This window comes from Dermacentor albipictus, chromosome 1 (genome assembly GCF_038994185.2).
Source record: "Dermacentor albipictus isolate Rhodes 1998 colony chromosome 1, USDA_Dalb.pri_finalv2, whole genome shotgun sequence".
Lineage (NCBI taxonomy): Eukaryota > Metazoa > Arthropoda > Arachnida > Ixodida > Ixodidae > Dermacentor > Dermacentor albipictus.
The window spans coordinates 435629035-435752177 of NC_091821.1; the positions used below are offsets into that span (position 1 = coordinate 435629035).

Sequence of the window (123143 nt, forward strand, 5' to 3'; positions counted from 1 at the left end):
ACAAACTGGTGGAGGTGCTGGGTAATCTAATCTATGCACCAAACCCCTCCGGGCAGCAGGAGCTCCAGCCCCGTACCGGTGGTTACGCCTGTACACCGCGCCAGCAGAAGGATCCGTGGACAAGCCCCTGAGTTTGGACTCCTCCCAGAGAAAATGGCAGCTCCGACCACCCCAACCGGTATGGAAGGCACAACGCCGATTCATTGTATGCTACTCAATCCGCGAACGCCGAATCCCTTCCACGGCGCCATACATGAGGACGTTGAAGATTGGCTGTTGCACTATGAACGTGTTGCCGCGTTTAACAAGTGGGATGACGCAGACAAGCTGAAAAATGTCTATTTCAGCCTTAACGATGGCGCACGTGTATGGTACGAGAACCGTGCAGATGCCTTAAGCTCATGGGCAGAATTCAAAAGGCGGATTCTTGAGACATATGCGAGCCCTGATCGCCGAGAGCGAGCTGAGCGTGATCTCCAGTCCCGTATCCAAATGCCGAACGAGAGTGTCGCAATGTACGTCGAGGACATGACGCGTCTCTTTCGACGAGCCGACCCCAGCATGTCGGAAGAAAAGAAGGTGCGGTACCTGATGCGCGGAGTGAAAGAGCAGCTGTTCGGCGGCCTCGTGCGCAGTCCTCCCAAGACTGTGTCGGAGTTTCTTTCCGAGGCCATCACCATGGAGCAGACTCTTCGCCAGCGGACACCATCATACGACCGTCAAGTGAACATTGCCTCACCTACGGACTTCTTCGGAGCTCTCGGGGGTCACGTCGATTTCTTTCGAGAGCTCATTCGTTCCGTGATCCGTGAAGAACTCCAGAAACTGTCGCTACCTTCACAGCCGACGCTGAGCTCCTTGTCCAGCGTTCTCCGTGACGAAGTTCAGCATGCGCTTAAAGAACCAGCCTTCAATACAGAAGCTCGACCGCTAAGACATGACAGCCCACATATGTCATATTCGCAAGCTTTGAGGCAACCTGCCCCACCTCCCTCCCCGCTTCGCGCCGCGCGCCCGGCCATGCTCGAGCCCGTCCAAGCTGCCTCGTATTATCAGGACCACCGACAGGCCCCGAGGAAATCAGACGTGTGGCGGGCACCTGATCGCCGTCCCCTTTGCTTTCACTGTGGCGAAGCTGGGCATCTCTACCGACAGTGCTCCTATCGAGAGCTCGGACTTCGCGGATTCTCAGCGAACTCGCCGCGACCTAGGTTCGGCCAGCGTCCTCCTGAAATCGAAGAATACGTTGCCCAGCAGCGCGGATCTCCATCAGCTCGACACCAGTCACGCTCCCCTTCGCCGCGGCGGTTTTCTCCGACTCGCCGTACGTATGCAAGCGTGGTGCAGGGTCGGTCGCCCAGCCCACGACGGGAAAACTAACCACAGCGACCTTTGGGGGCGAGGCCGCTCAGTCTGGACGTGCTCAAGGACCCCCACTGACGTGTACGCGGACCGACGATACATCGACGACGACAGTACCTGCTGATTACAGAAAAAGAATTTCCTTGGACATTCCTGTACTGCTTGACGGTCGTGAATTGAGTGCTTTAGTGGACACTGGAGCGGATTATTCTATAATCAGCGAAAAACTGGCCACCCTTCTGAAGAAAGTGACCACGCCTTGGAATAAAACGCCAGTTCGTACAGCTGGCGGGCACATCGTCACACCACTCGGCATGTGCACGGCACGAATACAGATTCGCGGCTCTACGTTTGTTGCCAGTTTGGGCGTTCTCCCTCAGTGTTCTCGAGACCTAATCATCGGCATGGACTTTCTCAGGGAGCACGGCGCTATAATCAACATTCGACAACGCCTTGTCACTTTCTCGACGAAAAGCGCCACAGCGACGACCAACACCATCCACCCTCGAGCATCTCTTCGTGTTATCGATGACGCTGTCATGTTACCACCGCGTGCAAGTGTCGTAGTTCAAGTGGCATGTGACAAGCTCATACACGGTGAAGCAGTCGTAGAAAGCAATCGGTCTCTCCTGCTTTCTCATGGTGTTTGCGTAGCAAGAAGCCTTGTCGATCTCCACGATGGCCACTGTGAGGTTCTTGTCACCAACTTCAGCTACGAACACCGGCACCTTTTCCCCGGTACTGTCATCGCCTACGCCGACCCGATCGCCGATGTCACTGAGTGTTTTGTTTCCGAGGCAATCGGCACTGCTGACGCACCTCTACGCAACGTCGACATTAGTCCAACGCTTCCTGAAGAGAACAGACAACCCCTGCGCGAGCTGTTGCTTGAGTTCCACTCTTGCTTTGCACGGTCGTCGAAGGTACGTCAAACATCGATTACGAAACACCGTATCATCACCTATGACGACGTGCCCCCCATACGGCAACAGCCTTATCGTGTTTCCCCGACGGAACGACATGCTATTCAAACGCAGGTGAAGGAAATGCTTCAAGACGGCGTAATCCAGCCTTCATGCAGTCCCTGGTCATCGCCAGTCGTTCTTGTTAAAAAGAAAGATGGCACGCTTCGATTTTGTGTAGACTACCGGAAGCTAAACAACGTCACAAAGAAAGACGTGTACCCGTTGCCTCGTGTCGACGATTCTCTGGACAGGCTGAGGCACGCGAAGTATTTCTCCTCTATCGATCTGAAAAGCGGCTACTGGCAAATTGAAGTCGATGAGCGTGACCGCGAGAAAACTGCTTTCGTAACTCCGGACGGCCTTTACGAATTTAGAGTACTCCCTTTCGGGCTCTGTTCCGCTCCAGCCACATTTCAGCGAATGATGGATACCGTTCTCGCTGACCTCAAATGGAAAAGCTGCCTCGTCTATCTCGATGATGTCGTTGTCTTTTCGGAAACTTTTGACGAGCACCTTCGACGCCTTCGGAATGTACTCGAAGCCATTCGATCGGCTGACCTTACACTCAAGCCAGAGAAATGCCATTTCGGCTACGAGGAACTGAAGTTCCTTGGTCACGTCGTAAGCGCGGCGGGTGTTCGGCCTGATCCTGAGAAGACTGCTGCCGTAGCAGCGTTTCCCGCTCCAACCGATAAGAAAAGTGTGAGACGATTTTTGGGCTTGTGTGCATATTATCGCCGCTTCATTGAAAATTTTTCGAAGATTGCCGATCCGCTATTTCGCCTTACGCGTGACGACACGCCATTCCTCTGGACTGATGCACAACAGACCGCCTTTGCGGAGCTACAACGTCGCTTGTCTTCTCCTCCCGTGCTCGGTCATTTTGATGAGGATGCCGACACAGAAGTACGCACTGACGCCAGCAATATCGGTCTCGGAGCTATCCTGGTGCAACGACAAGACGGCACTGAACGAGTCATAGCCTACGCGAGCCGCACTCTGTCACGCGCAGAGTCCAATTATTCCACCACAGAGAAGGAGTGCCTCGCGGTTATTTGGGCTACCACAAAGTTTAGGCCGTATCTCTACGGGCGGCCATTTAAAGTTGTGACCGACCATCACGCTTTGTGCTGGTTGACCAACCTCCGAGACCCTTCTGGACGATTGGCACGTTGGAGTCTGCGACTCCAGGAATTCAACATCACCATCGTGTACAAGTCAGGCAGGCAACATGAAGATGCTGACACGTTATCACGGGCACCTATTAAATCTCCGAATCCTGACGAGGAAGACGACAGCGCCTTTCTGGGAGCCCTCAGCGGGCCGGATCTGCTCGCTAAACAGCGATCGGACGCTGAGTTAAGACCCGTCATCGATCACTTAGAAGGCGGCATCGCGTCCATTCCTCGCCCACTTTCGCGACGGTTGTCATCATTTTGCCTACGAGGGGGCATATTATACAAAAGAAACACAGGTGCCGGCGACAAACCACATCTGCTAGTAGTACCTCAAGCCCTTCGCGACGACATCCTATTAGCCTGCCACGACGAGCCGACGTCTGGCCACTTGGGCTACTCAAGGACTCTGGACAGGGTACGGCAACTGTACTACTGGCCTAGACTGACTGCTTGCGTCAAACGCTACGTGAAAGGATGCCGTGAATGCCAGCGCCGCAAGTCACCACCCTGCAAGCCTGCAGGCCTTCTACAACCCATCGACCCTCCGCGTACGCCGTTTGAACAAGTTGGAATGGACCTTCTTGGACCATTTCCCTTGTCTTCCTCCGGCAATAAGTGGATCATTGTCGCAACTGACTACTTGACCCGTTATGCTGAGACGAAGGCACTACCACGCGGGACAGCATCGGAAGTTGCCCAGTTTTTTATGCATCACATTGTGCTTCGGCACGGCGCACCGTCATTCATCATCACTGACCGAGGGACGGCATTTACGGCGAAGCTTCTGGATGACATCTTCAAGCTGAGCTACACGAGTCATCGAAAGGCCACTGCATACCACCCTCAGACTAATGGCTTGACAGAAAGACTCAACAAAACACTGGCCGACATGCTCGCTATGTACGTGGATGTGCAGCACAAGACGTGGGACGAAATCCTACCGTACGTAACGTTTGCGTACAACACTGCCACGCAGGAAACTACACGCTTCCCGCCATTCCGCCTCGTTTATGGTCGAGATGTCCAAACTATGCTAGACGCCATGATGCCATATGAAGATACCGACCAGCTCGACCAGTTAGCTCCTGACGTCGAGGAGTACATTCAGCGCGCCGAGGAAGCGCGTCAACTGGCCCGCGTGCACATAAGACAGCAGCAGTGTACCGATGCAATAAGGTACAATCTCCACCATAGACAAGTGACCTATGAGCCTGGTGACCAAGTTTGGGTTTGGACACCCATTAGACGGCGAGGCCTCAGCGAGAAACTCCTCAGCAAGTACTTCGGACCATACACAGTACTAAGGCGTGTCAGCGCCGTGAACTATGAAGTGATCCCAGATGGAGACCTGCCAACGTCCAAGCGCTGTTTACCACGCGCAGAGACTGTACATGTGGTCCGCCTCAAGCCGTATTTTACACGGTGAAGTGTACTAGTGAAAGAACCTTTTTTTTTTTCGCTGTCGTTGCGACTTCCTCCAACAAACTGTGAAGCGTTTTTTTTTTTTGTTCCCAACCGCAGAAGACACTTTTCCGTGTGCATTTCCGTATGTGTGCTAGCGCGTTCCCCCCCCCCCCCCCCCCGCGTTTTTTTTGTCTTACCTAATTTGTGTAGTTTCCATGTACGTTTTGTGTTTGAGCATCGAGTCGATGCTCCGTTGGGAGGGGGAATAATGCCACCTGGTGTTTTGAGCCAGCGGCGCGTGCCCAGCAAAAACGGTGATTGAAGACGACGAAGTCAAGGATCTTGCGCCGGCTGGTGAACCGTCCTCCTTGTGTCTGACATTTTCGTGTCTGGCTGCTGATCCTGCTGCTTATTCTTGCCTTAGCGCGTGACAATATTGAGGGCCTCATTTTAGAGACGTATGTGACATAATCAAGTGGCTCTAGAGTTGGGGTTTCTGCAAATCAGGAAAGGCTGCCCTGCTGCTCAATTTCGCGATTTCAACGAGTAACGCAAATTGAATAACTGAAAAGGGTGTTGGCAAACATTTTTAATTGGCAACCTATATATTGACATTTCTTAAGGAAGTAATGTCAGCGTAATAATACACCTTAAGAGGCTAAATTGGGCTTTCAGAGACAATTTCAAAAATGTTTTCTATATCTAAAAAAGTTACGCGAAACATGGTATATTTCAAAAGCGATTGAATGAAATTTCGCTGACACAACTTCTTACCGGAAAATAAGCGGCAAAATAACGAGCTGACAGGACACAGCGCAGTACGGTCCGCTTGTGTCCCGTATTCTGCTCAGCTAGTTGTTTTTTTCCTTCATGGTCGTGCAGTATTATACGCGTGCACACCGTGATGTGATTTAGGTGATAGTATACGAGCATTCGACAGGACATAAGCGATTATCTTTTAGCGGATGCTTCCGGGGCCTATTCAAAAATACTTTCGTTATGCTGGCATATGAACGTCGTCATGCACGGGGATACGCGATCGCCCTTTGCCACCACTCACTATATTTCTGCGAGTCCTTCGTTGTCTCATTATTTATCATAGCCGCGCTGCGAACCTTAGCGTGGCTACGCCTCACACTACTTGGTTGAAAACCTTCATTCTCAGTTCCGCTTCTCCACTCCCGAAGCCGCCGATGCTGCCATCGCGGCAGCTGTGTCCTCGTGATCCCTCATACATCATGCTGACGGCAGCGCCAGCCGTTCCAGTGGTGGAGCTCGCCCCCAATAATTTTTCCGCACCCTCTACATTTTATTAACGCTTAGTATTTCCGGAATAACCAAGTATACACTTAATTCTCGTGCGCTATGCGCATTCTTTAGCAGAGCACGTGATTTACTAAGTTTTGGCGGTGCAACCACCAAGCGTCGATGAAGGCAAGAGGCCCGCCCTCGTGACGTACTTGTGCACAAGGCCCGTACTGCGCTTAAATTCAGGCCGTAAACTGATGAGTCCACCACCTCGCCTTCCGTGTTCAGAAAAATACACGCAGGAATTTGGTGTTTCTCTGCTGTTCACCGGTAGCACTCTTGCTCACCTTTTATGTAATGCTTAAAGGAGCGCACGTGTTCACCTTTGTGGAGCGGTTATGTCCATACTGCGTCAGGAACAGCTGCGGCCTCTCTCGCGTAAGGCCTTGATGTTATGCAGTTGCACAGAGAAAGGTTCCGATGGTCATGTTGAAATCAGTTATTCAAAGCCAGGATTAAGAAAGCACCCTATTTATTGTCTAGATATATAGCGTAGGGCTTTGTGCGCCATGGCTATGTGCGTCCTTCCTTACGGCGCCCGTGTGATGATCCGGCCAAAGTACTCAAGCGTGCGCCTAAAAACTTTCTTTTGCTCATAAACGGCCGGGAAAATAAGGTCTCCGTCGACCGTCTGAACCCGGCCTACTCTGACACTTTTGCCACTTCTGCTGTCACATTCACCACCACCGCCATTCGTCCAGCTCGCGGTTTCTTCGCTGGAAGGGGGGCCCTGTAGCGCACTACCGCGTGCCACAATGGTCCGGTCACAAAAGACGACGATGACAGGCCCAACACGCTGATGGCGCGCGAGCAGTGGAATCGACGGAATCAGGCTTCCGACTGATTGAGCGGGCTGGGCTAAAATATAATTTGCGGCCACCAGGCACCAGCGTCTGTCTGGTTTTTCTGCACCCACAGGACCTTTTGTTGTCGTTGCCATTTCCCAAGTGGGTACCGTCGCAACCACTTCAGAGTGACCTAGCGGTGGCGCAACGACTACGGACCTGCTCGTACACGGATAGCACAAATGTCTGCAGTTAGGAGTCGACGGCCGGCGGGCCAGCAATTGCGTCGACGGGAACGACCTCGAGTACTGTTTTCTATCCGGGTAGCAGCATTACCAGTTCAGAGTCGACGATTCGTCGACCTAGACGCAGCTACTGGGTCGACGGATTAAACTGTAAATCTCCAGTACACCTTTATATCGTGGTAGGATTATTAAAGCGAAGCTTTCTTTACCTCTTCCTTCGACTTTGGCGCTACTGCTGCCGAAGTTGTTGTCTTGCACGCATCGTTGGAGGGCAGGAGCGTGTCAGAGAGGAAAGTCGACGCGAAAAACTCGTTTGGACCATTCCATCGCGCGGTACGTGCACACAGCTCTCTGGAGCTCCCTGGATGTCACATTAGCCTCTTGACAGCTGCAATTATCCGTGACCTCCCTCAAAAGCATTGCAGGGACTGCTCGCTTACCTTTCTACTAACGTGCTGGTCCAGAGGGAACGTAAAGAGGAATGGCTAGAGGAGGCAGATAATGGGTAGAACCGAAGCACTCGCGAAACGAGTGCTTCGATTCTTACTCTTGCAGTTCCTGTAAAGGAGAGAGCGGGAGAGGGCAAAGATGACGTGAGAAGGCAGGGAAACAGCGGTTGCGGGAAAACTGAAGGTACAGTACGTTACACTCTTGCTACTGATGAAAAATAAACACTATACAAATTTCTGAAGCGCACAATTGACGCAGGGTGCGCAGAGGAAAGCTGCATAAAGACACCGTAGAGTCTAGGTGACACTACGGTAGCGGTCGCACGTCAAATCAATGGTTGTGTGCCTACCGCGATAGCTTGACGGCTATGGCATTGCTCGAGGTCGCTGGTTCAATCCTGACCGTGGCAGCCGCATTTCGTCGGGGACAAAATAAAAAAAATTATATTCCACTTAGATTTTGGTGCAAATATAAGAACACCAGGGTACCGAAATTAATCCGGAGTCCGCCACTATGGCGTGCCTCATAATTCAATGGTAATTTTGGCAAGTACAGGCCCATAATTCATATAAAGCTGAATACTTCTGCCACGATGCAATGCGCTTTGTGAGGCAATGCTAATCCTAAACCCTCTTAGATATTATGAACAATGGCGCACAAAAACGCCTCAAGCAAACTCGTTTCCCTTTGTGTTCTGTGTACTATGCATATAAAAAGCAGCGGTACACGCAAGGTCACGTTTAACATCTACTCACCACTCTCGTATTGGACGAAACGCTAAAAAATTACACATTCACCGTCAAAATCACTGCTAATTCTTCTCACTCAAACAGCACAGCAAGCTTCGCTTTCATCTATTCCCACAGTGCGTGGAATCCGCATATTCTACCGGCTCAGATTCAACGAGTTCCCAGCGACCAGGTTGACAGTTAGGGTTTTTGTCCTCAGTACCTGTTCCTATCCACGAAGTAGCACTGCCTGTGAAGCAGACAGCGATAGCGCAGAATACACATTTGATGAAGACATTTACTGTAGAATATTCTAGGAGAAACATTGCCACCATTAGCGAGCTGGTGGCCTTGATAGGCACCTCGTCCGCCATGCAATGTACGGACCAAAGCAGCGTCGGAGGTGAAGCGGCCGAATGTGGTAGCTCCTAAACCGGAGCAGCACCCTAATGCACGCCAACGGTTGTGTTAGTTGCGGCCAGACGCGCAAATGGAAGAAGGCTTGCGAAGTTGACGTCGGATGCCAGTGGTAACTTCAGCGCTTTTGGAACTGGAGCTGCGTCGATGACTGCGCAGGAATCTGAGGCTCAGTTCAGCTTGTCCACAGAAAGAAAGCAGAGCTGGTTGGTTGAAAATGCTGGGAAAAAATAACGGCACAGCCCATCTCCGATATAAACAAGATGATAGAGGCTCATTGCAAGGTGCTATGCAAGCAGCAATGGGACGAGCTGTGCGACTCGGTGGAGGGCCAGCTCAAGAACGGTAAGAGCTGGGGTCTCCTTAAGCGCCTACTGCACGATGGCAACACCAAGTCCAACCAGAAGAGAGCTTTGGCGAAAGCTGTCCATTTGGCCACCGACTCGACTCCAGATGAGGCAGTCACGGAGCACCTCATAGACAAGTACCTGGCGGCCACGGACGATCCGGTGCCCCCCCCCCCCCCAGTTTCCCGAGTACGAAGGGCGTGACGTACCATCTATGGACGAGGATTTCACCGTAGCTGAGGTCAAGCGAGTTCTCGCATCCCTCAACGGCACATCTGCCCCTGGGCCCGACGGGATCACCAACCAGATGCTCAAGCATCTCGATGACGCCTCAATCGAGTTTCTTACACGCAAGATGAATGATATCTGGTGCAGCGGCCTCATTCCCAAGAGCTGGAAAGCAGCCTACACAGTACTCATACCGAAGCCAGGTAAGGCGCCGAGCATCGACAATCTAAGGCCCATCTCCCTGACGTCGTGTGTTGGAAAGACGGCCGAGCACGCCATGCTTAACCGCCTCACTGACCATCTCGAGTCTAACGAATGCTATACACACAACATGATTGGCTTTCGGTCGGGGCTTTCGACTCAGGACGCCATGAGACTAATCAAGCACCAGATCATTGACTCTACCTCCGCCGACACTAAGGCAATTCTCGGCTTGGATCTGGAAAAGGCTTTTGACAACATATCGCACGCCTTTATTCTCAAGAGCCTGACAGAGTTTAACGTCGGCAAACGGGCGTACAATTTCGTGCGATCCTTCCTTACCTCAAGGTGCACTAGACTCAAGATTGACGAGTTTTTGACCCACGAAATCCAGCTGGGGCCAAAGGGAACACCTCAGGGGGCGGTGATATCCCCGACGCTGTTCAACATCTCCCTGATAAACCTGTCGAGGGCCTTGAACAAAATCCCCAACATTAACCACACGATCTACGCGGATGACATCACCATCTGGTGCTCCAGTGGATGTGAAGGGCAGGTCGAGGGTGCTTTGCAAGAGGCTATCAATGTGACGGAGCGGTATCTTGTCCCCACCGGGCTAAGGTGCTCGCCCGCTAAATCCGAGCTCTTGCTCTACAAGAAGAGGCCCAGAGGCGGTTCATACCGGTCCTGGAAGCCAGCAACAGAGAGCCACATTACATTATTCACCGGCAAGGGCTCCCCAGTACCGCGGGTAGACACTATCAGGGTCCTAGGGATGTTTATCGAGTCGAACGGGGCCAATGGAGCCGCCCTCAAATGCATTTGTTCCAAGACCGAAAGCGCCCTCGGCCTGATCCGAAGAATCGCCAACAGGTACCGCGGAATCAAGGAAGACAATCTGATCCGGATTATCCACGCCTTCGTGCTATGCCACCTCGCTTATTCAGGGGCTATGCACAACTGGCTCGTATCGGAGCGCAACAAGATCAATGCCCTAATCAGAAGAGTCTTCAAGCTTGCCCTCGGCCTTCCCATCCGAACGCACACAAAAGACCTCCTCAATCTGGGAATTCACAACACGTTCGAAGAAATCGTTGAAGCCCAAGAATTTTCCCAGTTTGTCAGACTCTCCGGTACCCCAGCGGGCCGAGCCATAGTTGGCAAGCTGGGACGTAACCCCATGGTCGTCAGTCTCGACGCTGTGAAGCTGCCCAGCGACGTCAGGTCCAAGATTTACATACACCGGATGCCACGAAATATGCATCCCACCTACAACGAAGGACGAAGACGAGCCAGGGGTAAAGCTCTGCTCGCCAGTGCCCGCTTGAACAAGGGCCGAACATGCTTCGTAGACGCTGCTTCGTACGTTCAAGAAGAGGCCTTCTCCTCAGTGGTCATCGACTGTGATTCTAAAATCCTTAGCTCCGCTACCGTCCGCACTTATAATTCCAGCGTTGCAGAGCAAGTTGCTATTGCTCTTGCATTGACGGACAGTGTACATGACACGATTTATTCGGATTCCAAGGCCGCTGTCAGGGCCTTTCAGATGGGAATGGTGGCTCCCCAGGCCCTACGTATCATCCGAAGTGCCAAAGACATGAAACATCACTCTTTGTCCTGGTTCCCTGCGCACCTTGGAACCATTGAGGGTGCCTCGATCAATCCCAACGAGGAGGCGCACTCGGCTGCACGAGGTTTGACTGACCGTGCGCCGGGCAACGCGTCCTCTCCTGGGCGACCCGAGCCTCTCTGCTCGTACAACGAAATCTGCAAATACAATTATCTGTCAAGAAGACTCCTACCTTCGCCGCACTCCTCGCTGTGCAGGGCTCAGGCAGTCACTCTCAGACTTCTGCAAACAAGCACTTACCCGAGCCCCGCTGCACACAATGTACCCCGAACGGTTCCCAAACCCGGACTGCCCTCTGTGTGGTTATTATGCGGACTTCGAACATGTCCTGTGGGGCTGCGCCTCTGCCGGTCCCCCTTTCACTCACGAGGAAATGATGAAGCTGATTAGGGCCCAGGATCCGACCTCTCAAATCCTGGCAGTCCAGAGGGCTCGCGACAGGGCTGTCAGGTTCCACCTGATGGTCCCCGAGTGGGCCTAGCCAGGTGGCGTGGAGTTTACTTACGTCTATAGTGGACAAAATAAACTTGTTTCACTCACTTACTCACAGCCCATCTCACGATGACTGTCCACGGCAATGCGATTAGCATTCAAGCAATGTAGTGACTCGTCATAATGCTGAAGTCACGTTTACTAAATATCTTTAATAAAAATTCGGATTGCTTCCGCCATATGCTTTATGTACTGTTTCCGGTATCAGTGTACATTGCTGTGACACGAACAGGGAACCACGTGGGAAGCATAATAACGACAGAATGACGACAATGGGTTGACATTTCTCAGTTGATGAGGATGGTCCACCGACACGGAAACAACGATGGCATGACGACAACGGTATGGCGAACACTGTGGGACGACGGCGGAGTGACGATGACGGTATGACTGGAGTCTAACGGCAATTTAGAATAAGGGCGATTTTTCGACCCCGATGGCGTTAAGACGATCGTATGAAAACGAATACGTGACGACGACTGTATGACGACGTCAAGTTGACAAAGATGGCGCAATGATGACGATGGAGCAACCGCAACCGCATAATGATGACGTTATGACAACGAAAATATGACGACTGCATTACAATGACTTGACAATGATGGCATGACGACAGTCGGATGACAAAGCTGGAATTACGACGATGCAATTACTATGACGGTACCGCGACAATGAGCACATACCTGTAGCCCGAGCTATTAGAGAACACGGGGCACTGTGTCAGCGTAGAAGGCGTGACGACGACAGCATGATCATAGTCAGGCGACGAAGCTGGAATGACGACGATGGCATGACCGTTATGTCATCCCGACCACGAGCGTGAAGCCTGTGGTATGACGACGGCGGTGGCTGCTGCCAAGCAGCGCGCGCCCGCCCGGGTCGCGCTATATTGAAAGCAATCGGCGACGGGGACAGAGTCCCTCATGCGCTGTGTTTTCGCGGCTTAGTTAGCATTGACGCGTGTTGCAGCACGAATGTCAATTCGCTCGCTGCTGCTGCCACGCTTCCTCACTCCAGCGTTTTGAGAGCAAGTTTCCGTGGTCATCGAGTGAGATGTGTTCGTGTTTGCTTGCGCGCATGGCACCATGCTTGTTAATTTATTTAGTAAGCGAATGTTTATAAGTTTATATGGTTGGCAAAACTACTATCCTTACTTCGCATAGTTCTCTAATAGTTTACTATCGCAATGGATGTTTCACCTTTCGGGCGAAACTGCAGCATTATTCAAAGTCGCTTAGATAAACATAGTTTGTTGATGTATACAAAAAATCTAATTGTTGTCAATTTTGTTTTTCTACGGAATGTGCAGCCTATCGCATGTGGAGTTCTTGTGCAACCGCATCACCATCCTGGGGGACGGCAAGCTGCAGTGCCTGGGGTCGCTGGCACATTTGAAGGACAAGTTTGGGAAGGGCTACACCATCACGGTAAAGACGTACCCAGACCGCCAGCAGGACTTCTCCTACCACCAAGACGTCGCTAATGCCGTGCGTGCAAACTTCCCCGAGGCGGAGCTCGTGTACAGCTACGAGGTGAGGCTTTACTTTATGAAAACTCTGAAAGCATCGCTTTGGGAGTGCGTAAATCAAATACCACGCTCCAAAACAAAAGAAGAAGCCTTAAGAGAAAGCTTTAGTTCGGGCCCAACTCTGACGCGGCCCATTCGAATACATGTAAAACACAAAAGCGCTTTCATGAGCTAACCCCTGGACCGATTTTGTCGGAATTTGTTGCATTTGAGGGAGAAAGGTAAATTATAGTGGCTGTTGCAAGCGGAATTTCAATTTCGGGCCTGAATTGTATTACAAGAATTTTCAAAAATACGAAAGATCGAAAAAATATAGAAGCACTATGTGTACAAATTCAGAAATCTGCATCAGGAACAGATGTCGCGGTTCTGTAAACGGAATCCTTTAGATCTCTCAAAGAGGACAAATTTGATATGTCAAGTTATATCTCACGTGAATTTCTTACGTTCTGTAAAAGGGTTCTGCAAAAGCTGTATTTCCGCATTGCTGAGTTTTTGCAGATTTTAGGGCAACACATTAATCTTGTCCGCTTTAGATGTACTATGAGATGCAGTTCACAGAATTGCGCTATGGCTTTTCTTGCTGAGTTACAGAGTTGTAAACTTGATAGTTTCGTTCTCTGAAAAATTTTGATTTTGCCAACTTTTAATAAAACATTGCCGACCGAAATCGATAACTCGATCTTACGTTTTTCTTTTAAATGCGGCAAGCCTCGTCAAATTTGGTGCTGTGGTTGCCGAGAAAAGCAAATTTTCATTTTACATGTATTTATATAGGAGCATTGGAGCTAAAGCTTCCTCGTACATAGACCCTCCCGACTCGTGCGCGATAGACGTGACGAGGCGTTCGTTGCAGGTTAATGACAATGAAATGTGAATTCCATTTCATCTGGGCATTTCTTTTAAAACTCAGAAAAGCCGTGTTGTTGCTAGCTGACCTCGATGAAATCTGGTGTAGAGGTGAATTCGAAAGAAAGCTTTTACATTTAATTTAAAAGGGTGATGGTTTGGGCTAGTTGGTTTTCCATGAGACTGTGTGGTGCAGCGCTAACCTGGACAGGGGACACAGAAAGGAAAGAGGAACAACACTCAGTGCCAACTGAAATTTTAGTGAGTGATACAAGGTGCTATATAGAAGAAACAGAGGGATAACGACATTAAACACACACACACACACACACACACACACACACACACACACACACACACACACACACACACACACACACACACACACACACACACACACATATATATATATATATATATATGTATGTGTATATATGTATATATATATATATATATATATATATATATATATATATATATATATATATATATATATATATTGTAGGACGCCAACAAAGAACGGCACCATGGACAATACAGGGAAAATTGCTTGTATTTAATACCTGAAATAAAGAAATGATAACTCAATGGTATATTGAAAGTGGATGACAAAATTTGGCGCAGGTGGGGACCAATGCCACGTCTGATAAGAATAATAAAAATCAGGCTCTTCGGTTAACCCCTTTCTGGCTCGTTCATTACATAACGAGGGTCTCGAATCCGGCAACATTGATGCCTTCTAGTAGCGCATGCGGGTTTATTGACCAGTTGCCTTCATACCCAAAAGATCACGTACTCGTGGCTCCGGCGGCAGAAAGGATGTTCCACATCCACCACCAAGGTTTGTGAGTGGTGGCGCTGGCTAAGAGTGCCAGTACTAGTTCTAGTAGTAATACATATACCCCAGAAGTGGATGGGAAGATGGCACCGCGGTAGCTCAATTGATAGAGCATCGCACGCGTAATGCGAAGACGTGGGATCATTACCCACCTGCGGCAAGTTTCTTTCATCCACTTTTAATTTCTTTAATTTATAATTAATTTATCATTTTCCTTATGTCAATTATTAGGTACGGGTAATTTCCCTTGTATTGCTGCATATGATAGGATTAATAAAAATTGGGCCTCTCTGAACTCCTTTCTCGTTCATTGTATGTATATATATATATATATATATATATATATATATATATATATATATATATATATATATATATATATATATATATATATATACAAAACAAAGGGGCCATCACTGCTGACTGGGCACGTTGCAATTGCCCAAGAATGCCAACTCCCTTCGTGATAAGGCGCCAGAGATGGCTTACGTATGCACGGGCATAAGTAAGCCATCCAAGCTTCACGTGCCATCTAGCCGACTCAGTGATTATGCGCGTTCGATCGTGCCTGTGTGTGAAGATTACCATCGTGTGCAGGTAGTTGTGCATCGAAACCCCTTGAAATGTGGCGCATGCAACGTGGGTTAGACAGGAACCTATCTGAACGATTGTCTCCGTGAACATGCAAATAATGTTAAGAACGGAAAATCAGGCTTGTTAGCCCTGCATTGCAGCGCATGCGGATTTACCCCTCTGTTTGGAAAAACAAAAGCAATCGTCACACAGGGGCGATCGAATAGATAACACTGAGATAACCAGATGATGCAAGGTTTCTATACAGGGTCCTGAATATTTGGCTGCGCGTGTTCAAAAAAAGATTTTGCACTCACCGCGGCACTGTTCTTGCTCGAATTTCGCAGACCTATCGCATTGTGTTGTCGACTTTGTTTAGTATAAGCCTTGGCACGATTAGTCGCCTGTTTTTTAAGGCAAATATGAGAAACTGTTTTCGCCTATGGGAAAAATGACATCTGAAAAGCCGGCCCTGGCACAGACTTGTGTTCGCAGACGAAACGGCACTTTGAAATTGGCCGCTTACGTGGCAGCACTTCCCCAACGAACTGGTCCATGACATCAAGGATTTTGACAGCGTCTGCTCCGGCCTAGTTAAACATTTATCGCTGAACACGGACTCTAGTGTATCTTAAATGTGCCAAAAACAGATCTTAGCAAGTTTCGAGAATTTTCGCTTCGACGAAAACGGCTCAATTCAGATAACACATTTACAACCGCGATGTAGCACAGATGTACCGGCCCTGGGTTACTGGCGCAAAATTAACGAAACTAAACTTATTCCAGTGTAATTTATCTATATTAACTTATTTACTGTTTCTCTATAGTGCTTCCCTTAATTAAGCTGCACTGCTCTGCTAGTTGATGATTCATGACTTCGCTATTTAGCAGCGCACTTAAAAAAATCGTGGACCAAAAAAAATAAAAATACGGCATGCAGCAAGTGCCAAATTTCTTCAGTGCTTCCTGTGTGTGTGTGTGTGTGTGTGTGTGTGTGTGTGTGTGTGTGTGTGTGTGTGTGTGTGTGTGTGTGTGTGTGTGTGTGTGTGTGTGTGTGTGTGTGTGTGCGTGTGCGTGTGTGTGTGTGTGTGCGTGTGCGTGTGTGTGTGTGTGTGTGTGTGTGTGTGTGTGTGTGTGTGTGTGTGTGTGTGTGTGTGTGTGTGTGTGTGTGTGTGTGTGTGTGTGTGTGTGTGTGTGTGTGTGTGTGTGTGTGTGTGTGTGTGTGTGTGTGTGTGTGTGTGTGTGTGTGTGTGTGTGTGTGTGTGTGTGTGTGTGTGTGTGTGTGTGTGTGTGTGTGTGTGTGTGTGTGTGTGTGTGTGTGTGTGTGTGTGTGTGTGTGTGTGTGTGTGTGTGTGTGTGTGTGTGTGTGTGTGTGTGTGTGTGTGTGTGTGTGTGTGTGTGTGTGTGTGTGTGTGTGTGTGTGTGTGTGTGTGTGTGTGTGTGTGTGTGTGTGTGTGCGTGCGTGTGTGTGTGTGTGTGTGTGTGTGTGTGTGTGTGTGTGTGTGTGTGTGTGTGTGTGTGTGTGTGTGTGTGTGTGTGTGCGCGCGCGTGTCCGTGTTTTGTTCAAGTGCGCTGCATTTAACTAAGCTATATTTCGAGGGAATACGAGAAATGTTAGCAGCAATGCATAGAAAGATCTTAAAGCTTGCTGCATAATTAAGTTATGAATAACACCTAGTAAAGTCTCGTGTTATGCCTGCGGAGACGCGTTATTAAAACTCTCACAATGTTTTCGCGCTGTCTCGAAAAAACGACAAGTGGTGTGAATTCTATATTCGGAGAAAATTGGCAGATAATTGTGGGGTGTATACCGGAAGCTTCAGAAGCACATTTTATGAAGCTCGCTGGAAGTTTGCCCAGTGTCCTGAAGGAGCTCAACGTTCCACAAGTTGACATTCTGAGCGAATAAGAGGCATAGTATGCCTGATTCGTGGTCGGTGTCATGAGAGCGTCAGTTTATTATATGGGATTCACGAAAAACGACTCGAAAAAGGTGTTCGAAAGCGTTATATGGCCGTTACCAGATATATGTTTCCCCGTGTCCCGGACAACTCTGCGTCACTTATATAACTCTGCGTCACAGTTTATAGCTGATGAAAACATGAGGGCATATAAAATTTAATGTGTGGTGAAACGTTAGCGTTTCTTCTGTAACTAATAACATTAGGAAATAAATACTGAACCCTCAATTTCTCCATATCTTCACGTGTTATACGAGGTTCGTAGTCGGTTTCTCCGGTGTTTTTCGGGGAATTAAATGAAGCATAACATGTGTAAACGTCGTCAAAGTAAGGGGAATGCTTCGCGCAATGTGTAGGCGAAGTACAGAGTATATGTGTTAATTACAGTCTTTGCAATAACTTACGCATCCAAGTGGTCCGGAACGCTACAGGGATGTTTAACGAATAGAGCAGAATTTAGCCCACTGTACCGGGGGAATTGCAACTGCCACCACGAACGAATTTGTGAAAGGAGCGGTGGTGGTGGTGGCGAGGGGGTGGACGGTTTGGCCACTCAACGTCCGAAGGTAAATGCCTGCTGTTAAATTCTAGCCATTGTAAAAAATTGCTTCAGTGGGAGCTTGAAAGCGGGAGTAAGCAGTTATTCGCTGTTTCCCACGGTCTTAGGATAATTGTACATGCCATCAAATTTCTATACAATGGAAATGGGGGCCCATATTAGACGTTGAGTATAATATTTTTTAAAAAACATTTCTGGCCTAATTACAATCATTGGAAATAAATTCTCAATACTCGATCGTTTCCCGCCTATTTTCATGCGTTCCGCGAGGGACGATATGCACCTTGGTGACCTCGGTGAACCAAACTGCGGACTTGTTAATAAGGGGGGAAGGGAATGTGGAATGTGTCCGCAAAGTTCAGAGTAGGTGGGTCGATTGCGACCTTTCGAGTAATTTACGTGTGCAAGTACTCCGGAACTTGATAAGTGTGTTTTGCGAAGAGCGCAACATTTAGTTTAGTCCACCTTCCAATAGCTGACATCGAGACGAAATTTGTTATACAGGAGGAAGACGAGGGTACATCATAGCAAATGTGCATGCATAGTTAAATGTGTCTTCATCAATTACAGCCTTTACGATTACAGCCGTTGTGAGTTATCCAGTGCTCGAACCGTTATGCGGCTGTCTCTGGTATGTTTCCCAATGTCCCGACAACACTTCCACACGCAGTGTTCACACTTGGCGAAAAATTGGGGGCGTGTCATGTGCCATGTGTAGCAAAACGTTAACGTTCCTGGAATAATTAGGAGCTTTAGAAATAATCACTGAGCCGTCGTTTTCTCCCTGTTATCATGCGTTATGTGAGACGCCTGTGGTGTGTTCGATAAACTAAGCGAGATGGTGCGCAAACTAGCAACTCAGATTAGAGCTGTTAGCTCGAGAATCACCATGTCTCATCACCATCTTCGAATCGGTGAACGTACCTTTAGCATTCTGCAAATGATTATGGTGTATTTTGCTCTACTTATGCATCATGTTTGTGAAATAGTGATAGCTGGGTAGGTGTGTTAGGCTACAAAAACCGCGGCCCAGTTCTCGACGCGATGGCTTGCTCAGGACGGCCACGTAATTTCTCCGTCTACAGTGACAAAATAGGTTTAAGTGACAGTGTCTGCTTGGTTGTGTGGCAAGGTCCCAGCCCACTTTATTACCAATAGAGAGGTCACATTGGGAACAACGCCCAGTCGTGAGATTTCCAGCCCTTAGATAAGCGCACTTTGCCACAGTAACACCAGAAGCGCAATTACTTTTGAAATGTGAGGCGCCGTCCAAAGCAGATTCATATATAGGATGAAAACTTTGTGTAGAGCGTCTTTTTTTTTTTGCTTTGCGATATTATTTATATCTACACTCCAAGGGAATTTTCGCCGTAGGCGTCGCCGTCGCCGCCTACATGATATTCCGTATGAAGTCCAAGTGCGATAACGGCAGCGTGCCGTATGCTGTGTTTACAAGTGAAAGCATGCGATGGTAAACGGAAAAGCACGGCGGCTCGATGTCGCGCGCGCGAGGGAGGAAGGCGCAGAGGAAGCGTGCCGTCCTCCATCGCGCGCAAGGCAGCAGGGAAGCGTTCCGGCGGCGGCTGCTTAAGGCACGGCTGGGTGTGGTCGCGTGGCCTCGAATTTAAAGTGGTCTGCGGTAGGTACAGAGTCTAGGCGCGTCGAGGGCTGATGGTATCGTGTAGCTTGTGTTCTCGCCGCTTAGTTGTTGAAGCGAGATGCAGCGCGAAGGGCAATTCGCTCGCTGTTGCTGCCGCTCTTCCTCACGCCAACGTTTTCAGAGCGAGCGTTTGACGTCATTGAATGAGATGTGCTCATGTCTGCAACGTGCGCGCATAACACCATGCTTATTACAGCAAAACGAATGTTGACAACTTTAGACGGCCAATAAACACATTATAATTACTTAGTATAGCTGTTTAATAATTTTCGACTACAATCGATGCTTCACCTGTTGGCGTAAACTGAGACATTTTATTTTAATGGGCTACTTGGCTTTTCGAGTGAGGACGCTCTGTCAAATGTTGAGTGCCTGATGAACGCCTGAACCGTTGTGCACGTTAGAGCCGTATTTAAAGCCAAATAAACTACAATGAAACAGACTCAAAAGCTCGTAAACATAATCGTCTGATGCCCAAATTGAAAAAAAATGAGTCGTTCCACTTTGTGAAGGTGGATAACCAGCGAAGCTCTTTAGCACACGGCACAGACATGACAGAATTTTGAACAACGGTACGAACATATTCATTGTCCGGGTCGGTGGTGATCATGATGATAGGTATTCACACACATTCTCGTATCACCTCTCTTATTAAATGCGTCCGTCACATAAGACAATGAATGGCTCACACCCCCTTAAAGGATGGATGGATGGATGGATGGATGGATGGATGGATGGATGGATGGATGGATGGATGGATGGATGGATGGATGGATGGATGGATGGATGGATGGATGGATGGATGGATGGATACAACTTTCTTGTACGTCCGGCAAGGTTTAACGCGACCCGGGCTCAGGTCTCCCATGGAGGAACGTCAAGGCCCTGCCTCAACGCCGCCTCACGGGCTTGCTGGAATGCCCACGTCTGGATGCCGAGGTCTGAGCTGCGCAGAGCGGCGGCCCACCTCGACGACAGGGTCTCCGGAGTAACTGCCATCCCTCCTATAACTACATTGCACTCCCACAGCATGTGTTTGAGTGTTGCTGGTTCTTTCTGGCACAATTTGCACGTGTCGTCCTGATGCTTATCTGGGAAGATGCGTTTGAGACGGAATGAATTAGGGAACGTGTTTGTCTGGAGTCGTCGCCAGGCGACGGCCTGCCTCCTGTTCAATTTGGGACTCGGCGGGGGGTATATCCTTCTGGCATTCAAATATGCACTGGTGATGTCGTTGTATCTTGTGAGCCTTTCCCGTTCTGCTCGAGAAGCTTTCGCTATCGTGCGAGAGGCGTTGCCCTGTTCGGCGCGGCGGGTCTTGTCTCGCGCCGCCCGGTTCGCCGTCTCGTTAAGGTTCGCGAGCGTTCGCCTTCCGTGGTGACGTGCGCCGGGAACCATATGATCCTCGAGCTCGCGGTTTTGGATCTGCCCGCTTTGGCCAGAATGGACATGGCTTCCTTGGAAATTCTACCTGTGGCATAATTCTTTACTGCCGTTTGCGAAGTACGACTTCGCATTCCTGTTCTGTGAGGGCCAGCGCAATCGCGACTTCCTCCGCTATTTCTGAGTGTTTGGTGTATACACTGCATGTGGTTCTGATTTTCGATTCTGCGTCTATGACTACGGCGGCGTATGTTTGGCCATTCGCATATTCGGCTGCGTCGGCAGAGCGCGCGTTTCTGTCCCTGCCGAATGAACGGAGCAGAGCCTCGGCTCTTGCCTTTCGTCTACTTCGGTTGTAATCGGAGTTCACGTTTCTTGGGATGGTTGCCACCGTAATGGTCTCTCTGATTTTGTTGGGGATTTGCATTTTCTGGCCGTGCTGGTTGTGGTACGTTATGCCGAGCGTGTTCATAATGTGTCTTCCTGTCGTGGTGGTCGACAGGCGTTCGAGCTGCGAGATGCGTTGTGCTTCGGCTATTTCTTCTATGGTGTTGTATATGCCCAGCTGAGTCAGGAGCTCGGTGCTCGTCGATTCCGGTAGGCCCAGGGCTATCTTGTACGTTTTCCTTATGAGCGTGTTAATCTTGTTCTTTTCCGCGACGTACCAGTTGTGGTAGGCGGCTACATAGGCGATGTGGCTGACAACGAATGAGTGGATCAGTCGAATGACGTTGTCTTCCTTCATGCCCGCGTGTCTATTGGTGATTCTCTTTATGAGTCTCGTGGCGCTGATGACTGCCTTCGATCTTCCTCACGGTTTCACCGTTAGCTCCGTTGGCCTCAATGATCATTCCGAGGATTTTGATCTTGTTTACTTTGGGGATTGCGTTTCCGTCTTGGGTGTACAGGCCGATTTCCTCGTACTCCCGGGGTCCTGTGTAGCTCTTTGGTGGCATGCCTCTGCGCGTGGACCGGTAAAGGAGTAGTTCGGATTTGCTCGGGGAGCATTTGAGGGCCGTTCCTTGGAGGTACTCTTCCACTTTGTTAATGGCCGTTTGTAGTGCGTGTTCAATTTGCCCATCACTGCCGCGGTCTGCCCATATCGTTATATCGTCTGCGTATATAGCGTGGTGGATTCCTTAGATTTCGCATAGTTTGCTGGGGAGACCTAGCATGACTAAGTTGAAAAGGAGTGGAGATATAACTGAGCCCTGGGGGGTACCTGCACTTCCCAGGGCTCGTTCTTCGGACTCGAGGTCGCCAACCGTGAGGGTGGCTTTGCGATCGTTCAGAAAGTCCCTGACGTAGTTGCAGGACCTTTCCCCCAGGTTCAGATTAGACACTTGTTTAAGGATCGACTCGTGAGCGACGTTGTCGAATGCCTTCTCCAGGTCTAGTTCTAGTATGGCTCTGGTGTTTCTTGCCTTGTCGTCAAGGATGTAGTTCTTTAGTTGTAACATGACGTCCTGCGTGGACAGGCGGGATCGGAAGCCTATCATGGTGTGGGGGTAGGCTTCCGCCTCTTCTAGATGGCTGTTGATACGGTTCAGGAAGGCGTGTTCCAAGACCTTACCCACGCACGACGTGAGAGAGATTGGGCGTAGGTTCTCCAAACTCAACGGCTTTCCGTGCTTGGGTATCAGGATAGCCTTGGACCTCTTCCACTGCTCCGGGATGCGGCCTTCTCTCCAGCACTTGTTCATATAGCCCGTGAGTTTGGTAACAGATTTGTCGTCCAGGTTTTTGAGCGTTTTGTTGTTAACCCTGTCCGGTCCTGGGGCACAAAGAAAAAGGGGCGGTGAGCGAGAAGCAAATCGTCATGAAACTCTGCGACAAATACCTCCCGCAACGACCGACGGTCGAGCACGGCCGGTACACTGGCAGTCCTAGTCCCAAGTTAGATGAAGACTTCAGTGAGGCGGAAATCAGAACGGCACTCCAAGGACTCAACAGCAAGTCAGCCCCTTAAAGGGACCCTGAAACGATTTTGAACATTTTGTACAAACGTAACGAGTGCTTAGAGTAGGTCCTGATAATTATTTGGTCCATCTAAGTGCTCCGTGTAAAACAAGTAATTTATTATGAGGTTTTAAAAATCTACATCACTGCCGATCGCAGCACATCATCGCTCGGCTGAATTTTAACCCGTCCCTACCCATTTGACGTCATTTCCCCAATGACCTGAGTAGGGCGAGATATCCGATTGGCTGGGAGGGCGCGTCATCAATAATCTTTCCATCCTTATGGTGAACAAATGTTGTTCGTAATAGTTGGAATATTAGTTATTATTAGTATATTAGAATATTAGTTATTATTATTAGAATATTAGTATAAAAAGAAAGTAACAGAAAGAGAATGCACCACAATAATTTCTCACTACAGTTAAGTACTTCCGGCACACAGCAAGCATCATCTGCTTGTGTTACAACGTGCTCCATTTTGACGAGAGCTCCGCAATCAGAGTCAGGCTCAGCCTTTTCGCGAGCACTATGATTCGACTTTGTTGCGTTGTGGACTACATACGTAGCGACTGGCAATAAGTAAAGCTGTGAGATCATGTCCCTCTGCAAGGCAGCAAACGAGTGGAGTGGCTGCTGCGCATCGGACTGTCACTATCCGATTGACCTCCGGATTTGCGCGTTTTGCGCCCCCCCCCCCCTGGTCATTTTACATTGGAACATTACTACCACAACAGTGTTTCGCGAGCCCAGCATTGGGGTAAACGCAAGCGCAAGGGGACAGGGCCTGGCCGTTTGATCCTGCAGCTTCACGGGATGAGCAGAAGCGGAAACATGAAAGGTCTGCATGGTGCAGCCACCTGGTGGCAGAGAGCTCAACCAAACACCGTAGCAGTAACGAAGTGTATTCTTTGCTGCTGGTGTAACTTTTTCACAGGAGCATAGTCGTTAAAACGTTGTTTTGTAAATGTTTGAAATGATTTACACTTGGTTAGAGCAATATTAGCTCTTTTTTTGGCTGGTTATAAGCTCTGCGCCAACGGGTGGCTGGATCGTGCAGACCGACCAGGCAACTCACGTACGCCTGCACTAAAGTTCTTCATCAGCTTGAGTTTATGCTTCCAGCTGTCCGTCGAAATGCCCAGCTCGCCTATGGTTACCGGAATACCAGACACTTTTTGCGCTACGACAGAATACTCGCACAGCACCCTGCTTCATAGCTGTTGCTTGGGGTCGACTGCCAAGCAGCTGGCGGAGAGGTTGGAGAAGTTTCGCGTGTTCGCTCCTAGAGAACCGGAAGTAGACGACACGATGTGCCATCATGACGCAGAGCCAGGGAAGGCGGAACATATCCCGGTGACTCGGCGAACGAGTTGAGGAGAGAATGCATGGTATGGAGGAGGGTAACTTGTGATCGTCAGTAGCTCTCTTAATATGAAACGCTTCACACAAACTGCGGTGCGAACAAATAATATTAGCTGTATCCTACACGCCTATAAAATTTTCCGGAACTCTTTCGTGGCCATTTAAGGAATGGTTCATACCACCGTAAATAAAAAAATATTAACGCGGCCTCCCTATTACGACGACAGAAGAGAAATTAAATTCTACGCAGGAAGCGTAGGATTTCGTTTGATGATTTCAGGTGGTGAGCGGCAACGGAGCCAGCTGTGAAAAAACACACCAACGCTCGAGCGATGATAGTTGGTGATGATGACGATAGTTACCTCTTACCAATAAATGGCTCATGCCCTTTAACGGGACACTAAAGACAAATGCTAAGCCGACATGGACTGGTTAACCACCATTCCAGAAACCTCGCAACGCTTGTTTCGGGCCAAGAAAAGACTTGGTTCACGAGACAATTGCATCTGAACGGTCCGAATAGCTTTTTCGGATTTGAAATCTCCCGCCACCCAACCGGGGGAGTGGTGACGTTGCATACGCCATCACCACCCTTTCCTGCCGTCATTGAGTCAAACGGCATCCGAGAGACGGTGGTACCGAGACAAGACAGAGCGGTGGATTAACCGCTGCAGCTGCTTTTTGACCAAGTTGCGTAGACCGTTCGAGCACCCCGCGACACCCATGGAAGTTGAATTATCTGCTACTTGCAATTTGTGCGAGTTTCGGGCGCCAGCAAAACCAGCACAGCACTACGCGATAACGAAAATACTGAAACGCGGAACCGTCGGCGGCGCGTATAGTTGAGCGAGAACGAAATCTTTCGACCGACCGCGTCGTTGTCAAGGGTAATTTCGATAAATTCTTGCTTTCTGAAAATGATATAGAACTGGGCAAGTAGCATTTTATTTCGTCTCATAGTACAATACAAGGATGTTTTTTGCGACGAGTGGTTCAGTACTAGGGACAGAATTTAACTGAGGAGTGCTTTCGTCATCAGGCGAGCGCTTCAATATGCCGGGGGAGTCTCTAACCATGACCTGCATTTACATCAGTTTCTCGGCTATTGAGGCTCTGTTTGTGATAATAACGACGCTTTACAGATTCTCGTGCACTAATCCATCACTGTCATCATCATCATCATCAGCCTGGTTACGCCCACTGCAGGGCAAAGCCCTCTCCCCTATTTCTCCAACAACCCAGGTCATGTACTAATTGTTGCCATGCCGTCCCTGCAAACTTCTTAATCTCATCCACCCACCTAACTTTTCTGTCGCCCCCTGCTACGCTTCCCTTCCCTTGGAATCCAGTTCGTAACCCTTAATGACCGTCGGTTATCTTCCCTCCTCATTACATGTCCTGCCCATGCTCATTTCTTTTTCTTGGTTTCAACTAAGATGTCATCAACTCGCGTTTGTTCCCTCACCCAATCTGCTCTTTTCTTATCCCTTAATGTTACACCTATCATTCGTCTTTCCATAGCTCGTTGCGTCGTCCTCAATTTGAGTAGAACCCTTTTCGTAAGCCTCCACGTTTCTGCCCCGTAGGTGAGTACTGGTAAGACACAGCTATTATACACTTTTTATTATCCACTTTCGGCTATCCCGCTTGCGGAAGAAGGTATTCATTACCCACATATTATTTTGTTCCGCGAACTCTACTAATAACTCTCCCCTGATATTCCTAGTGCCTACGCCATATTCCCCAACTGCCTTGTCTCCAGCCTGCTTCTTACCTACCTTGGCATTGAAGTCGCCCAGTGTATTTAGTTTTCACTCTATCAATCGCCGATTCCACGTCTTCATAGAAGCTTTCGACTTTCTGATCATCACGACTGGATGTAGGGGCGTAGACTTGTACAATCTTTATTTTGTACCTCTTATTAAGTTTCACAACAAGACCTGCCACCCTCTCGTTAATGCTATAGAATTCCTGTATGTTACCAGCTACATTCTTATTAATCAGGAATCCGACGCGTAGTTCTCTTCTCTCCGCTAAGCCCCGGTAGCACAGGACGTGCCCGCTTTTTAGCACTGTATATGCTTCTTTTGGCCTCCTCACTTCACTGAGACCTGTTATATCCCATTTACTGCCCTCTAATTCCTCCAATAGCACTGCTAGACTCACCTCACTAGATAACGTTCTAGCGTTAAGCGTTGCCAGGTTCATATTCCAATGGTGGCCTGTCCGGAGCCAGTGATTCTTAGCACCCTCTGCTGCGTCGCAGGTCTGACCACCTCCGTGGTCAGTTGCTTCACAGCTGCTGGGGACTGACGGCCGGGGTTTGATTGTGCTGTTCATATAAAAGGTTGTGACCAAGTACTTGCACCAGGGTGGCCAATCCTGCTCTTGTGAGGGAGTGCGTTACCGGTTCTCGTCACCGGGATCAGGCCACACTCCAGGCCTGTTTATGCAATTTCATCACACGCGGATTTTTTTTTAATCAGGTGGAAAATTGTCGGCACCGGGATTCGAACCACGGACCTCTTGCACGCGAGGCGGGTGTTCTACCTCTACGCCACCGCTGCACTTCTCACCATCACTGTATCACTGTAGCACGGAGCGGCAACGGAGCCAGCTGTGGAAGGAGACGACGACGACGAACGCGTGAGCAGTGGCGCGAGCGCGTTCGCGCGATTGCGCCGAGGTGTTCCAACGAGCTAGTTCGCGGGTTGTTCGCGGGTGCCGGTGATGGCCTAGCCACATGCAGCTTCGCTGCAAAAAACAAACAAGCAGAAAACGCCGCCAATACCATTCTCCTGATATAACGCAGAACCCTGAACGATAAACCTTGAACCTAGAAAACAGCGCTTGTCCTGTTATTCTCCTCGTCGTGTTACCATCACAGTTCCGCACTCATCTGAAATACCACAAGACGCGGAGTGGCAGGGAAGGAATTCGCTAAACTTGTTGCGCATAAGTGATATTTTCTACTGGTCAGCCGCTTTCGCCAATAATGTTTTAGGATTGCCTGGAATGCTCCCTTAGAAACAAGTCTAGCCTAAATCTTTTCTTGTGTGTGTGTGTGAGTGTGTGTGTGTGTGTGTGTGTGAATATATAAGGGCCCAACACTGCTCCTCAACCTGTCTCTCCAATATTAGGCTTAGGTGGCCCCCGCTGAGCGCTGAAAAGCTCGGAAACCTCGTGTTGTGGTTTTACCACAGAAAACCTCATGGCGGCATTTGCGTCCCGTCCGTGAATTAGCAGGTGTAGGTGTCATCTGCTGAGGTGCTACATAAAGGGTGTAAATAATAAAATTACACAGCTGGCAACCCTGAAACTTTGCCGCGATTGCTTCAATTCATCTGCAGGGTCCGCAACGTTAATCTTCCACCCTGTAACAACCCGGAAGGGCTAACAGTATATGAAAATAAATGAATGAATAAATAAATAAATATATCAATAAATATAATAATAAAAAGCACTATGCTAACTACGCAAATACTGCATTGAAAAATACCTGGACAGAGGAGGTGGCCCACTTTTTGGCTCAAGAAATCTGTTCTAATAATAATGTTTATTCCTCTCTCTCTCTATCTCTCTCTACCATGTTAATTCCGCCATTATTGTATGTGTATATGGTATATATTTCCTAATATGGTTTATGGGTAATTTATAGGTACTTAATACACTTGTAGTATATACTAAATTGAAGACACTAGAATTAGAGGGCAATGTTATTTTATATTACTTCTAGAGCGTTTGCGTTCCGAGAAATTCATGAGCGATTATGGCGTTGAATGCGCGCTGATTTCACATTCAAAGGTCAGAGTCCCGTCATAAAGATAAACATCACCAAAAATGTCAAAATGAAGCTTGGAACTAGTAATACGCCCCAAATTAGCGTAAGGTTATGTACCGAGCCATAATAATTAAGGCGTAATTAGCAAAAAAATTCCGGAACGAAACACTGACACGCTTTTTTAAGGGTGGCGCGACTAAACAATAACTGTGGGCCAATGCTGGTGTTCTACAAAGGAAGAAAATGTCGTAAACGTTTAGTAAAGGACTTTATGTGAGAGTAATATGGTAATAAATCTCGTTAAGGTAACAGGAGTAACGTCAAGGTGGCTCAACAGCGGTTGACATCAAAGAAAAAAATATTCCGGGGTAGCCTCTCTTCCCTTTCGTATAGCCAACATGGAAAAACATGGGGCAACACAGCACATGGTCCAGTAATGCGGCTCACAGATCCCCGTCTTATTTCGATGTCAACCGCGGTTGACTTGCCTGTCTTTCTTGTGTAATAACGGCACCGCTGTTCAGGTCCTACACACTGGTCACTCGTGCAGGGCCTGCTCGAGTTTCGAATGTCTCGCGTGCAAATGCTGTGGAGCGAAATGTTCACGAACATGGCTCGGGTGAAGACGCGCATCAAGCTGCACGACTTCTTCATCACGGACACGTCGCCGGAGCAGATCTTCCTCAGCTTGACGCGGAAAGAGGCCAGCGAGGCAGCAGCTAAGGCGGTCAAGGCAAAGGCGCACCACAAGTCGAAGATCGCCTCTACGCTTGGAATTTGACTTGAGATCTGTGTAGTAAACCGCGTACGAGTTCAATATGTGTTACCATCATTTCAGTACGAACGCCGGTGTGCGTGTTCATCAGCGTTCTTTACAGAGTTCTCGGACTCTTGCGAATTCTGCGGGACCCTTTTGATCGCTCAGCTGTAAACAGTCCTCTGGCAGCAGCGTGAAGCGCGCCGGTGTCGGCAGTGTCGATTAGCTGAATCGAATTCTGGAGTTTAGCGTGCAAAAACCACGAGTTGATTACGAGGCGCGCCATAGTGGGGAAGTACGGGTTAATTTTGACCGCCAGGGAATTAGTAACGTGCCCCCATGCATGGGACGCGGGCGTTATGGCATTTCGCTCCCGTCGAAATGCGGCCGCCGTAGACGGGATTTGATCCCGCGACTGGGTGCTTAGCAGCGCGTTACCATAGCCGCTAAGCCACCGTGACGGGTGTTGATAAAGCGACGTGAAGAAGCCATGTCAGCTTCAGCAGCTTCGGGCCCAAGAAACATACGCAGGCGCATCACCGCTGTGTAAGCGGCGTTGAAAAGACAGGAGCGGCAGTATTTATTTTCCCTTTGCTGATGGCACTACCCACAATGCGGGATCTACCAAGATTCGGGTGATAACAGAAAAAAATGCACTTCGTTTTGACAAAGAAAGAGCAGAAAAAATTTGGTAATGAAAGGGGCAAGTCAAATGACTAGAAAGTAACAATGTGATAATAATTCAACAGAACTGCCTTCAAATAATGAAATCCTGAGAACTGCTGAGCCCTCATCCCTGCGACAGCTTTTCATTGTTTCCCAAAAGTTGCATAGGTAGGTTGTGAGACGGAATACATGCTATCCAAAGATTAAGCAAAAAAGCCCCGCCCGTGTAGTTTTAGATATTACCCTCAGGCTGAAACACTCACATTGACAAAAACACGGAAACCAAAATCAAGAATAGGAAAGTCCTTGTCTGTCTTCCTTAGTCCTTTGTTTTTTTACAGTTCAGACGTTCAAAAGAGCTTTGTACAAACCAGATTAGCTAAATACTATTCCAGCATGGTTTCTTCGCTGGCGCGCCATCACAGCAGTGCCATTGCATCCGAACACATCCAAGGGTAGCGGACTCGCCCAGTCATGAAAAGGGCGACTTCTTTTCTACTTGCAACATGATTGGTGCACTGGAAATGGCGATGACCAGTTTCCTGCAATTAACGTACTTGGTACAGCAAGAGTAAAAAATATATGCACTTCCAATGCTCATGCTGGAATCACTGAAAAGGGAAGCTTAAGTAAAGCACAATTTGGTGATGACAGGCGGGTGCACAAAAAAGTGCGACACGTAGCGAGCAACATTTTAACGGATTCCGTTTTACCTCTTCTGCCGGAGTGGGACAGTTCTGAAGCAGTGGCTAAGAATAGGCACACCCCCAGTAGCGCATGCCGAATGACCACATCAAAGAAAGTAAATTGCGGAATTCTTGAAATATAATTAGCCATTCTATCACCAGATCCGTGTGTTGTAGATATGCCCGTGAGCCAACATTACATGTCCAGGTTTTATGTAGGGAGCTTTTATTTTAATACGCAGAACAGAACTGGACACACATTTGCGGCACTCAATTATTTTATATATATATATATATATATATATATATATATATATATATATATATATATATATATATATATATATATATATTTATTTATATATATATATATATATATATATATATATATATATATATATATATATATATATATATATATATATATATATATATATATTGTTACGCGCGAAGGAGACTGTTTATAACCTCTACAGATGAAGGGACCGTTTACTTTAGGTCGCGAAGGTGAGCGCAAGAGCGGCCAGCTGGTTGATCAACTCGGCGTCGTTCCCTTCTTCCTTCCTCTACTCGGGACCGCAAGCACGTTCACCGGTCTTCGTTTTCTTCATGCGTAATATTCCCCTCTTCACAGACGAAGCCCGCCGGGCGAGTTAATCCATTTGCCTTGACGTGAACAATTTCAAGCGGGCGACATGGACCACTTGTGTCTTGGCAGCTCTTCTACCACTCGCCGGGAGGCGAGCTATGTTATGCGTGACTTCCGTGAGTCTGTTAACAATAACAAAGGGTCCATAGTAGGTGACCAAAAGCTTTTGGCATAACCCGCGTTTCCGTACTGGGGTCCACAACCAGACTAAATCACCAGGGCGATAGGTTACCGGACGGTGGCGAATGTCGTAGCGTTCTTTTGATCTGTACGACGAGCAATACGACGAGCTTCTTCGGCAAGGCAGAGAGTCTCGGCGACAGTGGGATTTTCATGACTACAGAAAGAAAAAACAGCGTCATTATGTACCGGGGTGGCCGTGCGTACAGCAGGAAGAAAGGGCTATAGCCGGTAGTCTCGTGCTTGGCGGTGTTGAACGCGTACGTGATAAAAGGCAGTACGTCATCCCAGTCCTTGTGGTCGGATGAAACATACATAGATAGCATGTTTACGATTGTTCGGTTGGTGCGCTCCGTAAGCCCATTCGTTTGTGGATGGTATGGTGCCGAGTGACGCAAGTGGGATCCACACAAACGAAGCAGCTCCTCTACGTACGACGTCCGCTGTGAATTGTCGTCCACGGTCGCTGATTATCACGCGAGGCGGACCATGTCGCAGGATCACATATTGCAGCAGCAATGTTGAAACGTCAGTGGCAGTTGCGGAGGGCACGGCCGCCGTCTCGCAGTAGCGCGAGGTAGTCGACGCAAACAACTATCCAACGATTTCCCTTGGCTGATTTTGGAAATGGACCTACGAAGTCAATGTCCACTTGTTGGAAAGGCGTGCTTGGAGGTGAGATCGGTTGCAGGAGACCAGCTGGAGCAGTAGATGGCCGTTTGTGGCGCTGACACTGCATGCAGCTGGCCACATACGTCTCAACAGACTGTCGCATTCTAGGCCAATAAACGCGCTCCTGAATCCGGTAGAGTGTCCTCGCCGAACCTAAATGGCCTGACGTAGGGTCATCGTCCATAGCACTCAGAATCGCTGTGCGAAGGCTCTCCGGTACCACTAGGAGGAAACGTGCGCCAGTGCTGGAAAAGTTCTTCTTATACAGGAGCCCATCACGTACACAGAAATGGTTTGCTGCCGTCGAGGCGGTCGCAGCCGTGAAGAGCGGTGTTAATTTATCGTCTTTTCGCTGTTCGGCTTTGAAGCAGTCGAAGTCTGGAAAACGCGGCGACACAGAAGCCACGAGGTGATCGAAGTCGTCGACGTCACAGTCTGTGCTGCTAAGTGGCATACGCGAGAGGCAGTCCGCATCAGCGTGTCGGTGACCGCTCTTATAAGAGACGGTGAAGCTGTATTCTTGCAGTTGGAGCGCCCAGCGCGCTAGGCGGCCACAAGGGTCACGAAGATTCACAAGCCAACTCAATGAGTGGTGGTCGGTGACCACTGTAAAGGGGCGTCCATACAGGTAAGAACGAAACCGCTGAACCGCAAATATTACCACGAGGCATTCTTGTTTCGTGACAGTGTAATTCTACTCGGGCCTTCTTAATGAGCGGCTTGCATATGCGATCACGTGTTCGCGGTCACCGTAGCGTCGAACTAGGACGGCGCCAATACCTATGCCACTGGCATCCGGTATGGAGTTCCGTCGGAGCTGAAGGACTGAAGTGTTGAAGAACCGGTCGTGACGTCAGCAGAAACTCCAACTGACGAAAAGAAGAGTCACACTCCGGAGACCACTCAAAGGGGGTGTCTTTTCGTAGCAGGCATGTCAGCGGATACGCGACGTCGGCGAATTTAGGAATAAATCGGCGGAAGTAGGAACAAAGACCCAGAAAACTACGGAGCTCCTTGATAGAGCGCGGTGCACTGAACGCTTCAACGGCTGCTGTTTTCTGGGAATCAGGGCGAATGCCATCCTTGTCGACGAGGTGCCCAAGCACAAGGGTTTGGCGTTCACCGAAGTGGCATTTCTTAGAGTTTAAAACTAGACCAGCGTTTCTGATGCAGTTCAGGACAATATCCAGACGCGAGTTGTGTTCGCTGAAGGTGCGGCCAAATATGACGACGTCGTCGAGGTAGCACATGCAGATATTCCACTTCAAGCCGCGCAGAACGGCGTCCATAAATCTCTCGAAAGTTGCGGGTGCGTTGCACAATCCAAATGGCATCACATTAAATTCGAGGAGCCCGTCAGGGGTTACAAAGGCAGTCTTCTCCTTGTCGTCATGATGCATCGGAATTTGCCAATAGACACATCTTAAATATACTGAGGAAAAGTAAGAGGCGGAATGAAGGCAGTCTATTGCGTCATCAATACGTGGGAGTGGGCACACGTCCTTTTTTTGTTATAGCATTCAAACGGCGATAGTCGACGCAAAATCTCCAAGATCCATCTTTTTTTTAAACAAGAATCACTGAAGTTGCCCACGGACTCGCTGACTCTTGTACGACTCCCTTTTTCATCATTTCGTGCACTTGTTCGTTGATAAGCTGGCGCTCTGATGGTGAAACACGATAGGGCTTTTGTCTAATCGGATTTTCCGAATCCGTGTTGATAGTATGGCACGTTCGAGACCCAGGGATTGCAGGTATTTTGTCCTTCTGCGCAAAATAAAATGCTGAAACCTGCTTCGACAGCACACCCACTAACGTTCGGCGTTCACTCGTGCTGAGCGATTTATTTACCATCGACAAAAGGGCTGTTTCCGAACTGTGGCCATCAGGTTCTTCCGGCACATCTGTAAGTTCAGCCACTGATAAGGACGCGTGTTCTCTGGCGGAGGCTAATTTCATGCCGTCTGGTAGTACAACGGGCTCCTTAGAACAATTTGATGTACATAAGCCAGTGCGTCCGTCTTTGATCGACACCACACAATGTGGCACCGACACATTCTTCTTGACATAGTTAAAGTGCATCGGTTCTATGGTGGCTTCGAAGCTGTCGGAATCGGCGCCGCAACAGACAACGGGAACGCAAACGGTAGATGATGCAGGTATGACAGTATCACCACAAACACACAGTGTAGTTTCGCGATCTACAGGGTTCTCCAGGAGTCCTGATGGAATCCTACCACATACGAATACCTCCCCTGTGCGGCAGTCGACAGTACCACCACACTCCCACAAGAAGTCCATGCCGAGAATAACATCATGGGTCGACCGAGGAATAATTACAAACTCTGTAGTAATAACATGGCATCCCAAAAACACATCAGCACTACACACCCCAATAGGTCGCAACGGCTCGCCACTCACTCCACAGAACTTTGAATCGTCGTCCCATTTAAACCAAACCTTTCGCCCTAACACGTGTTTAAAAGATACACTCATAACCGAAATTGTTGCGCCTGTGTGCACCAGAGCCATCACAGGGACATTATCTACAAGAACGTGCGCTTTGTTTTTCAGCATCAACACGGGAGGTATTTCTGTCAGCAGCACGTCTCTAGCGACCTCACCTCCATCGGCCGCGCTAGCTAGTTTTCCGGTGACGAAGGGGACGTGGTGCGACGCAGCGGTGAGGGAGAACGGGGTGCACGACGTTGCGGTGGGGGTGCCAAACTCCTGTCAGTTGCCGGGGAGCGATTCCGGGAGCTTCTCGGCCAATACTCGTTGCCAGATGACACGTGTGCTGGCCACGGGGCACCGTGTGGCCGTTCGGAGGGCCGAGAAAACTCTGAGGGCTGGCCATACCACGTTGTCATACGCTGGTTACAAAACCGCGATATATGACCCGGGACACCGCAGGAATAACACACCGGGAGAGGTCGAAACCTTGGTTGTTCCTCGATGAAGCGGATATTATCATTTTCCCGCGTGTAGTGGGTTGGTTCATGGCGTGTGTCACGACAATACATCGGGCGTCGAGCAGGCGTGCGCTAAGCGCGTTGGTCATAGCGTGGAGTCGGAGGGCGTGTTGTCATCCTCGACTGTGGGGCTGCGGTGTACTCTACGGCCGCTGCGGTAACGATCGGTTGCCAAGGGGCCGAATGTGGCGCCGTCATAGCCTCACGTGACGTGTACACAGCATGGTGGTCAGCAGTTGAATGCAACAACTCTTCGCGGCGGGAAAGTTCCTCGCGGACACTCTGTCGGATAGTCGAAGGAAGGTCAAGGCAAGGACTCGTATCCCCACTGGCAACCGTCGTAACGTTTGCCAACCGACCAAACTTTGGCGCAACACGGCACATCTTGAGCGTTTCAAAAGTTCTGCAGTGTGGGATGACGTCGGACACAGAACTGAGGCTCTCCTTTCCAATTAGAAAATTGTACACATCCTCAGCCACTCCTTTCAGCAAATGTCCGACTTTATCTTCTTCCGACATGCGAGCACTGACCACCTTGCACAGCTTTAATACTTCTTCGATATATGTGTGCATGTCTCACCTGGTAGCTGCGCCCGTTGCGACAGTGCCTGCTCCGCACGCTTCTTTTTTGCGACTGAGTCCCCAAAACACGCCTTTAACTCGTCAACAAAATGTTCCCACGTCGTAAGCGCGTCCTCGTGGTTCTCGTACCACACGAAGGCGGTATCGGTCAGGGAAAACACCACATTGGTGAGCTGAGCGGTTGCATCCCACCCGTTGGACTTGCTCATTCGTTTGTAGTGGACGAGCCGCTCGTCGGCATCTTCCCCCGCTTTGCCTCCGAAGGTGGGTGGAACTGGGTAGTATGGCAGTGGACTGCTAGGCGCTGCCCTCGGAGCGGCTCCTTCTTCCGGCATGTCGAAGATGGTCACGGCTGATGGCGGGAGGCCGGCAAGTCGACGGCTTCGACGAAGCTGCGGCGTGATGGTTCCGTTGTTGTGAGCGGTACCCCGCACCTCCACCACTTTGTTACGCGTGAAGGAGACCGTTTATAACCCTTACGGATGAAGGGGACCGTTTACTTTAAGTCACGATGGTGAGCGCAAGAGCGGTCAGCTGGTTAATCAACTCAGCGTCGTCCTCTTCTTCCTTCCTCCACTCGGGACCGCCAGCACGTTCACTGGTCTTCGTTTTCTTCATGCGTAGCAATATATATACTGAAACATATTGGACGAGACTCCTCGCCGCGGCAACCATCTTTCGATGTGAATGATATGCAAAAAAAAAGAAATGCTCGTGTATCACGCATTGCACGTTATAAAGTGTTACGCCTAATCATGGCCATGGGTACTAATTCAACGTTTACCACGAAGCAAACCTACGCATTCATCAGCGCCTATCGAGAAATCCACGCAGCGTTGACGCCGCCTGTTGACAGGTCAAAAAACGATCCCACCATCTGAACCTCATATCCTGAACTAATTGGTGAAAAGGACCAACATCGAATGCTACCGTGGGAACAGCTTTGCCTTCGGATTCCGATGTAGCTAAATATGCGGGGGGGGGCGAAGGTACAACATCGGAGGCGGAGCTCGGCGGAATGGTGCGATATCATGGGCGCGATACTGCTACCAATTCGACGATTGTGGTTGGCCGCGACGCAGTCATCAGATACCCAACTACCGTCACCTAGGGAAGAGGAAGGTATTAAAACGAAGACCTTTCGTACAATGAGAGGTGCTGATGTGTTCTGATAATTCGGACGTTTAATATGCTCCTGCATGGAGTGGCGGGCTCCCGTATCTGGAGCCAGCGTGAATGATGTAAAATAAATCTTTTTCTTCATGCCTGCTGATGGACCTGGTCCAAACGTCACCTGGAGCCGCAACAGGAACCCGACGTGGCGAAAAATATGGTGGCACGTTATACCCAAGAACATTATTTATTTTAATACTTCCGGACTGCAGCAGCAGCGGCACCTATAACGGCTTTAAGAAGAATTTATGGGTAATCACGCTTACAGTTGCAAGACAGTCATGCATATTTTACGTGTTATAAATACGTCAGAAATATTTTTGAGCAAGGTTACGCGTGCTCTTCCAATCGGCAACACCATTCACGAGTGCACGTACACAGGTGTCACAAAGTCGTACCATACGAAGCGCCTTGTTCAGTTTGCCATTGCACTACTTTCTCCGAATAGAGAACGAGTGACAGCACGGCGCGAAATCCTGGCGCTTCGCTTACGTGGATATTTAGGTCTAAGAAAAATAAAAAAAGTATAGGAGAAAATGGTTTCTGGCAGTATCAATGGAATGGCATCGTCGCGAACGCGAGGCAGACCGAGGTACAACGTAGAAAACTGCAATGGGCTGGGACATTCAAACAGACACTCCAAGTGACCCGGCCGTCCCTGCAAGTTCAAACCGTTGCAGCAACGTAACAAGACAAAGTTCTACAAAGCTAATATACAAGAAATACTCCATTTGAACGTCTAGTAACGCGAAAGTGCGTGACAAACTGTGGCAAAATTGTGAACTCCTAGATGCCACAGAAACGATGCCGTAGTGTACAAGCGATATGTATCTCACGTGCGCGCAGAAAGTTCTAGTATGTCTTTTCGGGAGTTGTTCCTATTGGTAAGTCGCTTGATGTTGCTCTGTCTATCGTGAAGGGGGTGCCCCGGCGCTTCACGGGCTCCCTTGGCATACGCACCAGTGTCACTTGCATGGCGCGCTTCCTATCATCGCTTGTCGCGAGGCCGGAGCTCTTCCTGGGCGCTAATTGGCATTGCTGCCCAACGTCAATGTGGCAGGGCACAAGTTCGGCGCCCACCACGAAAAGTGACATAAAGGCGGCAGCAATGGCAAGCTGCAACGTTGTACGGCGGCCACCAAGCAGCGCTGGACTCATCTGGGCCAAGGTATCACCCAAGCGGCTGAAGGCGATACCCACGGATATACTAAGGCAGCGGGTCATGTCCGGGTACGCGACGACGGATATGATGATATAGAACGTAAAACAGGTTGTTCCAGTTGCGCGCATTATAATTACGAGCGAATCACGCAACGCAGTCTGCTCCCGTAGGTCAGTGGCCAGGATGGTCAGTGTTACGGCAAAGACGAGTGCGGAGGTGCTTACGGTGTTCCTGTAGCCGAAGGTAGGAATGAACGGCGCCAAGACCACGAGCACAATGAAGGACACGATGAAACTCAGCGCGGTTGTGATTTCTCCGACGGGAACACCGTCGTTAACGACGAAGGCGTCGAAGGCGTAGCTTATCGCAGCCCACATATAGCACATGGTAATGGTGCAAGCTCTGAACTGTGGGCTGCAGATACCGCTGCTATTCCCAGCCTCCCGACTACGAGCCTTAATCTCCGCTGCCTGAGCTGCCATGAGATCTCGGCAGTGCTCTGGGGAGACCTTGTTTATACTTGCCGCACGCAAAGCGATGCGCTCGGCTTCTTTGACGTTGCCTGTCTCCAAAAGCCAGCTGGGTGACTCATCGATGATGTAATAAAGTAGCAGGAGAAGGCACGTTGGAACCATCAGTATCAGCTGCAGCGTCGCCCATCCTGCCTTCACGAGTTGAGCGGTAAACAGCGTGATCGGTGGTAGCATCAACGCAGATAGCGCGATCATGATTACGTAATCAGGATATTTTTCAATCGGCGACACTTCATACATCAGCCCGTACACAGGTACCACGAGAGCACTCGTGGAGGCTGACACGACGGCACGCACACTCACGAAGAAGTGGAAGTCATTCGGCATGGCACTAGCAGTGCCCGATATGAGGACTACAGGTACGGTGAAGAAGAGTACCGCCTTGCGACCGACGCTGTCCGCGAGCGCTCCGACTGCAGGCAGCGTGGATATGCTGGCAGCCGCGTACACGAGCCTCGCGACGTCGATGAGCCAGCGCCTGTCGCACACGAGGTTCCAGTGGCTGACGATGTTGTTCCCGTATTGGTCGAGGTCGAACTCCCACGATGCGCAAGGCACGATGCGAGCCGTATGGCCACCGTCCGGAGGATCGCGCATTGTACAGTGGCTGTGCTCGCCTTTCTCGTCCACCGGTATGGCCAGCTGTTTCCACTCGTCCACGCTAAGGTTCTTCATGGAATCGGGCCGCCTGCACCAGTGATCCATTACGCCAGCTGTTAGCTTGAAACTGTCGTAGTGCAGCCCGTAGTTGTACAATGCGATGACTGCGCCGAATATGTGTAGCATTTGGTAGGCGCCGTAGCCATACGGCACCTGATACCCTAACCGCTTCGGCACTGGCTTCACCAGGGCCGATTCGCCGGGCACAGATGGTGGAGTCGTGGCCCGTCGGTCTTGGTGTGCGGCCATCCTTGAAGCTTGCTTCTTCTTCTATTGTCACCGCATGCGCGCAAGCTAATATGCTCGAGCAAGGGCGTGTAGCGCGTGCCATGGATGAGCCGAAATGAACGAGGTACGTGCATATTAAAAAAATGAGGAAGCTACTGTAGGCTAAGCTCCCACACTTACTTCAAAATAATTGCATTTACACTACAAAGAAATTACATCGCTATACGGCGTTCCACACGATAATATTCTTCATCAAGCGTAAACTAAAAAGTGACAGACAAAAGAGCATCTAAATGAGCATCAAAGCATCAAATTGAGCATTAAATGGGGTAATGTGCCTCTCAGCATAAGCTAAAAGGCGGAGATGAAGTGACCACCGCAAATGACGCGTTTTGATTTTGCAGAGCTGAGGACTCCTTTCTCTGTGAAAAGGGTATACTTTATAAAATCAAGGGTCTTACGGAAACCCGACTAGTCGGGGAAGATCATAGTCAATAAAACAGACGGCGCCTACCAAGGTAGAGTATATTAATATAAAAGACGTTTCGGCTGTCGCATAGGAGCCTACTTCACAAGGACAGCAACCGGCGAAGTACACTCGTTTAAGTACGTGTTATCACGTGCTGCAGATATCGCGCATATACGGGAGGGGGGAGGGATATCAGTACTTCTATTAAACCTATGCGCAGAGTTACAAATGATTAAAGTTACCAAGTGCAAGCGTCAGACCTTTTTTTATTTCGGTGGAGATCATGTACGCGTCATGCTATAGTTGATCGCGTGCCCAATTAGATGCAATATACTGTACTTTGGTGAGCGCCGTGTGCTTGATTGACACTGATGTCATTTGTTCTTTTACGCATTCGCTAAGCCTTCATATAGCAAATCAATGTCAACAGCTACATGAAAAGAACGCTAATACCAAGCTACCTCAGGGGCCGTTCCTGAGCGCAAGCAAAGTGAAAACGCTGCGAGCTAACGTCAGCTTCTTCAAGCACATCACATAAATCCCAGTTGCTAGCTGCATCAGAAAATACGCTGCGCCATTGAAAGCGTACGAGGCGATGATGCTATGCGAACAAACATAAGAAATTATCTCCAAGAGAACACTGAAGAGCATATGTAGCTTGTGCGGAACAAACTTTAACACATCAGTTTCTCAACATAGCTGTGAAAAATCATTGTGTCGTCTCTCTAACAACTGATCTGCAGGTGCGTAATAACAAACGCCTTTGTTAGTTATGGCACATCATTGTGAAAACATGATCCGTGTCAGTAGTGTCTTTAAATACATAAAAATACACGTGCAAAAATACGCTACTGCATGCATGCAGGTAATCATTGAAGAGTGAAATTTTCGACAAAATAAAAACCTAGAGGATCGCTCTTTTGACGCTTCTTCCACGTGCTGTTACACGACTGGCCAGCTCGAATTCTCTGTTTGCCTGAGTTAAGTACAACGTTTGGTTGACTGAATATTATATAATGAAAACCACTCGAGGCGTGGAAAATACACACTAAAGTAATAGAACATTCCGACGATCGCAGGCTGCTAAGTACGAGGACACCGATGTGGTAAACGAGGACAAGCTGGCGAACGGTCTAACCAGCAACCAGCAACCACCTCAGGACGTCAAGCCAGCCTTGATGGTTTGCCGCCTACAAAAAGCGTACGGCTATACGGACACCAACGTAGTGTTGCGGGCAAGTCGTCCCGCTACTTTTCTGTACTCAATGAGAACGATAAGGAAATTCCAGGGACTCGATTTTTTTTCGTTAGTCAGGTGAATAAAACAAAAATACACATATGCAATGGCGGCAGGTGCTGCACCTCACACCGCCAATGAGGTGAGGAGTGCTGGCTGGCACTCCTAGGGCTAAGCTTTACATAAACTACACAAATACGCGAGAAGGTTTAGGGGAGGATGCCCTCTGTTGCAGCTTCTATGCGTAACTATAAAATTGTCTCTTTATTTACTTTCATATCTGTTGTCCTTGTTCTAGATTTCAATTAAACGTAATTATATTCTTTTATGCTTTTCCTGGCTTCATTGTCTGTTTACTTCGTCATTGTAACTTGTTGTACTCAGGAATTTAGCACAGCGGTCGCGTGAATACCAAGACATGGATAGTACTTTAGGAGCCCGTTTACTGTATGTCGGTGCTGTTAAAGAATTAAGGCCTTAAAAATGTTAATTTTACAGACAACAATGCATCGGTAGAAAATTGGCTGCAAGGAATCGGCTTACTTGACGTCCAGTGCTAAGCGTCAAATAAATAGTGTGTTGTTACGTTTCGCCTATGACGCACGGTGTAGCCAGCGCGGATTCAACGGACGCCGGGGCTTCGTTCAAAGCGGCGGACATTTTGGCCCGTTCGGAGCGGCCGCGACGCATCCCCGCCGAGCGCGTCCCGGCATGTTTCAGTGCCACGTGTCTTTGTGTGTGCGTGTGTGTGTGTGTGCCCACGCTTGTCAAAGCGCGGCAGCCGGGGAGAGGAGCTCCCCCAGTGTGAAGCGAGGAGGTCTGACCGGCGCCGGCCCGGCTGATGCGTCACCTCCTTGTCTCTACATGTATCTCAGTCCGTCCGTCGCCGCTGTCACATGGTGTCGTCCCGTGACCTTCCTTCTTGCCCGCGACGCCAAGAGTATAAGAGCAGCTGCCCCCGGACGCCAGGAGAGAGGCTCCGATTTCTTCTGTTGAGTAACGTGCTCTCCCGTCTCTCTACTTCGGTCGACCTGACTGCCCGCTCTTTGCGATGCTAGAATAAACAAGTTGTTCTGTTAGCAGTCGCCTCATGCTTTGCTGGGACCTTCGGATGCTTCCAGTGTGCCCCAGGCCGCCAGGCCAACGCTACCCTTGGGGCTTGCGACCCATTTGCAACAACGGGCGCCAACGGTCCGGTTGCAACAACGGGTGTCAGCACTGAGGTTCCAATAGCCGGTGGCAGCGCTGAGATTCCAACAGCCGGTGCCATCGGTGCGGTTCAAACATCGGGTGGTAGCGGTGGGATTCCAACAGCCGGTGCCATCGGTGAGGTTCAAGAGTGTATAAATATGCGGTACAAGAGAGCTAGAGCTAGCGTGTTACATATAACATGATGATATTTTTTTGCGTCTACAGTTTTCTGCTCAACTATAAAACAAGCAGTCGATGTTCAAAGAAATAACGAGAAACGATAAAAGTGTTCAGAGCAAGGAATAGTTATAGATGAACGTTTAGAGAACCCTTAAAGGACACTCTGTGACTGCTAAGACATAATACTAAACGAAAGTAAGTTGAAAGTTCCAGTATTACGCACGGCCCAGTGTGGCCTTCAATACTTGAAATACTCGCAACGATGCATGCACTTTCGCGTATCACACTGTTCGACTGCTGTGTTCGCCATGGTGATTACCGGCCCAATGATGCTTTTACACGACACGAAAAGCATGCCGTGCCACGCACTTTTCATTCATTTCGTTCCGAAGATGTTCAATTTAGCCCACCTGCTACACGAACACCGGATACATATGGAGTAAGAGTTGAACGCACACGTGGCACAGCGAGTATCCTGTTCTTTCAGTGTCCATGTAGTAGGGGCGCTGCACAGCACTTCTTCATGACGACATACCAACGAGCCCAAGCCGCAATCCTGATCGATTCCATTTTGTGAACACTGTCGAAAACAATGGAAAACTCGTCGTGGGGCGTTTGCGAAGAGTAGCACTAATTTTTTATCAAATCCAGAAATTTCTTTAGGTTGGCATTTTGCGGTTCAAGTCGGAGTTTCGACCTGTAAGTGTATTGCTCTGAAACAGCATAATGCGCATCGGCAGAACTTTTCTTTTGCTTTTTTTTTCTCTGACGGATATGATTGTTTCTCGTAAGAATAGAAGTCATAGCTCATAAGATCTCCCTGGACCGGAAAATGACCCCAGTCTGTATGTGCTGCTGAATATGCACTGTTGCGTCTCAAAACGGCGAGGGTGTTCTTGGTGTGCTTCCCACGAAGCGAACACTTCACCAGCACCCGCCTAGACGACGACGGGATCCGGCGCTCATAATAAAAAAAAAAGAAAAGAAAGGACGCTCCCTTCGGGGTGACACCAACCGGCGCCATTCTCTGAAAGCAGTAGCAGCTGTCAATGCCAGGCTCCTCAAATCGCTGCATACTGACTGTCGCGAAGAGCCCTCTAATTTATGCAAGAAGCCGACGTCAACGGCTGGCGTGGGAACAACGTTGATCCCCGATTCCCGACTGCCTAGTCATTGCTTCATTGCGAGGATGATTGCGCAACAACAGGGGTGGAGTCCAGCAAGTTAGTGCACCATCGTGAGCATAGTGCTGCGAACACCTCGACCCTTCTGATTGGCGGGGAAACAGTATAGTCGCATTCCCTCGTCTAGTGACGTAGGAAAGACGACGGCTTAAAAAGTGGATTGTGGATGCTTTGTGTAGCCTGCCCAGACACTTAGTGGGATCAGACACGTAAATTGCCCCTACAGGGCGTGTGCTCTCATTTGCATGGAGCCAGTATGGAGTTGCAAATGTGCAAAATAAATCGATGCGTTTCCTTCAAGCTCCCTCTCATGCTCTCACCAACAAGGAACTCTCGGCGATTGAGACGGACGACGGCGTGAGTTCGCCTATAGCTTAGTGCGACGCCCCAGTACAGCGTAGGCCAGCTACCATGTCTTTGGCGCTCCGGCGGCGTCGACAAGCTACCCTCCGTGAGGCGCCCGACTCCGAACAACGCACCCCGGAACCGGATCTCGAATGTGTCCTCATTTGCAACATCCTGGCACAGTGGCTCCACTACTTTCAGATAGTGTCATCTTTAACTGCTCTAGAGCAAATTCTGTCACTAGTGCACCCCGAATACTCTGCATTGTTTCTTTGGAAACAACTATTCTAAGCTGTTTAGGTTTTATCCGTCTGCTTTTTGTACAACCTTACGCCATGCGCGGGGCATCCAGAATTGCATGCTCAAGGTGACGGCGAACGACGCTAATATCATTTATCGCTGATGGCGATATAGGGCCTAAGCTTCACTGTGCCGTCTGGCGAGTGCTTCGGCCTCCTTGCCGTCAACGGGGCGGGAAAGACTACCACGTTTAAGATACTGACCGGAGAAATACTTCCGCATGACGGCGACGCTTTCATTGATGGATTCTCCATATTTGGCGAACTGCTCAGTTAAGGAGGCGACCGGTTCATTAGCCCATCTTGCAAGCCTGGTGCACAAGGTTCCACAGACGTTATAAAGAATCCCTTCCACAGAACTTTGTGCAAACTGTTCTAAGTGATATTTTGCATATACGACGTTAAATAGTGATTTCCGTGTGTGGCAGTCGCCAGCGCAATGGGATGTAGATGGCGAGTCCGCAGAGAGCGAGAAAAAACGGTAGTGAAGTGAAAAAGAGGGAGGACATGGAGGTTATTGTGTTTGTGGAGTTTTTTCAGCGACACTGGCAGAGGAAGGGGAAGCTGTGCTGGAAAAGAGCACTTGTGTTGGAACAGAGCACCTGAACAGCTTTGTCGCTGCATCCTTTTTAGAAGAAACCGCAGGATCGGTATCTAAGATACCGCAAGACCTAACCGGTTTTGCAGCCGCTGTACTTCTAGGAGCACATTTCCTTTGTACTGCACGTTTTTCGTTTTCGTGTCGTATGTATGTTTTTTTTTTTTCACACCAATTGTGGCCAAACGGGAATTACGAAACCTACATTGCTCTGCGGCTGAGACACCAGAAGGTTGCAGCTTTTGATGAGTCATTTCTATGTGCCTAAATTAAACTGCTCCATAGACAAACGCGGTCCCTCACTTGATTCTAGAGCGACGTGTGTCTTGACGAATTTCCGCTGGGCTGGCGACGACTCGCAGATTCATCGCTACCTGGGCGATTGTCCGCAGCGCGGCGGACTTCTGGATTGGCTGACAGGCGTCGAGACGTTAGTGCTCTACATTCGACTGCATGGAATCTCGCCGACCAGCGGGTACCTCAACACGTTGCTTTACATATTTCGCCTGGACGAAATCGGCGATCAACTCGTGGGAACCTACAGGTTTGCATTGCTAAGCGCTTCAATCAGCCTAGAAATTCGATCCGTCCGCTAGCTCCTCGCGATGGTTTATCGACAACAGGCAACAGATGTGGAACAGCAGCGGATGCAATTAGACAAGACGGCGGTAGGGAGCGGGCGTCTGCTTTCTTGCATTGCTCGGGTTCTGTCATGCAGCAATGAGATTGCGTGACGGGAATTTAACTGTCCTAAATTTACGTTGGAAATAAAGCCAACGAAAAAACAAATAAGCAGAAGCACTAGATACAATAAAGATGGCAAGACCCGCAGTGTCTCCAACTAGCTGCACACGTCCCAACCCGTATTTTCCCCGGTAAAGCAATACATCGATGTTATTTCATCCATCTACACGATCACGTCAGCCTCTAATGTGACATGATAGCAAGGAGAAACAACTTTCAACGAATTCGCAAAAACACGAGAAATAGATGAAGAAGGGTTCTAAACTTACACTATCTATGCTATTACTCAATGGAAGCCGTGGAAAATATGCGGCATGATTATTTTTTTATTTTCGTTAGCTCGAACAAATCAACAAATTAACTATAAGCGAGCAATGTGCTTCCGGGTATCATAACTGGCAGAACAGGCTGACTGTCTAGCATACGTAACAGTAGCCGATGAAGAGCTGCTTAATTCTGGTCGCAAAGCGATAGAGAGAAATGAATTTTATCTGCATCGTGGGGTTCAGAATGCGGGGCCCTTAGTCCAGGGCTCCAATGGCCATGGCGATGTTGCGGGCCTGACGGACCAGTGCCTGCCGATCCTACAGGTTTCCGTTTCCTAGCAGCGCTTACCAGCTATCCAGGATTGGGATGGGAACATAGGTCGAAACTATCTACAAGTCTTGATGGTATTCATAATTTTGTTATCAAAGGCTGCGATGGCTTCCTAGTTCCTGTTTAGACGTATTTGTTTTATTTGTCCTTGATAAATGCATTATTCCCTTCTCAATGAAAAGTTGCGACCGTACTTCCAATATTTAAGCAGGGAATCATTTGTGACACGAAAAATTACTACCCTTGGTCACACCTTCTTAATTTTTCTTAAGTACTTGAGATGCTAATGTGCGACCGCTTGCATCGTTACTTTAAGCGAGAAATCTCAGCCTCACAAGATGATTTTGTCAAAAAGAGACCGCTGGAAACAAACCTTTCATGAGTGCAACAGGCCCATTGCATTTAACCCCGGTACCCGCAGCGGTGGCGTAGCGGCTATTTTGTTGCGCTGCTAAGCACGAGGTCGCGGCATCGAGTCCCGCGGCCGTGGCGGCTTCATTTCGGTGGCGGTGAAATGCACAAGCGCCCGCGTACCGGGCATTGAGTGCACGTAAAAAAATTGCAGGGGTCAAAATTAACCCGGAGTCAATACGCCGTGCCTCATAATCAGATCGTGGTCTTGGCATGGAAAACCCTAGAATTTAAATTTAACCATAGTCAGACTGATGCAGTTTATTTCGTTAGGCCCAACGCTTTCGATAAAGTATTACACCAGAACACCAAATATATACTAACTCTGAAGCATTACGGAATATGTACACTTTACAGTGCATGATTGGAAAGTGACTTGAAAAATCGGTCGAAACTAAGTGAATTTTTTTATGCCTTGTCTAAACAGATTAAATAATTTTAGGTATGACTGAAGGTCATAACGTTGGCCCACTGCTAATTAAATTTTTATTATAGATTTTTCGTTACTCGCAGAGAACACAAAAACATTATTGTTTGCTGAAGACGCAGAATTACGAAGATTGAAAGCGTGCATGATTGTCAGCTACTCCAGAACGACGTCCTTTCAGTCGAGCAATGGTGCGTTGCAATTAAACTTCAACTGAACTTGAAAAATACTTCGGTGATCTTGCTCACCAGAAAGCTTGCTTCCTTAATCTTTTGACTATTATCTTTCTGGCTGGAAAGTACAATGAGTTTATCGTGTATGGGACCTTGGTGTTGACGTCTGCTGTAGTTTGGATTTTCGCTTGTATGTGTCACAACGTAGCGTCAAGTGTTCTTGGTGGGATTGCACGCATAACGAGAAATGCTTCGAACACTCTAATGTGTTGTTATACTCTATCGATCATGTCTTGTGTTCGCATGTGTAATGCGTAACTCGCTCTTTCTTACGTTTAGTGACCTAATTAAAGGAGAGAACATTTGTACGTATTGTATATGGAAGGTATATCAGGTGCCGATTTTTCTACAGCTACATTTGTATTTAGAGGAGTTTCGAGCTTGGAAACGTGTCCGATAGAAGGCTTGCGCATGGTATAATATGTCTCGTAACGTGCTGATTGGTATGCTTGGCTGTGATGTAGTTTTGTCACCGCGAGGGTTTCGTGTTTCCTGTGGCAATACGCGCAAGTATAAACATACATTCTACCAGGATTTTATATCCGCTTGTCCAAAGAGGAGATCTCAAAATATTAATAATTGATCATTATTTCACGACGACTTATTTAATTGACATTATTGAAAAACCGTGTTTCTTTTCTATTTAATGTTTAATGACTGCCAAAAAGGGTGCTTAAAATCAAAAAGCACCATGCCCTTCATTTTACGTGACAAAAAAAAAATTCGCTGATGACTACGGTATTCCCCAAGGCGAAATGAAATTTTTTTTTGTCGACATATTGGCAGGCGCGGACAATCAATTAAATTTAATATATAGGGTTTTACGTGTCAAAACCACGATCTGATTGAGGAACGTCGTAGTAGAGGACTGTTGAAATTTGGACCTCCTGGGTTCCTTAACGTGCATCTAAATCTAAGTACAAGGGTATTTGCGTATGTTGCCCCCATCGAAATGCGGCCGCGATAGCCGGGATTTGATCCCGTGACCTCGTGGACAATCTATCTCGTGTGGCACGTTGCAAAGGAGCGAAGTGTGGCGCGACTGCATGCCCCGCTAATCGGGAGATCACGAGAGTCAGCACGTGGGTGACGCGTAGGTGCGATTCACAAGAGCCGCCGCAGACACACCTCCGCTCATGCAGCGCTTTGTTTCCTCACAAACGCCGCGCGCTACTCTAGCGCCATCTCATAGCATTGTCTCGGCAAAGCCCGTCTTGCGCGACATTGGGCTTTTCATCCTATTCCTTCGCTTTCCTCCTGACGCTCGTTTCACTATCTCCGTCTTCCATTCCCAGCTGTGCTCCGCGTTCGCCTTCATCCGTCCCCGTAGTCGTTCGCTCGGTTACGAGGGACAACAGCGACGCTCCAACATGTATTATTCCGATATCAATTATACTGCAGGCGCCGTCGCCGTGGCGTTCCGCATAAAGTCCAAGGGCGATAGCACCATCATCGCGTGCCGTGTGCTATGTGTGCGAGGGAAAATGCGCGAGGGGAGCCGACGATGACTACTCAATCTGGCGCACAAATAGAGGAGAAAACTGGGAGTAAAAGCGCCGTCTTCCGTCGCGCGAAAGCCGTGGTGGCCTAGGGAGGAGCGTATTTCGCGCGCAAGGGGAACCAACGATCGCTGCTTAATCTCGCGCGCGTAAGGGAAGAAAGCGAGGAGGCAGTAGAAGGGAAGGTGGGGGGGCGGCGTTCTAGTCCGGCAGCAACAGCGTACTTTGCGTGGCCGCGCGCGTCCTCTCTTGAAAACGATTAGCAGACGGCTCAAACCCTTGTGTGTGCTCAGTTCTCGCCGCTCAGTTTGCCTTGAAGCGATAGACAGCACGAAGGTCACTTCGCTCGCTCCTGCTGCCGCAATTTTTCCAGCCAGCGTTTTGACAGCGAGTGTCAGCGAGCGACAGCGTTTTGATAGCGAGTGTCCGCGTTTTGACAGCGAGTGTCAGCGAGTGACAGCGTTTTGATAGCGAGTGTCAGCGTTTTGACAGTGAGTGACAGAATGTGTTACGTGTGCTTGCGCACGCTGACAACATGTTTGTTCATTTATTTAATAAGCGAATGTTTCCAAGGGTATAGGAGATAAAGATAATATCCTTGCTTCGTATAGCCACCTACTAATTTGCTATCCCAATCGATGCTTCGACTTTCGGACGAGATTGCGACTTTTTTATGACAACGTGCACTGTCGAGCAGGCCACTCGGCTGTTGATAGGCACGGAAATAAACCGTCCAACTCTCTAACAGCGCCGGTCAACCTTTGCAGGTTGATTTCTAAAGAAAGGCCTACATTACCCGTAAGAGAAATTGCAGTATCTAGAAAACAAAATGAATACACGCTCTAATTACCTTTCTAATTATGTACTCTATCACATATGCTACAAATTCACATGGTGCCGAGCAGTGGTAACGCCATGTATGTTTAGCAAAAATCATTAGAAGCGCCGTCTTTCATTGACTGGTCCTTGAAATGGGCTACCAGATACACTGGCGTTAAGGCTGACAGTTCAGCGGTTAAAATAAGCGTTATTCGTCAATGTACTTATTCTGCGTGCTGTCTTTCTTCTTCCGTTTTCTTTCTTTTACATATATTACAACTGTAATTATTCGCCAATGGTGTGCTTAGATGTTGATTTCGCAGTCATACTTGATCACGTGTAAACGTGCGTTTGACAAGAACAGCGGCACGTTTCCTTTGCCGTAACGCGGACGGCACTCTTTCGCAGTTTCGGCAACCGGCGCAAACTTTCCATATGCATCTCAATGATCGGCATGCCTAAGGTGCTTCTGCTGGATGAGCCGTACGACAGTGTCGAGACGACATCGCGGAAGCGCATCGCCAAATACATCAACTCTCTGCAGCATGTTGCCCAGATTGCCATCGTTCTCACCTCTCACAGGTGCGTTCCCCGTATGTTCACAGCGCCGACCACTCTCTTTTATGCGAAGCATATTACGAGAGCTCAACCCAGCTCCTCAGGCGCGGCGGTGTCTCTTTGAATACCACGTGACACCGTGACGTCACGACAGAGGAGAAGTGGCTTTGGCTCAACTCTTGCAAGATGGGCTGGGTGGGAATCGAACCAGGGTCTCCGGAGTGTGAGACGGAGACGCTACCACTGAGCCACGAGTACGATGCTTCAAAGCGGTACAAAAGCGCCTCTAGTGAATGCGGTGTTGCCTTAGAAACGAGCTGTTTCTAAGGCTCAGGCGTGCGTCGCTTGCTCAGGCGCACATTTCGTTGCCGCGCCGAACATTGCGTTGCTCGACGCTCACCGCATCCAATGCGGGGCGTCCAAGGTGAAGCAGAGTAACGCATGAATTGTTTCTTCGTCTAGCCGAACCAAATATAGCCAAGCAACAGCAGTTCACCAAGCTAAACAGTGGTTCAACAACTAAAATAAAGGCTAGTATGCTTCGCATCCTGGGCTTAACCTTACCTAAGCCACAGCCATTTTTTTAAGTAGACACTCTATAAGAAAGTCAAGTCCAATGAAATGCTCAGATAAAGGAAAATTTGTCCTAATTTAGCATTATACGAGAGATAACTCTTTAAGCATCACAATTACACTTTGAGCAAGAAAATGTGCGAGTCTTGCTTAAATTAGCATATTTCCCGTTAGTCTCCCTTTAAGCAGATGATCGTATTCAATGAAGTGAGTGCACAGCGCACAAGCAGCAAATAGAAACGCGCAAAAAAATAGAGTCATCCCGGCGTTGCGAAAGCGGATGTCTATCGAAGATGTTGGAAAAGACCACTACAAGTGATAAGGGAGGTATGTAATGCTTTATGGCACTAGAGTAATGGTAGTAGGGCAATTTTAGAGTATTGGTAGGAACCACCTTTATGGTTCCGTCACTGTGGAGTTCTGCAGCTGAGCGCCAGGAAACGGCTTCGGCTAGCAGCAGCAGAAGCCGTATTGGAAGAACATAAAATATGAACTCGGCCTTATGTCTATAAATTTAGGTGCATCGTAAGGAATCCCAGGTGGCAAAAATAAGCTGCAGCTTCAAACGGCTTGAATACGGCGTCTCTGTATTCGACGAGTGATGCTCAGGAAGTTAATGACCACCAGTCAGTTACCATATTATTGCGATTGCCATTATATGGAAACCCCAGGCGCATTTCTGCCGCAATGTCGTTGCCACCGCTAGGTCCCGCATAAAGTTCAAGGGCGATAAAGTAATCGCTGCGCGAATTATGTTGTTTGCGCGAGTGAAAGCGTGCGAGGGTGAGCTGGCCATCGTCGCTCAATCTCTCACGCGCAAGTGAGGGAAGCGGGAAGGAAGGCCGCCGTCTTCCGTCGCGCTCACACCTGCGGAGGAAGGGGAGGGTGGGGCCGCACGCTACTGCGGCGGCTGCTGCCAAGCAGCGCGCGCCCGCCCGGGTGGCGCTATATTGAAAGCAATATGCGACGGGGAGAGAGTCCCTCATGCGCTGTGTTTTCGCGGCTTAGTTAGCGTTGACGCGAGTTGCAGCACGAATGTCAATTCGCTCGCTGCTGCTGCCACGCTTCCTCACTCAAGCGTTTTGAGAGCAAGTTTCCGTGGTCATCGAGTGAGATGTGTTCATGTTTGCTTGCGCGCATGACACCATGCTTGTTAATTTCGTTAGTAAGCGAATGTTTATAAGTTTATATGGTTGGCAAAACTACTATCCTTACTTCGTATAGCTCTCTAATAATTTGCTATCGCAATGGATGTTTCACCTTTCGGGCGAAACTGCAGCATTTTTCAAAGTCCCTTAGATAAACGTAGTTTGTGGATGTATACAAAAGCTCATATTGCTGTCCATATTGTTTTTCTACGGAATGTGCAGCCTATCGGACGTGGAGTTCTTGTGCAACCGCATCACCATCCTGGGGGACGGCAAGCTGCAGTGCCTGGAGTCGCTCGCACACTTGAAGGACAAGTTTGGGAAGGGCTACACCATCACGGTAAGGACGTACCCAGACCGCCATCAGGACTTCTCCTACCACCAACACGTCGCTAATGCCGTGCGTGCAAACTTCCCCGAGGCGGAGCTCGTGTACAGCTACGAGGTGAGGCTTTAAGAAAACTGTGAAAGCATCACTTTGGGAGTGCGTAAGTCAAATACCGTGCCCCAAAGCGAAAGAAGAAGCCTTAAAGGGCCCCTGAAACGGTTTGGACAAATTTTGTAGGTGCGTAGGGTACAGCTTAAGTAGAACATTCGCACCACAATTTAAGTGAAGCGTTACGTATTAATGGAGCTGCAAGCGATTAGAAGTTACCCTCCTCCCTAGCTATGCTTTTCCTCCTCAACTCGCTCGCCGAGCGAGCGGCGCTAAGCTCCGCCTTCACTGGTTCAGCGTCACGATGCGACGTCACATCACTCACTTCCGGTTGTTTAGGAGCACGCCCCCTCCCGCGCGAGACCTCTCCACTAGCCGCTTGGCCGTCGACCGAGAGCTATCGAAGCAGCGTGCGTTGCGAGCATTCTGTCGTAGCGCCGAACGTGTCCGGTACTCCGCTAAAAACAGGCAAGCTGGTCATTTCGGCAAATGACTGGAGGCATAAACTCAAGCTGATGAAGGAACTTTAGCGTAGACGTACGTGAGCAGCCTGATCGGTCTGGTTTGCACGGTCCAGACACTTGCTGGCGCAGCGCTTAACCAGTCAAACAAAGCGCTGATATAGCTCTAACCAATGGTAAAGCATTTTAAACATTTATAAATCAACGTGTTGATGATTAAACGCCTGCGAAAAATACACACCAGCAGCAAAGAATACACTTCGTTGCTGCTACTGTGTATGGTTGAGCTCTGTGCCACCAGGTGGCTGCACCGTGCAGACCGTTCACATTTGCCCTTCTGCTCATCCCGGCACAGTCAAGCGGCCAGACCCTGTCCCCTTGCGCTTGCGTTTGCCCTAATACTGGACTCGCGGTTTGCAGGTCGCTAGGTTTGCAGTCCACAAGGCAACAAAGTCGAATCATAGTGCTCACGAAAAGACTGAGACCGACTCTGACCGCGGAGCTCTCGTCAAAATGGAGTACGTTGTAACACAAGCAGACGACACTTGTTGTGTGCCGGAAGTGCTGAAGTCTACTAAAAAACTATTCTTGTGCATTCTCTTTGGGTTATTTTCTTTTTACAAAAACAATGTAACTAACATTCCAACTATTACGAGCATCATTTGTTCACCATAAAGTTGGAAAATTATCGACCACGCGCCCTGGTCAGCCAATCAGATAGCTCGCCCATGTGACGTAATATGGGTTATTTGCATCATATGGGTAGGGGCGGCTTAAAATTCCGCCGAGCAGTGCGCTGCGATCGGCAGCGATGGGTATTTTTAAAACCTTATAATAAATTACACGCTTTACGCAGAGCACTTAGACGCATCAATTAATGATCAGAAGAACCTACACTAACGACTCAGTACGTTTGTAGAAAATCGCCAAAATCGTTTCAGGGTCCCTTTAAGAGGAAGCTTTAGCTCGGGCCCATCTCCGACGCGGCCGATTCGAATACATGTAAAACACAAGAACGCTTTCATGAGCTAACCCCTGGAGCAATCTTGGTGAAATTTTTTTGCATTTGAGGAAGAAATGTAACTTATAGTGGCTGTTGGAAGCGGAATTTCGATTTGGGGCCTGAATTTTATTACAAGAATTTTCAAAAATACGAAAGATCGAAAAAATATAGAAGCACGAAGTTTACACATTCATAGCTCTGCATCAGGAACAGATATCCCGGTTCTGTAAACGGAATCCTTTAGATCTCTCAAAGCAGATCACTTTGATGTGTCAACTTTTATCTTACGTGAATTTCTTACGTGCTGTACAAGCGTGCTGCAAAATCTGTATTTCCGTATTGCTGAATTTCGGCAGATTTTAGGGCAACACATTAATCCTGTCCGATTTTAATGTACTATGAGACGCAGTTCGCAGAATTGTGCTATTATTTTTCCTTGCTGAGTGACAGAGTTGTAAATTTGATAGTTTCGATTTCTGAAAAGTTTATATTTTGATAATTTTTAGTAAAACATTGACGACAGAAATCGATAACTCGATGCAAACAGTCACTAGATCTTACGTCTTTCTTTTATATGCAACAAACCCAGTCAAATTTGGTGCTGTGGTTGCCGAGAAAAACAAATTTTCATTTTACATGTATATATGTAGGAGCATTGGAGCTAAAGCTTCCTCGTACATAGACCCTCCCGAATCGTGCGCGATAGACGTGACGAGGCGTTTGTTACAAGGTAATGCCAATGAAATGCGAATTCCATTTCATCTGGGCATTTCTCAATTCGAAAGAAAGCTTTTGCATTTAACTTACAAGGGTGATGGTTTGGGCTAGTTGGTTTTCCATGAGAGTGGGTGGTGCAGCGCTAAGCTTGACAGGGGACACAGAAAGAAACGAGGACGAACGGTGACTGCCAACTGAAATTTTTGTGAGTGATACAAGGTGCTATATAGAAGGAACAGAGGGATAACTACATTATATATATATATATATATATATATATATATATATATATATATATATATATATATATATATATATATATACGGAGGAGATGGCTTGTATTTACTACCTCAAATAAAGAAATTATATCTCAATGTTATTGAAAGTGGATGAAAAAACTTGGCGCAGGTGGGGAACGATGCCACGTCTGATATGAATAATAAAAATCGGGCTCCTCGCTTAATCTCTTTCCTTCTCGTTCATTACATAACGAGAGTCTCGAATCCGGCAACATTGATGCCATCTGGTAGCGCATGCGGGTTTACTGACCAGGTGCTTTCACCCCAAAAGATCACGTACTCGTGGCTCCGGCGGCAGAAAGGATGTTCCACATCCACCACCAAGGTTTGTGAGTGGTGGCGTTGGCTAACACTGCCAGTATTAGTTCTAGTAGTAATACATATACCCCAGAAAGTGGATGGGAAGACGGCGCAGCGGTAGCTCAATTGATAGAGCATGGCACGCGTAATGTGAAGACGGGGGATCATTACCCACCTGCGGGAAGTTTCTTTCATCCACTGTCCATTCCTTGAATTTAAAAGGAATTAATAATTACGAGTAATTTCCCCTATGTCGTCCACGGTGTCTTTGTCTGTTGGCTACCTATGATAGGATTAATAAAAATTGAGCCTCTCTTCTGTTAACTCCCTTCTCGTTCATTATATATATATATATATATATATATATATATATATATATATATATATATATATATATATATATATATATATATATATATATTGTGAAGAAGAAGATGCGCCTCGCGCCGCGGCTCGTCTCGGCTCGCGCTGTTGACTGCTGGCGTCCGTTTGGACAGTGCTTCGGGCTGCTTCGCCGTTCCTGGTTGCTGTGCCGTTACATTAGGAGCCGCCAATAAACCTTTTCTCAATTGGTGGAGGTGCTGGGACTCAAACCCCGTCGCTTGAAACCCTGGAGCTGCGATCACGAACGCTACCACCCGCCATGATCGACAGCTCCTCCCAAACGGCACCGACGCCACAGTCCTTCACCTGCACCGGCGTTCCACGACAACGGGACCCCAAGGTCTTCAGCGGTGCAGACGACGAAGACGTAGAAGACTGGTTTGCGTCGTATGAACGGGTGAGCGCACACAAGTGGGATGATCCCGCAAAGTTAACTCATGTCATCTTTTATCTGGCTGGTGTTGCGCAACTGTGGTTTCACACCCACGAAAGTGACGTGCCCACATGGTCAGTCTTCAAGACAACCTTTACGGAAGTGTTTGGCCGACCCGCTGTTCGCAAGCTCCGTGCCGAACAGCGCTTGCGCGCCCGAGCACAGCAGACGGCGGAAACGTTCACAAGCTACATAGAAGACGTCGTGCACCTTTGTAAACGAGTCAACGCCGCAATGCCCGAAGCTGAGCGCATTCGCCATATACTGAAAGGCATCGATGACGGCGCATTCCAGATGCTCCTAGCCAGGAATCCGCGCACTGTGTCTGAAGTTGTCAGCCTGTGCCAAAGTTACGATGAGTTAAGGAAGCAACGCGCTTCGACTCGGCGTCCTTTGGGAAGCGACGACTTGTTGGCGAGCCTTGACAACATGTACGACCCATCCTCATTCTTTCAGCGGGTCAAGGACTTTGTGCGTGAGGAAGTTGCCCGCCAACTTTCTTTAGTCCCTTTCACTCAGGAGCCCACCTCCCGTCTTCCAAACACGCTCCGCACCCTCATTTCCGAAGAGGTCGCCCAAGTTGTCCCTTCCGCACCACATCAGCCGCCTGCAGCCGTGAATCTCAACTCTACGCGGGCAGTGCAGCCTGTCGCCACGCCTCTCACCTATGCGCAGCCAGTCCTGCCTGTGGCCGCGCCTCTTACGTACGCCCAGGCAGTACGCCGGCCTCCACCGGCGTCTTTCGCGACCCAGTCCCAACCGCTGCCACCGGAAGCCCATGCTACACCTTGGACCGCACCGCGAGCTAATCCTTGGCGGACCCCTGACAATCGACCCATCTGTTATTCTTGCTGCACTCCCGGACACGTCGCCCGATATTGCCGCCGTCGTCCTCAAGCGTTCGGCGACGCCTCGCGGCCCTTCCAGTACGGCAGCCCGCCATTTCGCCAATACGCCGCTCCTTCCCCCCAACCGTATGCTCGTGCAGACATCCCAGAATTTCCTTCGCGTCGCTCGCCATCCCCTCGCCGACGCTCGCTCTCCCCCATGCGTCGGCGACCCGCACCACCTGACCAGGAAAACTGAACGTCGCAGTTCAAGAGGCAAGAACTGCGCCCCATTCGAACTGTCAAAGTCCTCGCGCCTCTCCTGCTAACGTGGTCGAAATTTGTGTAGAAGGTGTTCCTGCATTCGTTCTTGTGGATACCGGCACAGCCGTTTCTGTGATAGCCGCCAAACTGTGCCGTTCGCTGCGCAAGGTGACCACGCCACTTTCTGGACTGTCGCTTCGTACGGCAAGCGCGCAGCCCGTCACTCCACACGCAGCCTGTACTGTACGTGTGCTTATTCACGGCATTGTTTACATCGTCGAGTGTATTGTTCTTCCCACCTGCTCGCATGACGTCATCCTCGGATGGGACTTCTTATCCAGTCATAAAGCCGTGATCGACTGCGCACGCGCCGAAGTTGAATTTTCCCCTTGTGACGCACCCGTGGACGAAGATTGCGACCGCCCTTCTAAACTTACCGTGCGCGAGGACCCCGATATTCCACCTGGCTCCTTCGCCCTCGTCCCCGTCTTTTGCGATGCCATCGCTGATGCAACGGTCCTCTTCACGCCGTCCGACGTCTTCATGAGCCGTAAATCTCCCCCACTACCCTTCGCGACGCTTGACATGGCTGGCGGCTGCAGCAATATCTACTTTTACAATCCCCTCTGTGCGCCTATTACGTTGCTCGTTGGTGAATGCCTTGGCTTCGTGGAACTCCTCGACTCTTCGTCTTTGGTTGACGTCCCTGGAGACTCTTTTGACGTCGAACCCGGCCAAGCATTTTCGATGTCCGCGCTTGAGGAAACGTCCAGGGTTGCGTTCTCGCATGCCATCGCCGATACCCTCACACCTGCCGAACGCGCCGACCTTCTTGATCTCCTGCACAAATTTAGAAGTTCATTCGACGTTTCCCAACCTCACCTGGGCCGCACGTCGGAAGTGCAGCACTACATTGACACCAGTTCACATCAGCCGTTACGTCAACGACCGTATCGCGTCTCTGCCGAAGAGCGTCGTGTCATTACCACCCAAGTCGAAGATATGCTGCGCCGTGATGTTATTCAACCTTCGCACAGTCCCTGGGCATCTCCTGTCATTCTCATTCGCAAGAAGGACGGGTCTATTCGCTTTTGCGTCGACTACCGTCGGTTAAATAAGGTAACGCGCAAAGACGTCTATCCTTTGCCGCGCATCGATGACGCCCTCGACAGTCTTCAGGGCGCAGAATTTTTCTCGTCCGTTGACTTGCGTTCAGGGTACTGGCAGGTCCCCATGGCTGCGGCCGATCGCCAGAAAACCGCGTTCATTACGCCTGACGGTTTATATGAATTTAAGGTGATGCCTTTCGGGCTTTGTAACGCCCCTGCCACCTTTGAACGACTCATGGACAACACGCTGCGTGGCCTCAAGTGGTCTATATGTCTGTGTTACCTCGACGATGTCGTGGTTTTCTCGCCTGATTTTCCTACTCACCTGCTCCGCCTTAGACAAGTTTTGACCTGTCGAACGAACGCTGGCCTTCAACTCAACCTCAAGAAGTGCCGCTTCGCCGCGCGAGAGCTCACCATTTTAGGCCACGTTGTGTCCAAGCACGGCGTTCTACCCGATCCTGCAAAACTTCGAGCAGTCGCCGAGTTTCCGAAGCCTCAGACCATCAAAGAACTTAGAAGCTTCGTGGGCCTATGCTCATATTTCCGGCGCTTTGTTCAAAATTTCGCATAGATCATGGCGCCATTGACTCAGCTTCTACGCGGTGACGCCACCCTCTCCTGCTGGTCCCCTGCATGTGACTCCGCCTTTGCTACGCTGCGTCGTCTTCTCATCTCCCCACCTATTCTTCGCCATTTCGACCCGTCAGCTGCAACTGAAGTACATACAGATGCCAGCGGTGTCGGTCTCGGCGCCGTACTCGCCCAACGAAAGGCGGGCTCCCCCGAATATGTAGTCGCCTATGCGAGTCGCACACTGACGAAGCCTGAGGCCAATTACAGCGTGACCGAAAAAGAGTGCTTGGCTTTAGTATGGGCACTTGGCAAGTTCCGACCATATCTGTACGGGCGCCCATTCGACTTGGTCACAGATCACCATGCGCTTTGTTGGCTCGCCAACTTGAAAGATCCCACTGGCCGCCTAGCCCGTTGGGCACTACGCATCCAGGAGTACGATATTCGCGTCGTCTACCGCAGTGGACGCACACACTCCGACGCAGATGCCTTGTCTCGTTCACCTTTACCTCCAGACTCGGCCTGCGCAACAACTTCCGCACATTCCGTGTCATCTCTCGACACGGACTCCTTTGCAACCGCACAGCGTCGTGACCCGTGGGTCGCTTCTCTTTTCGACTATCTTTCTGGATCGTCGACCATCCCTGTATCCCGAACCCTTCGACGCCAAGCAGTTCATTTTGCCATTCGTGACCAGCTGCTGCACCGACGCAATTACACTCCTGAAGGTGGTTGGTGGCCTCTGGTGGTTCCCCGCAGCTTAAGGTCTCAAATATGTACCGCTTTCCACAACGATCCCCAGTGTGGCCATGCCGGAGTCTTCAAGACGTACGAACGAATTCGCCACCGCTACTACTGGCGCGGCATGTACAATTTTGTACACAAGTTTGTTCGGTGCTGTCTTGACTGTCAACGCCACAAATCGCCGCCTTTACGCCCATCTGGTGCCTTGCAGCCGCTCCCGTGCCCTGCCACACCCTTCGATCGCGTCGGCATCGACCTATACGGCCCGCTTCCTATGACACCAGACGGCAATCGGTGGATCGTCGTTGCTATTGATCATTTGACACGCTACGCCGAAACTGCTGCTTTACCAAGTGCTACAGCGCGGGATGTAGCCTCTTTCGTCCTACATCGCTTCGTGCTCCGACACGGCGCCCCTCGGGAACTCCTCAGCGATCGAGGTCGCGCCTTCCTCTCCGAAGTCGTCGAAAGTTTGCTTTCAGAATGCCATATTATTCATCGGACAAGCACGGCAAACCATCCACAGACTAACGGGCTCACAGAGCGATTTAACCGCACACTTGGTGATATGCTCTCTATGTACGTGGCATCTGATCATGGTAACTGGGACCGCATCCTTCCATTCATCACGTTCGCGTACAACACCGCGATCCAGGCCACTACGGGATTTTCACCTTTCTTCCTCCTGTATGGCCGCGAGCCCACGCATACCATCGACACGATCCTTCCGTACCGTCCTGACGCCTCCGAGTGTCTACCTGTTTCCGACGTCGCCCGACAAGCCGAAGAATGCCGCCAGCTAGCGCGCTCCTTTACGGCAGAGCAACAGCAGCGCCAGAAAGAAAACCGCCTCGAAACGCATCCAAGCACGACCTACGCTCCAGGCGTTCTTGTGTGGTTGTCGGTCCCTTTCCAAACGCCGGGGCTTTCCTCGAAACTCGTCCCAAAATTCGAAGGGCCTTACCGAGTCTTGGAGCAAACATCCCCGGTGAATTTTCTCATTGAGCCCCTGTCACCACCTGAAGACTTGCGCCGGCGTGGACGTGACATTGTCCACGTCTCGCGTCTCAAGCCCTACCACGACCCTCTGCCTCCCGATTCTTATAGCGCCAGGATGGCTCTTTTTGTCCGGGGAGAGATTGTGAAGAAGAAGATGCGCCTCGCGGCACAGCCGCATCGCCAACGCGCGGCTCGTCTCGGCTCGCGCTGTTGATTGCTGGCGTCCGTTTGGACAGTGCTTCGGGCTGCTTCGCCGTTCCCGGTTGCTGTGCCGTTACATTAGGAGCCGCCAATAAACCTTTTCTCAATATATATATATATATATATATATATATATATATATATATATATATATATATATATATATATATATATATATATATATATATACAAAAGAGGCCATCACTGCTCACTGGTCACGTTGCCATCGCCCAAGAATGCGAACTCCCTTCGTGATAAGGCCAGAGATGGCTTACTTATGCATGGGCGTCAGTAAGCCATCCAAGCTTCACGTGCCATCTAGCCGATTCAGTGATTATGCGCGTTCGAGCGTCCCTGTGTGTGAAGATTACTTTTGTGTGCAGGTAGTTGTGTATCGAAACCCCTTGAAATGTGGCGCATGTAACGTGGGTCAGACAGGAAGCTGTCTGAACGATTGTCTCCGTGAACATGCAAATAATGTTAAGAATGGAAAATAACGGTTGCTAGCCCTGCATTGCAGCGCATGCGGATTTACCCCTGTGTTTGGAAAAACAATAGTAATCTTCACATAGGGGCGATCGAATAGATAACACTGAGATAACTAGATGATGCATGCATTCTATACAGGGTCCTGAATATTTGGCTGCGCGTGTTAAAAAAAAGATTTTGCACTCACTGCTGCGCTGTTCTTGCTCAAATTTCGAAAAATGATCGCATTGTGTTGTCGACTTTGTTTAGTATAATGCTTGGCACAATTAGTCACCTGTTCTTCAAGACAAATATGAGAAACTGTTTTCGCTTATGAGAAAAATGACGTCTGAAAAGGCGGCCCTGGCACAGACTTGTGTTGCCACCTGCCAGCAGCAGCGAAAAGGAGCTGCTTCAAAGACGAAACGGCATCTTGAAATCGCCCGCTTACGCGGCAGCACTTCCCCAACCAACTGTTCCGTGACGTCGTGGATTTTGACAGCGTCTGCTACGGCCTTCTTAAATTTTTTATCGCTAAACATGGACTCGATTGTATACTAAATGTGTCAGAAACAGACCTTAGCAAGTTTCGAGAATTTTCGCTTCGACGAAAGCGGCTCAATTCAGATAGCACATTTACAACCGTGACGTAGAACAGATGTACCAGCCCTGGGTTACCGGCGCAAAATTAACGAAACTAAACTTAATCCAGTATAATTTATCTATATAAACTTATTTACTGTTTCTCCTTAATTAAGCTACACTGTTGGGCTAGCTGATAATTCATGACTTGGTTATTTAACAGGGCACTTTAAAAAATCGTGGACAAAAAAATATAAAGATCAGGGCATGCAGCATGTGCCAAATTTATTCAGTGCTTCCTTTTTTTGTGTGTGTGCGTGTGCGTGTCCCTGTTACGTTCCAGTGCGCTACCTATATATGTATATGTATATATATATATATATATATATATATATATATATATATATATATATATATATATATATATATATATATATATATATATATATATATATATATAGTAGGCAAAGAGGGTTTCTTCAGGCTACCTTTCAAACGTAAAGAACTTGAGTGGTGCTACAAGGTAAACAGAACAAGTATTTACTTGTTCTGTTTACCTTGTAGCCCCACTCAAGTTCTTTATATATATATATATATATATATATATATATATATATATATATATATATATATATATATATATATATATATATATATATATATATATATATATATATATATACGAAGCTTTATCTCGAGGGAACACGTGGAATGTTTGCAGCGATGCATAGAAAGATATTAAAACGTGTTGCGTTATTAAGGTATAAATAGCACGTAGTAAAGTTTGGTGTTATGCCAGTGCAGACGCATTGTTAAAACTCTCACAATGTTTTCGCGCTGCCCCGAAAAATCTAACACGTGGTATGAATTCTATATTCGGGGAAGATTGGCGGAGAATTGTGGGGTGTATACCGGAAGCTGCAGAAGCAGATTTTATGAAGCTCGCTGGAAGTTTGTCCAGTGTGCTGAAGGAGCTCAACGTTCCACAAGTTGACATTCTGAGCGAATAAGGGGGATAGTATGCCTGATTCGTGGGCGATGTTATGAGAGCATCAGTTTATTATATGGGATTGAATTATACGACTTGAAAAAGGTGCTCAAAGGCGTTATATGGCCGTTAACAGATATATGTTTACCCGTGTCCCGGAGAACTCTGCGTCACACTTATATAACTCTGCGTCACAGATTATAGTTGATGAAGACATGGGGGAATATAAAGTTTAATGTGTGGTGAAACGTTAGCGTTTCTTCTGTAACTATTAACATTAGGAAATAAATACTAAAGCCTCAATTTCTCTATATCTTCACGTGTTATACGAGGTTCGTAGTCGGTTTCTCCTGTGTTATTCGGGGAATTGAATGAAGCATAACATGTGTAAACGTCGTCAAAATAAGGGGAATGCCTAGGGTAATGTGCAGGCGAAGTACAGGATATATGTGTTAATTACAGTCTTTGCAATAACTTACGTATCCAAGTGCTCCGGAACGCTACAGGGATGTTTAACGAATAGAGCAGAATTTAGCCCACTGTACCGGGAGAATCGACACTGCCATCACGAAACAATTTGTGAAATGAGTGGTGGTGGCGAGGGGGTGGACGTTATGGCCGCTGAACATCCGAAGGAAGATGCCTGTTGTTAAATTCTAGCCATTGTAAAAAATTGCTTCAACGGGAGCTTGAAAGCGGGAGTCGGCAGTAATTCGCTGTTTCCCACGGTCTTAGGATAATAATTGTACATGCCATCAAATTCCTATACAATGGAAATGGGGGCCCATATTAGACATTGTGTATGAATTTTTAAAAATTTTTCTGGCCTAATTGCAATCATTGCAAGTAATTTCTCAATACTCGAGCGTTTCCCGCCTATTTTCATGCGTTCCGCGAGGAACGCATGAAACTGAAATGCAAATTGAAACTGAAACTGAAACTGAACGACGGACTTGTTAATAAGGGGGGAAGGCAATCTGGAATGTGTCCGCAAAGTTCAGAGTAGGTGGGTCAATTGCGACCTTTCGAGTAATTTACGTGTAGAAGTACTCCGGAACTTGATAAGTGTGTTTTGCCAACATCGCAGCATTTAGTTTAGTCCACCTTCCGATAGCTGATATCGAGACGAAATTCGTTATAGAGGAGGAGGACGGGGGTACGTTATAGCAAAGGTGCATGCATAGCTAAATGTGTCTTCATCAACTACAGCCTTTATGATTACAGCCGTTGTAAGTTATCCAGTGCTCGAACCGTTATGCGGCTGTCTCCGGTATGCTTCCTAATGTTCCGAGAACACTACCACACGCAGTGTTCATACTTGGTGAAAATTGGGGGCGTGTCATGTGCCATGTCTAGCAAAACGTTAACGTTCCTGGAATAATTAGGAGGTTTAGAAATAATCACTGAGCCGTCGTTTTCTCCCTGTTATCATGCGTTATGTGAGACGCTTGTGGTGTGGTCGATGAACTAAGCGAGATGGTGCGCAAACTAGCAACTCACATTAGAGCTGTTAGATCGAGAATCATCCTGTCTGTATGTGCGTGTTTCTTCGTGCGTGTCCTTTAAAGAGCTACGTAGCACGTCTTCGAATCGGTGAACGTACCTTTAGCATTCTGCAAATGATTATGGTGTATTTTACTCCACTCATGCATCATGTTTGTGAAATAGTGATAGCTGGGTAGGTGTGTTGGGCTGCAGAAACCGCGGCCCAGTTCTCGACGCGATGGCTTGCTCAGGACGGCCACGTAATTTCTCCGTCTACAGTGACAAAATAGGTTTAAGTGACGGTGTCTGTTTGGTTGTGTGGCAAGGTCCTACCCCACTTTATTACCAATAGAGAGGCCACCTTGGGCACAACGCCCAGTCGTGAGATTTCCAGCCCTTGTATGAGCGCATTTTGCCTGAAAAGCAATTACATTTGAAATGTGAGGCGCCGTCCAAAGCAGGTGCATATGTACGATGAAAATTTTGTCTAGCGCGTTTTTTTTTGTTTTCCGATATTATTTATATGTACACTGCAAGGGAATTTTCGCCGTAGGCGTCGCTGTCGCCACCTACATGATATTCCGTATAAAGTCCAAGCGCGATAACGGCAGTGTGCCGTATGCTGTGTTTACAAGTAAAAACGTGCGATGGTAAACGGAAAAGCATGGTGGCTCGATGTCGTGCGCGCGTGGGAGGAAGGCGCGGAGGAAGCGTGCAGTCTTCCATCGCGCGCAAGGCAGCAGGGAAGCGTTCAACTCCGGCGGCGGCTGCATACGGTACGGCTCGGGGTGTCCGCGTGGCCTCAATGTTGAAAGCGGTCTGCGGTAGGTACAGTCGAGCGCGATTTGAAGGTTATCGCGCGAGCGTCGACTGGGAACGCGAACAGCGCCATGGCCCAGAATTCTCTGCCGAGGCGCGGGAGGTATCAGGCCTGCTTCCCTCACTCTTGTTGCTGTTCCTTCAGCAGCGGTCACACCCTGCTGGGCTATCAGTTTCTTTCTTTTTCTTTTTTTTTGGTTCTGCGAACAGGCAGTGATCGCAGTGCGCACGACGTATTCTTCGGTATTATCTGAAATTGGACGTTACGAAGCTGTATCTAGCCTATGTAACGTCATTGCTGCTGAGCCAGGAAGAATGGGTGACCAAGAACATTAGCTTAAGCCCGCGAAGATACGAGGTAACCAAGTCCACACTTTATCGCAACAAATGGAAAGCGTAGAATAGAGAGAAAGGGCGGTGAGTTTGTCCCGGGGTGATGGTTGTTGTATGTAACAGCGAACGAGGGAGAGAAGACTGCGAAATCATGATTTTTCCTGTCCCGAAACCGGCCGCCAGGTGCCTGGAGTGCTGGCCTGGTTGACGCTCGCGCGATAACCTTCAAATAGGACTCGACTGTACAGAGTCTAGGCGCGTCGAGGGCTGATGGCTTTGTGTAGTTTGTGTTCTCGCCGTTGTGGACTACATACGTAACGACTGGCAATAAGTAAAGCTGTGACATCATGTCCCTCTGCAAGGCAGCAGACAAGCGGAGTGGCTGCAGCGCATCGGACTGTCACTATCCGACTGACCTCAGGATTTGCGCGTTTTGCGACCCCTCCCCCCCGTGTCATTTTACAACAGAAGCTTTCTATCACAATAGCGTTTCGCGAGCCCAGCATTGGGGTAAACGCAAGCGCAAGGGGGACAGGGCCTGGCCGTTTGACCCTGCCGTTTCACGGGATGAGCAGAAGCAGAAACATAATGGTTTGCGTGGTGCAGCCACCTGGTGGCAGAGAGCTCAGCGAAACACCGTAGCAGTTTCGAACTGTATTCTTTGCTGCTGGTGTAACCTTTTCGCAGGAGCATAGTCGTTGAAACGTTGTTTTGTAAATGTTTAAAATAATTTAAACTTCGCTAGAGCAATATTAGCTCTATTTTGGCTGGTTAAGCTCGGTGCCAACGGGTGGGTGGATCGTGCAGACCGACCAGGCAGCTCAAGTACGCCCGCGCTAAAGTTCTTTCATCAGCTTGAGTTTATGCTTCCAGCCATCCGTCGAAATGCCCAGCCCATGGTTATCGCAATACCAGACACTTTTGGCGCCGCGACAGAATGCTGGCAACGCACCCTGCTTCATAGCTGTCGCTTGGGGTCGACTGCCAAGCAGCTGGCGGAGAGATTTGAGAAGCTTCGCGTGCTCGCTCCTAGAGAAGCGGAAGCAGACGACACGAGGTGCCATCATGACGCAGAGCCAGTGAAGGCGTAATTTATCACGATCACTCGGCGAACGAGTTGAGGAGAAAATTAATGGTATGGAGGAGGGTAACTTGTGATCGTTCGTAGCTCTCTTACTATGAAACGCTTCGCACAAACTGTGGTGCGAACGATTAATGTTACCTGTATCCTACACGTCTATAAAATTTTCCGGAACTTTTTCATGGCCATTTAAGGAATGGTTCATACCACCGTAAATAAAAAAAATTAACGCGGCCTCCCCATTACGACGAATGAAGAGAAATTAAATTCTACGCAGGAAGCGTAGAATTTCGTTTTATGATTTCAGGTGGTGAGCGGCAACGGAGCCAGCTGTGAAAAAAGACGCCGATGCTCGAGCGATGATAGTTGGTGATGATGACGACGATAGTTTCCTCTTGGCAATGAATGGCTCGTGCCCCTTTAACGGGACACTGAAGGGGAATGCTAAGCCGATGTAGACTGTTTAACCACCATTCCAGAAACATCGCAACGCTTGTTTCGTGCAAGAAAAGACTTCGTTCACGAGAAAATTGCATCTGAACGGTCGAAATAGCTTTTTTGGATTTGAAATCTCCCGCCACCCAACCGGGGGAGTGGTGACGTTGCATACGCCATCACCACTCTTTCCTGCCGTCAGTGGGTAAAACGGCATCCGAGAGACGGCGGTACCGAGCCAAGACAGAGCGGTGGATTTGCCGCTGCAGCTGCTTTTTGATCAAGTTGCGTACACCGTTCGAGCACCCCGCGACATCCCATGGAAGTTGAATTCTCTGCAACTTGCAATTTGTGCGAGTTTCGGGAGCCAGCAAAACCAGCACAGCACTACGCGATAACGAAAATACTGAAACGCGAAACCGTCGGCGGCGCGTATAGTTGAGCGAGAACGAAATCTTTCGACCGACCGCGTCGTTGTCAAGGGTAATTTCGATAAATTCTTGCTTTCTGAAAATGAAATAGAACTGGGCAAGTAGCATTTTATTTCGTCTTATAGTACAATACAAGGATGTTTTTTGCAACGAGTGGTTCAGTTCTATATAGGGACAGAATTTAACTGAGGAGTGCTTTCGTCATCGGGCGAGTACTTGAATGTCCCGGGGGAGTCTCTAATCATGACCTGCATTTACATCAATTTGTCGGCTATTGAGGCTCGGTTTGCGATAATAATGACGCTTTACCCGATTCTCGTGCACTAATCCATCACTGTATCTTGACTGAATTTTTGCCTTTAGTGTCCCTTTAGGCACTGAGCGGCAACGGAAGGAGACGACGACGACGAACGCGTGAGCAGTGGCGCGAGCGCGTTCGCGCGATTGCGCCGAGGTGTTCCAACGAGCTAGTTCGCGGGTTGTTCGCGGGTGCCGGTGATGGCCTAGCCACATGCAGCTTCGCTGCAAAAAACAAACAAGCAGAAAACGCCGCCAATACCATTCTCCTGATATAACGCAGGACCTGAACTATAAACATTGAACCTAGAAAACAGCGCTTGCCCTGTTATCCTCCTTCTCGTGTACCCATCATAGTTCCGCACTCATCTCAAATACCACAAGACGCGGAGTGGCAGGGAAGGAATTCGCTAAACTTGTTGCTCATAAGTGATATTTCCTACTGGTTAGCCGCTTTCGCTAATAATCTTTCAGGATTGGCTGGAATGCTCCCTTAAAAACAAGCCTAGCCTAAATCTTTTTTGTGTGGGTGTGAATATATATGGGCCCAACACTGCTCCTCAACCTGACCCTCCAATATTAGGCTTAAGTGGCCCCCGCTGAGCGCTGAAAAGCTCGGAAACCTCGTGTTGTGGTTTTAGCACAGAAAACCTCATGGCGGCATTTGGGTCCCGTCCGTGAATTACCAGGTGTATACACCTGGTGTCATCTACTGAGTGCTACATAATGGCTGCAAGTAATATAATTACACAACTGGCAACCTTGAACCTTTGCCGCAATTGCTTGAATTCATATGCAGCGTCCGCAACGTTAAGCTTCCACCCTGTAACAACCCCGAAGGGTTAACAGTGTTTGAAAATAAATAAATAAATTGTGGCGACGAGCGACCACATAGACCGGTAAAGTATCCGGCTCTCACAGGAGAGGAAGAACCGACAGTCGATCTCTTACCCCTGTATTCAGAAATGCAACTCAAATCGAAACCCATGCTTGACTTGATTTAGATGACGCCTGGCGTTAACATGCCCAAAGACGCTTACTGCGTTTCTTTCGGCGCGTTCACGATAGGCGTCACTTAGATCAAGTCAAGCATAGGCCTCAACTTGAGGTGCATTTCTGAATACGGGGGTTAGCGTAGTATTCTTTTAACTAATCTCTTTCGGAACGCTAGCCCGTGCCGGAGCGTGCCAGCCGCTCGAGCCTCGTGTAGACACGAGCGTCTACGTCATCTCTCGTCCGACGCCGATGCTGCTGCCGCTACAAGATAAATAAATAAATAAATAAATAAATAAATAAATAAATAAATAAATAAATAATAAAATGCACTATGCTAACTACGCAAATACTTTATTGAGAAATACCTGGACAGAGGAGGCCACCCACTTTTGGGCTCAAGAAGCCTGGTCTAATAATAAAGTTTATTTCTCTCTCTCTCTCTACCTTGTTACATTCCGCCATTGTTGTATGTATATATAGTATATATTACCTAACATGTTTATGGTTAAATTATGGGTGGTTAATATAATTGTAGTATACACTAAATTGAAGAAACTAGAATTAGAGGGCGACGTTATCTAATATTACTTGTAGAGCGTTTGCGTTCCGAGAAATTCATGAGCGATTATGGCGTTGAATGCGTGCGGATTTCACATTCAAAGGCCAGAGTCCCGACATAAAGATAAACATCACCAAAAATATCAAAATGAAGCTTGGAACTAGTAATACGCCCCAAATTAGCGTAAGGTTATGTACCGAGCCGTAATAATTAAGGCGTAATTAGCGAAAAAATTCCGGAACGAAACACTGACGCGCTTTTTTAAGGGTGGCGTGACTAAACAATAACTGTGGGCCGATGCCGGTGTTCTAAAATGGAAGAAAATATTGTAAACGTTTAGTAAAGGACTTTATGTGGGAGTAATATGGTAATAAATCTCGTTAAGGTGACAGAAGTGACGTCAAGGTGGCTCAACAGCGGCTGACATCAAAGAAAAAAGAAATATTCCGGGGTAGCCTCTCTTCCCTTTCGTATAGCCAACATGGAGAAAACATGGGACAACACAGCACATGGTTCACTAATGCGGCTCACAGATCCCCGTCTTATTTCGATGTCAACCGCGGTTGACTTGCCTGTCTTTGTTGTAAAATAACGGCACCGCTGTTGCGGTGCTACACACTGGTCACTCGTGCAGGGCCTGCTCGAGTTTCGAATGTCTCGCGTGCAAATGCTGTGGAGCGAAATGTTCACGAACATGGCCCGGGTGAAGAAGCGCTTCACGCTGCACGACTTCTTCATCACGGACACGTCGCTGGAGCACATAATCCTGAGCGTGAAGCGGAAGGAGGCCAGCGAGGCAGCAGCTAAGGCGGTCAAGGCAAAGGCGCACCACAAGTCGAAGATCGCCTCTACGCTTGGAATTCGACTTCAGATCTGTGTAGTACACCGCGTACGAGTTCAATATGTGTTACCATCATTTCAGTACGAGCGCCGGTGCGCGTGTTCATCAGCGTTCTTTACAGAGTTCTCGGACTCTTGCGAATTCTGCGGGACCCTTTTGATCGCTCAGCTGTAAACAGTTCTCTGGCAGCAGCGTGAAGCGCGCCGGTGTCGCCAGTGTCGATTAGCTGAATCGAATTCTGGAGTTTCGCGTGCAAAAACCACGAGTTGATTACGAGGCAACGCCGTAGTGGAGGACTCGGGGTTAATTTTGACCGCCAGGGAATTAGTAACCTGCCCCAATGCATGGGACGCGGGCGCTATGGCATTTCGCTCCCGTCGAAATGCGGCCGCCGTAGACGGGATTTGATCCCGCGACTGGGTGCTTAGCAGCGCGTTACCACAGCCGCTAAGCCACCGTGACGGGTGTTGATAAAGCGACGTGAAGAAGCCATGTCAGCTTCAGCAGCTTCGGGCCCAAGAAACATACGCAGGCGCATCACCGCTGTGTAAGCGGCGTTGAAAAGACAGGAGCGGCAGTATTTATTTTCCATTTTCTGATGGCACTACCCACAATGCGGGATCTACCAAGATTCGGGTGATAACAGAAAAAAATGCACTTCGTTTTGACAAAGAAAGAGCAGAAAAAATTTGGTAATGAAAGGGGCAAGTCAAATGACTAGAAAGTAACAATGTGATAACAATTCAACAGAACTGCCTTCAAATAATGAAATCCTGAGAACTGCTGAGCCCTCATCCCTGCGACAGCTTTTCATTGTTTCCCAAAAGTTGCATAGGTAGGTTGTGAGACGGAATACATGCTATCCAAAGATTAAGCAAAAAAGCCCCGCCCGTGTAGTTTTAGATATTACCCTCAGGCTGAAACACTCATCAAGAATAGGAAAGTCCTTGTCTGTCTTCCTTAGTCCTTTGTTTCTTTACAGTTCAGATGTTCAAAAGAGCTATGTACAAACCAGATAAGCTAAATGCTATTCCAGCATGGTTTCTTCGCTGGCGCGCCATCACAGCAGTGCCATTGCATCCGAACACATCCAAGGGTAGCGGACTCGCCCAGTCATGAAAAGGGCGACTTCTTTTCTACTTGCAACATGATTGGTGCACTGGAAATGGCGATGACCAGTTTCCTGCAATTAACGTACTTGGTACAGCAAGAGTAAAAAATATATGCACTTCCAATGCTCATGCTGGAATCACTGATAAGGGAAGCTTAAGTAAAGCACAATTTGGTGATGACAGGCGGGTACACAAAAAAGTGCGACACGTAGCGAGCAACATTTTAACGGATTCCGTTTTACCTCTTCTGCCGGAGTGGGACAGTTCTGAAGCATTGGCTAAGAATAGGCACACCCCCACTACAGCGCATGCCGAATGACCACATCAAAGAAAGTAAATTGCGGAATTCTTGAAATATAATTAGCCATTCTATCACCAGATCCGTGTGTTGTAGATATGCCCGTGAGCCAACATTACATGTCCAGGTTTTATGTAGGGAGCTTTTATTTTAATACGCAGAACAGAACTGGACACACATTTTCGGCACTCAATTATTATATATATACATATATATATATATATATATATATATTGTTACGCGCGAAGGAGACTGTTTATAACCTCTACAGATGAAGGGACTGTTTACTTTAGGTCGCGAAGGTGAGCGCAAGAGCGGCCAGCTGGTTGATCAACTCGGCGTCGTTCCCTTCTTCCTTCCTCTACTCGGGACCGCAAGCACGTTCACCGGTCTTCGTTTTCTTCATGCGTAATATTCCCCTCTTCACAGACGAAGCCCGCCGGGCGAGTTAATCCATTTGCCTTGAAGTGAACAATTTCAAGCGGGCGACATGGACCACTTGTGTCTTGGCAGCTCTTCTACCACTCGCCGGGAGGCGAGCTATGTTATGTGCGACTTCCGTGAGTCTGTTAACAATAACAAAGGGTCCATCGTAGGTGACCAAAAGCTTTTGGCATAACCCGCGTTTCCGTACTGGGGTCCACAAGCAGACTAAATCACCAGGGCGATAGGTTACCGGACGGTGGCGAATGTCGTAGCGTTCTTTTGATCTGTCTTGCGATGCCAAAGTGCGCAAACGAGCAATACGACGAGCTTCTTCGGCAAGGCAGAGAGTCTCGGCGACAGTGGGATTTTCATGACTACAGAAAGAAAAAACAGCGTCATTATGTACCGGGGTGGCCGTGCGTACAGCAGGAAGAAAGGGCTATAGCCGGTAGTCTCGTGCTTGGCGGTGTTGAACGCGTACGTGATAAAAGGCAGTACGTCATCCCAGTCCTTGTGGTCGGATGAAACATACATAGATAGCATGTTTACGATTGTTCGGTTGGTGCGCTCCGTAAGCCCATTCGTTTGTGGATGGTATGGTGCCGAGTGACGCAAGTGGGATCCACACAAACGAAGCAGCTCCTCTACCCCTTACAAAAATGACTTTAGACTGTCTATAGAAAGTCTGTAGACTTCTTATAGACGACCTTTCCTTTCTATAGATTTGGACTTTTGTTGATACAAAGTCTGTAGACTGTCTATAGACGAAAGTAGATAAAGTTTCTATTTCTTTTTGTCTATACGCAGTCTATAGACGGTCTATAGAAAAAAGTCGATAAGGTGTTTGCTCTTTTTTGCCTACTTCCCCTCTATGGACTACCTATAGACGAAAGTCGATACAGCTTCTATCTATTTTTGTCCATACTTTGTCTATAGACTTTCTATAGACGAAAGTCGATAAGGTTTCTATTTCATTTGTCTACTCGCAGTCTATAGACAGTTTATAGAAAAAGTCGATAAGGAGTTTGTTTCTTTATTGTATCCTTCCCCTCTATGGACTACCTATAGACGAAAGTGGATTACGGTCTCTATCTATTTTTGTCCATACTTTGTGTATAAAATTAAATTAAATTATGGGGTTTTACGTGCCAAAACCACTTTCTGATTATGAGGCACGCCGTAGTGGAGGATTCCGGAAATTTCGATCACCTGGGGTTCTTTAACGTGCACCTAAATCTAAGTACACCGGTGTTTTCGCGTTTCGCCCCCATCGAAATGCGGCCGCCGTGGCCGGGATTCGATCCCGCGACCTCGTGCTCAGCAGCCTAACACCATAGCCACTGAGCAACCACGGCGGGTATACTTTGTCTATAGACTTTCTATAAACGAAAGTCGATAAGGTTTCTATTTCTTTTTGTCTACTCGCAGTCTATAGACAGTCTATAGAAAAAGGTCGATAAGGTGTTTTTTTTTGTATCCTTCTCCTCTATGGACTACCTATAGACGAAAGTGGCTACGGTCTCTATCTATTTTTGTCCATACTTTGTCTACAGACTTTCTAAAGACGAAAGTCGATAAGGTTTCTATTTGTTTTCGTCTACTCGTAGATTATGGACGGTCTATAGGAAAAAGTCGATAAGGAGTTTGTTTCTTTTCTGTCTACTTTCCCTCTATGGACTACCTATAGACGAAAGTGGGTACATGTCTCTGTCTATTTTTGTCCATATACTCTGTCTATAGACTTTGTATAGACGAAAGTCAATAAGGTTTTTATTTCTTTTTGTCTACGCGCAGTCTATAGACGGTCTATAGAAAAAATTCCGTAAAGTGTTTGTTTCTTTTTTGTCTGCTTCCCCTCTATATGGACTACCTATAGACGAAAGCCGATACAGTCTCTATTTATTTTTGTCCATACTCTGTCTATAGACTCTCTATATTAGACAGTTAATAATAATAGTCGGCTAAGGTTTCTATTTCTTTTTCTCTCCTTGTGTATTGAATGTCTATATAAGAAAGTCGATAATATGTAATGCCGAGTTCCCATACTCCCCGCCCTCTGCGAAGGCGATGATATGGCACTGGTTCATGCGCGACCGGCACCGCGTGCAACCCCGGCGCGGCGGGCAAACCGTGCAGACTGCTAGTCGTCATTCGGTGCAGCTGCACCGAACGAGGATCGCGGCGGAACAGGCAACGTCCGAGTCACAAAGGTCTTCCAGGCACTCGAAGGCCCTAAACCTGGCTGCTTCCCGGACGTACACTTCGCGAGACCAGCTGGTGAAGGTGAGATGGTGATGATGTGGCAAAGGTGGCGAATAAGTCGCGAAAGCCGGCAGACCAGGTGGTGAATTCACCACCTGGTCTGCCTCTGAGTTGTCGTGGTATTGCATGTCTATAGATTAACAATAGACAAACATCGTTAATCTGGGCCCAACCCGTGTACGATGTAACCAAGCGCAGGTACCGGTGGATAATACGTAGCTGCGTTTGATATAAGCCACTGAAGTTGTATACTGCTGAGATTGCTGTAGAGCCTATTTGTAGACATTAGTATACACATAGTGTATACCTCCGCATTTGTTGACCACATGATATGATCTACGTAGTCGGTCTCCGCAATCCCAAGACAGTCTTCACAGTTGTCGCATCACTTTTGCGGCAGTAGAATAAAGAAAGCAAAACGCCGATCCAATTGTTATAATAGTTGTTATGAACGCCAGCTTCAGCTACAAGTGGATTCCAAACAGGCATCGAGCTAACAGCAAGGACACTCGTAATGTTTGTAGCTGACAACGCGCACTTTGTGAATGTGCGATGAACCGATGTCGCGCATGTGGTGTTCGCGTTGTGTGTCGTCCGATTCTCGGATACTTTTCACATTTTCTTCATACCTCGGCTGCGTCACTAACATAGGGTGGTTTTTTGTTGACTGATATCCTGCACTATAAACCCATCAAAGTTTCTCATTCACTTAAAATAGGTGCCAAATCATTAGAGCCCACCCAGTATTTCGCCGGCGGTATGCCTGGGCAGCCACGCATATGAGTACCTCAATGCTGTACTGATTGCTTTGACCTATCACCGGAACAGAAAATTAGCACTAACATACGTGCGGGCATCACATTTGGTGGTACGCTGGAAGATATGCTACAAGTACGCTGTATTACTAATCGACGCAGGCAATAATGCGTCTGAAACGTTTGAAGGGCCCTGTAATGGCTTTTACAAACAGCGCATTCAAGTTAGCGTTCCAGTCTCATACGATAGCCCACAGCGTTTGTCATACAACCTGCCAGCGCATTTCCTTCGTCCACGAAAAAAGATGAATAATGGTGATAAAGATGAATAAGCCACCCGTTCCGGCGACATGGCGCGCAGAGAGAGAGCGAAAAAAAAAATGAAGGAGGAAAAGGCGCTCACACTCCTCCGAGCGCGCGCGCCATCGCGCGCGGAGCTCCTGCGCATGATCGGAGATCTTGCGCATGCGCGGCGGTGCGCCATCTCAACGAGCGCGCCGGGCACGTCAACGGTTGTACCGGTGTGCGGTGTCCGCCTGAACGTTGGTGTCTGTGTATGCGTGTCATCTTTGTGGCATCACACGTCAACTACACTGAACGGTAAGCTTTAGCAAAGATGTTTTGTGTCAATAGCTCATGATTATGTGAGCGCATTTCGTAGCGCGAAGCGGCTGCATGTAGCGCAGGCGACTCGGGTATAGTGTCGTTTTGTCGTTGACATGGTTTCATAACGCGCTTTTGTTCTCGCTTCTACTATACGGAATGTTTTACGGCGAGCGATTGCTCGGGGTTGTTGATTTTCGCATAATAGTTTGGGTGCGTAAAGAAGGAAGCTACACCATGTTTTAACTTGATATTGAGCTACCACTAAGCGGATTGTGTATGTTGGGCAGCCAGTGCGGTAGATCTCATTTCGTGGCGCTTGATCCGGCCGCGATGAATGCTGCGCCGCATGTGTAGTGAAATTCTCGTGACACGCTTTACGTATATATCTCGAAATTGTGTTAGCATCAAGAATGTTCTGACAGACACGTATAGTTAAATAACTGCTAACGTACTCGGATGAAAGGCCGTGTTTGCGGGGCATGCATCAGCAGTGTGTGCACTGCCGTTTTCGCATTGTTTAAAAAAAAGCAGTATTTTTAAGGTTTCTGGCAACCAATCTAAATAATTTTGGGAAGTTACCGCAAGCAAATTACGAGACTTGAAGAAATGTCAAGCGAAAATCTCTAGATTCACCCAATCTATTTATATGCAATTACAAACGCTTTTGGAGCATGAAACCTGCGATAAGCTCAGTCACTCGCAGCTTCGCAACTTAGCCGAAAAAATTGGAGCACAATAAATTAGTCGCTCCGGGAAGCACCTTTACACGTTTCAGACTGAAGGCATTGCGTTTGACGGTAATTGGAAGATTTGTTTTTTGTCTCTTTTTTAAACAGTTTAGCAGCAGAAGTTATCTTTCGAGCTATATGAAAAGCGTTAAGCGCCTTTCGATGCTTCGGGGTTATGCAGTTTACGTGCTCTTAATCTCTATGCAGCTGCTGGCGCAGATTCGCATTGTGCCAGTCGTGCACGGTATGAAGCCCTTGTCGTGCGCAATAAGTGTTCCGGTTTTCATTACTGTTGCATGTAGTGCCGTCGTCTTGGACAGACTGCATACTATATGCGCTGTACAAAAGAAAAAAGAGCCAGATTATCAATTTGGTGGTCTTTTCTTAGTAGATAACGCACAGATTATTCAAATAATTCAGTGGACATTGCATTTGTTCTACCCTTATTAACACACCTAAGAGATCGTAACATGTTTTAGTTGATAAGTGACCTGATCAGTACGCCCCCATTCATGTGCATTCTACTGAAAGTGTGGCAAATGTATTCATCTCGAAGTATGAGAAAAGAGACCATGTAGACTGTTCTAAGCGGAAATAAATTGCAAATGTTAACGTGATTGTTCAAAACTACAGTCAGTATGCTGAGCATGTTCGATCGGCACGGGCACATTGCATTAACACCTGAAAAATGTGCACAGTCCAGCACGGTATCTTTGTTTGAACAATTATTATTATAGGAATCGTTTGGGATTCTCACATTTCTTTCATTTTTATGAGTACACTGTGTGTCACATGAACCTGTCTTGAAACGAAACGTACCGTTGCTAACACCGGCGACCATTATGGTTGTCTAACTGCTTATCATACTATAATATAACGAAACATCATAATGGTACTGATTAATATTGCCATGTAGTCTTTAGTCATAGGTAAACAAAGTTAACTAGAGGCATAAGTGGTGAGAGCAAATTATATAGAAAACTACTATTGAACCGTAAAAATAACTCATTGTGTAGTTTTCCCTCACATTTTTGCATTTGTTCTACGCGTGTCTCTGTGTCTTCCGTGCTGTACTCGTGTGGCCATCAATTACGAACTTGCCGAAGCCCTTGTCAGCTTTATTAAACAAGGGATTCAAGTCAGTTGCATCTAATACTACATGTTAAGTGACTGACGTGTTATTCGTTTTATCTAAATATTATGGACTGGCACTACTTGGCAATTATTAAACCATAGTATTTTTTATTGTACTTAAGCTGCAGGCATCATAGATTGCCAGAAAATTTTCATGAAAACAGCCAGGAAAGGCTTGGAAAAAGATCGGGAAACTTTAAATTGGCCACATAGGTATGCTGTCTTGTTACATGTCAAAGTTTCCAGAAAGTCTCTGTGTTAAATATATTTTTAAAACGTTTCACTTCATAAAAATTGAAGGAAATTGGTTCTATTTATTGAAAAAAAAAGAAAGTCAAGCAGACTGACAAGGCATTTCTTACTCAATATGTTTTTTTTTGCGTTAACTAAACGTCCTGAACCTCGATAGCCTAGAAAAAATTTTCATCTTTCAAAGCACCTTAAACAATTTACTGTTATAGAATTCATTCGAACTATACTATCAGTTCTGTTTCCTAGGAGGTGCATATCTGTCGTGCCATGACACAAAGTGCTCGTGTGGTATTTCGGGTGCTCATGTGGTATACCTAACTTGGAAACCTGTTAGCATGCCCAAGAGGCCTCATTACCTGCAAGAAATTAAGGTACCATATCAATACAATCAACCCATCTGCCATCTGTTGAAGTTATGGCCAATGACCCATTCATTTAAAAGTATGAGAAATACATTTCAATGTGTACTAAGCAAAATAAATTACAATCTTAGGCATGATACTGGGAATATTCCAGTCACGTCTTCTGAAAACATCCCTCTGCACGGGCATACTTAACTACCAGCCAAAAAAACTGTACAGACAGCCCAACTGGGTAACGTTTCCGCAATAAATATAGGGACCATTTGGGATAAGTACATTAATGCATCATATATGAACTTGTCATAAAAGGGAACATACTGTTGCTGACACGAGCAGCAGTTGTGACTGTTTAATTGTTCACCATACCATGCAATAGAACATTGCATAAAGGTACTGATTTGTATTGACAAGCAGCCGTTAGTCATAGTTAAACCGCATTAAGTATTGACTTAGATGGTTTGAGTAAATATATACAGCTGCTTAATGAACATACAAAGAATACACATCTGTTATTTTTGCCTCATATTGCTGCATGTACTTATTTGCAGCATACACCTGCAGCACCTTTGGGACTAATGACACAAAGGTCAAGGCCAGCCTGGCGACCATGCATGACAAGGAGTAGTGTAAATATTTATTCTGTTCCCATAATAGCATAAGACAAGAATTTAAGGAATTCATGTATTATATCGAGCAATAAAAACGGTTAATGCATTGCCGGTGCATTTGTTTTATTTTTTGCACTGCATGATTCAGCACTATATAAATTCTTTCTGTTTATGCAACATATATGAAAGTACAGCTGGTTCAGGAGCTTTATTAATCTACTAACGGTAATGCATAAGTGCAGATGAAAAGGAACAGGTGCACATGCATAATATCTGCACTCCATGCATTTCCATGCATTTCATATCTATAAAATGAAATGAAATACATTCAAAACGTTTTGCTACCGCATGTAATGTTTTGCTACCGCAGAAAAAAGTGTATTGGATTATAAAGTTCTGTTTTTGTAGACTGAAGTCTATAGAATGTCTATAGTATATATACATTTGTCTGTAGATATTCCATAGACTTCAGTCTACAAAAGTAGAACTGTAAGCCTATACACTTGCCCATAGACATTATGCAGACAACTGTCTACAAACATGAATTTTAATTAATCCATAGACACTCTAGACTCAGAGTTTTTATAGACTAGTCCATAAAAAGTGTATGGCCATAAGTCTATAGATGGTCTATAGACAGTCTATAGACTTAGACTTTTTATAGACTAGTCATTAAAAAGTGTATGGCCATAAGTCTACAGACAGTCTATAGACAGTGTACAGACAGTCTATAGACTCAGACTTTTTATAGACTAGTCTATAAAAAGTGTGCGGCCATAAGTCTATCGACTGTCTATAGACTAGTCTAAAGAAATGTCTATAGACAGTCTATAAACTTAGACTTTTTATAGACCAGTCTATAAAAAAAGTGCGGCCATAAATCTATAGACTGTCTATAGACCAGTCTAAAGAAATGTCTATAGACAGTCTATAGACTTCATAGACAAATGTCTATGGACTTTCTATAAAAATTTTTGTAAGGGACGACGTCCGCTGTGAATTGTCGTCCACGGTCGCTGATTATCACGCGAGGCGGACCATGTCGCAGGATCACATATTGCAGCAGGAATGTTGAAACGTCAGTGGCAGTTGCGGAGGGCACGGCCGCCGTCTCGCAGTAGCGCGAGGTAGTCGACGCAAACAACTATCCAACGATTTCCCTTGGCTGATTTTGGAAATGGACCTACGAAGTCAATGTCCACTTGTTGGAAAGGCGTGCTTGGAGGTGAGATCGGTTGCAGGAGACCAGCTGGAGCAGTAGATGGCCGTTTGTGGCGCTGACACTGCATGCAGCTGGCCACATACGTCTCAACAGACTGTCGCATTCTAGGCCAATAAACGCGCTCCTGAATCCGGTAGAGTGTCCTCGCCGAACCTAAATGGCCTGACGTAGGGTCATCGTCCATAGCACTCAGAATCGCTGTGCGAAGGCTCTCCGGTACCACTAGGAGGAAACGTGCGCCAGTGCTAGAAAAGTTCTTCTTATACAGGAGCCCATCACGTACACAGAAATGGTTTGCTGCCGTCGAGGCGGTCGCAGCCGTGAAGAGCGGTGTTAATTTATCGTCTTTTCGCTGTTCGGCTTTGAAGCAGTCGAAGTCTGGAAAACGCGGCGACACAGAAGCCACGAGGTGATCGAAGTCGTCGACGTCACAGTCTGTGCTGCTAAGTGGCATACGCGAGAGGCAGTCCGCATCAGCGTGTCGGCGACCGCTCTTATAAGAGACGGTGAAGCTGTATTCTTGCAGTTGGAGCGCCCAGCGCGCTAGGCGGCCACAAGGGTCACGAAGATTCACAAGCCAACTCAATGAGTGGTGGTCGGTGACCACTGTAAAGGGGCGTCCATACAGGTAAGAACGAAACCGCTGAACCGCAAATATTACCACGAGGCATTCTTGTTTCGTGACAGTGTAATTCTACTCGGGCCTTCTTAATGAGCGGCTTGCATATGCGATCACGTGTTCGCGGTCACCGTAGCGTCGAACTAGGAAGGCGCCAATACCTATGCCACTGGCATCCGGTATGGAGTTCCGTCGGAGCTGAAGGACTGAAGTGTTGAAGAACCGGTCGTGACGTCAGCAGAAACTCCAACTGACGAAAAGAAGAGTCACACTCCGGAGACCACTCAAAGGGGGTGTCTTTTCGTAGCAGGCATGTCAGCGGATACGCGACGTCGGCGAATTTAGGAATAAATCGGCGGAAGTAGGAACAAAGACCCAGAAAACTACGGAGCTCCTTGATAGAGCGCGGTGCACTGAACGCTTCAACGGCTGCTGTTTTCTGGGAATCAGGGCGAATGCCATCCTTGTCGACGAGGTGCCCAAGCACAATCGGTGCTTGGGCACCTCGTCAGTTGGCGTTCACCGAAGTGGCATTTCTTAGAGTTTAAAACTAGACCAGCGTTTCTGATGCAGTTCAGGACAATATCCAGACGCGAGTTGTGTTCGCTGAAGGTGCGGCCAAATATGACGACGTCGTCGAGGTAGCACATGCAGATATTCCACTTCAAGCCGCGCAGAACGGCGTCCATAAATCTCTCGAAAGTTGCGGGTGCGTTGCACAATCCAAATGGCATCACATTAAATTCGAGGAGCCCGTCAGGGGTTACAAAGGCAGTCTTCTCCTTGTCGTCATGATGCATCGGAATTTGCCAATAGACACATCTTAAATATACTGAGGAAAAGTAAGAGGCGGAATGAAGGCAGTCTATTGCGTCATCAATACGTGGGAGTGGGCACACGTCCTTTTTTATATAGCATTCAAACGGCGATAGTCGACGCAAAATCTCCAAGATCCATCTTTTTTTTAAACAAGAATCACTGAAGTTGCCCACGGACTCGCTGACTCTTGTACGACTCCCTTTTTCATCATTTCGTGCACTTGTTCGTTGATAAGCTGGCGCTCTGATGGTGAAACACGATAGGGCTTTTGTCTAATCGGATTTTCCGAATCCGTGTTGATAGTATGGCACGTTCGAGACCCAGGGATTGCAGGTATTTTGTCCTTCTGCGCAAAATAAAATACTGAAACCTGCTTCGAAAGCACACCCACTAACGTTCGGCGTTCACTCGTGCTGAGCGATTTATTTACCATCGACAAAAGGGCTGTTTCCGAACTGTGGCCATCAGGTTCTTCCGGCACATCTGTAAGTTCAGCCACTGATAAGGACGCGTGTTCTCTGGCGGAGGCTAATTTCATGCCGTCTGGTAGTACAACGGGCTCCTTAGAACAATTTGATGTACATAAGCCAGTGCGTCCGTCTTTGATCGACACCACACAATGTGGCACCGACACATTCTTCTTGACATAGTTAAAGTGCATCGGTTCTATGGTGGCTTCGAAGCTGTCGGAATCGGCGCCGCAACAGACAACGGGAACGCAAACGGTAGATGATGCAGGTATGACAGTATCACCACAAACACACAGTGTAGTTTCGCGATCTACAGGGTTCTCCAGGAGTCCTGATGGAATCCTACCACATACGAATACCTCCCCTGTGCGGCAGTCGACAGTACCACCACACTCCCACAAGAAGTCCATGCCGAGAATAACATCATGGGTCGACCGAGGAATAATTACAAACTCTGTAGTAATAACATGGCATCCCAAAAACACATCAGCACTACACACCCCAATAGGTCGCAACGGCTCGCCACTCACTCCACAGAACTTTGAATCGTCGTCCCATTTAAACCAAACCTTTCGCCCTAACACGTGTTTAAAAGATACACTCATAACCGAAATTGTTGCGCCTGTGTGCACCAGAGCCATCACAGGGACATTATCTACAAGAACGTGCACTTTGTTTTTCAGCATCAACACGGGAGGTATTTCTGTCAGCAGCACGTCTCTAGCGACCTCACCTCCATCGGCCGCGCTAGCTAGTTTTCCGGTGACGAAGGGGACGTGGTGCGACGCAGCGGTGAGGGAGAACGGGGTGCACGACGTTGCGGTGGGGGTGCCAAACTCCTGTCAGTTGCCGGGGAGCGATTCCGGGAGCTTCTCGGCCAATACTCGTTGCCAGATGACACGTGTGCTGGCCACGGGGCACCGTGTGGCCGTTCGGAGGGCCGAGAAAACTCTGAGGGCTGGCCATACCACGTTGTCATACGCTGGTTACAAAACCGCGATATATGACCAGGGACACCGCAGGAATAACACACCGGGAGAGGTCGAAACCTTGGTTGTTCCTCGATGAAGCGGATATTATCATTTTCCCGCGTGTAGTGGGTTGGTTCATGGCGTGTGTCACGACAATACATCGGGCGTCGAGCAGGCGTGCGCTAAGCGCGTTGGTCATAGCGCGGAGTCGGAGGGCGTGTTGTCATCCTCGAATGTGGGGCTGCGCTGTACTCTACGGCCGCTGCGGTAACGATCGGTTGCCAAGGGGCCGAATGTGGCGCCGTCATAGCCTCACGTGACGTGTACACAGCATGGTGGTCAGCAGTTGAATGCAACAACTCTTCGCGGCGGGAAAGTTCCTCGCGGACACTCTGTCGGATAGTCGAAGGAAGGTCAAGGCAAGGACTCGTATCCACACTGGCAACCGTCGTAACGTTTGCCAACCGACCAAACTTTGGCGCAACACGGCACATCTTGAGCGTTTCAAAAGTTCTGCAGTGTGGGATGACGTCGGACACAGAACTGAGGCTCTCCTTTCCAATTAGAAAATTGTACACATCCTCAGCCACTCCTTTCAGCAAATGTCCGACTTTATCTTCTTCCGACATGCGAGCACTGACCACCTTGCACAGCTTTAATACTTCTTCGATATATGTGTGCATGTCTCACCTGGTAGCTGCGCCCGTTGCGACAGTGCCTGCTCCGCACGCTTCTTTTTTGCGACTGAGTCCCCAAAACACGCCTTTAACTCGTCAACAAAATGTTCCCACGTCGTAAGCGCGTCCTCGTGGTTCTCGTACCACACGAAGGCGGTATCGGTCAGGGAAAACACCACATTGGTGAGCTGAGCGGTTGCATCCCACCCGTTGGACTTGCTCATTCGTTTGTAGTGGACGAGCCGCTCGTCGGCATCTTCCCCCGCTTTGCCTCCGAAGGTGGGTGGAACTCGGTAGTATGGCAGTGGACTGCTAGGCGCTGCCCTCGGAGCGGCTCCTTCTTCCGGCATGTCGAAGATGGTCACGGCTGATGGCGGGAGGCCGGCAAGTCGACGGCTTCGACGAAGCTGCGGCAGTGATGGTTCCGTTGTTGTGAGCGGTACCCCGCACCTCCACCACTTTGTTACGCGCGAAGGAGACCGTTTGTAACCCTTACGGATGAAGGGGACCGTTTACTTTAAGTCGCGATGGTGAGCGCAAGAGCGGTCAGCTGGTTAATCAACTCAGCGTCGTCCTCTTCTTCCTTCCTCCACTCGGGACCGCCAGCACGTTCACTGGTCTTCGTTTTCTTCATGCGTAGCAATATATATACTGAAACATATTGGACGAGACTCCTCGCCGCGGCAACCATCTTTCGATGTGAATGATATGCAAAAAAAAAAGAAATGCTCGTGTATCACGCATTGCACGTTATAAAGTGTTACGCCTAATCATGGCCATGGGTACTAATTCAACGTTTACTACGAAGCAAACCTACGCATTCATCAGCGCCTATCGAGAAATCCACGCAGCGTTGACGCCGCCTGTTGACAGGTCAAAAAAACGATCCCACCATCTGAACCTCATAACCTGAACTAATTGGTGAAAAGGACCAACATCGAATGCTACCGTGGGAACAGCTTTGCCTTCGGATTCCGATGTAGCTAAATATGCGGGGGGGGCGAAGGTACAACATCGGAGGCGGAGCTCGGCGGAATGGTGCGATATCATGGGCGCGATACTGCTACCAATTCGACGATTGTGGTTGGCCGCGACGCAGTCATCAGATACCCAACTACAGTCACCTAGGGAAGAGGAAGGTATTAAAACGAAGACCTTTCGTACAATGAGAGGTGCTGATGTGTTCTGATAATTCGGACGTTTAATATGCTCCTGCATGGAGTGGCGGGCTCCCGTATCTGGAGCCAGCGTAAATGATGTAAAATAAATCTTTTTCTTCATGCCTGCTGATGGACCTGGTCCAAACGTCACCTGGAGCCGCAACAGGAACCCGACGTGGCGAAAAATATGGTGGCACGTTATACCCAAGAACATTATTTTTTTTAATACTTCCGAACTGCAGCAGCAGCGGCACCTATAACGGCTTTAAGAAGAATTTATGGGTAATCGCGCTTACAGTTGCAAGACAGTCATGTATATTTTACGTGTTATAAATACGTCATAAATATTTTTGAGCAAGGTTACGCGTGCTCTTCCAATCGGCAACACCATTCACGAGTGCACGTACACAGGTGTCACAAAGTCGTACCATACGAAGCGCCTTGTTCAGTTTGCCATTGCACTACTTTCTCCGAATAGAGAACGAGTGACAGCACGGCGCGAAATCCTGGCGCTTCGCTTACGTGGATATTTAGGTCTAAGAAAAATAAAAAAAGTATAGGAGAAAATGGTTTCTGGCAGTATAAATGGAATGGCATCGTCGCGAACGCGAGGCAGGCCGAGGTACAACGTAGAAAACTGCAATGGGCTGGGACATTCAAACAGACACTTCAAGTGACCCGGCCGTCCTTGCAAGTTCAAACCGTTGCAGCAACGTAACAAGACAAAGTTCTACAAAGCTAATATACAAGAAATACTCCATTTGAACGTCTAGTAACGCGAAAGTGCGTGACAAACTGTGGCAAAATTGTGAACTCCTAGATGCCACAGAAACGATGCCGTAGTGTACAAGCGATATGTATCTCACGTGCGCGCAGAAAGTTCTAGTATGTCTTTTCGGGAGTTGTTCCTATTGGTAAGTCGCTTGATGTTGCTCTGTCCTTCGTGAAGGGGGTGCCCCGGCGCTTCACGGGCTCCCTTGGCATACGCACCAGTGTCACTTGCATGGCGCGCTTCCTATCATCGCTTGTCGCGAGGCCGGAGCTCTTCCTGGGCGCTAATTGGTATTGCTGCCCAACGTCAATGTGGCAGGGCACAAGTTCGGCGCCCACCACAAAAAGTGACATGAAGGCGGCAGCAATGGCAAGCTGCAACGTTGTACGGCGGCCACCAAGCAGCGCTGGACTCATCTGGGCCAAGGTATCACCCAAGCGGCTGAAGGCGATACCCACGGAGATACTAAGGCAGCGGGTCATGACCGGGTACGCGACGACGGATAGGATGATATAGAACGTAAAACAGGTTGTTCCAGTTGCGCGCATTATAATTACGAGCGAATCACGCAACGCAGTCTGCTCCCGTAGGTCAGTGGCCAGGATCGTCAGTGTTACGGCAAAGACGAGTGCGGAGGTGCTCACGGTGTTCCTGTAGCCGAAGGTAGAAATGAACGGCGACGAGACCACGGGCACAATGAAGGCCACGATGAAACTCAACGCGGTTGTGGTTTCCCCGACGGGAACACCGTCGTTAACGATGAAGGCGTCGAAGGCGTAGCTTATCGCAGCCCGCATATAGCACATGGTAATGGTGCAAGCTCTGAACTGTGGGCTGCAGATACCGCTGCTATTCCCAGCCTCCCGACTACGAGCCTTAATCTCCGCTGCCTGAGCTGCCATGAGATCTCGGCAGTGCTCTGGGGAGACCTTGTTTATACTTGCCGCACGCAAAGCGATGCGCTCGGCTTCTTTGACGTTGCCTGTCTCCAAAAGCCAGCTGGGTGACTCATCGATGATGTAATAAAGTAGCAGGAGAAGGCACGTTGGAACCATCAGTATGAATGAATTATGGGGTTTTACGTGCCAAAACCACATTCTGATTATGAGGCACGCCGTAGTGGAGGACTCCGGAAATTTGGACCACCTGGGGTTCTTTAACGTGCACCTAAATCTAAGTACACGGGTGTTTTCGCATTTCGCCCCCATCGAAATGCGGCCGCCGTGGCCGGGATTCGATCCCGCGACCTCGTGCTCAGCAGCCTAACACCATAGCCACTGAGCAACCACGGCGGGTGGAACCATCAGTATCAGCTGCAGCGTCGCCCATCCTGCCTTCACGAGTTGAGCGGTAAACAGCGTGATCGGTGGTAGCATCAACGCAGATAGCGCGATCATGATTACGTAATCAGGATATTTTTCAATCGGCGACACTTCATACATCAGCCCGTACACAGGTACCACGAGAGCACTCGTGGAGGCTGACACGACGGCACGCACACTCACGAAGAAGTGGAAGTCATTCGGCATGGCACTAGCAGTGCCCGATATGAGGACTACAGGTACGGTGAAGAAGAGTACCGCCTTGCGACCGACGCTGTCCGCGAGCGCTCCGACTGCGGGCAGCGTGGCTATGCTGGCAGCCGCGTACACGAGCCTCGCGACGTCGATGAGCCAGCGCCTGTCGCACACGAGGTTCCAGTGGCTGACGATGTTGTTCCCGTATTGGTCGAGGTCGAACTCCCACGATGCGCAAGGCACGATGCGAGCCGTATGGCCACCGTCCGGAGGATCGCGCATTGTACAGTGGCTGTGCTCGCCTTTCTCGTCCACCGGTATGGCCAGCTGTTTCCACTCGTCCACGCTGAGGTTCTTCATGGAATCGGGCCGCCTGCACCAGTGATCCATTACGCCAGCTGTTAGCTTGAAACTGTCGTAGTGCAGCCCGTAGTTGTACAATGCGATGATTGCGCCGAATATGTGTAGCATTTGGTAGGCGCCGTAGCCATACGGCACCTGATACCCCAACCGCTTCGGCACTGGCTTCACCAGGGCCGATTCGCCGGGCACAGATGGTGGAGTCGTGGCCCGTCGGTCTTGGTGTGCGGCCATCCTTGAAGCTTGCTTCTTCTTCTATTGTCACCGCATGCGCGCAAGCTAATATGCTCGAGCAAGGGCGTGTAGCGCGTGCCATGGATGAGCCGAAATGAACGAGGTACGTGCATATTAAAAAAATGAGGAAGCTACTGTAGGCTAAGTTCCCACACTTACTTCAAAATAATTGCATTTACACTACAAAGAAATTACATCGCTATACGGCGTTCCACACGATAATATTCTTCATCAAGCGTAAACTAAAAAGTGACAGACAAAAGAGCATCCAAATGAGCATCAAAGCATCAAATTGAGCATTAAATGGGGTAATGTGCCTCTCAGCATAAGCTAAAAGGCGGAGATGAAGTGACCACCGCAAATGACGCGTTTTGATTTTGCAGAGCTGAGGACTCCTTTCTCTGTGAAAAGGGTATACTTTATAAAATCAAGGGTCTTACGGAAACCCGACTAGTCGGGGAAGATCATAGTCAATAAAACAGACGGCGCCTACCAAGGTAGAGTATATTAATATAAAAGACGTTTCGGCTGTCGCATAGGAGCCTACATCACAAGGACAGCAACCGGCGAAGTACACTCGTTTAAGTACGTGTTATCACGTGCTGCAGATATCGCGCATATACGGGAGGGGGGAGGGATATCAGTACTTCTATTAAACCTATGCGTAGAGTTACAAATGATTAAAGTTACCAAGTGCAAGCGTCAGAGCTTTTTTTATTTCGGTGGAGATCATGTACGCGTCATGCTATAGTTGATCGCGTGCCCAATTAGACGCAATATACTGTACTTTGGTGAGCGCCGTGTGCTTGATTGACACTGATGTCATTTGTTCTTTTACGCATTCGCTAAGCCTTCATATAGCAAATCAATGTCAACAGCTACATGAAAAGAACGCTAATACCAAGCTACCTCAGGGGCCGTTCCTGAGCGCAAGCAAAGTGAAAACGCTGCGAGCTAACGTCAGCTTCTTCAAGCACATCACATAAATCCCAGTTGCTAGCTGCATAAGAAAATACGCTGCGCCATTGAAAGCGTACGAGGCGATGATGCTATGCGAACAAACATAAGAAATTATCTCCAAGAAAACACTGAAGAGCATATGTAGCTTGTGCGGAACAAACTTTAACACATCAGTTTCTCAACATAGCTGTGAAAAATCATTCTGTCGTCTCTCTAACAACTGATCTGCAGGTGCGTAATAACAAACGCCTTTGTTAGTTATGGCACATCATTGTGAAAACATGATCCGTGTCAGTAGTGTCTTTAAATACATAAAAATACACGTGCAAAAATAAGCTACTGCATGCATGCAGGTAATCATTGAAGAGTGAAATTTTCGACAAAATAAAAACCTAGAGGATCGCTCTTTTGACGCTTCTTCGACGTGCTGTTACACGACTGCCCAGCTCGAATTCTCTGTTTGCCTGAGTTAAGTACAACGTTTGGTTGACTGAATATTATATAATGAAAACCACTCGAGGCGTGGAAAATACACACTAAAGTAATAGAACATTCCGACGATCGCAGGCTGCTAAGTACGAGGACACCGATGTGGTAAACGAGGACAAGCTGGCGAACGGTCTAACCAGCAACCAGCAACCACCTCAGGACGTCAAGCCAGCCTTGATGGTTTGCCGCCTACAAAAAGCGTACGGCTATACGGACACCAACGTAGTGTTGCGGGCAAGTCGTCCCGCTACTTTTCTGTACTCAGTGAGAACGATAAGGAAATTCCAGGGACTCGATTTTTTTTCGTTAGTCAGGTGATTAAAACAAAAATACACATATGCAATGGCGGCAGGTGCTACACCTCACACCGCCAATGAGGTGAGGAGTGGTGGCTGGCACTCCTAGGGCTAAGCTTTACATAAACTACACAAATACGCGAGAAGGTTTAGGGGAGGATGCCCTCTGTTGCAGCTTCTATGCGTAACTATGAAATTGTCTCTTTATTTACTTTCATATCTGTTGTCCTTGTTCTAGATTTCAATTAAACGTAATTATATTCTTTTATGCTTTTCCTGGCTTCATTGTCTGTTTACTTCGTCATTGTAACTTGTTGTACTCAGGAATTTAGCACAGCGGTCGCGTGAATACCAAGACATGGATAGTACTTTAGGAGCCCGTTTACTGTATGTCGGTGCTGTTAAAGTATTAAGGCCTTAAAAATGTTAATTTTACAGACAACAATGCATCGGTAGAAAATTGGCTGCAAGGAATCGGCTTACTTGACGTCCAGTGCTAAGCGTCAAATAAATAGCGTGTTGTTACGTTTCGCCTATGACGCGCGGTGTAGCCAGCACGGATTCAACGGACGCCGGGGCTTCGTTCAAAGCGGCGGACATTTTGGCCCGTTCGGAGCGGCCGCGTCGCATCCCCGCCGAGCGCGTCCCGGCATGTTTCAGTGCCACGTGTCTTTGTGTGTGCGTGTGTGTGTGTGTGCCCACGCTTGTCAAAGCTCGGCAGCCGGGGAGAGGAGCTCCCCCAGTGTGAAGCGAGGAGGTCTGACCGGCGCCGGCCCGGCTGATGCGTCACCTCGTTGTCTCTACATGTCTCTCAGTCCGTCCGTCGCCGCTGTCACATGGTGTCGTCCCGTGACCTTCCTTCTTGCCCGCGACGCCAAGAGTATAAGAGCAGCTGCCCCCGGACGCCAGGAGAGAGGCTCCGATTTCTTCTGTTGAGTAACACGTGCTCTCCCGTCTCTCTACTTCGGTCGACCTGACTGCCCGCTCTTTGCGATGCTAGAATAAACAAGTTGTTCTGTTAGCAGTCGCCTCATGCTTTGCTGGGACCTTCGGATGCTTCCAGTGTGCCCCAGGCCGCCAGGCCAACGCTACCCTTGGGGCTTGCGACCCATTTGCAACAACGGGCGTCAACGGTCCGGTTGCAACAACGGGTCTCAGCACTGAGGTTCCAACAGCCGGTGGCAGCGCTGAGATTCCAACAGCCGGTGCCATCGGTGCGGTTCAAACATCTGGTGGTAGCGGTGGGATTCCAACAGCCGGTGCCATCGGTGAGGTTCAACAGTGTATAAATATGCGGTACAAGAGAGCTAGAGCTAGCGTGTTATATATAACATGATGATATTTTTTTGCGTCTACAGTTTTCTGCTCAACTATAAAACAAGCAGTCGATGTTCAAAGAAATAACGAGAAACGATAAAAGTGTTCAGAGCAAGGAATAGTTATAGATGAACGTTTAGAGAACCCTTAAAGGACACTCTGTGACTGCTAAAACATAATACTAAACGAAAGTAAGTTGAAAGTTCCAGTATTACGCACGGCCCAGTGTGGCCTTCAATACTTGAAATACTCGCAACGATGCATGCACTTTCGCGTATCACACTGTTGGACTGCTGTGTTCGCCATGGTGATTACCGGCCCAATGATGCTTTTACACGACACGAAAAGCATGCCGTGCCACGCACTTTTCATTCATTTCGTTCCGAAGATGTTCAATTTAGCCCACCTGCTACACGAACACCGGATACATATGGAGTAAGAGTAGAACGCACACGTGGCACTGCGAGTATCCTGTTCTTTCAGTGTCCATGTAGTAGGGGCGCTGCACAGCACTTCTTCATGACGACATACCAACGAGCCGAAGCCGCAATCCTGATCGATTCCATTTTGTGAACACTGTCGAAAACAATGGAAAACTTGTCGTGGGGCGTTTGCGAAGAGTAGCACTAATTTTTTATCACATCCAGAAATTTCTTTAGGTTGGCATTTTGCGGTTCAAGTTGGAGTTTCGACCTGTAAGTGTATTGCTCTGAAACAGCACAATGCGCATCGGCAGAACTTTTCTTTTGCTTTTTTTTCTTTGACGGATATGATTGTTTCTCGTAAGAATAGAAGTCATAGCTCATAAGATCTCTCTGGACCGGAAAATGACCCCAGTCTGTATGTGCTGCTGAATATGCACTGATGCGTCTCAAAACGGCGAGGGTATTCTTGGTGTGCTTCCCACGAAGCGAACACTTCACCAGCACCCGCCTAGACGACGACGGGATCCGGCGCTCATAATAAAAAAAAGAAAAGAAAGGACGCTCCCTTCAGGGTGACACCAACCGGCGCCATTCTCTGAAAGCAGTAGCAGCTGTCAATGCCAGGCTCCTCAAATCGCTGCATACTGACTGTCGCGAAGAGCCCTCTAATTTATGCAAGAAGCCGACGTCAACGGCTGGCGTGGGAACAACGTTGATCCCCGATTCCCGACTGCCTAGTCATTGCTTCATTTCGAGGATGATTGCGCAACAACAGGGGTGGAGTCCAGCAAGTTAGTGCACCATCGTGAGCATAGTGCTGCGAACACTTCGACCCTTCTGATTGGCGGGGAAACAGTATAGTCGCATTCCCTCGTCTAGTGACGTAGAAAGACGACGGCTTAAAAAGTGGATTGTGGATGCTTTGTGTAGCCTGCCCAGACACTTAGTGGGATCAGACATGTAAATTGCCCCTACAGGGCGTGTGCTCCCATTTGCATGGAGCCAGTATGGAGTTGCAAATGTGCAAAATAAATCGATGCGTTTCCTTCAAGCTCCCTCTCATGCTCTCACCAACAAGGAACTCTCGGCGATTGAGACGGACGACGGCGTGAGTTCGCCTATAGCTTAGTGCGACGCCCCAGTACAGCGTAGGCCAGCTACCATGTCTTTGGCGCTCCGGCGGCGTCGACAAGCTACCCTCCGTGAGGCGCCCTACTCCGAACAACGCACCCCGGAACCGGATCTCGAATGTGTCCTCATTTGCAACATCCTGGCACAGTGGCTCCACTACTTTCAGATAGTGTCATCTTTAACTGCTCTAGAGCAAATTCTGTCACGAGTGCACCCCGAATACTCTGCATTGTTTTTTTGTATACAACTATTCTAAGCTGTTTAGGTTTTATCCGTCTGCTTTTTGTACAACCTTACGCCATGCGCGGGGCATCCAGAATTGCATGCTCAAGGTGACGGCGAACGACGCTAATATCATTTATCGCTGATGGCGATATAGGGCCTAAGCTTCACTGTGCCGTCTGGCGAGTGCTTCGGTCTCCTTGCCGTCAACGGGGCGGGAAAGACTACCACGTTTAAGATACTGACCGGAGAAATACTTCCGCATGACGGCGACGCTTTCATTGATGGATTCTCCATATTTGGCGAACTGCTTAGTTAAGGAGGCGACCGGTTCATTAGCCCATCTTGCAAGCATGGTGCACAAGGTTCCACAGACGTTATAAAGAATCCCTTCCACAGAACTTTGTGCAAACTGTTCTAAGTGATATTCTGCATATACGACGTTAAATAGTGATTTCCGTGTGTGGCAGTCGCCAGCGCAATGGGATGTAGATGGCGAGTCCGCAGAGAGCGAGAAAAAACGGTAGTGAAGTGAAAAAGAGGGAGGACATGGAGGTTATTGTGTTTGTGGAGTTTTTTCAGCGACACTGGCAGCGGAAGGGGAAGCTGTGCTGGAAAAGAGCACTTGTGTTGGAACAGAGCACCCGAACAGCTTTGTCGCTGCATCTTTTTTAGAAGAAACCGCAGGATCGGTATCTAAGATACCGCAAGACCTAACCGGTTTTGCAGCCGCTGTACTTCTAGGAGTACATTTTCTTTGTACTCCACGTTTTTCGTTTTCGTGTCGTATGTATGTTTTTTTTTCACACCAATTGTGGCCAAACGGGAATTACGAAACCTACATTGCTCTGCGGCTGAGACACCAGAAGGTTGCAGCTTTTGATGAGTCATCTCTATGTGCCTAAATTAAACTGCTCCATAGACAAACGCGGTCCCTCACTTGATTCTAGAGCGACGTGTGTCTTGACGAATTTCCGCTGGGCTGGCGACGACTCGCAGATTCATCGCTACCTGGGCGATTGTCCGCAGCGCGCGGACTTCTGGATTGGCTGACAGGCGTGGAGACGTTAGTGCTCTACATTCGACTGCATGGAATCTCGCCGACCAGCGGGTACCTCAACACGTTACTTTACATATTTCGCCTGGACGAAATCGGCGATCAACTCGTGGGAACCTACAGGTTTGCATTGCTAAGCGCTTCAATCAGCCTAGAAATTCGATCCGTCCGCTAGCTCCTCGCGATGGTTTATCGACAACAGGCAACAGATGTGGAACAGCAGCGCGTGCAATTAGGAAAGACGGCGGTAGGAAGCGGGCGTCTGCTTTCTTGTATTGCTCGGTTTCTGTCATGCAGCAATGAGATTGCGTGAGGGGAATTTAACTGTCCTAAATTTACGTTGGAAATAAAGCCAACGAAAAAACAAATAAGCAGAAGCACTAGATACAATAAAGATAGTACGACCCGCAGTGTCTCCAACTAGCTGCACACGTCCCAACCCGTATTTTCCCCGGTAAAGCAATACATCGATGTTATTTCATCCATCTACACGATCATGTCAGCCTCTAATGTGACATGATAGCAAGGAGAAACAACTGTCAACGAATTCGCAAAAACACGAGAAATAGATGAAGAAGGGTTCTAAACTTACACTGTCTATGCTATTACGCAATGGACGCCGTGGAAAATATGCGGCATGATTATTTTTTTATTTTCGTTAGCTCGAACAAATCAATAAATTAACTATAAGCGAGCAATGTGCTTCCGGTTATCATAACTGGCAGAAGAGGCTGACTGTCTAGCATACGTAACAGTAGCCGATGAAGAGCTGCTTAATTCTGGTCGCAAAGAGATAGAGAGAAATGAATTTTATCTGCATCGTGGGGTCCGGAAGGGGGGCCCTTAGTCCAGGGCTCCAATGGCCATAGCGATGTTGCGGGCCTGACGGACCAGTGCCTGCCGATATACGGGTTTCCGTTTCCTAGCAGCGCTTACCAGCTATCCAGGATTGCGATGGGAACATAGGTCGAAACTATCTACAAGTCTTGATGGTATTCATAATTTTGTTATGAAAGGCTGCGATGGCTTCCTAGTTCCTAATTAGACGTATTTGTTTTATTTGTCCTTGATGAATGCATTATTCCCTTCTCAATGAAAAGTTGCGACCGTACTTCCAATATTTAAGCAGGGAATCATTTGTGACACGAAAAATTACTACCCTTGGTCACACCTTCTTAATTTTTCTTAAGTACTTGAGATGCTAATGTGCGACCGCTTGCATCGTTACTTTAAGCGAGAAATCTCAGCCTCACAAGATGATTTTGTCAAAAAGAGACCGCTGGAAACAAACCTTTCATGAGTGCAACAGGCCCATTGCATTTAACCCCGGTACCCGCAGCGGTGGCGTAGCGGCTATTTTGTTGCGCTGCTAAGCACGAGGTCGCGGCATCGAGTCCCGCGGCCGTGGCGGCTTCATTTCGGTGGCGGTGAAATGCACAAGCGCCCGCGTACCGGGCATTGCGTGCACGTCAAAAAATTGCAGGGGTCAAAATTAACCCGGAGTCAATACGCCGTGCCTCATAATCAGATCATGGTCTTGGCACGGAAAATCCCAGAATATAAATTTAACCATAGTCAGATTGATGCAGTTTATTTCGTTAGGCCCAACGCTTTCGATAAAGTATTACACCAGAACACCAAATACTAACTCTGAAGCATTGCGGAATATGTACACTTTACAGTGCATGATTGGAAAGTGACTTGAAAAATCGGTCGAAACTAAGTGAATTTTTGTTATGCCTTGTCTAAACAGATTAAATAATTTTAGGTATGACTGAAGGTCATAACGTTGGCCCACTGCTAAATAAATTTTTATTATTGATTTTTCGTTACTCGCAGAGAACACAAAAGCATTATTGTTTGCTGAAGACGCAGAATTACGAAGGTTGAAAGCGTGCATGATTGTCAGCTACTCCAGAACGACGTCCTCTCACTCGAGCAATGGTGCGTTGCAATTAAACTTCAACTAAACTTGAAAAATACTTCGATGATCTCGCTCACCAGAAAGCTTGCTTCCTTAATCTTTTGACTATTACCTTTCTGGCGGGAAAGTACAATGAGTTTATCGTGTATGGGACCTTGGTGTTGACGTCTGCTTTAGTTTGGATTTTCGCTTGTATGTGTCACAACGTAGCGTCAAGTGTTCTTGGTCGGATTGCACGCATAACGAGAAATGCTTCGAACACTGTAATGTGTTGTGATACTCTATCGATCACGTCTTGTGTTCGCATCTGTAATGCGTAACTCGTTCTTTCTTACGTTTAGTGACCTAATTAAAGGAGAGAACATTTGTACGTATTGTATTTGGAAGGTATATCAGGTGCCGATTTTTCTACAGCTACATTTGTATTTAGAGGAGTTTCGAGCTTGGAAACGTGTCCGATAGAAGGCTTGCGCGTGGTATAATATGTCTCGTAACGTGCTGATTGGTACGCTTGGCTGTGATGTAGTTTTTTCACCGGTAGGTTTTCATGTTTCCTGTGGCAATACGCGCAAGTATAAACATACATTCTACGAGGATTTTATATCCGCTTGTCGAAAGATGAGATCTCAAAATATTTACAATTGATCATTCTTTCACGACGACTTCTTTATTGACATTATTGAGAAACCGTGTTTCTTTTCTATTTAATGTTTAATGACTGCTCAAAAAGGGTGCTTAAAAACAAAAAGCACCATGGCCTTCATTTTACGTGAAAAAAAAAATTCGCTGATGACTACGGTATTCCCCAATGCAAAATGAAAATGTTTTTCTCAACATATTGGCTGGCGCGGACAATCAATTAAATTTAAATTATAGGGTTTTACGTGTCAAAACCACGATCTGATTGAGGAACGTCGTAGTATAGGACTGTTGAAATTTGGACCTCCTGGGGTTCCTTAACGTGCATCTAAATCTAAGTACAAGGGTGTTTGCGTATTTTGCCCCCATCGAAATGCGGCCGCCATAGCCGGGATTCGATCCCGTGACCTCGTGGACAATCTATTTCGTGTGGCACGTTGCAAAGGAGCGAAGTGTGGCGCGACTACCTCGCTAATCGGGAGATCACGAGAGTCAGCACGTGGGTGACGCGTAGGTGCGATTCACAAGAGCCGCCGCAGACACACCTCCGCTCATGCAGCGCTTTGTTTCCTAACGAACGACGCGCACTACTCCAGCGCTATTTCATAGCATTGTCTCCGCAAAGCCCGTCTTGCGCGGCATTGGGCTTTTCATCCTCTTCGCTTTCCTCCTAGCGCTCGTTTCACTATCTCCGTCTTCCATTCCCAGCTGTGCTCCGCGTTCGCCTTCATCCGTCCCCGTAGTCGTTCGCTCGGTTACGAGGGACAACAGCGACGCTCCAACATGTATTATTCCGATATCAATTATACTGCAGGCGCAGTCACCGTGGCGTTCCGCATAAAGTCCAAGGGCGATAAAACCATCACCGCGTGCCGTGTGCTGTGTGTGCGAGGGAAAATGCGCGAGAGGAGCCGATGATGACTACTCAATCTGGCGCGCAAATAGAGGAGAAAACTGAGAGTAAAAGCGCCGTCTTCCGTCGCGCGAAAGGCCGTGGTGGCCTAGGGAGGAGGGAGGAGGCGGTGTTCACCAGTAACAGCGTATTTCGCGCGCAAGGGGAACCAACAATCGCTGCGCGCAAGGGAAGAAAGCGAGGAGTGTTACGAACTTCCAACCGGTGCCCCCAGTGTTACGAACTTGCACCGCTGCACCACGATTACGGCTTTGTGGTCCCGTAGCGCTCTTCACCCGTTTCGTGACAGAGCGTTGGTAGCGAAGACTCCGAGCCTGGCGTCGATGAGAATAACAAAAGGGACTTTATACATTATATACAGGTTATCATACAGGACATAAACGGATCGGCACTGGGGCCGAGAGCTCACACAAACGCGACTGTTCTCGCACGACGGCGTCCGGCGAAAACGCGTGACACATCTCACCCCAGTCGGGAGCGACCCTCTCTCCAGGTGGGGTCGGCGGATCCTGTTTTCGAGCGGCGTGTTGCTGCTTTTACAATCCCCGAGGCCCATTGTCACTCAACCGGCCCAATACAAAGTCAGCACACGACGGTCGTCCGAGGGGTCCAACCAGCGACCGCGCTGGCCACTCGGTTCAAAGTTCGCGCGCGCGGTGACCTCCAGGCAAGGGAGGTGCGGCGCCGGGCCGTCGGGCACACGCGGGCACGTCAAAACACGCTGCTCCGCCGAGGCTTCTCCCGCACGAAGGCGCAGCATCTTGTCTTGTGAAGGGAGAATTCTGGCGCTCGCACGATAGATTCCGCATCTTGCAGATTCGGAATCCGGGCTTGTGGTAATGGCACAACAGCATCCCCGCCCTCAGATAAGGCGCCGGGAAGACGAGCTGCCTCCACGTGGCTCGGATGCCAGGCGCGCACGTTCGTCAGGCTCGTCCAAGTTCACGTCCATTGTCGGGACGCCAGGTAACTTCACGTGCCCAGGTCCGACTCGTCAGGACAGGAGCTCTGCTCACCACGTCGTCGCCAAGGCACCTTGACCAGCTCCGCTCGGGTCGTTCCTAAGACCTTGCTTCTCGCCACTGGTCCCGCTTGGTCGTTCTGCAGCTTGCAAAACCGACCGGCAAAAGGCAACACCCAACACGAACAAGTGCCCTCTGTCTCCCGTCAAACACCAGACAAAGCCATAATTCAAATCAACCTAATTAATCGCTATCCCCTTTTGCTCCCGCTGCAACAAGAGGCAGGTGTACGATCTAGCACACAAGGCTCAAACAATCAGTTTTCAAATCATCAACATAACAAACTAGAAACAATTATTAATCATCAATAATAATGACAAATAGAATGGTCCCCTTGAAATCGCTTGGACCGAAAACATACTTCTGAGGAAGCAAATGAGGTCATTCATTTTTCCCGGCGATATTTTCGCGGAATCCGAAGCTGCTTATATTTGCGACCCTGCTTATCCGTGTAGCGGCGGTACAATAAGCCAGATTCCTTGCCAAATGAAACCCCCTTTTCTTTCACTCCCCGTTTGACGCTCTTCCTCAGATCGGCTAGTGAACAATCTTCCTGTTGTTCGCGAATCCGAGTTTCCCTTTCAACTGCAGCCTGCTCCTGCCAGCTGGCGGAAACCGGAGCGAGTGTGGAGCCCGCGTCGCCTGATTGCGGCGTCGAGTCTATATCGCGGCTAGCACTGCACGCGTCACTCCCACTCACTTCCAGGACCCGCTCGTCTAGGCCAGCCTCCGAGCTCTGCCTCTCCCGTGACTGCTCGCCACTCAAGTTACCGTGATCGGTCCGTGTGCCGCACCGCCTTTCGCTCACCGACGCTAAGTCAAGTTCCCTCGACAGCGGGCGCGCTTTGGATCGCGTGGGGGCCATGTACGCCACGTCGGCAAAGAATGATTTGCCCTGATCCCTCAGCAGCTGCTCCGAGCTATTTGAGAAGAGGTAGGAAAATTGCTCCAGGAGGGCGGCTGACACAGCGGCTTCGGTGTTAAGTTTTCCAAACTCTCCTTCAATGATAACCGTTGCGATCGGTAAACAGACACTCTCCTTCTCGGCCACTTGCCGTATCCTAACGCACTCTCCCGTAAAATCACTCGAGGAGACGAAAGACGGGTGAACAACGTCCATAGTGGCTGCAGAGTCCCGCAGTGCTCGGCACTTCTTGCCGTTTACCTTAATTTCCTGCACATAGGGCTCCAATAGACGTATGTTTTTGTGAGTTTCCTGTATCGTTGCAAAAGCAATTCTCTCTGGGCAGGTTGCAGCGATGTGCCCTTGCTTTTTGCAATTGTAGCAGGTTAACGGTCTCCGTTTCTCAAAAGAACGCGTCATTTCGTTTCGCTGTTTCGGACCATCGTCATCATTCTGAGATGCATTCTGTCCATCCCTTACAGTTTCTTTGGGAAGGGACTCGTCGTCCCGAAACTCGCGACGCGTGATTTCCTTCCGTTCGTCGGGCTTCCCGTAAAACCCATCTCTTCTATCTGCTTTTTCTATGCGCACTGCCTTGCTGTGCAAGCTGCGGCGGGTGTAATACTCTTCCGCTAACTCTGCTGCCTTGTTTAGCTTAACCTCCTTTAGCCTATCTTGCAGCCAGAGCCGGACATCCTCATCAATGCAACGGTAGAACTGCTCCAACGCGATGCATTCGACAATTTTGTCGCGGTCGTCGTAAACCTCTTCGCCCTTCAGCCATTCCACCAAGTCGGCTTTTAGACGAAACGCGAAGTCAACATTCGACTCCTTACCCTTTTTTGCGTACCGGAACCTCTGCCGGAAAGCTTCGGGCGACAATTTGTACTTCCGCAGTAGCGCTTCCTTCACATCACTGTAGCTCTCAAACGCCTCTTTCGATAAGCAAGTTATTACGTCTGATGCCTCCCCAGGAAGCAACGCTAACAGATTCTGTGCCCAGAGGGATCGCTCAATGCTATTCCGTTCGCACACGTGCTCAAATTTCACGAGGTATTTGGCCATATCCTCTCCGACGACAAAGGGTGGAAGTTGATCGCGTATTCTTGGAACGTTAGAAGTGAGACTAGGCGCTGGCGAGCTATTTCGGGTCTCCAACTCTTTCATTTTAAGCTCGTGCTCACGTCGCTCCCTCTCTGCCTGCAACTCCCGATGTTCCTTTTCTCTCCTTTCCTCCTTTTCCCGTCGTTCATTTTCCTTCCTTTCCTGCTCGCAACGTTCCTCCCTTTCCCGACGTTCATTGATACCCGCCCAGGCCTCAGCGGCTTCCTCAGCCGTTACGTCCCCGGTCCTCATGACCTCAAGGATCGCATTCTTTCTTTTGGTTGAGCCCAACTCAATGCCCAACTCCTCACAAATTTCGAGAAGTTCCTTCACCTTGTACTTCTCCATCGTTCACACTGTCCTCCTGCTGTTTACCCTTTTTGAAAATACCTGCCGTACGCTACTATAACACTACTAGTAAGACATATGCAAGTATTTCGCACACTGCCCTGTTTACCCTCTCAGCATCCCCTGGTTTTCAAAACACTCTTACTAGGCTTGAAACACACAAGGTTAAACACAATGCAACACCAAGTCAATCCCTGAGCTACTATAACCTGTGTCAGAGAAAGTCTGGTGTTTGAGGTAAACTTCAGGCACTCACCGCGCCGAGGTAGCTGATGCCGGTCAATCCCGTAGCTGCCATCCAGTGTTACGAACTTCCAACCGGTGCCCCCAGTGTTACGAACTTGCACCGCTGCACCACGATTACGGCTTTGTGGTCCCGTAGCGCTCTTCACCCGTTTCGTGACAGAGCGTTGGTAGCGAAGACTCCGAGCCTGGCGTCGATGAGAATAACAAAAGGGACTTTATACATTATATACAGGTTATCATACAGGACATAAACGGATCGGCACTGGGGCCGAGAGCTCACACAAACGCGACTGTTCTCGCACGACGGCGTCCGGCGAAAACGCGTGACACATCTCACCCCAGTCGGGAGCGACCCTCTCTCCAGGTGGGGTCGGCGGATCCTGTTTTCGAGCGGCGTGTTGCTGCTTTTACAATCCCCGAGGCCCATTGTCACTCAACCGGCCCAATACAAAGTCAGCACACGACGGTCGTCCGAGGGGTCCAACCAGCGACCGCGCTGGCCACTCGGTTCAAAGTTCGCGCGCGCGGTGACCTCCAGGCAAGGGAGGTGCGGCGCCGGGCCGTCGGGCACACGCGGGCACGTCAAAACACGCTGCTCCGCCGAGGCTTCTCCCGCACGAAGGCGCAGCATCTTGTCTTGTGAAGGGAGAATTCTGGCGCTCGCACGATAGATTCCGCATCTTGCAGATTCGGAATCCGGGCTTGTGGTAATGGTACAACAGGAGGCAGTAGAAGGGAAGGTGGGGGGGGCGGCGTTCTTGTCCGGCAGCAACAGCGTACTTTACGTGGTCGCGCGCGTCCTCTCTTGAAAACGATTAGCAGACGGCTCAAACCCTTGCGTGTGCTGAGTTCTCGCCGCTCAGTTTGCCTTGAAGCGATAGGCAGCACGAAGGTCACTTCGCTCGCTCCTGCTGCCGCAATTCTTCACACCAGCGTTTTGACAGCGAGTGTCAGCGAGTGACAGCGTTTTGACAGCGAGTGTCAGCGTTTTGACAGCGAGTGACAGAATGTGTTACGTGTGCTTGCGCACGCTGACATGTTTGTTCATTTATTTAATAAGCGAATGTTTCCAAGGGTATAGGAGATAAAGATAATATCCTTGCTTCGTATAGCCACCTACTAATTTGCTATCCCAATCGATGCTTCGAATTTCGGACGAGATTGCGACTTTTTTATGACAACGTGCACTGTCGAGCAGGCCACTCGGCTGTTGATAGGCACGGAAATAAACCGTCCAACTCTCTAACAGCGCCGGTCAACCTTTGCAGGTTGATTTCTAAAGAAAGGCCTACATTACCCGTAAGAGAAATTGCAGTATCTAGAAAACAAAATGAATACACGCTCTAATTACCTTTCTAATTATGTACTCTATCACATATGCTACAAATTCACATGGTGCCGAGCAGTGGTAACGCCATGTATGTTTAGCAAAAATCATTAGAAGCGCCGTCTTTCATGGACTGGTCCTTGAAATGGGCTACCAGATACACTGGCGTTAAGGCTGACAGTTCAGCGGTTAAAATAAGCGTTATTCGTCAATGTACTTATTCTGCGTGCTGTCTTTCTTCTTCCGTTTTCTTTCTTTTACATATATTACAACTGTAATTATTCGCCAATGGTGTGCTTAGATGTTGATTTCGCAGTCATACTTGATCACGTGTAAACGTGCGTTTGACAAGAACAGCGGCACGTTTCCTTTGCCGTAACGCGGACGGCACTCTTTCGCAGTTTCGGCAACCGGCGAAAACTTTCCATATGCATCTCAATGATCGGCATGCCTAAGGTGCTGGTGCTGGATGAGCCGTACGACAGTGTCGAGACGACATCGCGGAAGCGCATCGCCAAATACATCAACTCTCTGCAGCATGTTGCCCAGATTGCCATCGTTCTCACCTCTCACAGGTGCGTTCCCCGTATGTTCACAGCGCCGACCACTCTCTTTTTAAGTAGACACTCTACAAGAAAGTCAAGTCCAGTTAAATGCTCAGATAAAGGAAACAAAGTTGGTATAAAGGTAAGTACTTTATTAACGGTTTATTTGTCCTAATGGAGCATTATAAGAGAGATAACTCTTTAAGCATCACAATTACTCTTTGAGCAAGAAAATGTGCGAGTCTTGCTTAAATTAGCATATTTCCCGTTAGTCTCCCTTTAAGCAGATGATCGTATTCAATGAAGTGAGTGCACAGCGTACGAGCAGCAAATAGAAATGCGCAAGAAAAACAGTAGTCATCCCGGCGTTGCGAAAGCGGATGTCTATCGAAGATGTTGGAAACCACCACTACAAATCATAAGGGATGTATGTAATGCTTTATGGCACTAGAGTAATGGTAGTAGGGCTATGTTAGAGTATAGGTAGGAACCACCTTTGTGGTTCCGTCACTGTGGAGTTCTGCAGCTGAGCGCCAGGAAGCGGCTTCGGCTTGCAGCAGCAGAAGCCGTATTGGAAGAACATAAAATATGAACTCGGCCTTAGGTATATAAATTTAGGTGCATCGTAAGCAATCCCAGGTGGCAAAAATAAGCTGCAGCTTCAAACCTCTTGAATACGGCGTCTCTGTATTCGACGAGTGATGGTCGGGAAGTTAATGGCCACCAGTCAGTTACCATATTATTGCGATTGCCATTATATGGAAACCCCAGGCGCATTTCCGCCGCAATGTTGTTGCCACCGCTAGGTCCCACATAAAGTTCAAGGGCGATAAAGTAATCGCTGCGCGAATTATGTTGTTTGCGCGAGTGAAAGCGTGCGAGGGTGAGCTGGCTATCGTCGCTCAATCTCTCACGCGCAAGGGAAGGGAAGCGGGAAGGAAGGCCGCCGTCTTCCGTCGCGCTCACACCTGCGGAGGAAGGGGAGGGTGGGGCCGCATGCTACTGCGGCGGCTGCTGCCAAGCAGCGCGCGCCCGCCCGGGTGGCGCTATATTTAAAGCAATCTGCGACGGGGACAGAGTCCCTCATGCGCTGTGTTTTCGCGGCTTAGTTAGCATTGACGCGTGTTGCAGCACGAATGTCAATTCGCTCGCTGCTGCTGCCACGCTTCCTCACTCAAGCGTTTTGAGAGCAAGTTTCCGTGGTCATCGAGTGAGATATGTTCATGTTTGCTTGCGCGCATGGCACCATGCTTGTTAATTTCGTTAGTAATCGAATGTTTATAAGTTTATATGCTTGGCAAAACTACGATCCTTACTTCGTATAGCTCTCTAATAATTTGCTATCGCAATGGATGTTTCACCTTTCGGGCGAAACTGCAGCATTTTTCAAAGTCCCTTAGATAAACATAGTTTGTTGATGTATACAAAAACTCATATTGTTGTCCATATTGTTTTCCTACGGAATGTGCAGCCTATCGGACGTAGAGTTCTTGTGCAACCGCATCACCATCCTGGGGGACGGCAAGCTGCAGTGCCTGGGGTCGCTGGCACAGTTGAAGGACAAGTTTGGGAAGGGTTACACCATCACGGTAAAGACGTACCCAGACCGCCAGCAGCACTTCTCCTACCACCAAGACGTGGCTAATGCTGTGCGTCCAAACTTCCCCGAGGCGGAGCTCGTGTACAGCTATGAGGTGAGGCTTTACTTTAAGAAAACTGTGAAAGCATCACTTTGGGAGTGCGTAAGTCAAATACCGTGCTCCAAAGCGAAAGAAGAAGCCTTAAGAGGAAGCTTTAGCTCGGCCCCAACTCCGACGCGGCCGATTCGAATACATGTAAAACACAAAAACGCTTTCATGATCTAACCCCTGGACCAATCTTGGTGAATTTTTTTTTGCATTTGAGGAAGAAATCTAAATTATAGTGGCTGTTGGAAGCGGAATTTCGATTTGGGGCCTGAATTTTATTACTAGAATTTTCAAAAATAGGATAGATCGAAAAAATATAGAAGCACAAAGTTTACACATTCATAGGTCTGCATCAGGAACAGATATCGCGGTTCTGTAAACGGAATCCTTTAGATCTCTCAAAGCAGATAACTTTGATGCGTCAACTTTTATCTTACGTGAATTTCTTACGTTCTATACAAGCGTGCTGCAAAATCTGTATTTCCGTATTGCTGAATTTCGGCAGATTTTAGGGCACCACATTAATCTTGTCCGATTTAAATGTACTATGAGATGCAGTTCGCCGAATTGTGCTATTATTTTTCCTTGCTGAGTGACAGAGTTGTAAATTTGATAGTTTCCTTTCCTGAAAAATTTATATTTTGATAATTTTTAGTAAAACATTGATGACAGAAATCGATAACTCAATGCAAAAAGTCACTAGATCTTACGTTTTTCTTTTAAATGCGGCAAGCCTCGTCAAATTTGGTGCTGTGGTTGCCGAGAAAAGCAAATTTTCATTTTACATGTATTTATATAGGAGCATTGGAGCTAAAGCTTCCTCGTACATAGACCCTCCCGACTCGTGCGCGATAGACGTGACGAGGCGTTCGTTGCAGGTTAATGCCAATGAAATGTGAATTCCATTTCATCTGGGCATTTCTTTTAAAACTCAGAAAAGCCGTGTTGTTGCTAGCTGACCTCGATGAAATCTGGTGTAGAGGTGAATTCGAAAGAAAGATTTTACATTTACCTTACAAGGGTGATAGTTTGGGCTAGTTGGTTTTCCATGAGACTGGGTGGTGCAGCGCTAAGCTTGACAGGGGACACAGAAAGAAACGAGGACGAACGGTGACTGCCAACTGAAATTTTTGTGAGTGATACAAGGTGCTATATAGAAGGAACAAAGGGATAACTACATTATATATATATATATATATATATATATATATATATATATATATATATATATATATATATATATATATATAATGATATCGTAAGACGCCAACAAAGAATGGCACTGTGGACAACACGGGGGAAATATGGCTTGTATTTACTACCTGAGATAAAGAAATTATATCTCAATGGTATTGAAAGTGGATGAAAAAACTTGGCGCAGGTGGGGAACGATGCCACGTCTGATAAGAATAATAAAAATCGGGCTCCTCGCTTAACCTCCTTCCTTCTCGTTCATTACATAACGAGGGTCTCGAATCCGGCAACATTGATGCCTTCTGGTAGCACATGCATGTTTATTGACCAGGTGCTTTCACCCCAAAAGATCACGTACTCGTGGCTCCGGCGGCAGAAAGGATGTTCCACATCCACCACCAAGGTTTGTGAGTGGTGGCGCTGGCTAACACTGCCAGTATTAGTTCTAGTAGTAATACATATACCCCAGAAAGTGGATGGGAAGACGGCGCAGCGGTAGCTCAATTGATAGAGCATGGCACGCGTAATGCGAAGACGGGGGATCATTACCCACCTGCGGGAAGTTTCTTTCATCCACTGTCCATTCCTTGAATTTAAAATGAATTAATAATTACGAGTAATTTCCCCTATGTCGTCCACGGTGTCTTTGTTTGTTGGCTACCTATGATAGGATTAATAAAAATTGAGCCTCTCTTCTGTTAACTCCCTTCTCGTTCACTATATATATATATATATATATATATATATATATATATATATATATATATATATATAAAGGAGGCTATCACTGCTCACTGGTCACGTTGACATCGGCCAAGAATGCGAACTCCCTTCGTGATAAGGCCAGGGATGGCTTACGTATGCATGCGTATAGTTTCAAAAAACGATCGCATTGTGTTGTCGACTTTGTTTAGTATAAGGCTTGGCACGATTAGTCGCCTGTTTTTCAAGACAAATATGAGAAACTGTTTTCGCCTATGAGAAAAATGACGTCTGAAAAGGCGGCCCTGGCACAGACTTGTGTTGCCACCTGCCGGCAGCAGCGGAAAGGAGCTGCTTCAAAGACGAAACGGCATCTTGAAATCGCCCGCTTACGCGGCAGCACTTCCCCAACCAACTGGTCCGTGACGTCATGGATTTTGACAGCGTCTGCTACGGCCTAGTTAAATTTTTGTCGCTAAACACGGACTCGATTGTATCCTAAATGTGCCAAAAACAGATCTTAGCAAGTTTCGAGAATTTTAGCTTCGACGAAAACGGCTCAATTCGGAAAGCACATTTACAACTGCGACGTAGCACAGATGTACCGGTCCTGGGTTACCGGCGAAAAATAAACGAAAATAAACTTTATCCAGTATAATTTATCTATATAAGCTTATCTACTGTTTCTCTATAGTGGTTCCCTTAATTAAGCTACACTGATGGGCTAGCTGGTAACTCATGACTTTGTTATTTAGCAGGGCACGTTAAAAAATCGTGGAGAAAAAAATAAAAATAGGGCATGCAGCAAGTGCCAAATTTCTTCAGTGCTTCCTTTGTTTCTGTGTTTGCGTGTGCGTGTCCATGTTTTGTTCAAGTGCGCTACATATATATATAGCTATATTTCGAGGGAACACGTGAAATGTTAGCAGCGATGCATAGAAAGATATTAAAACGTGTTGCGTAATTAAGGTAAAAATAGCACGTAGTAAAGTTTGGTGTTATGCCTGTGCAGACGCGTTGTTAAAACTCTCACAATGTTTTCGCGCTGCCCCGAAAAAACTACACGTGGTATGAAGTCTATATTCGGAGAAGATTGGCAGAGAATTGTGGGGTGCATACCGGAAGCTTCACAAGTGCATTTTATGAAGCTCGCTGGAAGTTTGCCCAGTGTGCTGAAGGAGCTCAACGTTCCACAGCTTGACATTCTGAGCGAATAAGGGGCGTAGTATGCCTGATTCGTGGGTGATGTTATGAGAGCGTCAGTTTATTATATGGGATTCATGAAAAACGACTTGAAAAAGGTGCTCGAAGGCGTTATATGGCCGTTACCAGATATATGTTTTCCCGTGTCCCGGAGAAGTCTGCGTCACACTTATATAACTCTGCGTCACAGATTATAGTTGATGAAAACATGGGGGCATATAAAGTTTAATGCGTGGTGAAACGTTAGCGTTTCTTCTGTAACTATAAACTTTAGGAAATAAATACTGACACGTGTACTTATCTTTATCGGGAACCACTAAACCCTCAATTTCTCCATATCTTCACGTGTTATACGAGGTTCGTAGCCGGTTTCTCCGGTGTTTTTCGGGGAATTAAATGAAGCATAACATGTGTAAACGTCGTCAAAATAAGGGGAATGCTACGCGCAATGTGTAGGCGAAGTACAGAGTATATGTGTTAATTACAGTGTTTGCAATAACTTACGCATCCAAGTGCTCCGGAACGCTACAGGGATGTTTAACGAATAGAGCAGAATTCAGCCCACTGTACCGGAGGAACTGCAACTGCCACCACGAACGAATTTGTGAAAGGAGCGGTGGTGGTGGTGGCGAGGGGGTGGATGGTTTGGCCACTCAACATCCGAAGGTAAATGCCTGCTGTTAAATTCTAGCCATTGTAAAAAATTGCTTCAACGGGAGCTTGAAAGCGGGAGTAAGCAGTTATTCGCTGTTTCTCACGGTATTAGGATAATTGTACATGCCATCAAATTCCTATACAATGGAAATGGGGGAACATATTAGACGTTGAGTATAATATTTTTTTAAAAACATTTCTGGCCTAATTACAATCATTGGAAATAATTTCTCAATACTCGATCGTTTCCCGCCTATTTTCATGCGTTCCGCGAGGAACGATATGCACCTTGGTGACCTCGGTGAACCAAACTGCGGACTTGTTAATAAGGAGGGAAGGGAATGTGCAATGTGTCCGCAAAGTTCAGAGTAGGTGGGTCGATTGCGACCTTTCAAGTAATTTACATGTGCAAGTACTCCGGAACTTGATAAGTGTTTTTTGCGAAGAGCGCAACATCTAGTTTAGTCCACCTTCCAATAGCTGACATCGTGACGAAATTTGTTATACAGGAGGAAGACGGGGGTACATTATAGCAAATGTGCATGCATAGTTAAATGTGTCTTCATCAATTACAGCCTTTATGATTACAGCTGTTGTAAGTTATCCAGTGTTCGAACCGTTATGCGGCTGTCTCCGGTATGTTTCCCAATGTACCGAGAACACTACCACACGCAGTGTTCACACTTGGCGAAAAATTGGGGGCGTGTCATGTGCCATGTGTAGCAAAACGTTAACGTTCCTGGAATAATTAGGAGCTTTAGAAATAATCACTGAGCCGTCGTTTTCTCCCTGTTATCCTGCGTTATGTGAGACGCCTGTGGTGTGTTCGATAAACTAAGCGAGATGGTGCGCCAACTATAGCAACTCAGATTAGAGCTGTTAGCTGGAGAATCACCATGTCTGTATGTGCGTGTTTCTTCGTGCGTGTCTATTAAAGAGCTACGTAGCGCATCTTCGAATCGGTGAACGTACCTTTAGCATTCTGCAAATGATTATGGTGTATTTTGCTCCAGTTATGCATCATGTTTGTGAAATAGTGATAACTGGGTAAGTGTGTTAGGCTGCAGAAACCGCGGCCCAGTTCTCGACGCGATGGCTTGCTGAGGACGGCCACGTAGTTTCTCCGTCTACAGTGACAAAATAGGTTTAAGTGACGGTGTCTGTTTGGTTGTGTGGCAAGGTCCCACCCCACTTTATTACCAATAGAGAGGCCACCTTGGGCACAACGCCCAGTCGTGAGATTTCCAGCCCTTATATAAACGCACTTTGCCATAACACCTGAAAATCAATTACATTTGAAATCTGAGGCGCCGTCCAAACAGGTTCATATATAGATTAAAATTTTGTCTAGAGCGTTTTTTTCTGCATTGCGATATGATTTATACGTACACTCCAAGGGAATTTTCGCCGTAGGCGTCGCCATCGCCGCCTACATGATATTCCGTATAAAGTCCAAGTGCGATAACGGCAGCGTGCCTTATGCTGTGTTTACAAGTGAAAGCATGCGATGGTAAACGGAAAAGCATGGTGGCTCGATGTCGCGCGCGCGAGGGCGAAAGGCGCGGAGGAAGCGGGCCGTCCTCCATCGCGCGCAAGGCAGCAGGGAAGCGTTCAACTCCGGCGGCGGCTGCATACGGCACGGCTGGGTGTGGCCGCGTGGCCTCGATCTTGAAAACAGTCTGCGATAGGTACAGAGTCTAGGTGCGTCGAGGGCTGATGGCTTCGTGTAGCTTTTGTTCTCGCCGCTTAGTTGTTGAAGCGAGATGTAGCGCGAGGGGCAATTCGCTCGCTGTTGCTGCCGCTCTTCCTCACGCCAGCGTTTTGAGAGCGAGCGTTTGACGCCATTGAGTGAGATGTGTTCATGTCTGCAATGTGCGCGCATAACACCATGCTTAATACAGCAAAACGAATGTTTACAACTTGATACGGCCAATAAACCTATTATCGTTACTTAGTATAGCTGCCTAAAATTTCCTACTGCAATCGATGCTTCACCTGTCGGCGTAAACTGGGACATTTTATTTTAATGGGCTAGATGGCTTTTCGAGTGAGGACGCTCTGTCAAATGTTGAGTGCCTGACGAACGCCTGAACCATTGTCCACGTTAGAGCCGAATTTAAAGCCAATAAACTACAATGAAACAGACTCAGTCAGCATTGAGAAGAAGTATAGATATACGTTTACACACCAATGACAATGACATTTTAGGGTCCTTAAAATGCCTAATTTCAGGTCCTGTAGATATATATCAGCCAGTTTGCAAATCATTACGCAGTGATGTATACGACCGGCTGCGTGACGAAAAGCTGGTAAAAATAATCGTCGGATGCCCAAACTGAAAAAAAATGAGCCGTTCCACTGTGTGAAGGTGGATAACCAGCGAAGCTCTTTAGCACACGGTACAGACATGACATAGAATTTTGAACAAAGGCACGAACATGTTTATTGTCCTCATCGGTGGTGGTCGTGATGATAGGTATTCACACACATTCTCGTATCACCTCTGTTATTAAATGCGTCCGTCACATAAGACAATGAATGGCTCACACCCCCTTAAAGGATGGATGGATGGATGGATGGATGGATGGATACAACTTTCTTGTACGTCCGGTAAGGTTTAACGCGACCCGGCCTCAGGTCTCCCACGGAGGAACGTCAAGGCCCTGCCTCAACGCCGCCTCACGGGCTTGCTGGAATGCCCACGTCTGGATGCCGAGGTCTGAGCTGCGCAGAGCGGCGGCCCACCTCGACGACAGGGTCTCCGGAGTAACTGCCATCCCTCTTATAACTACATTGCACTCCCACAGCATGTGTTTGAGTTTTGCTGGTTCTTTCTGGCACAATTTGCATGTGTCGTCCTGATGCTTATCTGGGAAGATGCGTTTGAGACGGAATGAATTAGGGAACGTGTTTGTCTGGAGTCGTCGCCAGGCGACGGCCTGCCTCCTGTTCAATTTGGGACTCGGCGGGGGGTATATCCTTCTGGCGTTCGAATATGCACTGGTGATGTCGTTGTATCTTGTGAGCCTTTCCCGTTCTGCTCGAGAAGCTTTCGCTATCGTGCGAGAGGCGTTGCCCTGTTCGGCGCGGCGGGTCATGTCTCGCGCCGTCCCGTTCGCCGTCTCGTTAAGGTTCGGGAGCGCGTCGCCTTCCGTGGTGACGTGCGCCGGGAACCATATGATCCTCGAGCTCGCGGTTTTGGATCTGCCCGCTTTGGCCAGAATGGACATGGCTTCCTTGGAAATTCGACCTATGGCATAATTCTTTACTGCCGTTTGCGAAGTACGACTTCGCATTCCTGTTCTGTGAGGGCCAGCGCAATCGCTACTTCCTCCGCTATTTCTGAGTGTTTGGTGTATACACTGCATGTGGTTCTGATTTTTGATTCTGCGTCTATGACTACGGCGGCGTATGTTTGGCCGTTCGCATATTCGGCTGCGTCGACAAAGCGCGCGTTTCTGTCCCTGCCGAATGAACGGAGCAGAGCCTCGGCTCTTGCCTTTCGTCTACTTCGGTTGTAATCGGGGTGCACGTTTCTTGGGATGGTTGCTACCTTAATTGTCTCTCTGATGTTGTTGGGGATTTGCATTTTCTGGCCGTGCTGGTTGTGGTACGCTATTCCGAGCGTGTTCATAATGTGTCTTCCTGTCGTGGTGGTCGACAGGCGTTCGAGCTGCGAGATGCGTTGTGCTTCGGCTATTTCTTCTATGGTATTGTATATGCCCAGCTGAGTCAGGAGCTCGGTGCTCGTCGATTCCGTTAGGCCCAGGGCAATCTTGTACGTTTTCCTTATGAGCGTGTTAATCTTGTTCTTCTCCGCGACGTACCAGTTGTGGTAGGCGGCTACATTGGCGATGTGGCTGACAACGAATGAGTGGATCAGTCGAATGACGTTGTCTTCCTTCATGCCCGCGTGTCTATTGGTGATTCTCTTTATGAGTCTCGTGGCGCTGATGACTTTGCCTTCGATCTTCCTCACGGTTTCACCGTTAGCTCCGTTGGCCTCAATGATCATTCCGAGGATTTTGATCTTGTTTACTTTGGGGATTGCGTTTCCGTCTTGGGTGTACAGGCCGATTTCCTCGTACTCCCGGGGTCCTGTGTAGCTCTTTGGTGGCATGCCTCTACGCGTCGACCGGTAAAGGGAGTAGTTCGGATTTGCTCGGGGAGCATTTGAGGCCCGTTCCTTGGAGGTACTCTTCCACTTTGTTAATGGCCGTTTGTAGTGCGTGTTCAAGTTGCCCATACTGCCGCGGTCTGCCCATATCGTTATATCGTCTGCGTATATAGCGTGGTGGATTCCTTCGATTTCGCGTAGTTTTCTGGGGAGACCCAGCATGACTAAGTTGAAAAGGAGTGGAGATATAACTGAGCCCTGGGGGGTACCTGCACTTCCCAGGGCTCGTTCTTCGGACTCGAGGTCGCCAACCGTGAGGGTGGCTTTGCGATCGTTCAGAAAGTCCCTCACGTAGTTGTAGGATCTTTCCCCCAGGTTCAGATTAGACACTTGTTTAAGGATCGACTCGTGAGCGACGTTGTCGAATGCGTTCTCCGGGTCTAGTCCTAGGATGGCACTGGTGTTTCTTGTCTCGTCGTCAAGGATGTGGTTCTTTAGTTGTAACATGACGTCCTGCGTGGACAGGCGGGATCGGAAGCCTATCATGGTGTGGGGGTAGGCTTCCGTCTCTTCTAGATGGCTGTTGATACGGTTCAGGAAGGCGTGTTCCAAGACCTTACCCACGCACGACGTGAGAGAGATTGGGCGTAGGGTCTCCAAACTCAACGGCTTTCCGTGCTTGGGTATCAGGATAGCCTTGGACCTCTTCCACTGCTCCGGGATGCGGCCTTCTCTCCAGCACTTGTTCATATAGCCCGTGAGTTTGGTAACAGATTTGTCGTCCAGGTTTTTGAGCGTTTTGTTGTTAACCCTGTCCGGTCCTGGGGCACAAAGAAAAAGGGGCGCCGAGCGAGAAGCAAATCGTCATGAAACTCTGCGACAAATACCTCCCGCAACGACCGACGGTCGAGCATGGCCGGTACACTGGCAGTCCTTGTCCCAAGTTAGATGAAGACTTCAGTGAGGCGGAAATCAGAACGGCACTCCAAGGACTCAACAGCAAGTCAGCCCCTTAAAGGGACCCTGAAACAATTCTGACGATTTTGTACAAACGTACCGAGTCCTTAGAGTAGGTCCTTCTGATCATTATTTGGCCCATCGAAGTGCTCCGCGTAAAACGAGTAATTTATTATGAGGTTTTAAAATGTACATCACTGCCGATCGCCGCACATCGCTCGGCTAAATTTTAACCCGCCCCTACCCATTTGACGTCATTTGCCCCAATGACGTGAGTACGGCGAGTTATCGGATTGGCTGGGAGGGCGCGTCATCAATAATCTTTCCATCTTTATGGTGAACAAATGTTGTTCGTAATAGTTGGAATATAGGTAATTTGTTTCTATAAAAAGAAAGTAACAGAAAGAGAATGCACAATGCTGATTTCTCACTACAGTTAAATACTTCCGGCACACAGCAAGCATGTCCTTCTATTATAACGTGTTCCATTTTGACGAGAGCTCCGTAGTCATAGTCAGTCTCAGCCTTTTCGCGAGCACTATGATTCGACTTTGTTGCGTTGTGGACTACATACGTAGCGACAGACAATAAGTAAAGCTGTGACATCATGTCCCTCTGCAAGGCAGCAGACGAGCGGAGTGGCTGCAGCGCATCGGACTGTCACTATCCGACTGACCTCAGGATTTGCGCGTTACTTATTACTTAAACACCGTAGCAGTAACGAAGTGTATTCTTTGCAGCTGGTGTAACTTTTTCGCAGGAGCATAGTCGTTAAAACGCTGTTTTGTAAATGTTTAAAATGATTTACACTTGGTTAGAGATATATTAGCTCTTTTTGGGGGGGCTGGTTGAGCTCTGCGCCAACGGTTGGCTGGATCGTGCAGACCGACCAGGTAGCTGACGTACGCCTGCGCTAAGGTTCCTTCATCAGCTTGAGTTAATGCTTCCAGCCATCCGTCGAAAGTCCCAACTCGCTTATGGTTACCAGAATACGAGTCACTTTTGGCGCTACTACCGAATGCCCGCAACGCACCCTTCTTCATAGCTGTTGCTTGGGGTCGACTGCCAAGCAGCTGGCGGAGAGGTTGGAGAAGTTTCGCGTGCTCGCTCCTAGAGAACCGGAAGTAGACGACATGACGTGCCATCATGACGCAGAGCCAGTGAAGGCGGAACATATCCCGATCACTCGGCGAACGAGTTGAGGAGAGAATGCATGGTATGGAGGAGGGTAACTTGTGATCGTCAGTAGCTCTCTTAATATGAAACGCTTCACACAAACTGTGGTGCGAACAAATAATATTAGCTGTATCCTACACGCCTATAAAATTTTCCGGAACTCTTTCGTGGCCATTGAAGGAATGGTTCATACCACCGTAAATAAAAAAATATTAACGCGGCCTCCCTATTACGACGACAGAAGAGAAATTAAATTCTACGCAGGAAGCGTAGGATTTCGTTTGATGATTTCAGGTGGTGAGCGGCAACGGAGCCAGCTGTGAAAAAACACACCAATGCTCGAGCGATGATAGTTGGTGATGATGACGATAGTTACCTCTTACCAATAAATGCCTCATGCCCTTTAACGGGACACTAAAGACAAATGCTAAGCCGACATGGACTGGTTAACCACCATTCCAGAAACCTCGCAACGCTTGTTTCGGGCCAAGAAAAGACTTGGTTCACGAGACAATTGCATCTGAACGGTCCGAATAGCTTTTTCGGATTTGAAATCTCCCGCCACCCAACCGGGGGAGTGGTGACGTTGCATACGCCATCACCACCCTTTCCTGCCGTCATTGAGTCAAACGGCATCCGAGAGACGGTGGTACCGAGACAAGACAGAGCGGTGGATTAACCGCTGCAGCTGCTTTTTGACCAAGTTGCGTAGACCGTTCGAGCACCCCGCGACACCCATGGAAGTTGAATTCTCTGCTACTTGCAATTTGTGCGAGTTTCGGGCGCCAGCAAAACCAGCACAGCACTACGCGATAACGAAAATACTGAAACGCGAAACCGTCGGCGGCGCGTTGTAGAGCGAAAACGAAATCTTTCGACCGACCGCGCCCTTGTCAAGAGTAATTTCGAAAAATTCTTGCTTTCTGAAAATGAAATAGAACTGGGCAAGTAGCATTTTATTTCGTCTTATAGTACAATACAAGGATGTTTTTTTGCAACGAGTGGTTCAGTTTTAGGGACAGAATTTAACTGAGGAGTGCTTTCGTCATCGGGCGAGTACTTGAATGCCCCGGGGGAGTCTCTAATCATGACCTGCATTTACATCAATTTGTCGGCTATTGAGGCTCGGTTTGCGATAATAATGACGCTTTACCCGATTCTCGTGCACTAATCCATCACTGTATCTTGACTGAATTTTTGCCTTTAGTGTCCCTTTAGGCACTGAGCGGCAACGGAAGGAGACGACGACGACGAACGCGTGAGCAGTGGCGCGAGCGCGTTCGCGCGATTGCGCCGAGGTGTTCCAACGAGCTAGTTCGCGGGTTGTTCGCGGGTGCCGGTGATGGCCTAGCCACATGCAGCTTCGCTGCAAAAAACAAACAAGCAGAAAACGCCGCCAATACCATTCTCCTGATATAACGCAGAACCCTGAACGATAAACCTTGAACCTAGAAAACAGCGCTTGTCCTGTTATCCTCCTTCTCGTGTACCCATCATAGTTCCGCACTCATCTCAAATACCACAAGACGCGGAGTGGCAGGGAAGGAATTCGCTAAACTTGTTGCTCATAAGTGATATTTCCTACTGGTTAGCCGCTTTCGCTAATAATCTTTCAGGATTGGCTGGAATGCTCCCTTAGAAACAAGCGTAGCCTAAATCTTTTTTGTGTGTGTGTTTTCAGCGCTGAGCGCTGAAAAGCTCGGAAAGCTCGTGTTGTGGTTTTAGCACAGAAAACCTCATGGCGGCATTTGGGTCCCGTCCGTGAATTACCAGATGTACACACCTGGTGTCATCTACTGAGGTGCTACATAATGGCTGTAAGTAATATAATTACACAACTGGCAACCTTGAACCTTTGCCGCAATTGCTTCAATTCATATGCAGGGTCCGCAACGTTAAGCTTCCACCCTGTAACAACCCGGAAGGGTTAAAAGTGTTTGAAAATAAATAAATAAATTGTGGCGACGAGAGACCACATAGACCGGTAAAGTATCCGGCTCTCGCAGGAGAGGAAGAACCGACAGTCGATCTCTTACCCCCGTATTCAGAAATGCAACTAAAGTCGAAACCCATGCATGACTTGATTTAGATGACGCCTGGCGTTAACATGCCCAAAGACGCTCACTGCGTTTCTTTCGGCGCGTTCACGATAGGCGTCACTTAGATCAAGTCAAGCATAGGCCTCAACTTAAGGTGCATTTCTGAATACGGAGGTTAGCGTAGTATTCTTTTAACTAATCTCTTTCGGAACGCTAGCCCGTGCCGAAGCGTGCCAGCCGCTCGAGCCTCGTGTAGACGCGAGCGTCTACGTCATCTCTCGTCCGACGCCGATGCTGCTGCCGCTACAAGATAAATAAATAAATAAATAAATAAATAAATAAATAAATAAATAAATAAATAAATAAATAAATAAATAAATAAATAAATAAATAAATGCACTATGCTAACTACGCAAATACTTTATTGAGAAATACCTGGACAGAGGAGGGAACCCACTTTTGGGCTCAAGAAGCCTGGTCTAATAATAAAGTTTATTTCTCTCTCTCTCTCTACCTTTTTACATTCCGCCATTGTTGTATGTATATATAGTATATATTACCGAACATGTTTATGGTTAAATTATAGGTGATTAATATAATTGTAGTATACACTAAATTGAACACACTAGAATTAGAGGGCAACGTTATCTAATATTACTTGTAGAGCGTTTGCGTTCCGAGAAATTCATGAGCGATTATGGCGTTGAATGCGCGCTTATTTCACATTCAAAGGCCAGAGTCCTGACATAAAGCTAAACATCACCAAAAATGTCGAAATGTAGCTCGGAACTAGTCATCATCATCATCAGCCTGGTTACGCCCACTGCAGGGCAAAGGCCTCTCCCATATTTCTCCAACAACCCCGGTCATGTACTAATTGTGGCCATGCCGTCCCTGCAAACTTCTTAATCTCATCCGCCCACCTAACTTTCTGCCGTCCCCTGCTGCGCTTCCCTTCCCTTGGAATCCAGTCCGTAACCCTTAATGACCATCGGTTATCTTCCCTCCTCATTACATGTCCTGCCCATGCCCATTTCTTTTTCTTGATTTCAACTAAGATGTCATTAACTCGCGTTTGTTCCCTCACCCAATCTGCTCTTTTCTTATCCCTTAACGTTACACCTATCATTCTTCTTTCCATAGCTCGTTGCGTCGTCCTCAATTTGAGTAGAACCCTTTTCGTAAGCCTCCAGGTTTCTGCCCCGTAGGTGAGTACTGGTAAGACACAGCTATTATATACTTTTCTCTTGAGGGATAATGGCAACCTGCTGTTCATGATCTGAGAATGCCTGCCAAACGCACCCCAGCCCATTCTTATTCTTCTGATTATTTCTGTCTCATGATCCGGATCCGCAGTCACTACCTGCCCTAAGTAGATGTATTCCCTTACGACTTCTAGTGCCTCGCTGCCTATTGTAAACTGCTGTTCTCTTCCGAGACTGTTAAACATTACTTTAGTTTTCTGCAGATTAATTTTTAGACCCACTCTTCTGCTTTGCCTCTCCAGGTCAGTGAGCATGCATTGAAGTTGGTCCCCTGAGTTACTAAGCAAGGCAATATCATCAGCGAATCGCAAGTTACTAAGGTATTCTCCATTAACTTTTATCCCCATTTCTTCCCAATCCAGGTCTCTGAATACCTCCTGTAAACACGCTGTGAATAGCATTGGAGAGATCGTATCTCCCTGCCTGACGCCTTTCTTTATTGGGATTTTGTTGCTTTCTTTATGGAGGACTATGGTGGCTGTGGAGCCGCTATAGATATTTTTCAGTATTTTTACATATGGCTCGTCTACACCCTGATTCCGTAATGCCTCCATGACTGCTGAGGTTTCGACAGAATCAAATGCTTTCTCGTAATCAATGAAAGCTATATATAAGGGTTGGTTATATTCCGCACATTTCTCTATCACCTGATTGATAGTGTGAATGTGATCTATTGTTGAGTAGCCTTTAAGGAATCCTGCCTGGTCCTTTGCTTGACAGAAGTCTAAGGTGTTCCTGATTCTATTTGCGATTACCTTAGTAAATAGTTTGTAGGCAACGGACAGTAAGCTGATCGGTCTATAATTTTTCAAGTCTTTGGCGTCCCCTTTCTTATGGATTAGGATTATGTTAGCATTTTTCCAAGATTCGGGTACGGTCGAAGTCATGAGGCATTGCGTATACAGGGTGGCCAGTTTCTCTAGAACAATCTGCCCCCCATCCTTCAACAAATCTGCTGTTACCTGATCCTCCCCAGCTGCCTTCCCCCTTTGCATATCTCCCAAGGCTTTCTTTACTTCTTCCGGCGTTACCTGTGGGATTTCGAATTCCTCTAGACTATTTTCTCTTCCATTATCGTCGTGGGTGGCACTGGTACTGTACAAATCTCTATAGAACTAGTAATAGTAATACTAGTAGTAACTAGTAGTAGTAGTAGTAGTAGTAGTAGTAGTAACTAGTAGTAATACTAGTAGTAATGGTAATACTAGTAGTAGTAGCAACAACTAGTAATACGCCCCAAATTAGCGTAAGGTTATGTACCGAGTCGTAATAATTAAGGAGTCATTAGCGAAAATATTCCGGAACGAAACACTGACGCGCTTCTTAAAGGGTGGCGTTACTAAACAAAAACTGTGGGCCGATGCTGGTGTTCTAAAAAGGAAGAAAATAATGTAAACGTTTAGTAAAGTACTTTATGTATTTATCTCGTTAATAAATCTCGTTAAGGTGACAGAAGTGACGTCAAGGTGGCTCAACAGCGGTTGACATCAAAGAAAAAAAGAAATATTCCGGGGTAGCCTCTCTTCCCTTTCATGTAGCCAACATGGAAAAACATGGGACAACACACCTAATGCGGCTCACAGATCCCTTTCTTATTTCGATGTCAACCGCGGTTGACCTGCCTGTCTTTCTTGTGTAATAACGGCACCGCTGTTGAGGTGCTACACACTGGTCACTCGTACAGGGCCTGCTCGAGTTTCGAATGTCTCGCGCGCAAATGCTGTGGAGCGAAATGTTCACGAACATGGCTCGGGTGAAGAAGCGCTTCACGCTGCACGACTTCTTCATCACGGACACGTCGCTGGAGCAGATCTTCCTCAGCGTGACGCGGAAAGAGGCCAGCGAGGCAGCAGCTAAGGCGGTCAAGGCAAAGGCGCACCACAAGTCGAAGATCGCCTCTACGCTTGGAATTCGACTTCAGATCTGTGTAGTAAACCGCGTACGAGTTCAATACGTGTTACCATCATTTCAGTACGAGCGCCGGTGCGCGTGTTCATCAGCGTTCTTTACAGAGTTCTCGGACTCTTGCGAATTCTGCGGGACCCTTTTGATCGCTCAGCTGTAAACAGTTCTCTGGCAGCAGCGTGAAGCGCGCCGGTGTCGCCAGTGTTGATAAGCTGAATTTAATTCTGTAGTTTCGGGTGCAAAAACCACGAGTTGATTACGAGGCGCGCCATAGTGGGGAAGTACGGGTTAATTTTGACCGCCAGGGAATTAGTAACGTGCCCCCATGCATGGGACGCGGGCGTTATCGCATTTCGCCCCCGTCGAAATGCGGCCGCCGTAGCCGGGATTTGATCCCGCGACTGCGTGCTTAGCAGCGCGTTACCATAGCCACTAAGCCACCGCGACGGGTGTTGATAAAGCGACGTGAGGAAGCCACGTCAGAAGAAGAAGTATTTCGATGATTGGCAATTGTAGAGAGGTCGGCCGGATAATGGAGCATCTCGCCTGCTACTCTACGTAAGAGAAGGGGAAGAGGGGAAGAAAAAGGGTCACAATGGGGGATGATCATGGGAGGAACGAGGTGAATGACACATTACACAACTGGTACCACAGGCGTGAGTCCAGGCCCGTGTCACCCACGAAACGTGAAAGTGCACGCATTGTCTCTGTCGTCTGCCAACTCTGTGGCCACGCGCTTAGCAAGAGGTCCTCCGACAGTGGCACATTGTGTAAATATCTCAATGTATCTACCAATGTCAGTCTTTCTCATGCATACTCAGGGCACACCACGAGCACATGTTCTATAGTCTCTACAGCGCCACACACTGAACAGTCCGGGGAGTCTGTCCTTCAAATAATGTGCAAATATTTGCGCGTGAAGGCGACGCCTAATCGCAGTCTGTGTATCAGGCATGTATGAGGGCGTGGAATTCACGTCAGCTTCAGCAATTTCGGGCCCAAGCAAATTACGCAGGCGCATCACCGCTGTGCAAGTGGCATTCAAAAGACAGGTGCGGCAGTATTTATTTTCCATTTACTGATGGCGCTACCCACAATGTGGTATCGACCAAGATTCGGCTGATAATAGAAAAAATGCATCTAGTTTCGACAAAGAAAAAGCAGGAAAAATGTGGTAATAAAGGGGGAAAATCAAATGACTTGAAAGTGACAGTGTAATAACAATTCAACAGAACTGCTTTCAAATAATGAAATCCTTAGAACTGCAGAGCCCTCATCCCATTGTTTCCCAAAAGCTGCAAAGGTAGGTTGTGAGAGGGAAAAAATGCTGTCCAAAGATTTAGCAAAAAAGCCTTGCCCTTGTAGTTTTAGATAACACCCTCAGGCTGAAACACTCACATTGACAAAAACACGGAAACCAAAATCAAGAATAGGGACGTCTATGGTGGCCAGATACTTAGATAAACCATTTGAGCCACAGAAAGGAGTATTGCTTTATTCGACATTACATAAGAGCACCACCTAATATAAAGCTCCTAACAACATGTAAGGACATGCGCCACGGTGACCTGAGTGCTAGCGCTCGCAGCCAGCTTGGCCAAGCTTTTAGAACAGCCTATCTGCAAACAAAAAACTAAGGACTAAGGGAGACAGACAAGCACGTCGCTCTTGAGAGTCCTTGCCTGTCTTCCTCAGTCCTTTGTTTTTTACAGTTCAGACGTTCAAAAGAGCTATGTACAAACCAGATTAGTTAAATATTATTCCAGCGTGGTTTCTTCGCCGCCACACCATCACAACCGTGCCATTGCATCCGAACACATCCAAGGGTAGCGGACTCGACCAGTCATGAAAAAGGCGTCTTCTTTTCCACTTGCAACATGATTGGTGCACTGGAAATAGCGATGGCCAGGGGCCCTATAACGTAAAGTATTCCACTATGTTTTTATTCCAATCTCCTGACGTCAAATTTGCGTAAGCACCGACGCAAGCACCGGGCGGTCACCCGCACGGTTGTCTGTTCAGACCAATCAAACGCTCTCCTCCTTCATAGGAGGTCACTTTTGTTTGCTTGAAAAACGAATAACATTGCCTACACTGAGCGGCTTCTCATGCCTAATTGACTGACAAGAGACGAAGAGAACGCTCAAGTGGAGCGCTCAAGGAAAATTGATAACCGGATGAAGAGGGTGCTGCCGGCGTGTGCGATTGGTCCGTTTTCGCTTTCTTAGATTACGCTAGCTGGTCGAAAATCGCGGCGGCATACAACTGAAGATAAAGAATGACGCTAAAATGGATCCTCAGCAAAGAAGAGTTGGCAGAATGAGGTCGTAAACGTGCCGAAAGTGCTGGAAAACGTTACACGGCCACGCAAGAAGTTTTATTATACGAAAATAAACCCATGCACTCCGGCAGGGGCGAGTAGCCAGCGCCTGAGCGATCGACGGCGGCCATCGTTTATTCCTTTCGGAACGGGGCAGCCTGTGGTTATTCAGAAGAAAATTCAGTTTTTTTCGGCATATTAATGCACATTTAATGCGTACACGTCACTTTCACGTGGTGAGTTTTCGCGGTTTTGTGACGTTGCGTGACAGGCAGGTGAAGTGGGTGCAGCCCGAAAACATTTTACCAATAGCCGAGCGCTAATGGCGAAAAGGGATCGAATCTGAAATACCTGCTGTTCGTTTTTCGGTAAAATCATGCATAAGCAATGTGTACACGTCATATCAGATGGAGAGGTATCGTGGTTTTGGTGACGTCGCGTGGCAGACAGCTGAAGTGGGGGTGGTCCAAAAAAGTTTTAGACCAATCGCGGAGGGCTAATAGCAGAAATGAAATAGAAAAGTTTGGAATAGTTTTACGGTATAGCGCCCCAGTTTCCCACTGTTAACGTACTTGGTGCACCAAGAGTAAAGAGTAAGCGCACTTCCAACGCTCATGCTGGAATCAATGATAAGGGAAGCTTAAGTAAAATATATATTTAGTGATGAGAGGTGTTTGCACAAAAAAGTACGACACGTAGCAAGCAACATTTCAACGGATTCTGTTTTACCTCTTGTGCTGGAGCGGGCCAGTTCTGAAGCTTTGGCTAAGAATGGGCACACCCCCAGTGGCACATGCCGAATGACCACATAAAAAAGTGAATTGACGAATTCTTGAAATATAATGAGCCATTCTATCACCATATCCGTGTTTTTTAGATATGCCCGTGAGCCAACACAACATGTCCAGGTTTTATGTAGGGAGCTTTTATTTTATGTCGCAGAACCAAACTGAACGTATACATGGTAAGCATTCAATGTTTTGTATATGTATATATACACACAAATATATTGGACGAGATTCCTGGCCGCGGCGAATATTTTTCGATGTGAATGATATGCCAGAAAAAATTTCCGCTCGTGTATCGAGCACTGCACGTTATAAAGTGTTAGGTCTCATCATGGCCATGGGTATTAATTCAACGTTTACCACGAAGCAAACCCGCGCATTCATCAGCGCCTATCGAGAAATCCACGCAGCATTGACGCCTCCTGTTGACAAGACAACAAACGATCCCTCCATCTGAACCTGACAACCTGAACTAATTGATGAAGAGGACCAACATCGAATGCTACCGTGGGAACAGCTTCGCCCTCCGATTCCGATGGTGCTAAATATCCGGGGGTGAAGGTACAACATCGGAGGCGGAGCACGGCGGAATGGTGCGAGATCATGGGCAGGATATTGCTACGAATTCGACGATTCTGGTTGGCCGCGACGCAGTCATCAGATTCCCTACTCCAGTCAACCAGGGAATACGAAGGTATTAAAGCGAGACCTTTGGTAGAGTGAGAGGTGCTGATGTGTTCTGATGTTAACTCTGACGCTTAATATCCTCCTGCATGGAGTGAACTCCCCTATCTGGTGCCAGCGTTAATGACGTAAAATAAACCCTTTTTCCTTCATGCCTGCTGATGGACGTATTCGTCGCTGGGATTAGTGTATTCCTGGTCCAAACGCCACCTCAAGCCGCAACAAGAACCCGAGGTGGCCAAAAATATGGTGGCACGTAATACCCAAGAATTTTTTTTTTATACTTCCGGACTGCAGCAGCAGCAGCACCTAATACGGTCAAGAAATCCTTAGAGGGATTGAAAAGAAAGCTGTGATTTAAGAAGAATTTATGGGTAATCACGCTTATAAATGCAAGACAGTCATGTACATTTTACGGGTTATAAATATGTCATAAATATTTTTGAGAAAGGTTACGCATACTCTTTCAACCCGCAACACCGTTCACGAGTGCACACACACAGGTGTCACAAAGTCGTACCAT

At 48.0% G+C, this 123143-nt stretch overlaps 5 protein-coding genes and 1 pseudogene across 5 annotated transcripts; 3 read left to right on the top strand and 3 right to left on the bottom strand.

Moving 5' to 3' along the window:
- Positions 1-4394: 4394 nt before the first annotated feature.
- Positions 4395-28976, top strand: LOC135907757 (ABC transporter A family member 7-like). The gene is made up of 3 exons (XM_065439487.1): positions 4395-4447; positions 13050-13272; positions 28746-28976. The coding sequence occupies exons 1-3, from the start codon at positions 4395-4397 to the stop codon at positions 28974-28976; spliced, it is 507 nt and encodes a 168-aa protein (XP_065295559.1).
- Positions 28977-37384: 8408 nt separating this feature from the next.
- Positions 37385-39136, bottom strand: LOC135907749 (solute carrier family 22 member 6-like). Its single transcript, XM_065439478.1, has one exon. The coding sequence runs from the start codon at positions 39134-39136 to the stop codon at positions 37385-37387; it is 1752 nt and encodes a 583-aa protein (XP_065295550.1).
- A 94-nt stretch (positions 39137-39230) lies between these two features.
- On the top strand, positions 39231-69869 carry LOC135907742 (uncharacterized). The gene is made up of 7 exons (XM_065439473.1): positions 39231-39239; positions 40664-40819; positions 44136-44295; positions 44982-45162; positions 49757-49930; positions 51850-52072; positions 69489-69869. The coding sequence occupies exons 1-7, from the start codon at positions 39231-39233 to the stop codon at positions 69867-69869; spliced, it is 1284 nt and encodes a 427-aa protein (XP_065295545.1).
- Positions 69870-85058: 15189 nt separating this feature from the next.
- On the bottom strand, positions 85059-86003 carry LOC135907731 (organic cation/carnitine transporter 2-like). The gene has a single exon (XM_065439470.1). The coding sequence runs from the start codon at positions 86001-86003 to the stop codon at positions 85059-85061; it is 945 nt and encodes a 314-aa protein (XP_065295542.1).
- Positions 86004-86210: 207 nt separating this feature from the next.
- LOC135907724 (solute carrier family 22 member 6-like) lies at positions 86211-87059 on the bottom strand. Its single transcript, XM_065439455.1, has one exon. The coding sequence runs from the start codon at positions 87057-87059 to the stop codon at positions 86211-86213; it is 849 nt and encodes a 282-aa protein (XP_065295527.1).
- Positions 87060-87153: 94 nt separating this feature from the next.
- On the top strand, positions 87154-118988 carry LOC135907719 (uncharacterized; annotated as a pseudogene).
- Positions 118989-123143: the final 4155 nt, after the last annotated feature.

Coding starts and splice junctions, on each gene's coding strand:
- LOC135907731 (XM_065439470.1), bottom strand. CDS start 86,003: ATGGTTCCAACGTGCCTTCTCCTGCTACTTTATTACATCATCGATGAG.
- LOC135907742 (XM_065439473.1), top strand. Junction 44,296..44,981: donor ATTTGGCGAACTGCTCAGTT/AAGGAGGCGACC, acceptor ACGACTCGCAGA/TTCATCGCTACCTGGGCGAT. Junction 52,073..69,488: donor AGCTCGTGTACAGCTACGAG/GTGAGGCTTTAA, acceptor TCACTCGTGCAG/GGCCTGCTCGAGTTTCGAAT.
- LOC135907724 (XM_065439455.1), bottom strand. CDS start 87,059: ATGGCCGCACACCAAGACCGACGGGCCACGACTCCACCATCTGTGCCC.
- LOC135907749 (XM_065439478.1), bottom strand. CDS start 39,136: ATGGCCGCACACCAAGACCGACGGGCCACGACTCCACCATCTGTGCCC.
- LOC135907757 (XM_065439487.1), top strand. CDS start 4,395: ATGCTCGCTATGTACGTGGATGTGCAGCACAAGACGTGGGACGAAATC. Junction 4,448..13,049: donor ACGTGGGACGAAATCCTACC/GTACGTAACGTT, acceptor CGGAATGTGCAG/CCTATCGCATGTGGAGTTCT. Junction 13,273..28,745: donor AGCTCGTGTACAGCTACGAG/GTGAGGCTTTAC, acceptor TCACTCGTGCAG/GGCCTGCTCGAGTTTCGAAT.